Source organism: Macrosteles quadrilineatus, unplaced genomic scaffold, assembly GCF_028750875.1.
Source record: "Macrosteles quadrilineatus isolate MER2022 unplaced genomic scaffold, UCM_ALF_1.0 Scaffold_1__1_contigs__length_201487025, whole genome shotgun sequence".
Classification (NCBI taxonomy): Eukaryota; Metazoa; Arthropoda; class Insecta; order Hemiptera; family Cicadellidae; genus Macrosteles; species Macrosteles quadrilineatus.
This window is the reverse complement of record NW_026542594.1, coordinates 133698679-133831207: the sequence shown is the minus strand read 5'-3', so window position 1 is coordinate 133831207 and position 132529 is coordinate 133698679. Positions and strand designations below refer to the sequence as shown.

The 132529-nt window shown below is 35.2% G+C and overlaps 5 protein-coding genes across 7 annotated transcripts; 2 read left to right on the top strand and 3 right to left on the bottom strand.

Annotated features, from left to right (window-relative positions):
• Window positions 1–19242: 19242 nt before the first annotated feature.
• Window positions 19243–34900, bottom strand: LOC128985337 (uncharacterized). 2 transcript variants are annotated; one of them, XM_054404762.1, is made up of 3 exons: window positions 34805–34900; window positions 30541–30666; window positions 19243–23982 (listed from the first exon to the last, which is right to left on the bottom strand). In XM_054404762.1, exons 2-3 carry the CDS (start codon window positions 30631–30633, stop codon window positions 23665–23667), a joined length of 411 nt encoding a protein of 136 aa, XP_054260737.1. In that variant the 5' UTR covers window positions 30634–30666; window positions 34805–34900; the 3' UTR covers window positions 19243–23664. The 2 variants fall into 2 exon arrangements, with proteins under 2 accessions (XP_054260737.1, XP_054260730.1); XM_054404755.1 differs by lacking the exon at window positions 34805–34900 and adding an exon at window positions 33920–34112.
• A 2778-nt stretch (window positions 34901–37678) lies between these two features.
• Window positions 37679–63623, top strand: LOC128982870 (armadillo-like helical domain-containing protein 3). Its single transcript, XM_054401923.1, has 16 exons — window positions 37679–37941; window positions 40657–40769; window positions 43240–43302; window positions 45565–45705; window positions 46433–46562; window positions 46830–46963; window positions 47756–47911; window positions 49691–49836; window positions 50371–50556; window positions 51280–51494; window positions 52190–52422; window positions 57164–57290; window positions 57641–57716; window positions 58313–58391; window positions 61078–61194; window positions 63353–63623. Exons 2-16 carry the CDS (start codon window positions 40671–40673, stop codon window positions 63443–63445), a joined length of 1995 nt encoding a protein of 664 aa, XP_054257898.1. The 5' UTR covers window positions 37679–37941; window positions 40657–40670; the 3' UTR covers window positions 63446–63623.
• Window positions 63624–64572: 949 nt separating this feature from the next.
• LOC128982869 (pancreas transcription factor 1 subunit alpha) lies at window positions 64573–67671 on the bottom strand. Of its 2 annotated transcripts, none has more exons than XM_054401920.1 (4): window positions 67559–67671; window positions 67106–67253; window positions 66699–66831; window positions 64573–65786 (listed from the first exon to the last, which is right to left on the bottom strand). In XM_054401920.1, exons 1-4 carry the CDS (start codon window positions 67586–67588, stop codon window positions 65576–65578), a joined length of 522 nt encoding a protein of 173 aa, XP_054257895.1. In that variant the 5' UTR covers window positions 67589–67671; the 3' UTR covers window positions 64573–65575. The 2 variants fall into 2 exon arrangements, with proteins under 2 accessions (XP_054257895.1, XP_054257896.1); XM_054401921.1 differs by lacking the exon at window positions 67559–67671 and adding an exon at window positions 67427–67536.
• A 2744-nt stretch (window positions 67672–70415) lies between these two features.
• On the bottom strand, window positions 70416–98507 carry LOC128985328 (tryptophan--tRNA ligase, cytoplasmic). The gene is made up of 7 exons (XM_054404744.1): window positions 98134–98507; window positions 94615–94843; window positions 93720–93902; window positions 87117–87327; window positions 86375–86548; window positions 74825–74965; window positions 70416–72894 (listed from the first exon to the last, which is right to left on the bottom strand). Exons 1-7 carry the CDS (start codon window positions 98276–98278, stop codon window positions 72733–72735), a joined length of 1245 nt encoding a protein of 414 aa, XP_054260719.1. The 5' UTR covers window positions 98279–98507; the 3' UTR covers window positions 70416–72732.
• A 5344-nt stretch (window positions 98508–103851) lies between these two features.
• Window positions 103852–121678, top strand: LOC128982868 (60S ribosomal protein L26). The gene is made up of 4 exons (XM_054401919.1): window positions 103852–103980; window positions 109440–109612; window positions 113095–113235; window positions 121510–121678. Exons 2-4 carry the CDS (start codon window positions 109445–109447, stop codon window positions 121645–121647), a joined length of 447 nt encoding a protein of 148 aa, XP_054257894.1. The 5' UTR covers window positions 103852–103980; window positions 109440–109444; the 3' UTR covers window positions 121648–121678.
• Window positions 121679–132529: the final 10851 nt, after the last annotated feature.

Sequence of the window (132529 nt, the reverse complement as noted above, 5' to 3'; positions counted from 1 at the left end):
TCGGTCCCCAGGTACTATATCTATTGAAGTCAGCTATAAATACTTTAATTTGACAGTTTGTTCAAAGAGCAGAGGTCAAGAGGTACAAATTCTGCTCCCGAGAGATTCAAAAGTTTTAGGATTATGAGAATATTAGTAATAACATCTGATAACAGTTAAAAAGGGGTTGGTTATGTATTAATATAGGATATATAAAATAGATTTCATATATTTACACGTTAAAAACTAAAAGGTAGAAAATAATTTATAAATAATAACAGCTTTTTAAAATACCAAATTTTGAAACAAACTAAACAGCAGAAAATAATTTGTAAATATGTGGAGGGAATAAATACTTGTAAGATCTAAAACGAAAAACGTGGGGCGCATGCAATAGGTGAAGATAATAATTGTAAATTAGCTATTTATTAAAAACGTGGTGTTTTAAACAGATTTTTATTTGTAATTATTTATATTGGTACCACGGCGGTTGTTTTTAGCGAATTTCCCATGTAGGGAATAAGCTATTACCATAGGTAAAAATAGGGTTTTCCCGCTTTCCACCCTAAAAACACAAAATTTCACAAAAACCATTTTGTAGAGCTTAAAAAAACAAATAATTTAGTATATTGAAGCGTTATTATGCGCCTAATGGTTATGGAGAAAATTCCAAAAAATTGTAAATTTAAAAATTCCATGTTATTCTTATGGAGAATAAGTCAACTGTTATAGTTTGCTTGTTTATGAACATATTTTGATCAAATTTGGAAAATACATTCATTTCTTAATAAACTACAGTATTACCATTTTACAACAAAAAACAATTTGTATCCTCCCTGTTGCAGCAAACCTAAGCACTCGTTAAACTAATTATATTTAAATAGGAAATAAATGTGACAATTTTAAGGAGACATTTGAGTGTAAATCCAATCAGGCAAATGGAAATTCGCTTAGTCTGCAGGCTTGCTACGGCGGGGGTATTTTACAATTCAATGTTTCATTTTTGTTTTCAGAAAGCAAATTTAAATGTTACATTTACTATACAGGGTGCCCCGGAACTCTCTACCAATATTTTAGGGCATTGATCCTGGGTGAGAAACGTACCTAAATATCATATTTAAATTGTCCGGAAGTCCTTAGTTACTCACACAGCCGCCAATTTGTTTTTTTTTTAGTTATTAATTTTTTTCTAAAGAATGGTTAAACATACGAAATGGAAACTTTGCACAAACATTTATGACAACTAGACAACGCTACAAAAAAATTATGAAGATTTTTCAAATTCATAAAACAAAATGGCGGCCATTTAAAATTTTCTTTCTTAAATTACTCGAAAACCATTGATTTTACAAAAATTGTAAATTACCACCATTTTGTTTTATGAATTTGAAAAATCGTGATAATTTTTTGGTAGCTTTGTCTAGTTTTCATAAATATTTTTCCAAAGTTTCCATTTCGTATGTTTAACCATTCTCTAGAAAAATATTAATAACTGAAAAAAACAAAATGGCGACTGTGTGAGTAACTAAGGACTTCCGGACAGTTTAAATATGATATTTAGTTATGTTTCTTACCCAAGAGCAATGCCCTAAAATATTGGTAGAGAGTTCCGGGACACCCTGTAATTTAAATGTTATATTGTCTTTTGACATCGTAAATTGTAATATCCTGAAGCATATGCGTCGCCTATTGTGAGAGTATCCGCATGAAAGTAATGGAAGACTTTGCCGCAGTGATTCTATCTCACCGTGATTATCACAACAACATTTTTGTTACAGTCACATAATTTTAACACAATGCAAATTTTTAATTAACAGTGAATTGAAGAAGAGTGCACTCATTAGTCGTTGCAATATTTAAGCAACAGACTAGTAAATTGTATATTTTTTACGAAAACAACGTTAATACAGAAGACTGCTTTATTAATATTAAATTGTATACACTTTCTTAAGTTTTATAGTTTTTAGTAAAACTATATACACCGTTTCCATATCAAAGCTGCGTCCATAAATGTATTATAGAATTGATGATATTATTTTCATGAATACATTAAACCACTATTTTGGTCTAATAAACTCACAACTTTATTTATTTGACCTTGAAGTTTCATGCTTAGAACATCGACTAACTTTTTTACCCTCAAATAGATATAATTACAGTAATAACAAATAATGCAGTGTTGGTACAATGTTTCATGAGCTCACTAGTCAACTTTGCATCAAATCACTTCACAAATCGTTGCGTACAGCGTAATGAAACTGTACAGCATGGTAGGGCCAAACTCATTGATTTCCATCTGTAACTATGTTAAAAGGCAATTAGTAACGGATTATTTAGCCAGAGTCCAAAAATAGTTAAACAATAATATTTACCGGACCCGGCTGATCATACATTATTAAGTTTTATAATAAACTTCTAATTAAATTTTATGTTATTAATAAGCATTGTTGCAATCATTTTAATGTGCCTCTATTCAACAAAACATTTTGATAAGTAAGTATATTTTACTATATATATAAAAACGTATAATATGTATATTGAACAATGTACAGAGAAATGCTACTAAGTACCCTGGAACTACCTCGTATACAGTTAACATACATGGTTAAATTATAATTAAATATTTATGAAAGTGTAAAGGAGTAGAATTAACAGATTTAATCTAATAACTCTTGTATAGCTATGGTAGTCTTTGTATTGCAAACATGTTGCATGCCGCATTTTAATGAATTCTAGGAGGATCATTAAAGCTCTGTTAACCATTCCAGCATTGCCTAATAATTTACTTTTGTACCAATTGGTACTAAACTCGATCCACATTTGGTTTGAATTTAATATAATAAAAAACTTATTCAGACTAGCAAAACTTTTCTTTTGTATTTTAGTTTTTTCTCCTTAAATGTTTTCATTCAAATAAAGTTGTAAAATTGTTTATGTTCGTATACGTTAATTTTTATACTTTCCTTTCTGTGCCTGACAAGGTATAAATGTAAATACGTTCAAGTCTCATTAATTTAGGACTTTCTGTCTAACTCCAAGAAGAAATCAATACATACGTTTAGAAGTTACAATTACATAATTAGTTGTAGATTAGGTAAAATCAAATTGTGGAGCATCGCCATGTCACAGTGGTGGTGATCGAATGTTGAATTTAAGCTCATTGACGTTGTGTAAATGGTGAATTGGTATTCATCGCTCTAAATATACTGAAAATAGTATATTTAGTACATACATACACATTAGTACATTAGTATACATTAGTAGTAGAAGCATAGTAGTAGTACGTTAGTATACACTAGTGGCTTTTAGGGGCAATAGCCCCTATATATGTAGACAATATTTTGTCTAATGGGTTGAACCTTGAACCATTGGGTCAACTTGAATTATTGTTTATCATTTTTGTATATTATAATACTAGCATGGGACCCGTCCTTCGTCCGGGGTTGATGTATGTTTAAATGATGCTTTTTGAAATGTGACATGAAAAAAAGAGTAAAATAAGATTAAATTCCAATAAATGTACCTATCAAAAACTATTAACTTACAAATTACATAAAACACATTTTCAAACAATAAAACAAATTAAAAAAACTCAGAGCTTTTACTTACTTTTAAATGATAAAATCAAACATAGACAAACGATAATTTACAACATCTGGTTAATATTCATGTTGAATTAAATTAAACATGTGATCTTGTTTCTAAAAAGCATTGCTCACTAAGCATTGATTATAGAAATATCGCATTATATACTATGTGAGCAAACAAAAACATTAACTCTCTTACTACTAAAACAGTACAGAACATACTTAGCCCTATTATTTATAACTCCTACTGTTCATGTACCAAAGGCAAGTGCATATAAAACTTAGTTTTTTTTATTGTTCTTTTTAAATTGAAATATTTCTATATAGCTTAGAATTAGGAAATTTAACGTCATTCAAACAATGTTTATGTTAAGGGTCGGTTAAGTTAAGAGGAACTTGGTTGAAAATTTACATGTAATAAACATGTAAATTTACATGGACCATGGAACGCTCGTAAAAAGTTATTCATTATGAGAATAGAATGTGAAATCTACAGGAAGTGTCAAAAGTTATACCAGTAGCTACCACTGGATTAGAAAACATCACAACTAATCTATAGGTAGTAATTAGAAATATGAAATTATTATTTAAAAATGTGTGAAAAGGCAAATGGTGTGAACAATATTTCTCTCAAAATGGAAAAATGTACAATTAATTATCTCATTGAGAAAAAAGTTTCAATTTTTAAGGTGTGTGCGCCCTACTCTAAACACAATTTAAGTGTTCAAAAATGTTAAAATAATTCAAGTAAATGTGACTTTATAATTTTACTATTTTTTACACCAAAACCTTTCAATACAATCATTCACATTAGCGAAATTTTAAATAATTAATTAGGGTTAGATACAACACCAGATATACAATCTCACTTATTTCATGAAACCAATAATCAATGAACGATCAAATATAAGAATAAATAAACATGTCACATGATTGTAGAGAATATTATATGCCTATTTATAAACCAGCTGTGGAATTGTAAATTAATGTGGTTTGACAGTTCAGCTTATTTACATTTGGGTGGGATAGAAAATTGTAAACATTGTGGGTGTTTTAATGGCAGCCATGGAGACCAATCAATATTTACTTTTAAAATCCTCACCTCAGAACTTTTAAAGCCAAAGGGGCAAAGCCCACGGTCAGTATCAAAGTGTGAATAGTCCTATAATGGTCCTTGGTATGGTAGCTATACTTTTGTAAAATTTAAGCCCAGTCAGTTCAGTAGTTTATGTGCCTATTAGTAACACACATACAGACAGACACCACTAGATTTTTATACAGGGTGGAACGAAGTTAGTGTTAAAAAATTTTATGTGTTAAACTACTAAGTATTGGTGACAAAATGGCACCAATTTAAGTTTCCATACCCTCACAGGTAGGGAATAACAGACAATTTAAAATATTTTCATAATATTTGTACTTACTTACATAAAATGGCCATAAGTGCATTAAACATTGTTTTTATTCCAAATTCATTGTCATTTTCAGAATTCTCGTTAAATTTCCAATAGTTATAGTACAAATTCATTGAGATTGAACAACTGCATAAGCCCTTATTTGGCCATGGAAGTTTGAATTTGTGATTTTTTATAAATAAGTAATAACTTTTTCCAAAGTTTTTCTATACTACACTGGACTGTAGAGAGTGTCAAATATTACTAAAAACTTCTGCAGTTAATAACCTTTAAAATTATGTATAAACATCTACTGTTCCTTTGATTTGTCGTTCTAAAATTTAAGAGTTTCTCATGAAAAACACGGAACGGCTAATGTTTAATTTCCTTTAAAAAAAAAACATGTATTGGCTTTTATGATACGGCAGCAGCTGCTTTAAAAATCATGTTTAAATGGGTATTATTGCAATTTTAAGAATCCTTGTAAAATTCCTAATAAGAATATTGAAAAATTGTTATGATTAACACTTTATGAAACTATGTTTTGTGATGCATTTTCATTTAGAGGGTTTTCTTCTTATTTATTGGAATAAATTAAATATCGTTTACGGTGTTAGTTCTATGGCAAATTCAACCGATGTGCGAGATTGACTTAAAGCAAAATACACAACTTGAATGATAAGAATGATAATGATGGGTCATATGGTGTGGTTTGCTGGCATGCCAGGTCGCTAGACCTAAGTCCACTAGACTTGCTTTGTGTGTTATGTGGAGTACTTGGTCTACTCATCTTTAGTGGAAGATAATCAGGAACTTAACTACTGGATAATGAATGCAGATGTGCTAGTCAGAGGAACGTTGTATTTTAATGTTACTGTTGGTGCCACGTGCAAAAAAAGCTTGGCTGTGTATCTGGGAAAATGGAGGAGATTTTGAAAAAAAAAACTCAAGTAGTTGGCATCAAATAGAAGGCAACTATTAAAACGTCAAGGAAGTAAGGAATAGTTATTTAAGTTTCGAATATTGTGTGTTTTATAATTAACTTTTAGTTTTTGTATAAATAACTAAAACTAAGTATTTTTGAGGTGTTAACAATTATTTTAGTTGAGAAATATTTCATCACTTGACTGAGTTATTTCTATTAGCATGTGTCTAAGCACTACAATCAATTAATTGGTATACTATACTTAGGTTAATTTTCGGTTTTCGGTGAACATATTGACAACATTGTAAAGTGTAGTATCTACATAATTTTATAGGCTACTCCATTGGAAAGTATTTGCTTAGGCTTGAAAAAATCTTAAGTGAAATGTACCATGTGTGACTTTAAACAATATTCAATGTATTCAAAAAATAAAAATAAAACTAATTTAACATGTTTTCACAAAACATACGTTTATATGGATGTTAATCCTAATAGATCCTTAATATTCTTACAATAAATCTCACAAGGATTCTAAAAATTACAATAGACCCTATTGAAATATAACTGTTATTGCAGCTATTGCCATATTATTTAAGCAAATATATAATATTAAAACGAAACAGTGTTTTTTTATTTCACGATTCTGAATCAACCACTCGACGGATTTTCATGATTTTTGTGTTGAAAGAAAAATAATTTTGAGAGCTAGGGAATGTCGAAGCCTTAATTTTAGTTTAGGGTCCCAGTTTTTTAGAAATTAAGTTTTAATTTTTAAAAAGTCCAGCAGCCGACGCTAAGATTCTAAACTACCTTTTGGCATAAAATAATTTGCTTAACATAACAGCTGTAAACATTCAGCTTTTGTGTCACAAATTCAGCATTTGGGTAAAAATGTAAAAACATACTTAGGGTTGACTTATTTATACTATGTGTAATGCTAATCATTGTTACGTTCAATTCTTCTGTAAGAGGATGACAGATTAATTAAATATACATAGTAAAATACTAGGATGTTAAAATGATTTTTTAAAGCAATCTTTGTATTCTTTGATTTGTTTTAGAGCAATATAATTTGTTTTAACTAACAGCTGGTTAAATATAAACTATGGAACTATGACGTTATTTTATTTACTCTTATTTTGTCATTGATTATTGGAAATAAGTAACATTAGTAGAGATAATTAGACTGCAGTTTAAAATAGTTTAGACCAAAATTAATTAAACCACAGTACAAATCGAGGCTCTGTACACGAATCTTAATAAAAAAGGATAAATGCAAATTATTTTACTGCTCCACTTTTCAAGAAAAGATTAGAAAAATAACAATGTTTACATGTTTTAATTCTTCATGGTAGCTTTTTGTTTACAATTAATGTTTGTCTGCTTTAACTTTGTTTGGATTAGGCCCGGAAATATTGATGTCATAAAAAGAAGATCAAGAATAATCAGGAATCACGATTTTAAATTACCACCACAACCTCAGCCGGGTTTTATATAAAGATAAAAAGATGGATGCCATAGATTGAACACAACGTCAACATTGACCTAGGATACTGCAATTAGACAAACCATCCTTTTATGAAATCGTGTTCAGCTGTGGTTACGTTTGGGGGTGCCTATATCAGCGCCCCCAAACGTGAAAATATCACTTTTATTTCCACTATGAATATATTGTAGTTTAAATTTTAAAAATACGGGAAATTACGATGTACATTTATTCAATGAGCGTGGGTAATTATCAAGGATAGAACTGATAACGGTATGGATGATTAATAAAAATTGTGTATAGTAGTTGTATTGTGGGGGTAATAATTATGGAAGAGGCAGGTATGCTATAGAAGGTGGTATCGTTGACTAGGTCTATACACTTCTCAATTGACTATTACTCTCTCTACTGTAGGCTACTTATAATCAGTGTGCGTCAGTGCGAATCGGCTGCAAATCTCACTTCAACGCTTTTCACATCGTAAAAATTGCAGAATTGCTGTTTTATTGTAAAATTATCGGATTTAAAATGCATATCGTATAGGCCTATGACAGAATAAAAACATATTTGGTCACACAACATTTGTTTACAAGAGGATTTGTCACATTAAAACTGCAATAAACTTTGTCTTTATATGTGTAAACTAGCTGATCTGAATTGTACACGGTTTTAACTGACTACTGAATTCCCGTACGTAGACCGGGCTAACAGCTCGTACATGTTATTTTAAAGGAAATTAAACATTAGCCGTTCCGTGTTTTTCATGAGAAACTCTTAAATTTTAGAACGACAAATCAAAGGAACAGTAGATGTTTATACATCATTTTAAAGGTTATTAACTGCAGAAGTTTTTAGTAATATTTGACACTCTCTACAGTCCAGTGTAGTATAGAATAACTTTGGAAAAAGTTATTACTTTTTTATAAAAAATCACAAATTCAAAATTCCATAGTCAAATAAGGGCTTATGCAGATGTTTAATCTCAATGAATTTGTACTATTACTATTGGAAATTTAACGAGGATTCTGAAAATTACAATGAATTTTTAATAAAAACAATTTTTAATGCACTTATGGCCATTTTATGTAAGTAAGCACAAATATTTAGAAAATATCTTAAATTGTCTGTTATTCCCTACCTGTGAGGGTATGGAAACTTAAATTTGTTACATTTTGTCACCAATACTTAGTAGTTTAACACATAAAAATTTTTAACACTAACTTCGTTCCACCCTGTATAATAGTATAGATGTATAATAATTATTACATACCTGCATAATGCATTTTGTTGTCTGCTCTGTTTAAAATAAAAGTTCCAAAAGACTTTTCATGCGGTATTATAAAGACTTTCTAATCATAAATACAACTAAGGATCATTTTCAATTATAATCTTCATGACTGTTAATTAAATATATATAAATCTCTTTGAATATAGACAAATTCACTTAGATTAAACACATGTAGATAATGTCATCCTCCAGATTGTAAAATGCTAATTACAATGACAGAAAAATATTGTATTTTGTTTATAACAAAATCTCTCTGAAAACAACATTTGTTGTATGGTATCCATTTTGGTCGATTCCTTCGTCTTTATTTGATTCTATACTTGGTTCTGTACTTGATTCTTTGATTCTATACTTATTTGGTTCTAGTACTATTTTAACATCATCTGAGGATTTTTGAGATAAAAATATGCTTTAATGCTAATCGGGAATGTGAGCTATCATCATGCCAAATTTCAGCCCAATCCGTTTATGCGTGATTGAGCAACACACACACACACAAACTCACAAACTTTCAGATTTATAATATTAGTAAGATGCATATTACAGTACATATTATCATATGCTTTTAAATAAAGTTAACCTACATGTTTTAAAGTAAACAAAGCAGACATGACCCAAATTCCCATGTTATTTAAATGTGAATTATTTTATTTCGTAACAACCGTTTGGTGCATAATTAAGAAAAATGAAAATTTCCCAAAATTTCATGCCGAGACCTTTAAAATGAGACCTCTCCCAGCTTTCTACGGCCTCCCGTTTGCTCACAATTTCATTGTAAAATGTTGGGCTTACGGAATTAGATATATAGATAGATTAGTACAAAATGTATAGTTTTGTTCCAAATATAATATTTAAAGTTACAGTAGGCTACTTAACAAGTATTAAATTAATAAAAAGGTCATAATCAGTTGTAACAGTTTAGCATTATTGCTAGGTCTGTTCCGGAATTGGTTATTTGATGGATGTTTCTTGAAAATGTAATAGCTTATTATTAATAGATTCATAAAACTGTTTTTTGCTAGGGAGAATTTCCTGCTTAACAGAATGATAAAACTAGTTTTTCTCTAAAGCAATAAAATTAATAGCAAATGGAATAATGTGGTTTGGTGTATACATAAAGCCGCGTTTACACCAAAGTCTTCCACTAAAAACTAGTTGCGGCAGTTAGTCGTTTGTTCTATAATATACAGCAACTTTTCCTGTCGTTCACTAGTAAAGAGACAAGTCTTCCACTAAATGTTGGTTTCCCACAGAGTGTCGGTAAGGATCAAAGAGAGTTGACAACAAAAAGTAGAAGTAGTTGCACGCTCATTGTGCAAGCAACTTGTAGAAAAGAAGGGGAGAACTATTCCCACGGACGAATTTAAACAAAAAAACAAGACTTATGAACGTATCATCGTAGTAGTCGAAAAAACGTACTGTAACTGCTAGCTTTTCTTGGACAGGTATAGCTAACCTGTAGTTGTGTCACGTTTCTTGACTTGTTTGTCTGATTATTTAAATCAAATATTCAAATACAAAATAAACGGATAAATACTGTTCATGCTTACAAAGCCAATCTCAGAAAGTTGTATACACTCCCGTTGCACCACTCATTGGATCGACGTAATCTTCTCTGAGATCAGCTATCACTATCACTGTACATATCCCTATCAGAGAATGCCTCACCCAATATCTTCGCGGAACTCTCGTTTTTTTTTTTTTTTTTTTTTTACTGAGGGGGGTTATCACAGCTGGAACAGCTTTATTGTGCACCCTCATTCGCAGGTCCTCCTTCTCCGTCAAATCTCAGGTCCTTAGTGAACCATGAGAACATTTTGACTATGGTAACATGTTCTTCCCTTTGATCTCCCGTCAATAGGCCAAGGGATCTCATACGCAGACCTTGTAGGGCTGGGAACATAAAAATCACGTGGAAGGAGGTCTCCTCCTCCTCACCACATTTCCTACATAAGAGGATTTCAACTTAAATTCCCATCTTGTGTAGATGTCCGCGGAATACCCAGTGGCAGCTAATGAAGCCAACCACCTTCCGCAGGGCCTTCCTATTAAGCCCAAATGCATCTGCCGCTATTGCAGCGGTAGGTGTCTGCAGCATTGCCATTATAATGACCAGGAATTGTCCGTCGGGATTTGAGTTTCCTCCGACAACCGCCCAGTGGTCCGTGTCAACGTCAATCTGCAGCTTGAGGCCCAGCATCACGTCCTTCTTGGTCATTGCCCTCGTTGAGGTGGGAACAAACGCTGATACCTTCACAGCTTTCACAAGGTCTCTGGCTAGGGCAAGCTGAAGCGAGATTTCCCCGAAGGGACTCAGCTCCTGAACTTGCTTGGCCAGCCAATCCTTTGTGGCTGCGTTAGCACAGCCAACCACCAAGGATCCGTCTTCAAGATGGCAGCTGCTTATCCTGACGTCTTTGCCACGAATGGCCCACCTGGATAGCTCCCCGTTGATTTTGTTCGCTTCAGCCTCCGTCCGTTTCCTATCCGGGTGTTCAGATCTGGCGATGGCCATCTTCTCCATAGACAGTGTCTCCGAATAGGTGGGTGCGGGTGCTCTCTGTGAAACACCTGAGCCCTCTCCCTCTTTCGTCCTCGTCTTCTTTTTCTTGCTCCAGACATCCTCTCGCAACCTCATTCCACCTTTGTTTCTGGAGGCTTCATTAAGATTCAGCTTTAGGGGGTGCCACACTCACCCTGCTTTTATCCCAGCGGATCTCTTGTTAGTGGTTCAACACGACATTCTTCCTTTTGGGCTACTGACTATTTCGCGCCAATTCTTTGGCATCTAGTTTTCCACTAGTTGGTTAGAGAGGAACAACTTTTGGTTTTCCACAAAAATCCTTCCACTAGCTACTCAAATTTGTTAAGGGCAACAATTAGTTGTAAACATTTAGTTGACTACTTTTGGTTGTAAACTTTTGATTCTCAACTTTGGTGTAAACGCGCCTTAAGACAAACCTATTATCTTGGCCGCATAACACTGCACACTGTACCGTACCAAGGTATAATTTAATATTTATAAAAGTTCATAATAACAACACAATAATCTAAATGCTTGGCCTCGTGAGGGAACTCTGTGAAGAAAGGAGGAATTGCCAATTAGTTTTACGAACAAAGATTTTATTACAACTTTAGTGTATGGTTATTAATCAATTGATTAATAACTATACACTGAAGTTGTTATCAAATCTTTGTTAACGTTTGCCATAGGAAGTGACAAAAGCTTGAAATAAATCATGCATTTAACCTCTAATGTTTTAGTTATTATTACCATAAAATCAACTCGGCTACTCATTACTATTACTCATTACTACTCAACTACATCGTCTACTCATTACTTGTTACTCTATAGCTTCATTTTAAATTATTACGATCTTTTCTCAGTCTGGTATTCTTAAAAAGACCAACAGTCGAGCCTATGTAACCTAGGTTAATGAAATATATCTCAAAAGTCCCACAAAAGTTAAGTGTCCTTTGAGCGAAGTGTGAAAACTTATAATCTACTTAGCAAACGTAACTGCTTCAGGCGTTATACAAACTCCGTCAGAAAAAGAGGTCTCGTATTAGCATACTTAATTACTCAACTAGCAGCATCAGAAGTTTGTAAGCGTTTCCTTCACAGTATATCTTGGCAAAATGGTCAACCATATTTTGTTGGGAGTAATTACTTCTGCGGCCAGCATACAGTATCATAAAAAAGATTCAGTATCCAAACAGTTTGGAATATTATAATTTTTCCAATTCGTAAAATTTGTTAATCAAATAATACTAGTAACCATCGCAACAAAGTGTATGTCTAGAGGACTTCCTCCGAATATAAACAATTTAAATCCTATGCTTTTACAATGACAACAAATTTGTTGATCTACAGGAAAATACTGAAGTGGGCTAAGTCACACACTGGTTATAGCTACAGACCACCTTACGTTGCGTACTTTATCCTATCGGTTGGAATTTTAATTATTATCCAGCATTATTGACAGCATTATTGTTCACCAATTGACGGACATACAAACTTAAACAAAAACTAACTATCAACATTATAAACACCTTTTAACATAAACAATCTTTCATCATACTGTCCGGAAAGCAGCCGTTTTTAGTTCTCTAAATCGTCTGTGAAATCATCGTTTTTGGGTAACTTCAAATAGGGAACAGAAAAAAACATATGGTAAATTTTTCGGTTCTCTAACCTCAAAATCGTATCAGGCATTGCTTATGAAAACACTGCTAATCACAGGGTCTGACTTAGGGGAGGTACGAATGAGGCATTAGTTCAAAATTCCTCCGTGAACAGCGCTGTAGTAGAGAGCACTTTGGCAATGAAGGTTTAGACAAAAGAAATACCAATGGTCTATTGTCTGTGCTAAACGCAAAAATCGTTCTGTTCATAAAATAAAATTATAAATGCCTCAAATTCAATTTTATAATTTTTAAAATATAAAATTAATCTATCATAACCTAACCGAACTAACCAAACTTGCTGATAATTAAATAATTATAACAAATGTTTAGTAATGAAAAAATAATTCTGTTTATTAAATAAAACTAGAAATTGCTAAATTAAAATTTTATAATGACTTATAATAAAATTAAACTGTCATAACCGAACCAAACCAACCAAACTTGCTGATAATGAAAATATCTTGGACAAAAAGTTAGAGCTACCAGCGGGATTCGAACCCGGGACCTTCAGCATATCAGCCCGGCACGCTGACCACTAGACCATCGAGGCCGATGGCCACTGGCCTTATTGTTTCGGTAATGGCGTTCCTTCAGCTAATAAAAAGTCCACAGCTGTCATCGTAGCCTCTTTTGTACCTCCTCTGAGTAAATACCCTAATCACAGGATATTTAAAGTTATGTTTGTAAACAACAGAAATGTGACTACTTTGTATAACCTCAAATTATGTGGTCAATTTTATAACGGTTATAAGGTTATTTCCACAGTATGATGAAAATATTTGTTCATCAAATGGAGCGAAAGTCTCTTTTTGGTACTTAATCGTATTTCCAAAAATTGCATCGTCAACCAAATCGTCGTTTTTGGGTAACTTCAAATAGGGAACAGTAAAACATGGTACATTTTTCTGTTCGCTAACCTCAAACTTTATTTGAAAGCGCTGCTAATTACACGATATTTTAAGTTATGTTTGTAAATAACAAAATGTAAACATTGGTGACCGCTTTGTACAACCTAAAATTGCGTGATCTTGCTTTGTTACGATTAGAAAGTTTTTTCCACAGTATGATGAAAACAGTTGTTCATCACACGAAGCCGAAATGTCTTTTTGGATCTTAATCGTATTTTCAAGCGCAAAATTGCGTACCAAAAAGAGCCACTTTCACTCCTGGTGATGAAAACTACTATAGCAATAGTTTACAAAAAATATTTCCTAACTTGAGCTTAAATCCTCATTTAAAGCTTTTATTCACACAGATTAAACTAATGACAAAACTTGATTACAAGCAAACAGTGGGATTTGTCGTTCAAAATTAGGCTACATTTGACCTAAAAACTAAAATCCTTTACGGGATGAAATACCAAATTTACTATGATCAGAAAAAAAATGTAATAACGAAATCAATATTTTGTAGGCAACTTATAACGCAATCATTTCAATGACAAAACAGCTGATCCATCAACGTATCAATAAGTACTAAGGAATGGAAATTTGACAGTGATAAAGCACTCTGTGAGTGGCACGTTATACTATGATCTTTTAAAATTAAAAAAAGACCATCCCTGTGAAGCCAATTTAAACTTAACTAACATGTTTAGGATTGGCTTCTGAAGTTTTCGAAAATTTTAGAAATACTGTAACTGAAAACCAATACTTAGTTTCAATATTCCCTTCCTCTCAAAATTCTCTTTCGTTCAACGCCATAATCATGGAAATCCGTCAAGTGGTTGATTCAGAATCTGAGAATAAAAAACCCCACCTACGTTTCATTAGGAATATGATGAAACTAATCTATAGAACCTAATGGTTTTCTTTTGTTTTATATCCCCCAATCAGGGCACTGAGTTAATTGCCTCATACTTGACCACGGACGCTGTGGTGGATGTTTTGGACAGTTACCTAACTTTAAATCTCTCGACCCTTGTTGAACTATTAAAACAAGAGGACTCAGTAATTGCTTGGCCCAATTGAATTATCGAGTCCTCCTTTGCATGACACAAATCAAGCGGATAGCAAACCCCGTGAAACTACTTAACTTAATGTTAAAGCTATTATAAAGTTAGAAATAACTGAATTTAAAATGTTAAGTAATCATGTTGAAACGTTTAAGGCACATATCATCTACATATATATATATATATATATATATATATATATATATATATATATATAATTCAAATTCTTATCATTTCAAATTTCAAATTAGTGAGTAAAGTGGTGTATGGATTTCATAACCATTATTTTACTAGAGACCGTTGTATTTAACCACAACGGGCTCTGTTGCTAGTAATACTATAATACAATATTGTTTTCACGGCCAATGATTTCAAAAGCGGTTCAAGCGATTCACTGTCAAAATCGTTATAAATATCTTAGTTTTCGGCTAAAAACAACATGCATGCTACGCTCTGTTCAGTAAAAATTAGTTTCTCGTTAAAACACTTTAAAATTAAATTTTAATATTTTTAACATTGACCTTATAAGTTGCCAAGTAGATAGTTTTACGAAAGTACCGGTATAAACAAAAGATTATACCATGGCAAACCCTCTACAGTAGGCTTTACTAGCAACAGTACAAAAGAGTCATTAGATTAAATACCATAATATTGATCTTATAAAATAATACACTGGATTAAATTATTAGTGAACAAAAGGATAAATACGACTGATGAAAAACGTCTTTTACAGTAAAATATTTTTTGTCATGATTTAGTGTTATGTCATCTTATCTGCACCCTGCACGTAAAAGATAGGCTGTCTATTAGGTTTTAATAACACCAATGTACCTGTGACAGCATCTACTGATCTATGTTTTGTCAATTTATTAATTTTATTTTAAGGTTATAGTTTTTCATGTTGTTAATACTTGAGCATGCCTACTTACTGTCATGGATTCGTTTTTAGCGTATTTCCCATAGGGAATAAGCTATTACCGTAGTAGCCTAATCATGGCAAGACCTGGACCCGGTACCGATTTACTTTTTCAGCATTACATAACATAATCACATAGTCTTGTGCAGTTATCAGTAACAAAAATTATTGAATTCGAACTGTAAGGGTTAATTTCTAGGCTATCACTAGCTGGAACTGAACCGCCCTGTTTGAGGAAAAGTATGTGACCAAACCAGAGGTTTTAAACTTAAGGCCCGTTTTGCCAGAAGCGTCTGGTGCGTCTGACGCTCAGCGATGATCGCTAGAGCAATAATCGCTCAGCGTCTATCGCTCGGGCCTATTTTGCCAGAAGCGTCTGTTCCTTGCGATTATTTGATCAGTAAGTGGTTTACTTTGGTGGCAAAAGGAGTGTTTCTGAAAATGACCTATAAAAAGCAAATAGTAAAGTATTTGTTAGCTGAGGAATTCGACGATGATGAGATATTAGAAATGTTGTGCAAACCAAACCTAGGAAAGAAGTGCGTACTATGTTTTTAAAGAGGCCTGAAGAAAGATATTTTAAATTGTTAATTGAAAATCAGTTAACGATTGACTTAACAGTCGTGTGCTGAAATGGATTCAATCAGTTTTTCATCTTCTTCACTATTGAATCCCCACTTTGTTTGTGACATGTCACTAAACTTGAAAACACAACTTATTTAAAGAAACAAAAGTTAAGTCAACAACTAAACACGTGCTTATTCCAGTAATAATCGCTAGCGACTGCGTCTCCGTCTGCTCCAGGAGCAGTGGTCCGCGTCAGACGCTTGCGTCTCAGTTACAGACGCTGGCGGCTATAGCGATAGACGCTTCTGGCAAAATAGACTTAACTAAAACAATGCAAAGCAGTGGGCAGCGATTGACGCAGAGCGATAGACGCTGAGCGTCAGACGCACGAGACGCTTCTGGCAAAACGGGCCTTTAAAATGTAAATTCAGATCTCCGAAAAGGCCTAAAATGACAAACTGTATCTGTGTTTTTTACTCCCCTTCAATACGAAACAACTTCTCGCCAATCTAATTACCTCAATATTCATCCCTCCATAAATGTCTTCAGTTATAATTGTAGGTAAAAATAATTATGAAGCTCGATAGTGATGGTCAATACTAATATAATATATGAACCTGATGACTTCGTTCAATGTTGTGGATGCCTCTGCAAACGCCACCTGAGTTTAGAATTATGTTAGAAACAATGTTTATTGTTTGTAATCTAAAATGGAGGTTGTATTTCCATTTTTTTTTTTTTTTTTACTTAATAAAAAAGGTTATTTTTTTAAATTTCTATAAAAAATTAATCAAAAATGTACTTTGGTCTACTTTTGATTTTTACAAAATTAATAAACGTTGATAGACTAACATTCAAATTGGCATGGTCTATGATTGAAAAATTACTTTAATAAATCAAAAGTATAGGATAGTAGTTTGGTAGGGAGTATGTGGATTGGTAAAGCATGTTGTATGATGTCAGACATATTTTGTATACCAAATACCTGCATATTTTAACACATGACTCCACACTGTACAAAACAGCTTTCCGATTTAATTACATTCCTGTGGAGAGAAACACAATGCCATATGAGTAATAATTGGTACATCATGTCTTCTCTGAGCTTATTAGTGAATGTGGTTTTCATGGTTGTGGCTGGCGAATGTCACTAATTAATTTGCTAATTAACTAATTCAGGTGCAAGGTACGGTAAGCAATTGAGCATACACTTTTATAAAACAAATAACAAAAAAGAAAATTCAAAATTAGTAGAAAGCAAATAGCATGTAGGGTAAATATAAATAAAAAAATATGTTGTAGGGGCTTTCTTTTTTTATGATTTATCCAACAGTTTAAATTCAAACAAATAAAAATTTGGAACAAAACTATGCATACCTAAAGAAAAGAAAAATGTTTAAAACTTTAATGAGTATAACTTATTATTTATTTTCACCAGTCGAAAGGAATGTAGATAAACATATTTAGACTTGCACATTAACAATGATAAATTTAAAACTCAGTAGTTAAACTTTCATACATAACACACGGACCCCAATACTGGAACCCAACTGGGGACCTGAAAGAAAAGTTTAAAATTCATTGCTGATACATGATTAAATTTAAACCCAAAAAGACAACAACTACTAATTGTACCTTATGATAAAGATGTTCAAGGTTTGTTTGAATAGCAATTAAGACAATGCTACGATTCAAAACCAAAATTTTGTAAAACAAATAGAATATTTATTTGTTGCTTGCATAAGTTTAACATCAATAAAATTATAATACTTCAATAATATCAGCCTTATGATATTACATTACAAATATTACAATTAATTATATAAACTATATTCCCACTTAATTGCAAATGTTTAAGATATGTTTATTATTGCAAGTTCAACTAAAGATAGGATTTTATAAGCCCAAACTAATGTGGATAGTAATGAATAACTTAGGTCAAAACTGAGCAAATTGCCGCAAGAAAGCATACCTATTCAAAAAGGAACAATGTTTTCCTTTAAACCATAAAGAGCAAAGTGCAAATGTGTCAATTGCCAATAAAATTAAAAGTTTTTGCAATGTGAAAAGATTGGTATTATCTAGATAAATTGGTCTATTAAATTAGGTAGGATTTAATTCAAAATAATATTAACAAAGATGAAAACTAGTTTGGATTACAATAAAATAAATTGAAGTAAAAATTGAAATGGTACGTATTTAATGGCTTAGATTTAAAATACCACATATTAATTGGTGTTAAATAATAATATTATTTAATGCTAATTAATAATCGAAATTTAGGTCTAGGCCTAATATTATCATGTTTGGAGCAAATAATAAACATAGCCTAGTTTTAATGCGGGATAAACCAATTTGTTATATTATTTTACCATCAATAAGCTTTATTCCTATTTGTTATAAAAAAAAACTTCTACTTAAGGAGGAACGATTGCACTTGGTATTTGCATAACGTATTGACAATAATGAATTGTTTTATCATATGACTAAGCCTAGATGCAAAAATACTCTCTTTTAATTTTCTCAGAGGCCGAGGCCTGTTAACTATAAGCACAGAGCATAGAATAAATATAGAGTCGCCACTCCTTATACCAACAGCTATACCAGTAGTGAAGCCGATTTCCGCCATCTTGGTGAGAGAGTCCGGCTCGGAACACAGCCGAGACCACTCCGTTTTTAGAAAGCACTGTGTCATTCTATCACCACTGTGTTATTCTATGCTACTTTATAAAAATTAGATAAAGCTACCGCTCCGAGGATACATATAGAACTATCACCCCTTCGATATTGACCTAGGACCTTTCAAAGTTCTGAGGTGAGATATTTAAAAGTAAACTAGTGTACCTGTTGCTCAAATTCGAGCAATTGCTAAGTATTACAGGTGTTGTTTTAAAACGAATAACAGTCATAATTTAAGTAATTATTTTTTTCAAATATGACTTTAAAAGGTTCGACTCAAAGATCATGGAAATACTCAAGATGTACATAACAGATCGATATAATCAACATTTCTTGTAAATAGCCTAGTGTTTTCTTCATAGCCGCATAAGGTTGTCCATAATAACAATTATACATTCTTAAAAAAAACATTTCTATTTCTTCTCCTTGGTGGTGTTCTATGACGTTCCTATGTTTCCATAGTTTGCAAATCGGCTCTTTCAATGATTACTAAGAAATGCAGCACAGTGTTAATTCAGTTTTATTTTAAGTATATAAAATTATCTAGGCTCTCTTGCTTTTTTCCATTGTAATATTTACACCAACCCAAATTCAAATAGTAAATATTTCATTTCAACCAAGTCAGTAAATGTTTGTAGCAAACTTCTCGTTCCCACCACCACCCCTGGCTTAAGTCTGGGACTTATTTGCCAGGCCAATTCCCCGTGAAAATCTTCTTTCTTTTTAGGCTTCAGCCACTTTCAATCCTAATCCAGACACATTATGTTTCCAAAAGCCTAACAGCACGACTCCCTTCCCCATACCGCCCTGAGCGATAGGGATCATTGATATTCGCTCTAACCTTTCCTGTCCCCTTCATGGGCAAGTTTTCATTCCTTTTCTGTCTCAGTTTTTGTTTATTTCTCTTTTTAAATTTAAAAGCCTGTATGTATCCCTGGTTTTTCCTATTTCCCTAACTACTTTTGTAAACGTCTCAATTGTTTCCTTGTCACTCATCATGTTTTATTTTCTCATCTCTAGACATCTCTTATCCAAGACTTATTCCTGTTCTCTCCTATTTGTCTCCCGAAGTGAACAATCTATAAATACGTGACTCGTGGCTTTTATTTCTCCACATCTACATACTTCCTCTTCCACCAGGTGAAATCGCCACAAATTTGCCTTGAAATTTTCCATGTCCTGTGACAAACTGCGTTTCATAATGGCCCATCTCCCAATCTTGTTCCAGTCTCTTTCTGATGTTAGGTATATAGCCGAACGTTTACCTTTTAAACATTAACATAAAACACTCTGCACCCAACGCATTTGCTACTCATCTAATATCTCCTCTCATCTTGTTTCCGATGTAGTCCTACCGGCCTCCTTGTCTTCCAAAATCAACAGCTTATGCAGCGATTATCCAGCAGTCCTAAATTGAATGTGAAATCTTCAGGTGGCTGTTGGAGAGCACACTTAAACCCAACATGGAAGGGTGCTAGCTGTATTCGGCTATTAACAACAACAGTATTATTTGTATTTCGTTAAAGTTCGTCGGCCTCCTCCTATTGGCCTTCCTGGTCGACGTCTTATAGTCTCCATTATGTCGAACATTTTTTTGTTATGTTTTGATTTTGTGCAAATAAAAACTGGTTTAAAACAGTGAAACATCAATCTTTTCAACTAATAATAAATCCTTATAGCACATGTCTCATATTTTAGTATAACCAGGTGTTTCAAATATTAGTGTCAATTTCAAAGTATTCATATGTTCGAATGTGAACAAACATTTTCTCCCTCAGAATAACATGGGATCTTTGAAGGCCACTGGGGCAGAGCCGATGGAATTCCAAAGTTATTTTGTTTGATGGCAAAACTACATGCTAAGACCTTTCTAACGATACCTTGGACATGGTGATCAGTAGCACCACCGCTCCAAAACAATTATGACAAAAATATGCCTAGCATATTAAATATATAGATGCAGACCGGGGCGGCCCCCATCTTGTTGCGAAAAACCTGCTTCACTCCAGATGGCAAGTGCCGCCTTTATATTTATTCTATGCTCTGTGATTTAGTTACAAGTTGTAACTTGTAATTTCTATTAATTTTTCATTGGGTGATCAGCTGATTTACTAATATTAGTTTGTAGTTTTTATGAAACAGGCCCCTGAAAATGATTACAATGATATAATATAGGGCACCCAGCTGATATACTATGTTTACATGGGCAAAATAAAAACTACCTACTTTATTGCTAATCTTATAGACTAATTGGACATGTGAGTATTCATAAAAACGTATCCAAACCAACTGTTCCGTTATTTAAAGAATAACAATTTAGAATTTTAATGACTGACTGGTTAATGAACTCGCCTTCAAACAAAACCACTGACTGCTGGTTCGATCTTAAAATGATCTAATTTGCTCTTTGTCAAAATATTTAATGTGACAGCACTCAAAAGAAGGAATCAAAGTTTTCTTTGTTGAAACAACTTTACAATAGCAACATGATGAAATTTTGTCCCCATCACTAAGGCACCTCTCAAAACACATTTAGCACTTCCTAAAAAACCTACTATAATTATTTAATTCTGATCTGTGTGTTAGAGTTAAGCCGGGTTTTCCTAGACGCGGAAGAGGAGTGCGGAGAGCGGAGGGCGATTAACATGGTATTCTGTTCCACTTCTAGGAAAACAGTAACATTAAATTACCTAAGACAAGAGGAGTCCGCTCTCTGCACTCCTCTCTTCGCGCTCCGCTCCCGCGCCTAGGAGGACTGGGCTTTAGATTTTCACAACACCTTCATGCACAAAACAGGCAACCCAACATACATATATTTTATTTGATTGTAAACCTCTAGTTACAAAAACTATAAGGATTTTCCTATTAGATTACAGGTAGGATATTAAGTAGTCTTTAGCAATCTTTGGCTTTTTATACAGCCCGTTGGGCAACGCACCAAAATGTATCGCCCCTTTCCAGTGCCAAATGATGTCAGGTCGTTTGACGGACATCGGGCGGAAGTAGCAGATTAAGCCACTAGCCAAGTAGTTCACATACACATTGTTCACAAAGTTGTTGAAATGGACCTGATTAATTATTATTTACCTATTTTTTTAACACTAATACCGAAACCCTATCCAGGCTGACGCTAACCGAAACTCCCATTTGAAAATAATGGACCCCGCTTAGAAACACACAAACCAAAACCATGGGTTTTGATCCCGCTTTAAAATACACTAACGCTGGGCTTCTGAGACGGGCAAGTTATGAACAACCTGTCAAGGTCACGGCACCCACGCAAAATGAACAAAAAATATATCAACAGGTAGGGGAGGTATTGAGGGACTGGAATCCCCCAAGTAAACAGTTTTGCCAACATGTGTTTTTAAAAATTCCCGTGGGCCTGTCAGACCAGTGTTTTGGTATAAGTGTAAAGGAAACAAAGGAAGAAGAGGAGGTAGTTAGTTCACTCTATCAATGCTGTACAGCCTTTGAGGAGAGCTTTCTATACTTCGAGTTGTGAAACATGATGAAAAGTTGCACAACTACTTTCGTATGAAAGTGGCACCTTTTAATGAAGTACGGTAAATGTTAAGGTGCAAAACATACTTGGTTATAGACAACAGCTTCTTGAAGGTCTTTATTTTTTCAACCTGAAGAAATAAATAGCAGTGACATTAAAGTCAGTACCACATTACAATTGATTGAGCAGAGTGGACACTTGCCCGCCAGAAAGTGCACCAAACTACGCTGTTTATAAATGGCTTCAATGAATTTTAAGGCTATCCCCCAGCGAATGAAAGCTATGGCGTTGTGTTTTAGAGTATGTACATCAAGCTGTCATCGAACATTGTGTTTACAAACTCTCATTCAATGCAATGTACAATGCCCGAAGCGCCGTAAAAAAGGGGCCTTAAGGCAGGTTAGACACTGTTAGACACTGTGTTGTGTATTACCTCACATGTCAAGTCATATGGAATTGAAGGTAACATGAATGTCTTTTGAATGGAGTTTGTAAGCTTTTATTTGGTAATTTACTGGTTGGTTTTATGAGTGAAATGTCTCAGATGCAAAACAAGTCATAGACGCAATGTGTGTACACAACCAATGTGTAACCCGCCTAGAAGATGCATTGCCTGGAAATGTCTACACCACCTTCCATACTTCCTTAAGCTTAAGCTACTATTTTTTGTGATCAACCGAATACACTTTTATTGTGCTGATAATTTTTTTGAAATGGAAATGCAATACATTAAATAATACTGAATTAATATTAAAATTAAAATTTGATCATTTTTTAATTATTTGGATAGGCTAAATGACACAAATTTTACAACAATAACACAACACTATGAGGGACGCACAACTAACAATGTCGAATTTTTATATAAAATGTTTAGAGAGACTGTATAGAGTTTTCTCTGATCAATAACTAAGTTCTAGTAACTTAAATAAGACAAATTATCACAAATATAATACTCAAGTGTTTAAAAACTAATATGATTACAATAAAGTTATGTATATTTTTACTATAAAATAAATATAATACAGTCACATAACAAAGTTAAGGCTTATTAAACAAATCAAAGGGAGCTTTTTCAATCTGTCTCCCTTTTAGCGAATTTTTTTTATACTTTCCAGCAATGTTAACAATCATAATAAATGCAACATTTCAAACCGTGCCTTTGAGGCTTAAAGGAATTGTTTCTCTTACTCAAATTATTCTGCGATGGGTTCAGCACTAGCACTAGTGCTAGAAGTATTCAAGCTTAAATCTTTTGTCATGTGAGGCAGTTTGATGCTCCCGCGCTTAGGTTTCCAGGATATGTCAATTGGCTCTTCTCCGTCACTATCAAGCTGAGGAGGGACCACAAGGGGAGGTTTTGGAATAGATTCCAGGTCCTTGGAACTCTGTTTTTCTTTGGGCCTTGCACCTTTGTGTTCTCTTTTTCTCCTTCTAACTCCTTTTTTCCCTTCTTCGTCACTACTGCCATCTGTGTTCAACTCTTCGCCCGATATCCACTGCTCCTCATCATCCTAAAGAACAAAGCAATAGGTAATTTTATTTGTGATACATGTCAAAGAATGAGCTTAACCAACCTGTAATGAAAATATTTAATTTATGTTATAATACATTTGGTATCACTGGTAGCATGAATTACTGGTAATTGCATGAGTAACATTGCTTTAAATATGAAGAATGTGAGAAAAACCTTCTGGTGCTCAGTGGTGATAGCTGGCTATGAAATAATCAAGGACATGCTAGTATCACTCCGAATAAATAGCTTCCAGGGCTTGATTAAATGACTGGACAACATTTTCACGTTACATGAAAGGCAGAAGCGTCACCTTGGTTAAGAACAAAAAACCTGTTCTAACAGATATCCCAGGGATATGTCTAAAATACACTTAACAGTCACATATACAGGATGAGTTTTAAATGAGTTCCCACTACTTTTTTAAAAATTTCTTAATATATTAACTCCGGACCACGTCAGATCATTGTAGAGTAGAAAGTACTTTATTTTTACTGTGTACAAATTTTTGGCCGCCATCTTGAATCCGCCATTTTGGATACGAAAAATTATTTTCAAATGTAAAGGTGGGGTTGTGACGCTCGTTTCAAACTAGATTTTTACGCTGAATACAATGGTGCAATCGGTTTTTCAAAATCATAATCTGTTAAACAGTTATTACACATTTTTTTAATAGTTTTTGTATCTATCTATATATTAATAGGCAAGCATGTTTCTTTAAAACCTTTTTTCTCAGCTCGTGTGCATCGCAGGGAAAATCTACGCATACTGTTGGAAAGATATTTTCCTGTAGATGTGCAGAATGCCTTTAAAAGTTAAAATAGGCTAACAAATAAGCACAAAAAATTAATTTGAAAACTTCAAAAAATTAACATGGACCATATGGGTTGCCATGATGGTGACGAAATAACAACAAAATGTAAACAGAAAATCAAAACAAATGGAAGAAATTCCAATCACATGTTTTATTTACAGCGTGGGGAGAAAATAGAGAAGTCTGTACATTAATTATTTTTGGTCGAGTTTCGACCACAGGGCGATCACTAGTACATTTTATTGGCCGAAAATTAATAATTTGTTAAAATGAAGTCAATTTGACCTTACAATAATCAGAGTCCTAACTCTTAATCTTCATTTTTTTCTAGCAAATTTAGGATATTAGGGGTGAATTATAACATTGCGTCATATACAAAGCAACAAAGGTATACATATTTACATTTGTAGTTGAAGTTAAAGTAATATATTATTGTTATTTATTCTAATAGTTTATTTATTAATTGCTACTGTTGAATTTTACAGTCATTTGTGTCTTTGTTGTCTCTTTTTTTTTATTAATTGCTCAAGAGACAATTAAGGACTTATAAAACTGCATGCTACTGACTCAAACTGACAAAACTATGGTAAATAAGAAATAATATTTTTAGTGCAGACAAAACATTTGTGGTTTTTGCACTTTTGTAACCATATATTGGTAATTATTGTGTAAATTTCTTGATTGTTTGGAAAAAAATACAAAATTGGCCCTGAAAGACACAAAACACAAAGCATTGTTGTATTGTCATATATTAGATCTAAAGTTGTTTGATAATTCATCATTAATGGCAGTAAAGGCTGTTTTGTCATTCGACTTACCCAGTTCAATGAGAACATCCCCGTCCCGGGTTCGTCTAATCGACTGTACAACCGTATCGGTCTGCTCTGGCTTAGCCTTGGCCCTAATTGCACCCAAGACCTCGGTGAAAGATCTCCCCCCTGAGGGTTTGACCAGGAATGCCTCCGTCCTGGGCTTTTTTAGCCGGGACTTTTTCGGAGCAGAGACCGAGCCGGGCCCAGTTTGGGCCACGCCGGTCGGCTGTGCCTTCACTGCCACATTCTTTATAGAGGCGACCTCCGCCCGCCTCGATTGCCTCTTCTCCTTTCAGGAACGGTGTTTTTCCCACGCAGCCCCAGGTGTCTCTACAACTGACCCCTTTTGAGAACTTCCCTGAAGGAGGGTCTGTGGCTGTTGGTTCTTCACAGGAGCTGCAGCTATGTCCGAAAAGGATCTGGGCACAGCAGGCAATAGGTCCATCTGAGTCGCCTTGGCCTTTACCGTGGTCCTTTTGGTCTGGACGTCTTCTTCTCTTTTTTGAGGACTGTCTGATGTGGAAGGCCTCTTACGTTTCTTAGAAGGCAGTGTTCTTTCGTCGAACAGAGACACAACCTTCTCGGCAATCTTCTCCATGGCCGCCTTGCTCACCACCCGGCAGGCAAAAACGAAGCCAAGGTCATCCTCCAGTTTGGCCATGCCGTTTTTGACCACTTGATTTATGGCTTTATGGGTCCGGAAGGTGTCCATCATAGCCTTGATCGTAGCTTCCATGTCTTGTAGCCGGGTTTCAATATCACTCTCTGCGTCAAGATATTCCTGACGTAGAAGCACCATCTCAGAGCTATCCGACCTCAACGGTGCTGTGAAAGGCTCCTCTGGCACCCCTACAGCAGAACTGATCGCCAGGGGAGTTGCAGCTCGACACCTGCATCTCCGACGTTTTCCGCACCGTTCCCAGCTCCACTTGCTGAAGGAGATCCTAAATGGGGGAACTCCTTGGTGCATTTGAAGGTAGCAGGTGGGGGAGATGTCCTCTTGTTTTTCGGTGGTGGCGACCTCTGAACCTTGGAGGTACAAAAGCGTTCCGCTCCACTTCCAACGTCTTTTCTGGCTCATTTGAGCTCTTGATCAAAAATGTGTTTTGGGGGGTTTTATTTAAAGCCATCGTGTTTATTCCAGCGCATTGTGCGGCAAGGGGCGGCCCGGAATCAGTCAGGAACGGGTATACCCTCAGGGACGAAAACCCCTACCCCAGTTCCCCGGGGCCTGAACTCCGTTCGCCCAGCACCGGATACCTGACGTGCCATGAGTCGCCCATAGCAATGCAGAGCCCGACCTCTACATCCATGCCGCACTCCCTGACCACGGCCCGAAGTGGCTGGCTTCTCACGACCGACTGAGAATACCCATCGGCAGTGCAGAGCACACATCAACCCCTGCAACACAACAGGGGCACTCCCAGGGACTCCCAGTGAGAACGTCAGTCACCCTTTTAGTCGCCTCTTTTGACAAGCCCGAGAAGGCTGCGGTGCTATTCTAACCCGGTACCGCACGGGGAATCGACATTATATAAAAACAAGCTGCTATACCCGTGCTTTGCAACGGTGAAACGGAAGAAAATGTGACCTAGAGAGCTATTGAAGTGGTGCTGATGTGTGTTTTAAAATACAGCAACTCTATGATTTAGTTTGAAAATATAAACTGATTTAAAAGCGTAAACCTACTTACTTTTAAACCCCTACTTTTGATGTAAATAGATCCATAAGAATATGACAACAAACCTTAGTGCAGCAATAGCATTGATTGCTTCATGTTGATGCTTCATGAATGACATGTTTTACCATCTATATATTAATTTGAAACTGTTTTTCTTTGTCACAGCTATTTTGAGAGAACGGCTGGGCATAGAAACTCGGTAGAGGTGTCTAAAGAAAGGTCTTGGTCTGTAGATGAGCCATCAAAAGAGAAACATGGTGAATTCCCTTGGGGCTCTGCCCCCGTGGCCTTTAAATTCCCATCCCATGTTATTCTTATGGAGGGAAACGGAGTTTTTGTCACAGCTAATTTGAGAGAACGACTGGGCGTAGAAACTTGGTAGGGGTCTCTAAAGAAAGGTCTTGGTCTGTAGATGAGCCATCAAAAAAGGAAAGAGGTAAATTCCCTTGGGGCCCTGCCCCAGAAGCCTTTAAAGTTGCCTCTTCAGATTTGTTTACATTACGACCATATGCATAATTCTACACTACCTTTTAATGCAACAGCTGTTAATATTTAAATTGTGATTTATTGAATTTGTCAAAATAAAGTAGCCTACAGTATTTGCAATGGATTTTTCTGATTTTAAAATGCATTTTCTTCTGCATCGTGTCATGTTTTGCAATATAATGTTCTATTACCAAATCAGTGGAAAATCCTATTATCACAGTAACTCTTAAAATTATTTCTTTTGGAGTTAACTTATATCTATTGTATGGGTTGGTTTCTGCCTTTTTTACCACTTCTTGGAGATTGTACGTAGGTGATATTCGTTGGCATATTGCATCTGTAGATGAGACTTGGGTTGGTGTAATTATTAGAATGGAAAAGAGTGAGAAATCCTGGACAATTTGATATAGGCTAAAAATAAAACTGAATTAACACTGTTCTACATTTCTTGAGCAATCATTGAAATAACCAATTTGCAAACAATGGAAGCATAGAAAAAGTCATAGAACACAACCAAGTAGAAGAAATAGAAATAATGTTTTTTTTCTTTTACAATTGTTATCATAGACAACCTAATGCGGCTATAAGAGGGAAAAATTTGTAGAAAACACTAAAAAAACAAGATCAGCTTTTTGAAAAAAGATAAGATATTTACAAAAGATTTTGATTATATCTAACTGTTGTGTAGATTGTGAGTATTTCCATAATCTTTGAGTTGCCTGTAATGCAATTGCTCGAATTCGAGCAACAGGTACACTAGTAATTCTTCAATTTTAGTCAAACCTCTCCACATGTAGCTTACTATATAAATTAAAAAATGAAACTTTGAGCAATACTTTACAAAACCTATACAACCTAACTTTAAAACTAAACATAACCCTCCTTAATCTACATAAAGCGTCACAAACATATTTTTCGAGTAAATAAACAAACACCAGTTCATTGTACTGACCAGCTGTTTCATTAACTAAATTAAATTAAATCATTTAAACATTGGAAGCATGCCAGGCGTAGCCCTTTGAAATTCAGCCTGTGGGGCAGGGCCCTTAGGAAATTTGTTCATATCAATACTTTTCGGCAAATCTACACACTCTAAGCTTCATTTTGATGTGCCATATGCCTACAATTTTTATTGGTAAATGACCTTAACCGTTTACATAAAATTTGATTGTATCACTTTAATAATATAACAAGAGGTTCTACCCGCGAATTCACGGGTGTACAGAAGCCTAAATTAATTTAATTAACTTTGACTTTCCCTATTTCATTTTTAAGGGCCCAAGTTCGAGAAATTGTCATCTGAAAATATGAAGTCAGTGGAACCTTCATACCTTACGTCTAAGGTGGCCGAAGTGGGTACGGTTGTACCTGAACTCTCCGCTCTCTTTAACAACGTCTTTAATACTTTAATACTTTACTTAAATACTTTTCAATGAAATGGCGACTTGTTAAAGATCGGTGACAACCTCTTAGAACGAACAGCATACATGGTTTGTTAATCTCATATTCATTGTGTTTCGAACACCTTTAATCACTCACTTGTATCAAACAGCTAGAAATAGCTTCACTGTCCATTCACCGCACCTCTTTTAAGAACATAAAAGTAAATAATAAAATAAGTAAACAAAAATGTAAACAAACAAACTATACTGTCAATTTCATTGGCCATCAGCTGTTCACTAAATTAATCGAATAACGTTAACTTCCAAAAACATGCAAGGCGTAGTAGCCCTTTGGAAATCAGCCTGTGGGGCAGAGCCCTTAGGGAATTCGTCCATATAAATACTTTTCGGCAAATCTACACACTCTAAACTTCATTTTGATATGCCATATGCCTATATTTTTATTTGGTAAATAGCCTTAACCGTTTACATAAAATTTGATTGTATCACTTTAATAATATAATAGATACCTATATCAATAGTTTCCAAAGAAAACCGATTTTGAACCGATCTGATTTGGCTCGAGGCCCATAGGTGAGTAACATTTTTTACCTGAGTAAACAAATCTGAGTAAACAAATCTAAAATGGGAAGTAAACAAATCTACAGTGCAGCCTCCTAAGAGTAAGAAATTAAATTAAATGAAAATCCTTCTTTAGCATCAATGAAAGAATGGAATTATTTATTACCTAAACCCTAGCCACCAAGGTTGATTCGCTGATTTGATCGTAAAAAAATTGTCAAGTTCATTTAGTTGAATCAGCATAGAGGGCACTCATAGGTGTGGCCTGCCGGGGGCTAGGAGGATTAACATTAATGTTTTATCCTCCTAGGCCGGGGGCCACATTGGTTCTAAATATGGCCCTATTATAGGGCCTTCACACAGTCCACGAGGACACTTGATGCAACCTGCATGACTGATGACAATTCTTTTACTTAGGTTGATAGAGAATTTATATCGATCAGTCAAGTAATACTGTCAGTTTAGCTGTTGTAAACTACTTGTCCTAGTGCTCTTACTGGTTTTAACAAATTTCCGTCATAAAAAACATATGGTAACTCTCTTAGGTAATATTCCTATATAAATATTGTTATAATAGGGGGCCCTTGTGGCTGAGCCTGTCCCACACTTGCGGGCCCATGTCCCAGTAAAATTTCCCAAAAAATCCCGATCAAGGCTCGGGGGCCTGCGGGCTCGTTATCGCCACTACTGCCATCTAATTGCAGAGGTAGAACTAGTGTGTATCCCACAATGTTGTATTCTGTGTCTGCAATCCCATGTTTTGGGTTTGGTTATAACAATTAATAATTTAAAATAGCTTTACCTCTTTTTTCAGCCTGTTGATTTGTTTAGTTATTGCTTGACCTTTATCTGTAAAGTGCTCTGCTTCTTTAGATGTACTATCGGTTTCCTCCATTGTAATTGATTTTCTAGAGACTGATATGTCTTTCTGGAACATTAGGATCAGATTTACTACATGGCTAAATTAATGATAATTATATACAGTATGAGTTATGATAGCAAACATTATTTAATGTTCATAACAAACACAAACTTTTGGAAAACATAAACCCGACACCTATCAACTGTGTACTTTATTGCAAGTTTTTGATGAAAAAATCCAAGCAAAAAATAATTTCTTCATCATAAAATCATTGCTAGGGGCACGAATCTTAATTTAAGAGTTGTATCGGTTATATTTAATCACATTTCAAATATTGAACATTTATGGGTCAGGTGTTTAATTTGTTATTATTTGTAATTGTTTGTTTACTTTTTCTCTGGAGTTAACCTTTAGAAATATTATTAGTTTACAGGTAGAAACCAATTTCTTTTGATTATTGGTTTTGATTGAGCCCCTTGATAGCAAATACATAAATCAAAGATATTGGTTTATTAAAATAAGCAATATGATTTAAAAAAATTAAAATAGGCCTAAAAACATCTTCAATATTTAATGAATTTTTAATTCCATGAGGCCTCTCGCCAGTTATGCTGGCATCATCAGACACATCACAAAACTGAAGGATATGTTAATGTTTGGAGCCTGGAGGAGTTTGGTGTTAGGTGAAATGCCTGTGCTAAGCCAATTTAAGAAAAGAAACATTTGTGCTGTTTAATTATGTTCACTCTTTGAAGACTTTGACGCTATGAAAATGACTTTCTCATTAAAAGTAAATAAGTTATTTCTTACACCAAAAAAACAAGTAATATAACTATTTACTACTCGGGAGAGGGAAGGTCTATTCAAGCTGCTCATTACCAGACATGTTAGACGACCAATCTAAGTTCAAAGCATATTTCCGATTTAACCCTAGAGCTGGCAATAGTGTAACGCTGTACTGGCATAGGGATATTATTGATTATGTAATATCATTTTTAAACCATCATAAAAATTAGAAATAGCAACATAACTATGGATTGTTATATATCATTTTGTTCAGAACAAGACAAAGAACAATAATATAGGTGATTTACATGGTTACCACAAAAAAAAATTTTTTTTAGTTTTTCCAAATTGTGGGCATTATTAATTTTTTTATAAAATGTTTTTATATTCCGTCGTATAGCTAAGTGCATGTAAGACTTAGCATCATAAGATAAATTGTAAAGTTGTGTTAAATTTTGTGCTGATTCCAAAAATATATAGTTTATATAGCTTATTTTGTGTATTTTGTTTGATAGCCCTATTACTATGTCGATCGTACCCCTGCGCTAGTACCAAATAATCACCCAACCCAGGTCATGTACAAAACCGTACACCTTATACAATATATAATTCCAGGGTACTCTGGTTTGTATTATTTAACTTATTTATTACAACAGTAACCCAAAAAAGTAAACAAAACTAAAAAAAAAAAAAAAATTATAGGCCTACCGTAACACCGGCATTGGCGCCGTATATCCGGCGTCGCCATTTCGGCCGCGGCCGTACACGCCGTATATCCGGCGTTTGTCAGTGCTAGGGTTAAGCATGAAAAATTTATACTTGAGTGAGATACGATGAAGAAGTGAAGAACTCCACAAACAGAAGAATTCTACAAACAGTTGACTTCAAAACAGTGTCTGTCTCGCTGCAGGGTGCGGAACTGACTGCTCTTGAAACATTCGCCCATCTCGCAGCCTGATGGGACTGCGTAATGCAGCAGCTATAGGTCGACCGCTTAGAAAAGAACCTGCATGCCAATGCTAATGGCATTAGCGCGCAGGTTCTTTTCTAAGTGGTTGACCTATAGGAAGACTACTGCTCCCTACACCCAAACCTATGTATTGAGTCAGTGCTGAACATTGCAGCATAAAATCACATCAACTGCTAGGAAATCAGGCCTTAAGACCAAGCAGTAGCGGCTATTTAGATGCAACAGCTGCCACTGTACCACTTATTTAAAAAAATATGTATTTATAATAGGCTCAAAATCACCAACGGATTAAAACACCCATTAGGCCTACAGTCCTTTCAGGCCAGCTCTATATCACTGCACCAGGCAAAGTATGGGATCATCTGAAAGAACAAAGGCTGCATAAAAAGGTCTAATATATATATGTCTAGTTTTTGCCACTGGAAAAAAATAAAAAAATATTGCTATAGCCTATTGTGTCTTGATGTAGTGTGCAAGGACCTTCCCTGTTCAAACTCGTGCACACTGTGGGGCGGCTATATCTGTAGCATGTCTTAACACATTTGCTGCTGCGGACGTTCCGGAACGTCAGCGGGGCCACGGCGCCAGGAGCTAGGAACGTTCCGGAACATCACCGTTCATTGTTGTTTAACGTTTCCATGGATCAGCCAGCTCGTGGGGACGTACTTTTCTGACAATAAAAAATATAGTTTCCCAAAATCACCACCAGGGTTGTATAGAACAGGGCTTTGTCCCACCCCTTTACTGCTAGATAGCGACTCTACTTTACTGACTGCAACCTGGGTAGTGCTGCTATCTATCAGAATCTTTTAGTACTATGTACAAAACCAGTTTTATCGCAGAACATTGCTATCTAGTATAACTACTGTTGTATTTACTGCAATTAGGTGTATTAGCCGCAATGTTATGCAGCGGCGAGCTCTAGTTCAGCTCCTGGCGCCGTCCCGGAATCTAGCGCTCAGCAGCGAACGTGTTAATGTAAAATTTGTGATTCTAAAGTACAAAAAGACATTTTGATTTATATCTATAGGCCTACTAGAACTTTTTGTTCAAAATTTTATAGGCCTAGTAGAACTTTATGATACATTATGTACTAAAGTGTTTTCATAACAGTTGGAAAACCGCAGAATGGGTTGAATTTAGGCTAGTGTGCAAAAGGCCTAGTGTCCTTTCTTCCACAAAGCAACACAAGATTTAATTTCAGAACTCCTTAACACTTTTGATGCGGGTGGTAATGCACCATGATAATTTCACAGCAACCACTGATGGCACAGTACTGTCCCATGGCGCAATGCAAAAATCAGTTGCTCGTTGTTGGGGTAAATCCCTAGTGGAGTCGGTCGCAAACGACTTAAGTCTGATTAGTATGAGTTGCATAACCATTGGGTAGCTGATTTCCCGCATTGCCCCAATCACCGTATTTTTGTGATAAATGCACTGGGAAGCTAAGTTTACAGTTTACACTGGGTTTTTAAACGCTACAATGCTGTTTTATTAATATATAAGTTAGCTAACCTCTCATATTTTTTTTTCTGCGCAAATTAATTCATATTTTTAGGTTACCTGATTGACTCAATTTAGTGCACACATCTACCTGATCTTGCATAACCTTCAGGTAGCTTCGGGTTGTTGGTCTCCGCGTTGCTGCGATTGCTATATTGTTGTGCTCAATGCACTGGAGAGCCTGGGCCTTTTCACGAAAAATACCATGCATAGTGTTGAGAGATTGGAGAAAGGTTAGTGGTTGGTGATGTATATAATTTAACTAAGCTTTAAATAACCCCAACTATTTTCTTCATAGCCTCAATAACTCACTTTTTCCAAAATATGCTGAAGTAAGTGTTCTGTTCCGGGTGTGGATGGCACAGTACTGTGCCAAACAGATGAAGTTACTAAGCTAGGCTATATTACATTATCAATGGATAAACTCTTTGAACTTCATTTTGAATCACCACATATAAAAATATGTTTTGCATGTAACTTTAACATTTTTAGCATTAGGCCTACTTTCCCTCTTTATTACCGGCAGCGAATGTGTTGAAAATGCACTGTGACATTAAGTCAACCTTCTCCCCTTTATATGTTTATACAGTTAGTGAATTGAATAAGTCAATAAAAGGTTGTTTGTGAATCATACATTGTTAATGTGACTTGAGTTAAAAGTTTGTGTGGCTCAGAGTACAACATACGAAAATTATTATAAAATATTCCGAGTATGTATTTTCCCCACCAAAAATTAGGTAGGCTATGTGAGTTAACCTATACACTGACGACTGTAGACTACAAAAAGCATTGCACCATTGCATTTGTTAAGATTCGAATTAAATTTAAGAACAATAAATGACGTATAATAAGATAAAATTATAAATTTAAATTTAATACAGGGCATTAATACGTATTCATCTATGGTAGCTATAACAAAAATACTATAGGTACTGAGATACTTACTAAGCATGAACAGAAATAAATTTCGTAATGCCGCTGCCGGTCCGGTACTAAAATGACCCAAACAAAAACACTGCAAAATTTGACTTTGACATTTCTTTCATGAAAAGTGTCAAAAGCATATGTAAATACAAGTGACTAATCAAGATCAAGACACAGACTTTGGAACTAAAGTAGAGGGCTACAAGGCTACAAACAGATCTTTTGATTTATTGTTTCATTTTGAGTATACCTCTATTTAAATGGTTCGTTCTAGTATAATGGTTTTACTTCACATCACAACTCAGTAAAACTTTAACCCTGTAATGCCGGGCAAAGTATATACTTTGCCCGGCATTACAGGGTTAAAGTTTTAACATCACTCACTAAACATCATTAAACATCACTTTAAATATTTAAAGTGATGTTTAATCTATGGTACAATTTAGTAACGTGATGCCATAGCATAAGCATAACCAAAGACTAACCGTATGTTTTATCTATGGCATAACGCACTACTCAAGATCGTATCAGCAAATGGGCAGAGTACATAACATACGACCATTGACTGTATAACACAAACGACATAACATTACGGTCGACGCTATTGAGGAGGTGAATCAGCCGTGATGAGAGGTGAGGATTTTAATGACTACTCTCGTAGGGTGGGGGGTGCTACTCGTTACACTCGATGTGCGAAACGCATTTAATTCTGCAAGATGGTGCGATATGCTGGACGCTCTGGATAACACATTCCACGTCCCGCGTCCCGGCATACCTCATGTGCATTAAAGAGGATTTCCTCCGGTCCCGCCTCCTCATATGATACTACAGAAGGCCCGGGGACGATGAATGTCACTTTTGGTGCTGTTCAAGGTTCCATACTCGGCCCGGACCTCTGGAACGTTGCCTACGTTTTTCTTTTTCAGCCTCCTTAGGTCTGAAATGCCTAAGGAAACCGTTTTAGTTGGGTACGAAGATGGCATTGCAGCTTTAACAGCTGTTCGTAGTGTCGAACTGGCCCAGCTAAAATGAAACCGAGTCATGCGATCTATATACGCATGGATGGCATATCACGCGGTCTCTCACTCGCGCTGAACAAAACTGAGATCGTGATTCTGACCAAAAATCGGATTGACAACATTGTACCGTGAGGGTGGGGGATGACGAAGTCCATACCATTCGTGCCGCCAAGTATCTTGGTGTCACGGTGGACTCTATAAGCTTTAGCTGGCAAGACCAGATATATTCCAAACGACGGAAAAGGCCGCTAAGGTGATTTCTTCTCTTAGCCGGTTAATGGTCAATGTTGGAGGTCCTCGTTCCAGTCGCAGAAGGCTGTTGATGTCTACAGTTCAGTCTGTGCTCCTGTATGGTGCGGAAGTATGAGCAGACGCGCTCAATAAGGAGGTGTATAAGATGCGGCTCGCCAGAGTGCAGCGTCAGGCAGCACTCAGGGTAGCATCTGCCTACCAAACAGTGTCTGAACCCGCTATCTTGGTGGTTGCTGGAGTAATCCCCGTCAAACTTTTGGCGGCGGATAGGAAAGCGATTTATCAGCAGCGTGGGGGAGGACCGTGCAAAAAAAACGTAGGAGTGCAACCGCACCTACCAGCTGTGGCAGAAGAGCTGGGAACAGGAGTCGCGGGGACGCTGGACCAGGAGACTGATTCAGCAAGTCCAACCATGGGTTGACCGACGGTATGGTGAGGTGGACTATTATCTTGCTCAGTTTCTGACAGGTCAGAGGTTTTTTTCCGGTCGCACCTGTACAGGATCGGCAAAGCTGTGTCACCCGATTGCATCTACTGCCCATGCACTCTCGACGACGCGGAGCACGCCTTCTTCCGCTGCCAGCGCTGGGTAGGTTCCCGCCTGGAGGCTCAACAACATGTAGGGCAGTTGTCGGTGGACACGGCCATTCTGATGATGACGGAAGGTGAGGAGAGGACAATCAATTGGACATGTATGTCACATTTTGTCCAGGGTATTCTCCACGCAAAGAAGCAAGAGCTTGACCGCGGGATGCAGTCTAGGTCATAAAGAAATTGAATGCCAGAAGTGGCGCGAGCCCTGAGGGCTTTGGTCACACGTTGAGCTGATCTAAAGTTATGTGACAAACAAACCCAGGTCTGTGTCCAACGTTATCGCAGCCAGGATTGCCACTGTCGTGTTCCAAAGTTAAAAATTTTGCTATTATGGTCGGGACGTCAAATCTAGGGACAGACCTATTTTATCATGGTAGTCAGTTTGTAATGAAAACAAAATTATTATATCCTCCTTTTTTGTAAGTTTAATAACTATTAATTGATAACATACAAATGGCTTTATATATTTCAGCATGAATAATTAGTCTAAAACAGCGTGAAAGTTGAAAAATGTACTCTAGGGACACATGATGGTCGTGAATTTTGAGACTTTTAAAATACGAAAAAATACCTAGAACCTACTTAAAGCCAAATAAATGTTTGTTACATGTTGCCCCCGTCCCAAAAATATTAAAACACATAATAATATACTACAAATACAGTATCTACGAAGTAAAAGGCCAGGGACATTAAAACGTACGTTTCAAAATGTTCACTCTACTACAGGCTTGTTTTCATTGACATTTTCTACAGTAAAATTAATAATAAACCATTTACAATATTTTAATCTTTATAAATTTAACTATATTTGTATTAAAATTTACATTGAGATAGAATCTACGTTTTAATACAGTACCAATACATTTTAACAAGTATTCCAAAGTCTTTGATTTTTTTAGTATATTTTTTGTTATCAATGAGAATGTAAACACTGTGACTGCTATCACTGTTTTGTAGTCTGTTAGTCTGTTCTCTTCTCTGTTCTTGTTCTTGTTCTTGTACTCCGTACTCGTTCTCCTTTGAACTGTCATCATCGGCAATGTAGTAGTTAAGTTAACCTCAAATTCAATTGTCAAATTTACACGTCCAAGAGAAGTATCATTTCAATTTTGTATCTTACTATTTGTCAAACAAAATATAATATACTTTTTAAACATGTTATAGAGTTACGTCAGTGCGCAAAGATTGGAAAGCTGTTGTCTGTTGAAATGCAATATTTCTTGCATAGGCTATTAACTAGTGCATTGTGGCCATTTAGAGAAATGTACTAACAGATTGTGTAAAGTAAAAAATGTAAGTGCATATAAAAGTCTAGTTGTAAATGTGACTTAATTTGTAAATGTGATAACCCAACCAAACCTAACCTAATTAAGGGTAAAGCCCAAGATTGTACATGGAGGAGAGAGTGGCTGGGTGGAGCTAAAGTAACTTCTTAAGTGTTTAATACAGTAGATATCACAAGTATTTCATATATGCCTATTAAGCTCCTTACTGTAATTTCTCGAATCATAAGAGATAACCAGAGATTGAGTTTAGTGTAGGCTAGATTTTTCATCCTTAAATCATTTTAGTGTCTAGATATCAAGTTAGCTTATGTTAGTTTGACATTCCTTATTAATTATATGTATGTTATTAAATTGGTAGTTTCTAGGTTAGGTAGGGGAGGGGGGAAACGATTTCGATATTTTTGACGATGCAATTCGCGTATCGCGATACAGACGCTCGATGCAATACGATATTTTTTTCCGATTCGTATCGCTGAGTCGCGATACGCGTCCGTATCGCCCATCACTCCTTTAGGTCCTACACTCATTCGAATGAAAATATCGATCGATATATCGATTGATCGATTGTTTCATTCGATATATCATATATATAAATTTAGGTTAGGTTAACCTTACCTAACTAACCAAACGATATATCGAATGAAAAAATCGAATAGGCCTAAAGGATATTTTCATTCGAATGAGTGTAGGACGTAAAGTAAAGTGCAGCCGAGAAATCTACATACTGTACCCCAAGTAAGATTTACTTGAACATATTTTTTGTTTTGCTATTGATAAATTGGTAGGCCTACTGTATGTACAAGTTATACATTACGTTGTGCTGACCTCAAACTAATATGCAAATGGTCTAATTAGTTTTTTATATGTTTAAGGTAATTTGGATTACGTTCCTCATTTTAGCCAAATTATGACTCTTGATTTTCTTCCTTAAATGTTTATTACTCTTTGATACATATTTAGACTATTTAAGTTTACAGAAGAACTAAATAATGAAAAATTTAGCCTAACTCTTTACCGATCACAACATGCAAAACCATAAGTTAATTCTGTGATTTCTAAAACGCAGAGGATAGGTGTCCGGTAACCGGACGTGGATTAGGCGTCCGGCAGTTACTGTCATAACCTAACCTGACCAACCAAACTTGCTGATGATGAAAAAAATCAAATGAAGGTTCAATTCTCTTCATAACATAAAATTATAAATGCGAAAAATTCTAACAAAAGATGTACAGTTAAGAAGAAATTACATTCAAAGCAAAATCTGTGACAAAAAGTTATAGAAACCGATGGGTTTCAAACCAGGGACCTCTTGGATATCAGCTGAGCACTCTATCCACTACACCACGAACAACGCTGGCCGAACATCGTATCGTTGTGGTAATGGCGTTCCGGGACCCCACAACCCGGTGACGTCACTACCGGATGCCTAATCCACGTCTGGTTACCGGACGCGTATCCTCTGTGTTTCTAAAATGTGCCCAGTTAAGTTATAAAACATTTTGCTTTGTGTTTTTCATAGGCCTACTAAAAACTGTTTCAAATTAAAAACCAATATTCTATAAGCTTCTTTCTCTTTTAAAGAGCTAAGTTTAACTACCTATAAAAGATTTTCTTAGAGGTCTGAATAATGCTAAGCTATTCCAGTGTCACAAAAAGTCTGTAGGGCGGGTTCTGTTTAAAATAGCTATAGGGCTAGAAATAATTTTCACAATACATCACCTAGCATTAATATGCCTATTAATCGAGAATGTGAGCTATCATCATGCCAAGTTTCAGCCCAATCCGTCCAGTAGTTAAAGTGTGATTGAACTTCAAACAAACAAACACACAAACTTTCACATTTATAATATTAGTAAGATTTAAAAATAAAAATACTTTTTAACACTAATACCAAAATCCTGGTCTGACAGGCCCACAGGAATTTTCAAAAATGCATGTTGGCAACACTGTTTACTTGGGAGATTCCATTTCATTTTGCATGGGTGCCGTAACCTTGACAGGTTGTCTGTTCATAACATGCCCGTCTCAGAAGCCCATCATCGTTGGTGCATTTTAAAGGGGGGTCTCACAGGCCGAGGGTTTCGGTTTGTGTGTGTCTAAGCGAGGTCCATTATTTTTCTAATGGAGTCTCACAGAGACCGGGGGTTTCGGTTAACGTCAGTCTTGGTAGGGTTTCGGTATTAGTGTTAAAATGCCACGTTTTTAATGCACTAAAAAGTATAAATTAATTTATAAATATGTTGAGAGAATAAATAGCCTACTTGTAATAAACGAAAAACGTGGGGCGCATGCAATAGATCATAATAGTTCAATAGGTAAAATTAATTGTAAATTAGCATGCGCCTCACGTTTTTTGTTTTAAATCTTACAAGGATTTATTCTCTCAACATATTTATAAATTATTTTATACTTTTTAGTGCGTTTAAAAACGTGGCATTTTAAAAAGTATTTTTATTTATAAATTATTTTTACTCAGAACATTCTAGTTCTATTTTGTTAGTGATAGGCTATATCTTGAGACCTTGCTTGGGTTTAAGTCTGGGTGAAATTCATTATAAAAAATATGTTCTTCATCATGCACTAACTGTGAGATACTTACCTCACTTGATTATTTCAGGCAAGCGTGGAACATTAGTAGGTAAACTAGGAATTTAAAAGTTAACCAACCCTAAGGTTTCATTATGAACATGGTTATAAATTAATGTTGTGTGTTTTCCATAAGTTTCAACGGATCAAATGGTTGTTGTGGAAATGGCATCTCGCAAAAGAAGTGGATCTGGGTCCAAAAGACAGTTAAAAGAAAAAGTTGTTCAAATTTACGAGTCGTTTTTCAGGGTAAGTTTTACAAATAGGTACAGTACTGGATAAGTGCTACTGTAAGTTAAACAACTATTTTTATATTGTGTATCAAAACAATTAGGTGTTTGAATAAATTTCAAATTTAACAGAGAAAGTAACTTACATACCTACTTAGCTTTTCTATCTTTAAGTAGATTGCATATTGATTGAGTACAGTACAGGAATATCCCGCTCATCTAAATGCTAAATGTACCTGTTTTAAACATTAAAATAGCAGGCATAAAAATAGAGGGCCTTTTGGTGATGTTTGATTGGTTAGATCTGGTTAATCCAGACAGATTTAACACATTCGCTGCAGAAAATTTAGCCTTGTTTGCACGGGTCGAGTACGGCAGGCGATTCAGTACGGTATGCGAGTTGCCACTCGCTTGTTGTAGACATGCAGGCGAGTTGGTAAAAAGAGGTCAGTTTAGAGCAAGTCGAGTGATTAAGTTGAGTTATTCCATGGTCGCTGGGTGAGTCAGTACTTATTGTACTGAGGTTAGTTCAGTGTAGGCTTGACTATGTAAACACTATTGTTATATAGGCCTAGTCAATGCTGTAGGTCTACTCACTCGACACTCAATGCTTGCTCAATGGTTCAGTTAGGAACAGTTGGTCCTGTGTTGCATTGTCTTGCTGTATGTAATTTCTCCTCTTATTAAATTTAGTTTTAAAAATCTTTGTACCACTAAAGATCTACAGTTCTACTGTACTGGATCTATTAATCAATGGGTCGTTACAAAGCTCACTCCCTAAACATGTTTTCTATCAGGAGTACATTGAAACCGGTGTTTTCAAATTTTTTATTTGGAGGCAGCTTTTGGCTGCCATTAGCCTAATCAGTATTTTCAAGAAATGCATTATAGTAATTTGTAACAAATTTAATTCTCTTTCAGAATATCACCTTCTACTTTGGTCGATTAATTTGTTTACCGTTTAAAAGTTAGTTGCAAAAAAGCTTTTAAGCAACCTCTGGATTTAAGTGGTAATTCAGTCTAATAATCTAAATCAGTGATAAATTCAGCATTAAACTCTTGACATGCCATTTTAAACTCAAACAACATTGAACAAGAATGCTGGTATACAAAATATCCTACACCACAGAGAAGTAATAAAAATTACTTCTCTGTGCCTAAGTTACACTGTCCCTCTGAGAAATAGGGATGCGTGTGGACAGTCTAGTCAAGTATTGATTGGGCAAGTTAAACAAATCAACCTAGTAACTGGGCCGAACAACTCGCCTGCCATACTCGACCCATGTAAACCAGGCTTTTTGTTCAGAGCAATAACAAATGTAGGCCTAAAATTTTTTTTTTTATCTTACTTTTAAGTCAAAGTTGAGATTCAGTGGTTAAAAAAAGTCATGACCAAGACTAATAATTGTTGATTTTTTTGGTAAAAGTTTTATCAGTCACCGGTGGACCCCCGCACTGTGAGCTAAAAATAGCATAAGCTGCCCTAGCGTTCTAATCTGCCACGCCACTACATTTCTGCGGGTTGTGCGATACAAGGCCATGGTGGACCCTAAGTTTAAACGTTATTGTTTTAGTATTTTGACTGTATATATAAATATTATTTGTATATGTACAAATATCTTCCGCACCTGCCTAGGCGGAGGAATACGTACAATCTCTGGGTAGGCCTATAATGTGGCAACAAACCAGTCTTATTGTACCACACCAGCCTTGGCTGAACCACACCAAGCATCCAAACAAACAAAGGCGCTCTCCCTCACTGGTGGACCCGCTGCAGCGAATGTGTTAAGAGATATTTTTCAGGCAATGATCTAAATTTTATAATCAACTAATAAGTGACAAAATATAGCCTAGCCTATATTAACTCATTGAAACCCCAGCTGGTATGGTGTCCGGTAGATGTCTACTATTTCCCCATGGCAGTAGGGAACGCTCATGATTTGGTGGTTGGCAAGGGCAGTTTCGTTTGTTGTTATAGATTTTTCTACATTTGCTGAACCCTTTATGTTATCTATAGTATGACAATTAATATTATCTCTAAACCAATACATTCCAATGCAACCCGTTTTTACCTGACCTGCTTTTGGGTCAAGACATTTGGTCAACATTTTCACCCGAAGTAAACAAGTCTAGCACTCAGACCCTCAATATTGTTTTTTTTTTTTTTGTAATTCAATTACTTATAAGCCTCCTAGCCTTTTAGATCCATTCGCTAATCACGTCTTCAAAAACAAAGGGTCGAGTAACAGTTTTGTGTAGGTTCCAAGCTTGAATTTTTAATTCTGGCTCAATTTTCCTACATGCATTTTAGCATTTACCTTACTTATCTTCTTATTTTTACTGCGATAAAAATCAACAAACTAAGCAATTAAGAAAATAAAGACTACTTATGTCATTGATATTGCCTTTAGTTGATACTCAATTGTATATTCCTATTCCAATATTTTGTTTGAGGTATTTTGTAAACAAACTTGAAAAAAAATTTCCAGGGAGAAGATCTAACCAGGGCTAATCCTAATGTGTGGGATGAATTATTTCTTCTCAAACCTAAGGTAAGTGAATGATACATCCATGTGCAATTGAGAGAGATTGTTTCTTAGGGCCTTTGTCTTTGTTTTATTAGGCAGGGCCAATTTACTGAATAGGCATGGGAGACAAGTCCCTAGGGCGCAAGGCAATTAGCTTTTTTGGGGTGCGCCAAAAAATTTGAAAATATTGGACAAATTGGTCGTTGTATTTGCATGAGATTGCGGTAAACTTATCCCTCTAGGCTGTGTAAACATCGTAATTGTCTACCGCGGTCATGTAGGCATAATTATCGTCTTCCATAATTAAAGCAATATATGAACATATCCCGCGGTCGTGAAGAGATTATCATTGTCTACCACAAATGAGGCAAAATTCTGATTTTTTACCGCGGTCAAGTGAACATAATCATTGTTTTGCGCGATCACGGTAACATATCATCCCTCACAGTCGTCAAAAAAAAATTATATTGTCCCCGCGGTCGTGTGGACACTGCACATAGTAATCGTCTCTCACGATTGCGGCAAAATGTTAATCATATCTCGCAGTTGTGTGGAGATTGTCATCGTCTTCCGCGATCGCGGAAAAAATCTGACTGTTTCCTGCGGTTGTATGGACATTATCGTTATCTTCCGTGAACATGGCAATATTCTAAACATCCATCGTGGCTCTCTAGATATCATCATCATGATCGCAGCTAAATCATGATCATATCCCGCGGTTGTTTAAACATTATCATCAACTTCTGCAATCTCGGCAAAATTATGATCATCCCTCGTGGCAGTGTGTAGACAATAGACATATTACCGTCTCCACGGTCATGGAAACGTAACTGTTGTGATGCGCGATTGCCGTAAATAATTAAATTATTCAATTATTGAAAATTCCAGGTAGAAATACAAAATTCACGCATAATTCCCGGTAAAAAAAAACTCAAACATAATTTGCAGATTTCCCGGTTTTCTTGGTCGGTGAACACCCTGTTATATATTGCCTGGGGTGCTGTATATACAGAGTTTCCATAAAATAGTGGTGGGGTTTAATTATGAAATAAAAAGAAAACGAGAAAAGAAACAAAAACCTATTTATTTTGTTGAATTCCTGCCTTTAAAAAGATTTTATACATAGCTAATAAACTTCAATATGGCCACCATTTCTTGCTGTACATACGTCTAGACGATGATCTATTTCAGCCCACACGTTGTGCAACATTTATCTCATTACAACTTCATCTCTAACTCAATTAGATGGGCCAAATTTCAAATTTTTGAGAATAAACTATGTTTTAGACATATCCTAAATGCCCGTTTTACTAGGGTCATTGAATTTAGTTCACTTAATTACATCACACACTTAGCCCTTTCTTGACGGAAAACATGTTTGTAAAGGAAATAGAACTTTAAGTTTATTTAAAAGAATAAGTAGGTTGTCGATTAGCACAAAAATCAACACAGCTGTTTTAATTAATGTAAACAAAACTGTTTGAGCTACCGGATGCAGGGGTACCAATATGAAATATTTAATTCATCTTATAATAGTTTCACAGACAGTTAAAACCCCACCATTATTTTATGAAAACCCTGTTTATTATTGGTATGTAGACCTATATTAGTTGTGCCTTGAGCGCTGACAGGGTCTAAAACGGTCCTGATAGTAGGACTAATTCAGTTCTATTTGATGTAATTACGTTGACTTAATTACAAGGCCACACTAAAAAAACAGGCCGTAATGCTCGTCTAGCATGACGTCACGATAGAAGACGGCAATGACATATTTTTGCCGTTTGTGATCAGCTGCTTGTTTTAATATTTTCATGGAAAACAAAAATATAATCTTAATTACGTCATTGCCGTCTTTTATCGTGACGTCATGCTTGATGAGCATTACGGCCTGTTTTTTTTTGTGTGGCCTTGCTATATATCTCCCTGTAATTAATAAATTTTATGTTTGATTATTATTTGATTATGTATTATTGAATAGGTATATTATTTAGTCAAACACTATAACTTTCAAGTTGAGAATTCAGTTGAATTCATCAAACTCGGAGACAACAAAAAAAGTTACTTGTATTAAAGCTATTTAAATTGTAGTTTTAAATTGTTATGTATGTTATGTATCTTAATACATAACATCAGTGCAATAAAATCCCCTTGAAAAACGACTATTTTGTCTGATAAACATATATAAATTAGATACTGTAGCCTACATGTTTCCTACTCAATATTCTTTCAGCTCAAAAAGATCTGAAGGCTTGATGATTGTTACCTTAGTTAATTACGTATTTGTAGATAAGCTACTTTGAAATGGAAATGCAGAAAATGAGCGGCGAACAACTAGTTTTGATACAAGACAATCTGCATGTACTGTTCGACCAGTGCATTGAAACCTTGGGACATCAACACAGCATCAGAGTGGTGCATGCATTACAGGTAGGCTCTCTGTATTGTATTAAACCTCTCTTAGACTAGAATTTGATGGGTTGGACTGCTTTCTTTTAAAAGTTTTTCGAAACTCCTTAATTGAAAATACTATTGGCTTAGAACCTAACAAGAAATAGAAAAGTAAAATAAATCTTCTCTTCCCGCAGCAGGCTAGATATGTCAGGTTTAGCCCAAGTCTTGTACATACCTTTTTTGACTGACTGAAGTTCATTACATACAGGTCAGTTAATCAGCATATTGTTATCAGTTTACCTTGGAGTAACTGTGTTTGGTAATGTGGCTAGGTTTCATGTCTGTCTTGTTTCAAAGGTCTACATCACAAAACAAAAGGTTAGATATGAAACATGTAGTTTTCCTAGGATAACCCTATGAAATTATCTTATTTTTTTAGCTTTGCTCTTCTATAGTTAAACTAAACTGCATTTCCTTAAAAAATGTAAATAAAATGATTCAGTGTAATGTTCTTTTGGGTACTTTGTGACTAACTTCAGGGTGTTTTTTTTTAACTAAACCAAATTAAAAGTAGGCCTATTGAAATTTGCTCTTTAGGAACAAAACAAGCTCACAAGTTGACATCCCTGCTTTCTTTATATTCATTACCAATGAGCTAATATGCATTTTAGCATTGTTGTTTATATACATTACTTTATTATTTGCTTAGTTTTACCAAGGTTTTACTTTAGCAAAAATATGCTCATATTATTATTTTTTTCAGACACTGTGTGCAATTGTAAATAGCACTTACAGAAAGTGTCAAAATGATGCCATGAATTTATTAATGGGTATCCACGCTGCTGAGAAACGAATGCAGCAGTTGTTAAATCATTGCAATTCAATACTGAGTGGTGAGTGTATTTTATTGATTTATAAAACAAGGTGACTTCAAACCAATTTATGAAACTTTCATTCTTTTTATAACTATCCATTTGTTTTATAACTATCCACAAAAACCATATACAGTAATAAAAATAGGCATATGGATATATTTTAGTAAAAATGTAATCAGACAAGTTGAAATTCGCTTAGTCTGCAGGTTTGTTGCGGCGGGGGTATTATTTATTATTTAAATTAACTTTTAGCCAAAAGGTAAAATTTTATCTCTACTGTTACAGGAGAAAGTCCCTCCAGTCTGAAAAACCTGTGTCTGAAACTACTACTGATTCTTGTAACTGGAGCAGACAACGTATCGACAAATTTTTTGTTGGAGTATGTTATGATGAACAGTATTTTTGAAACTCTGATACAAGTAGGTTTTTTTACCTTTATTTCAATTTCAATTTTGCAGTTTTTATCTTCGAAAACTTCAGTAGAACATTGTGATTAATGTTTAAAAAGTATGTGTTTTAGGTAATGACTAACGTGTTCAGTTATTTTTGGACCAGTGATGGCTTTTGTAACATGTTATTCCTTATTAATACAAATTTATGATCAGTAAGATTGTCAGGTATCTATTAAACCAGACCAGGATTTAATTTAAGAAATTTTGGAGGAAGTGTGAAATAAACAGACACACAATTGAAAAACCAGACTTAGTAGTCATTATTTAATACTTTTCAATCTATCAATGAATGAATCATTTTATTAAAAGCCTTCTGCTTTAGAAGTTTGGCTCAGAGTTGTGCCAATCAACAAGGGACATTTGAGTAAGTGTTCTGCTTTAAAATCCTGGGCCAGAGTTTTGCCAATTGCCAAACATTTGAGTGAAGGCCCTCTGCTTTCTGGGCCAGAGTCCTATCAATCACTTAATGTGCATAGCTGTGTGATAATTACACGTTTGAATCCACTATAAACTGCATGTCCATTTTAAATACATTTATTTTAAAAACAGTACTTACTTACCAATAGTTTTTGTAGATAACAGTGTTTCACAAATACAAAACTGTCTGTTGCATGACTATTTTTCAAATATGAGAATTTTTCCAGTGAACTAAGCTACAATAATTTGTGTGGTCAGTATAAAAGAGTAGAACATACAAATCCTTGATAAACAATAATTTTCCCCTAAAATTCAGCTATTACTACCATGTGTACTTTTCAGTTGCTTTGCAGTACAAACAGCAGAGTTGCTCATGGACATGATGTGGTTTCATTGTTGACATTACTTATCAACTATCGTAAACACGAGGCAGCTAATCCATACATTGTCAAACTTTCTATCCTAGATGATGAGTTAGCCCTGAATGGATACGGTCAGGTAAAATGCCACAAGTCTTACTGTTACTGGGTTTTTAAGTTGTTGAGAAACTACAGTAGAAATCCAATTACACATACTCCAATGATCCATCTCGCCAATTAATTATCTGGATCACTTCCACCAGAAAAAAATCAACTAGAAAAATTAGGTTTGCTGCAGTTTGCAGCTGTCACATATTTCCTATTTGTGCCAAATGTGTACATCAAGTGGCAAGTCTATGTTGAAGTGTAGAGTCGTTTTTATGAATTTTTTTATTAACAAATTTTACCACCCAGATTTTTTTATTACGTTATGTGGTCTGTCACTAATTGATCTATCCTTGTGGATTTCTACTGTACATGGTAAAAAGTATTTTTTACTTTATAAAATGCCAAAGCAAGATAAAATGTTTACAGAATTAATGTAAAAAACCTTAAGATGTTGGTTGTATAGTTTTTCATTCAACAGCAACAGAGGTAATGAACGTTTCAAATAATAGAGCACGGGCAGTTGTGGTGCCTTGTGTCTATCACTGGCTGAGATCTGCTGATTCTTTATTCATAATTATTGATTGGAAGCTAGATGATAATGGAAGCTGGTTCTAGTTGGAAACATACGTTAAGCTTGCACATTTGTTTCAGAATCTGAGCACATGACTTATTTTATTGTTTCTTTGTATTTTATAAAACTCACAAATGTCATTTTAAACCATAAAAAGTGCAGTAACTGTTCTTGTAAAACAAATATAGGCCTAGCTTTTTTTTCTCCTAAGACACTAGGCACAAGCCCTGGATTGTTTTTCACATCCTACTTCAGGCTAGGCCTAAGGGTTGCGGCAATTTCTCTTAGATAAAATTAATTGGGGATTTGGTGGGATTCGAACCCAGGACCTCAGGGAATAAAGTTCTGTGCTCTAACCAATAGACCAGCTCGCTCCAAAAAACAAATATAGCTTTGCCATAGTGTTATTAGTTTCATGTTTTATTCTTAAATCCCATATGGATAATTCTTTTGCTAAGTAAGAGCAGCCTTTATAGTTTTGCAAGAGGATAACCTTATTTATCAACAAACTTTTAGGAGACTTGTGAATTAACTAGAGGTGTGCAAACAGCTCGATTTTCGAGCCGAGCTGAGCCTAGCACTAAGTAAAAAAATTTTTTTTAAATATGTGTTTGCTGACATTGTAAATGACGACGATGGCGATACCGCAAAGACAGAAGACAATGATGATGTCTGGAGTCTATGACATTATACTGTGGATTGAAAACAGTACGCCATATTTAATTTTCATACATTTACTCTCACATCAGTTTTGGATCATGTCTTATTGGAGCAACTCGGTAAATAAATTCAAACAGTGTTCTAACAAAATAAGAGCCATAGAAGTTATTCTTTAACTAAAATATGATCAATCCGCCAAAGGAGAACACTTTGTATATTACAAGACATAAATGAGAAACAATCCCAACTCATTATATATTAAAATTTTACAAGAAAAAACTACATATTTGGGATAGACATGTTCTTTTTATTTACCAGAAATAATTAAGTATGTAAATAATATTGATAAATTTAAGAACAAACTAGCAGAATTCATAATAATCAAACCTGTTTATTCTTAAGATGACTTTTTCCTTCTCTGTTCACAACAGAACTGATTATATGGCAAAATTCATTATTTAAAAAAGCTCGAGATACCAGCTCGAGGCTCAAGCTCGGGCTCGGCTGGATTGAAAGTCTGAGGCACGCATACCTTTAGTAATAAAAGAAATCAATTAAAACTAATGATACTTGTGGCAGGTGATCACGTGGTCACTAGGAGAGTTCTGCCATCACTTCACTGTACAGCAAAGTGAGCCGCAAGGCAGCTGGTTGTCCTCCCTGTCCTCTATGGTGGGCAACATGTTCATCTCTGATGACCTGGAGACCAGGACCCAGCAGATCAGGTCAGAGGCACAATAAATCCTGCAAGTCACATTCCAGTTCTGGCTGGTGCCTCTGACTCAAATGAACTATCTAGACTGGGTGATAGGAATATCAGTCATGTCGAACATTAAGTAACAGGTGGGAAAATACTGGCCCTTCTGGCAAAGCATCTTTGAGCTTCCTGAAAGAGCTTTCAGAACATCTTAAAAGAATTGTGAACATTGCATCACTTAATAGACTGTAGACATCAAGTAATCACAGAAGTACAAGGCAATGGACAAGGTTGTAGTCCACGCTTAATTGACAAGCTCCTGGCTGTAATATCATTACTTTTTGGGTATTTTAAGACCACCTGTCAGTATATTATTACAATACATTTTCTTATATTTTTGATTTTACAATAAATTGTTTGACAATAAAGGGTTAGGGTAATAAATATATATATATATATATTATTTTTCAATTGGTTTAGTTATCTTTTAAACCACAACAGACGATGTATAAGTCAACATTTCAAGTCAATTATGGCAACATTATTTACATGTTGTATCTAGAGCTAACAATGGCCTGCTGCTAGCGTTGTATGAAGCTGTGCATCTCAACCGCAACTTCGTAACTACTCTGACTCACTCACAGACAGAGACCAGCACTCCCCCCTCCCCCTCCAACACCATCACAGCAGGTGAACCACTGGAGGTACCACAACCCTCCAACCTTCTAGTCACCTTCCTGCAATACTGGTAAGCCTACGTTTGGTTGAACAACTCAGTTTTTCTAGTTTTCCTTTACAGACCAGGCTAAGAAACTTTCTTTTCCTATCCTTTCTCTTAGGACATTTAGAACTTAAATGGTCTACCTTTTAAGCTTTTGCACAAATTTTCTTAAATGTCTTTGTTCCCTGACAGACCAGCCAAAAAACTTTTTTGACTACCTTCTCTTTGGGTGCTTAGAACAAATTACCTTATTTCTCAACCTTTTGTTTTTTTTTTCCATTTCAGACCAGACTTCAATTGTTTGTCTTAATAATTAACTTCTGGAATTCTATAACAAAAGATAAAGTTTATTTGTATCTTTTATTGATGTTTTATGTATGATCAAAACGACCCAGTTAGTTAATATTCACAAGTATTAGTGTTATCGATGCATTCTAAATGCAAAATTAACTGATTATAAATCCAAAATACTGCAATAGTGTAAGGTAAGCTGTTTGCAAACATATAAACAGTAAGTGAAGGAAACAAAAAAATCATCTATGGCCTAGTCAATATTAGAGCATTCTCATAAGAAATATTAAGCAATAACACGTCATTGTAAAGAACACAGTTATCACATTACTAAAGGGCAGAAGCATCTATATATTAATAGTTCAAATTATTAGGCACTCGCATTTGGTTCAGAGTTTTTTTTTTTTATGTTCATATCAAGATATAGCTTTTTAACTTACATTTGTACCTGTTAATCAGTTCCATAGTAATGCAAGACACCAAGTCAGAAGCCAGTGTGAACAATGTGAAGCTGTGTTTCATCATACTGACGTGCATCTCTGAGGACCAATACGCCAACTCTCTGATGCATGATGTCAACCTAGTGTTCAAAGTACAACTCCACCGCATGCCTATGAGACATCGCAAATTTGTACCTGAGAAGGGAGCACAACCTCTCGCCAACACCCTCATGGGTGAGTTGCACATAGTCAACATTGTACCAGGCCTCTTAAACGTTTCTTTGGTAAAAACCGATGTAATTATTATGAGGCCTGTTAGGATACAAAATAATGCTAATACCTTTTCAATTATCACATTACCTATGACTATGACACGTTAATTATGACTATTGGATACTGTGTAGACACCATCTATATGGACCAGCTGTCAAAATTGTTTTACTAAAAAAGTAGTAGTAAGAAAGTTCACTTGGTTGGTCACTTGGAAGTTGACTTGGTAAGAAAGTTCAACAGAAATCAGTGATTTAGATCAGAATAATCTGTTGGTGGCTCACATCAATTTTGTTTTTATGGACCGTGTAAAAAAATGTTTTATACAAAAGATATAGTGGAATGAGCTACTAGAGTGCGCTTGTGTCTAAAATTTAAATTTGAACTTTGCTTATTTTACATCTAAAACTGGTGACAACTTTAATATGGACATGGGATGTCTAGTTGAATAGTCAAAGCTATTTATCAGTTATGCCACCTTGGCCTTTGCTGTTGAATCCTTCTCCTGACCTTTCAAACTGAAGTTACAAACACTCAAGGCACAAATCCTCTCAGTTATTGATGTGATGTAACTATAAGCTAAAAAATATATTGTGGATTGAAACAAGTAAAAACAAAATTGTCTTGTATTGTTTTGAGTAATTTCTATCATGTTTTAGACCTTCTGGTTGAGTTTATCATGAGCCACATGATGAAGAAGCTGTCCTTGGAGCTGTACTTGCAGTGTGTGGGAGTTGTACACAGAGTGTTGTGTTACCAGAAGAGATGTAGAGTTAGACTTATGTATCAGTGGAAGGAGCTCTGGACGGCTCTCATCACTCTGCTCAAGTTCATCCTGGCTAATGAGAACCATCTAGCCAAGAAAATGAACATATTTCTGTTAGGTTTACAGGTAACTTATTCTTCATCAAGTGAAAACTTTAATCCTTTTAAGTTTAATGACATTCGTACAAATAAATTATAACAACAAATACAGTTGTCTTTAAGGTTGGTTTTTAAATGAATTAGGGATGGACGGGATTGAATTTTTAGTTCGGGACGGGACGGGACGGGATTTTTTTCTGTGCATAAAAAGAAAGACTTGAGTATTGCAGTTACCAAAAAAGGCATACAAAATCAATCTTTACCGTTTGTGGCACTGATCTATAAAAACCAAAAAATGGGTAACAATTTTTCAGGTACCTGTAGAAACTTGTGACTCGCGGTCGAAAGGACTCGCGGTCACGGTGCGATCGTCGGTATGACTCACGGTCACGGCGCGATCGTCGGTATGACTCTGCGGTCACGGGGTGATCGTCGGTATGACTCCGCGGTCACGGCGCGATCGTCGGTATGACTCACGGTCACGGCGCGATTGTTGGTATGTCTCCGCGGTCACGGCGCGATCGTCGGTATGACTCACGGTCACGGCGCGATCGTCGGTATGACTCCGCGGTCACGGCGCAATCGTCGAAACGACTTCGTCTCCTGCGTTCGCGGACCTATCGCTCGCAATAGCGGCGTCATCGGCACTCGCGAAGCGGCAAAATCGCCGGCGATCGGACCAAATCCCGTCCCGAAACATTCCCGAATCAAATTCAATCCCGTCCCGATAATCGGGAATATTTTTTTCCCGAAAAATTCTCGAAATTTCGGGACCCGACCATCCCTAAAATGAATGAACACTTAGCTGAGGAATACATTGGGCAAGAAGGAATGGATACACAAGTAATGTATTATTTCACCCCTACAATTAAGCAATACATAAATTTCAAATTAATTGTGTTATGTAAAATGTTTGTGCTCTATCAACTGCCTTAAACTATTTTCTTGGGTAATGCTCCTCCACACACCACGGTTTTTGTCATCCAGTTAACCCTCCGAGTGTCCATAGTTTAGGCCTTAATGTCCGCCTATTTTTGGCGCATTTGCAAGGTTTTATTAAAACGGATCTGAGAATCTTAAACAATGTTAATTCTACTGTTCTATATACCATTTTGTTTGGAAAATCATGGGCTTCAATATCATACATAAAACATAAGGAATATTTGTTTCAAAAAAATTTCATAGGTAAAAAAAATTATTTTGGAAAAATTGAAAAAAAAATTAAGTTCGTGCTCAATGAAATTGTATAAATTATAGGCCTATAAATATTTGAAAATAGCCACTTTGTTCTAAATTTTATGAGGATTACAAATATATAATAATATAAGGAAGTAGATTTGCAAATAAATAAGTTATGGGCAAAAAACAGATTTCAGTACATAGCGTTTAGCTAAGAATGCATAGCCTAACCATAGCTAGGAATCTGGCTGATAATTTACATCAATATCACTACTTCTTCTTCAGGATCATCAACCAGCCCTTCAAAATCACTTAAATCTTCTTATAATGCACCACGTATATCACTACTTTTGATGTTTAACACTAAAACAATTATAAACGTAATAAAACACATCAGTCATCGGTCCGAGGTTAACCAAGCTGTTTACAAATACGCACGTCAGCTGTCTGCTACAATATTTTTGGAACTAAAATGAATAGCGCTTAGAAACAGACCTCTGGAGAAAGCTTAGAATCTAACAAAAAGAACGATACCTAACTCGATCCAGTTCAATCCGATTCAGTCAGTCATAGAGCCTTCGCCGTAAACGATGTTCGTGTGTCAAAAAATCGACTCACGACACACTTTGTGTAGTGTCGAAAAGTGACACTACACAAAGTGTGTCGCGAGTCGATTTTTTGACAAGTGACGCTCGGAGGGTTAAAAACCGTACGAGCATTGTTTTTAGTAGTGTGCAGAAGAGCATGAGAACTTTCAAGATTCCAGCAACGGCAGATAACTGTGCTGTCTTTGCAGCCGTCCACTGCCAAGGTTGTCGCGCTGCGGAATTGCGTCAGTAATTAAATTTGCTAAATTTTAGTAACATGCGAGCTTGCACATTGTACAGTTTGTAATCGGTTGTGAGCCTGTCCCCCCTTGTCTATTGGGCACTGTTTTTGTGTATTTTCAGTATTTTCTCTTTTGTAAGTATCAGTTAACCTTTTTAGTGCCTTTCTTTATGTTTTGATATTTTCAACTATGTATAATATAGAAACCGAAGTATTAATCGACCAAATTTAATCCAAACTAGAGTTATAGCTATGGGATAAAACAATATTATGGGGTTTATTGGATGCACCTATTGAAGACAATTTCATTTACCCGTTTTAAAATGTCGGTGAAATAGTCACAATGCAAAACTATTTATGATTCTTTGTTTTGGTTGGCGACAACACCAGAATGAGTTTGAGAATTGCAATCACATTTAATCAATTCAAAGTGAATTGTCTGACATTTTAGACCTTCATATTTTTAAAGAGGTTAAGTTACTTTTGAGACAAGTGGATTTTTGTTCTCCGTTTTAGTATGTTTTCCTATTGGGAAGCTATTCCTATTTAGTCTTCATGGTTACATCCTAGGTCTGAAATCGTACTTTTTGTTGTACTTTCCCCAGAATCCTAAAACCATAAAACGCCCTTTATTCTATCTAACTGTTATGTGTGTGTATGTTATTTGTGTTTTTGGATAATCTTAGTAAATACTCTCCTGATTCTTAAGAAATCTAAATCAAATGTGTAAACCAACATCTATATAGGTGTATAAATAAGTTTCCAAACCAGCCCAATTCCACATGATTAATCTATTTGACTCTTTCTTCAATTGAAATAATAATGAAATAATGAAATAATGACTTTATTCCCCAAATACAAGTTTTTTACATTACAAATCAAATTCACCTTGGAACTATGTTGTCACAGTCTCCAGTATTTGTGACAACATGAAAGAAAAAAACACAGTTATTTATAAGTAAAATTTATTGAGTGGAGCGAGCAAAGCTCTTATAAATCCACTATTATGCATTTCGTAATACGCAAACTCCTCCTAGACGGCTGAAGCAAGCAATCGTTTTCAAATTTTGCATGATGATAAAGACCATATCAGTGAATGCTAAAATTTATTTGTCGTTGAAAAAATCTCTCAGGAATCCACCCCACGGGCCTCAAAGTTACAATGTAATCCTTATGGAAGCAGTATTTGACACATAAACAAAGGCATAAGATCAGCTGTTGACTTTTGAATGCAGTAGATCAAGAAATAGCTGATAGCATTATTCCACAGATATTAGAACAGAAACGGTATGGATCATAAATATAATCAAATGACGACAATAGCTTGAATCTTATACTAATAGCCTTAACATCTGGTTTGGATGTTTATTGATACAGTTCCATTTTGAATAATAAAACATACATGTTTGCTTTTGGTCCATCCAACTGAATTAACATTTCAAGTTGAGTTTGAAATGTTCTAAAGCTTACTTGGAAAAGCTTATGTAATCTTTTTAGTAGCCCGTATATTAGCGTCAGCGATGAATTGGTTTGTTGATTAATTACTAATTAGTAGGTATATGAATCTTGTATGGTTTTAAAGGAACAGAACATGGTAATACATACAGCTTTTTAAATAATAGCGTCTTAGTTGATATTGTGTTTTTTTTTTCATGCGATAGGCTTACTTGTGAAAAACATGAATTTTTAATATTATTAGCTTTCATAAAAATAAGGTATGAGTTAGTTTTAGTTGGAATGAAAAGTTGAACACGTTAACAAAGTTTACATATCATCAATACACCGGTTCCTATGAATAATTGTGGATTTTATGATGTGTTTGAAATGCCGCTAGCAAATAATTTGATGTTGTCAAGGACCACTAGGAAGCACAACAATTTTAAGCCAACACTTGCAGCTTAATCTTTCTCTTCGATCACTTTCCGATTGATTATACAAATTATTAACGTGTAACACATGAACTATGGTATTAAACGGTGGATATAACTGTTGCAACATTTTTTTTTATTTTCAAATGTTCATATTAATCAAAATCAAAATACAGTCTAATTATAATTTATTTAAGTCAATCTATAAACTTTATATTGTAAAAAAAAACATGTTAAATTGTTTTACTGAGTATATTAAGATAGTTGGCTAGTTAGTTATGTTTTAGTAGTTATGAAAGTCTCAGATTTAAGAGAATGCCTTATATTTTGTGCTTTCACTTATATTATCACCATCACATGAAACCCTCTTATGCAGTTATCAGTAGCCAAAATGGTAGAATATGAAACTGTTAGGGCTGATTTCTAGGTTGTCAGTGTAGCTGAAACTGTACCACCCTGTTTGAGAAAAAGTTTATGACCAACCCAGTCTCAAAATGTTCAAAAGGTTTAAACTTAAAATGTAGGCTAAAATCAGGTCTCCGGAAAGGTCTGAAATGATATCTCTGTGTTTTTTTACTCCCCTTCACTAGAAAACAATGTGTAGCCAATCTAATTACCCCAATATTTATCTCAACATAAACGTTGTCTTTACTTAAAATTGTTGGTAGAAATAATTATGTAGCTCAATGGACAAGGTCAATAACAATATAATATGGACCCTGATGACTCCGCTCAATTTTATGAATGCCTCTGCGAACACTACCTAGTTTACAAATGCATAAATGTGTTTTTTTTTTCATTGCTGAAACCAGTTTAAAAGACCATCTATCTACTATATTACAAACTGAAAAACTTTGCACAATTTGCACAGGTGACAGAAGTGTTGTGTTTCAGGTAGTGAATATTTTCAATTTGTTTATAACATACGGAGACACATTTCTGCCCTCCCCCAGCAGTTATGATGAGCTCTATTATGAGCTGATTCGGATGCATCAAGTATTTGACAACATCTACTCTACAGGTATATATCAGCTTAAATGAGTTTAAATTATGTTTGCCCTCAAGAGTTTCAAAATAAAAATCATGTAGCAACAAAATTTTGGGGTTAGTCAAGTTTTTGTATTGATTTGATTTGATTTGATTTGATCAATCTAACAAAAATCATTTCAATGCTTCTTTGCTTGACAAATAATATTTTGTTCCATAAGGTAATAAATGTCATAAAGTTCAATCCTCACAACTTGGATAGTACTACAATGACAAAATTTTACGGTAGTTCTTATTATTCTATTCCATAAGTACGGTAATCATTTGTTGGAGTCCTGGACAGTGTTTGTACTATATTGCAGTTGTATTGAAATACTTTTGCAGCTTTCAGGTACTCGACAGTTGATGGAGAGTTCAAAGATACAGCTTTACTATTAACTAATAGTCTCGTAAATGTAAGGTGAGTTTAGTTCAAATTTTCATCATTGTTTATTTTGACCTATGGGTAAAAAAAATTGTAACCCTCACGTCAATAATAGATTATAGTGAGCGTTCATCTTTAGAAATGTCAGTTGACCTGTTGCCGCAATAGCGAAGATGATCTGCAGTGTTGACAATGAGACTACAAGATATGTTCTTGAATGTTACCTTGATTGCCAGAGACAGTTAACAATGTTGCAGAGACAGCAAGATATGATCGTGGTTCAATTGCAGCAGGCAACCAAAATCAGTAAAAAAATCATTGTAAAATTTAGTTTTATTGTTATCATTCGCATTAAAAAAGGGTATATCAATTTTACTGTCAATGGTTATCCAGATATTCAGGTATCCCAACATCCCCAATCCCAACTTTTACGAATAATTGGCTTTCTACTATTGTAATACACCTTCTCGGTTGTTGTATTTCTAGTTGTGCTAGTTCACCTGCTCAAGATCTAAGTTATGAATAGCCTACTGGCTTGATTTTTGTTGTTTTTTCATAGAAATTAAAACTTTTAGTTTAGTAGAACTGAACGAACCTTTGTGTTTTTTTTTAATGCGTTTTTTGTTTTTCAGAGCGATTATTAACCACTTTACACCAAAGATTGATGCATGGTTGGAAGGACAAGCTTTGTCAACTCCTTCTGAAGATGAAGTAAGAAACATGCATTAGGTCTATTATTGTAAATCAGGGTTTGAAAAAATAACTTTGAACAAAATTGTCTGATTTGCTTAGTCATAGTGAATAACTATACTCGTAACCCCTGCATTTACTTGATTATTTGGATATTTGGACAAAACCAGTTTCATAACATACATTATTATTACAGAATGTTGATCAAAATCCGTTACGTGCCCGCATCTCTATTTTTTTCCAATTACACTTCTATAACTTATTGAAACCTTTTATAGGAAATAAATAATGAAAAATACAATATTTAGTAAAGGTTTTTGATCGTACGCTAAATTTTGAAAAAACACACAAAATAGTAGAATAACTACTGCAAATTTTAAGCTGTTCGAAAAGTTTGGCTGGTTAGGTTAGATGACACTGTTATAACAGCATATAACCTAACCCAAACAAACTTCTCGAACAGCTTAAAATTTGTTTTACGATTAACTGAACTAAAATCAGGGTGTCTACCAACCGGGAAATCCGGGAATTGTACTTAATTTTTTACTGGCCATGAAATGTACGGGAATTGAAATCTCATAAATGCCAGACTATGTCCTTAAATTTTTAATGGGCAATAATTTTATCGATCGCTAGTTGGTTAGGAGCACATATAAGGTTTATCAGATGTTTGTTTAGTTTACATTTTCATAAATTTATTACTAGGATAATTGTGCAATAAAAAACCATTAGAAGCTCAAAACCATTAATATTTTATCACCACAATCAAGTGTCAAGTCAAGTACTTCCAAGAACCATTGTGAAAGTAGCTTAGGTCATAAAAGTTTTATCACTTTTATTCCTTTACAACTTCCATTATTTTACTTGAGTAATTATTATGAGATCCCAAACCTATTTAATCATGGAAATAATAGTTTTATTATAATGGCTGTTAAATTTAACTTCTTACTTGTACTTTTATATTCTTAAACATTCAATTTGCCGCTGGCCATTGCCTACTATCATAAAACTGTTTATGGTTTCATATTAAACTTGTAACTAATCTACAGTATTATTTTGTAAGTTAAAAAATTTTTTTATTGATATTACTTTCAATTGACAAAACCACAAGCATTGTTGTTTGCATTAGGCCTAATTGTAACGCAGGCCTACTTGGTCTCAAATCATGTCATTGCATTTTCTGTATCTTTGTCTTATATTGTTGGCTGTTCAGGTTTTAATGTTTTTGTTTCCTATATTTATTTATTGTGATATATGCTTTAAGCAATCTAAATCTTATGAACTAGAATGATGATGGTGACTTTGCTGCTATTATAACCTCATTGTTTGTCACTCAGTTGATATAGCCCCCCCCCCCCCCCCCCTAAATAATTTATAGGTCTAGGCCTGGGTATTTTTATTCTTTGAAAGAGTTGTAGAATATACTAAGAAAATGTAATTGATTCCAATAACTTTGCAAATGAAAAGACAATAATCTTTCTCTGTGCTTACTGGTAGCCGCTTACCATACCGATTTTCTACCGAGAACCGAGGTACAATCACAGAAAACATACTACTATAACCCAGAATGCCAACCGCATGGTAAAAAGCATTAAGTGTTTTGAGAGAGCTTTGCCTGTCAATTCGTAGGCAGCGCCACCAGCGTTGCTATGCTGAGTGCATGGCAACGCTGGTGGCGCTGCCTACGAATTGACAGGCAAAGCTCTCTCAAAACACTTAATGCTTTTTACCATGCGGTTTGCATTCTGGGTTATAGTAGTATGTTTTCTGTGGTGCAATATATGTATTAAAGATTTGTTTCAAAAGTAGCCGAGATCTTAACGTTGTGCTGGGGCGAATCATACCTAACTAATCCACATAGATCGGATATGATATGATAATGTTTCCATGACCGATCGAGATATTCAGGATTTTATCGCCATTGCGGTAGACGATGATTGGGTTTCTCTGTTACACTAAAGCTTTATCCGAAGTAAATGTTCGCTCATTTCAATAAATTTCTATTTTGAAATTTAACTCTTGTCTATTATTACTTACTTTTCTCTCTGGTACAACTACAGTGAAGAACAATATTAATACTGTTTGACAAATCAGGAAAATATATTCGGTAATTGGTGCGAGAACTGTTACGACAAAGTGTCCTTAAATGTACGGGAATTGTCCATGAATTTTTTATCCAGAATGTAGTAGACACCCTGTAAAATTAATCGTTATCTCATTGTTGCAACAAAGTCAACAGTGATTCATTCATTCATTACCGTGGGCCGCTGCTGGCGATGCTTCAGCGAACCGAGTCAGATAAGATAAGATCAGCACTAATGCCGTCATAAATACCTGAAAATGATTCCATTCTACTCATCAAAGTACTCTGTCATTGAAAAACTACGTTTATTACACTTTAAAATGTTCATATTAACAATAACAAGTTATGGAGTTGTGGTCACGTAACGGATTTTGACCCAGAATGTGCAGGAATGGTGTTATTTATTTTTTATTGCATTTTTTTTTAATCAAACTGATAAAGAATCATTAGCTTACAAACACTTGTGTTACAAATAAATATGGCAGTACCATTCAACGTTATTGTGCATTATTCTGCCTGTTTAACTCATTAACGTACTTGCATTTCAAATTCCTGACAGGTAAAACCAATTTTTAGTATTGAACATTTTACTTTGTGATGTAACCTACAAACTACAATTTACAGATATTGGAAGTAGTGAGGAAGAACTACGACAGCCTCACACTCAAGCTTCAGGATAGCCTTGACCAATATGAGAGGTACTCTGAAAACCCGCAACATTCTGCCTTCTTCACCTCTATGGTAAGTAGTGATGTGTCGAATCCGAATCTCGAATCTCGAATCCATCGAATCTTTAGGAAATATTCGGATTTGAGATTCGGTCAACGAGATTCGACTTTCGAATCCTTCGAACTTCGACCCGAATAAGAATCGGCGTTAGTCAAAACACCCGCCGATGCGACGACTGTTCAAGGTCAGTTCGAGACACAGTCGTCTGCCCGTGCAATTGCATAATATTTTGAAACAGCCAACTATTTGTGGTGAACGTAAACATATGATTTTATGTCCTTTCAATGTTAAAACTCAAGATAAGATCTAATAATTAAATTTAAGTCTCAGATTTTGTCTTGTAATATATAATAATAAAAACACAATTGAATATATTACACCTGTTAACAACATTATAATTTACTAAATAAAAACAATCATAATAAAAAATCATACAAAAGAATTAATATAATTGGCTTTAATATTAATTGGAATTAATATAATTCCAATTTAAATTTAGACCATTGACCTAAATATCATGATTGTGCAATGTTGTATTTTGATGTTATAAATGCAAATCATGGCATTAATTTGAATATATTTGTAGTTAATTCAAATTATATGTTTGATGATTCAAAGTTTCTACATGATAAAAGAGAATCTAAAGTCAAACCGGGCAAAGGATTCCCGAAAATACAACTGTTATCATATCATTGTCCTGCTAATTAGAATCCCCCCAAGCCAGCCCTCTAGTCTAAATATAGCTTCAAGGTTGCACCCTCCCCTCCCCCTCCCCCCCCGCGCCATCACAATTCGCTGTGGCCCGCTCGTTTCGAGGTCATTGTCCAACCCCTCCCACCCTTCTATTGTTTTGCTTTTCCAGTATTATTATTCTGACTTTTTCTTTAAACATTAAATTAAATAAATCATGGAAGTCGTAAAGGAATAAAGTGATAAAACTTTAATGAACTAAACTACTGACTCAACGACTTTGGTTTTGGGACTGCTGATGGGTTTTTTATTGCCCCATTACCCTAGTAATAAATTATGAAAATCCTAAACAAACATCTGACAAACCTTTTTATGTGCTCCTAACCAACACAGATAATTGAAAGTAACTAATTGTTATAGTCTGTGCCGAACCAAAAATGTACTGAGGAAAATACTGTACCGTACCCGACTTTAACGGTGCAACGCAATTAATTTTTGACTCTTCTTTCTTGTCTCGTTATCATACAGAGTGTATGCAATTTGAGCATCGTATAGAAAACGGGTGGTGAGTCGAGGGTCTTTGACCTTGAGAATGCCTGAGCCTTGCTGGAGTGAAGACAATGGTTTATGGTTTGTTTACATCCTACTACCCTCTTTTATTTACTTCGATGACTTAAACGCGATGCCAGTCTATTATATTCTTTGGTCGCTGGTATTACCACAGATTATGATAATTTTCTCAAATTGTAAAGTTCATCAATATTTCTGGTACTTTAATTTAATGTTGATTGATCCATTTTAAAAGGAATTTGTTAATGTTTTACAATACTTTCGAGTGTCATGCCATGAAAAGTAATCCAGTTTTTACATTAGACTCAGACTCTTGACCAAAGAGGATGTTTTGAACGGTTTAAGTTCCTTCATTGTGTATTGTTCCTACTTTTGTTTGTTTAGTTGAGTTGTTATTGACTATTAATTTCTAAATATTTGTCCTTAATTAGATAACTATCCCTTGCACAAATTAAATAAAGAATTCATTAAGGACTTGGGATTTGTTAATTTTGTGTTTTGTTCAAGTTTTCATTTGTTAATTTTAATTTGTCTCCCCAGCTTGTAAACCCAGCTATTAAATTTCAATTTTTAAAAATTATGTTTTTGGCATTATTTAATTTTCTACACCTTGATTATTTACATAATTTGAATTGGCAAGATTGGTATTATTGGTATACTTGACATTTCATTGAGTGAACGTAGCCTAAACTGTAATTTTTCTTAATCACACACAAAAAGATTCGATTTTTGAACAAATCTAAAAGATTCGAGATTCGAGGTTTGATTTTTTAAAGATTCGGATTCGAGATTTGTAATTTCTGGATTCGTCCATCACTAATGATAAGGTTTTCCTGCCGTGTAAGCAGTCAATCATTATATTTGAATTAAGCATGTTATTACACAAGTGACCAATTGGTTGGTTCCACAGGTGCGAAGTGTAGTCGTCGACACAAGGCAGAACATAGACTATGCATCTCTTGACCTGCAAGTCATCCTACAAGAACTGTCATCAATCACATGAACCAAAACTGACAATGCTGTTGCCTTATTAATATTTATTTTGTGATTTCGTGTTAACTTATTATTATTGTATTCTACCATCTGTACCAGAAAAGAACAGATTTTTTACAATATTAATAAACTTTTTAACAATGTTTTCGATCAAAATATCAATTGTAACTCAATTGCCTGTCGGTTTTTAGGTAAAACAAACAATCTTAGTATTCTGTATTTTTTATAAAATGATTATTATTATTACATCAAAGTAGCTGTAATTAGCATGTTTAGGATTCTGAATCGTTTTAAATAAATTTAGCATTTTCAAAGTTTAGATACCTAGAAGATGATTTATTCTTTTAAGTATTTAATTATTATTATTTATCTACAAAGTGTTAGGTTAATAATTATGTTGTGTGTTTTAAATAAAAATGTTTGTTCAGTAAAAGTTATTTATTTCACATTACACCTTTTAGAATCCTTTTATCTTAGTTGATTAAGAATTTGATTCAGTGCTCTCATGATAGAGGCAAGGCCATATGACTTAGGTACAAAATGCGTAGGTAGCCTAGACCTAGGGGTTACGGCATTATCACTTAGATAAAATCCAGTGGCGATTTGGCGGGATTTGAAACCTTGACCCCAGGAACCGGAGTCCAGCGCTCTAAACACTAGACCAGCTCGCTCCCCCTTTTTTTTAACCTCGCAAGAAGTTTGGTTGCTTAAGTTAGATGACACTGTTCTAATCAACTAAACTTCTCAAACAGCTTAAAATTTGTTTTTTGAGTAACTATAAACTAATTAATGAATTAATTGTTATCCCATTGTTGCGACTACGTCAACAGTGATTCATTACAGCGGGGGCGCTGCTGGTGACGCTACAGCAAACCGTTATCATCTCCCAGACAGATAACATAGCACCAGCAACAATGTCGCCGTAAATGCCTGGAAAAGATTCCATTCTACTAAACAAAGTACTCAGCCGTTGAAAAAACTACGTTTTGTATACTTTAATGCTCATATTAACAAGTTTTTGGAGTTGTGGGCAGGTAACGGATTTTAGCCGATATAAGCCCTTTTGTTGATTCTTTGTAAGAATTTTTTTTAATTTACTGGTAGGTTTTTTTTTAGAAGACATTAACATTCAAGCAGTTAAAAACTGTAAACAAATATCACACATTTATTTAACAAATATAATATAACAAGGTACACTAAACAGGTTTGAAAATATTACCAAAGATATTTAGAATATGTAAATGTTTACAGAACCATTTGATATCTACAAAAATAAGCTTTAAGAAAAGAAGTTTAAATCACTAAATGAATCTCGCATCTACATATATCTACAATTGAATGTATATGTAAAAACCATATACGTATTAATTTACAAGCAATACTTCATGTCAAAGCATTTATAGGTCAGTCGCCCAACAAATATGAGTTTTATTTATGCTTAGGTTTTCTGTTGCATGAAACATTTTGATATCACAATGTCATTGTAATTCAAATGTAATGTTGTACAATAAATGCAGATTAGCAGGAATATAAACGAATACATAAGACGGTCTTTTTCCATTAATTCACTACACCACTAATTTTTTTAATTGTAGTTCCGTTTATTCACTACCTACCAGAATTTGTTCATAATCAGCAAGTTTGGTTGGTTAGGTTGGTTTGGAATAGTTTCATTTTATAATTGATGTATTCAGAAATATCGGAATTGCAATAAACAAAATTTTTGCCATATACTATGGTATGGGGGAGAAAGTAAAAGTAGTGGTGGTGAATTAACGGAAAAGAACCCATATGCACCTGAAATTGGGCACATTTATCCAAAAGCATTACACAAAGTTCACCCAGACAGTGTTTCAAACAGCTACCATTTAGAGTAGACTGCACAAATATGGTCCGATAGAAAATGCAACATTTGTTAATAGTGGTCATTGGGTTGGGTAGAATAGAAACTTTGTATCAAATATTTTCAGACCAAATTGCATAAGGTCTACTTAGTTGACTGTACATATTTGCAACATAACAAGATTAGATGATTTTAGGTATTGCAAATTAAAATTAACTTACCCTTTGTTTCATTTAGAACAAATTTGAAATCACAAACATACAAGAGTCTTAAAGGAATGCTAGTTGAGATTGTAGGCTACAAGTCGTATCTAGGCTTCTTGTAGGATGAGTGGTAGGCGGGTGGCTCTAGCGGATAGTTGATGTATGAATGTCCAAAGTAGGGGACAGCTGCCCAGGATGTGGAGGGAGAGGCATCTTGATACTCCAACATCTCGGGGTCTAGTGACTCCAGCTTCATGTCATCATCCAGACAACTCTGCAGGTGGTAAATGTATCTAATTGCCATTCTGAAACCAATTGAATTACAGAGTTGAACTGGCTCAGCCACATTTGGGCAAACATACTAACGTATTTCTTGAAAAATTAGCATCTCTTTCATTCCCTGATGAGTACTCAAAGTATTCCCATTCTCTAGTGAAATGCCAGCCTCTTATCATACTTGAATTATAACAAAATCTCTCAAATATTTATTCATTATTAGTCACCTCATTATACCTTAAGGATAGATAGTTTTGAGAAGGGTTAAAATCTGAAAATGCAATTTTTTCTGAGGATTTAGGCCTGAGTCCTAGTATAGCATTGTATTCCCAAGTTAGACAGTAATTTCGTAAAATGTTCGTTAAAATTGCTTAATTAATACTGCATATTCAGAATTTCCTCATAACATTTTAGAGTAGAATGTGTGTTAACAGCATGTTTCTATCATGTAATGGTTCGCAATAAATGACCGTTGTTTCCCATGGTGCTTCCATCTCCCCCCCCCCCCCCCAAGCTGGGGGAGGGCGACAACATCAGGTTTGGTTACCTCCAGGATGCCCCAACAACTAAATGCCAAAATGTGTTACACTTTCAGGTCATTCTCAATCCCCTTTACTGGACTATTACTGTAAAAGCAAAAAAATTACTTCTAAATATTTTGTGAGTCAAATCTATAATTGAAGTGAAATCTTGAATGTTTACGGTACGATTTTGATTAACCTCTGATTATTTAATTTTTTAATTGTTTTTTTAATGTTAACAGGTGTGATATGCTCAAAATGTTCAAATTCTACTCAAGCAATGATTCTACGAAGCCGCAAATGAACATTTTCTAAATAGTTTTACTAAAACAATTATATTTAAATTAAATTTTCTCAAAGTTTTACTAATTTTTGCAGCTATTTAAAATTAAAATTACATACAAATGGTTGAGTGCTTACCTCAGGGTTTCTATCTTTGACAACTTCTTTCCTGGAGGTTTACAGATGGGCAGTCTGCTACGTAGAGCTTCATACGCTCTGTTCATGTCCCTCATCCTAGACCTCTCTCTGTCACATGCAGTCTTCTTATAATCTACAAGAATATGGCTTTGTAACTGTGTGTTTTTTCTATCAAATTAGAATACTCTATCTAATTCTATATGACTTATTTTTAAATTATATTAATAGCATAGTTCAATCAGCAGTCAGGATTCAATAGTTATATTAATAGCAGCAATGTATGTGTGTAGGTTTAACAAATAGATTTGGTTTTTTTAATAGTGTGTCATCTTGAGCTGTATTAAAACATTCAAAAAGTAACAGAATGTTTATTTAAATGTGGATAAGGAAGGAGCGAGGTGACTGACCTTTGTCACTTTCAGGAGTTCGTAGCTTCCAGCTCTTGGTCAACGGCCGAGGCAGCTGAGGTGGGTTGAGGTTGCGACCGTAGTTGTAGTTCATCGATGAATGGAGCAAAGTCAAATCCTTCAGCTCGCTAGACCCCGGCTCAATCTCCTGGTTCAACAGTTTGAAAGAAAATCACTAAACTGTACCAAAATATGATTATAATACTTGATCAACTCAAACCTTTGGTTTAGATTTTCTAATAAAATATTCTGCCTGTTTTACAAATAAAAAAATATTGGTTGCAGATAAACTACCAAAACTAAAGAAGGGAAAGCAAATACCTTTACAACCATCTTCAAAAACACATTCGATCAATTGGTATGACTGTAACCAAAGTACATAACTTGGACCAGATACACGTAAGGTGTTAAACACCTTCCAATAATTTTCCAAAAAGCACTTGTTTCGCTTACCTGTTCATTGCACAGCTGCAGCACACTCATAGTGATGAGTTAGTCCAACTGAGCAGCCACCTCACCATGCATTGCACACTTGATCATCTACAGCACCTGATCAAACACGGCCACTGATCCACGACTAAACTATCCACATTGAAATTAACAATCATTGGGGGGAATTAGCGTTCAAAACTTTACACTATAGTAGTATCATACAGGGTAGTAGTTGTGTCTTCCAGGGTACAAATTAGTTATATTTTTGCACAAAACTTTTAATTAATTCAAAAGGTGTTTCTATGACCTCTGTCAGAAATTATTTATACTTACTTATTTAAAATTGCAAAACTCTTCACTTCAGTAATCAATCTGTTTCCATAACATCTGAATCTTGGCGGTAAATTATTATTAGCTAATTTCCCATATAGGGAATAATAAGCTATTGCCATACGTCACATGGTTAGACCAGTCACCCTGGACCGATTTACTTTTTGATTTTGGTGTACCCAGAGGCCAAAAACACCATTCGTTCAAATTTCTATACTATTTGCTGACTAGTATAATTTGTATACTAGTTGCTCTGCCCGTGCTTCACAACGGGTAGGGAACACATTTGGTAGAAACAAGTAAACCTAAGTTTTTCTGAACGAGTTCGCAAACTAGCATAATTGCAGTATGGGAACGGGGGGGGGGGGGGGAAGTGAGCTGGTCTAGTGGTTAGAGCACGGGATTTACGTCCCTGAGGTCCAAAGTTCAAATCACCAATAGATTTTATCAACTGTAAGTGATATTGCCGCAACCCCTGGGCTAGACCCAGAGGTTGCGTGTTGACGTTACCTTTAAGTTATGTGAAAAACAATCCCGGGCTGGTGCTTAGCATCCTAGGAAAAAAACGTATGCGACCGGGGTATTACGGTGTCAAAATTGGTTTTTCTGATTTTCGGAACGCCAAAACATACAATTTTTTCCTAAACTGTTTTGTAGAGCTTAACCAACACGTTAATTATTAAAATTAAATTGGTTTATGCAAAAACAACCAATATTTAAAGAAAATTGTAAATACGATTTCGATTTAACAAGTTTGTTACTAATAAGACGTTCAAACTGTTGATTCCATCGAAACAGTAATTTAAACAATGCTGACTTTGTTATTCTTCATTGTTCATTCTTTTGTATAGTTTCCACAAAAGGAATGATATCACAGTGTGTCTTAAGATATTATTCAATTTAACTTATTGGTTGGCAATTGGTATTCAAAGAAATAATATAACCTAACCAAACACCAAACAACCATCATTCCACATTATAATTTTTGTTTATTGACCTGTTGAAAAGAAATTTATACTGTAAACATTTTTTGACAAGAATGACAAGAATAACTTTTTAGGTTTTAAGACAAATGTCAAACTGTAAAAAGGCGTCTTGCATAAAACTTAGATTCAACCAAGTGGCAATATTAAACATGGTAGTTGGGTATGTATACTACAGTCCAACCTCAGTATAACGAATCTGAAGGGACCGAACTGAATATTCGTTATATCAAGGATTTCGTTAAAACGAGGTTCGTTATATAGAGGTTATGTTTGCAGGAATTTCGCTAAGTCGAGGTTCAGAACCAGCGTCGGTCAATATAGGTCGGGATTAGACAAAACACAATTAAAGTAGCATAGGCTACAATACTTTACAGTACAGTGTTTACATTGTACAGTAGAACCTAAATCATCCGGCATAAAAAAGGGGAGGGATCTTGAATATTGCGCAATCATGACAATGGCATTGACCTTGGTATAGGTTAAAAACTGTAAGTTTAAAATTACAGCTTGTTCTAACCCTCCTAAAACCTAGCCAAACACTGTATTGCGTAGTCATAAACCATGTAAAGAACAAAACAAAACAGTAGTAGAAAGTTTTGTAAGCTACTGCTCGTGATAGGCCGGTAGGCTACTTAGAGTACAGTACTGATTTATCACAACAGAGGAATGTCAATAATAATCATTAAATATAGCATTGGTGTTGCTAGTTGAAACAAATCGTATTGAAAACAATAAATTATTAGATAAGTCATTATAAAAGTGTATAATCATAGCCAACTTAAAGATAATAAAAACACTCGAAAAGGAATGTTAAAATAACGATTTTGCTATTCTTTCTCTTTGGTTTTGTTTTTATATTCTTTCTTAGGTTTCTCTTTATCCAAAAATTGTACAATTCACGATAGTTACTTATCGCCAAATCACAGCTTACTAAACATTAAGTCGTCATCAGTCCTCAGTGAATAGTGAATGAAATCAGTTCTCAGTTGCAACATAGCGCGCGCAGCGACAGCAGACAGAGAGATGTGTTAAAAACGGAGCAGACGAATGTTAGTGCAAGCGATGACGTCACCTTTCATTTCATTTGATAAAGAAACAGATTTTTCAAAAACAATAATAGGGTGGGGGATTTGTTTTATCGAGGGAAAGACGTAGACAATTCGTTATGCAGAGGTTAAATTCGCAATGTAGAGGTTCTGACAATGATAAATTCGCTATATTGAGGTGTCTTATTATAGCCGAAATCACAAAAAATTCGTTAAATCAAGGTTGTTGTTATGGTTTGTTCGTTATGTAGAGGTAAAATATACATTGTGTCTTATGGAGAGTTCTAGGGGATTTAAAAAAAATCGTTATATCAAGGAATTCGTTGTATCGAGGTTCGTTATATCAAGGTTAGACTGTATTGGGGTCAGAGAAGAGGTGTTGCCTACTGTCACCCCCTCACACCTGACACCTGTGTGTGTCATCGTTAGCTCACATTGAACTGAACAATACTGGTCCAATCAGTCAACTCAGAACTAAAACAGACTGGAGACTATGGAGAGTAAATAACAACACAATGATAATAAATAGTTTTTATTTTACATGTTGAATATGTAGGGTTTGATTATGTGCAAAATACATGAATTTTTACCATACACATTTTAAAAACGGCTAAAAAATAAAACCATAATGATTCAGCCAAAATTCCAAATTTCATCATTTTTTTGCAATAAGCTAGTTTGTGAAGCACCATTGATTAAGTTTAAGTTAAATGGAGTAAGGTGGCATGTCACTATGTCAAGAGTCTAGACTTGGCCAAAGTCTCAAACTTGATAAATTTGATCAAACTTGATAAATTAAACTATTATTTAAAATATAAAAATGTATTTATTAATAACCTAATTATTGGTGGGAATGAATAAACTCATAACTGTTCAAATCTTTTATTGTTCTTCTTGATTTGTAAAAAGGTATACTGTTTCCTACTAAAAATTGTTTATGCCGATTTTTTTTTAATTGAGTGTAAAAAGGAAAGGTATTGTTTATGTTTTGGAATTAGTTTTAATTTTATGATATTTTTTGTAAAAAAAAAAATATACCTATGCTTATGGTTTTTTGTTGTAGGTGAAATCATATTGATTAGAATATTTTATAAATTGCACGAATATAAATTGTTTCTGCTCACTGATTAGCACAAGAAAGTCTGATAATTCTTGATTGATGGTAACAGAGGTTGCTAAAATTGTCTAATACTTGGTTTGAGACTTACATTCATTTTAGGTTTTTATATTTTGTTTTTTTTAGCTCTAAAGTTTTTATCACAGGATAATAGAGTACATTATTACATTCCTTTGGAGTACATTATTACCACACTGTAATAGCAAACTTCATAACAAGTGTAGAAAGTGAGACATTGCATATTTAATTTAAGACCATATGTTTTAAGTGTGAGATTAACTGAGCACTTTAAATGGTACCAATTCCACTCGTGTTTTAAACGTTACTTTTCGCTACACTTCTAAGATTTATTATTTTCTTAATTTAAACCGACATTGAATCTTTTTTTATTACAATTAGGTACATGACAAAACTCATAGCATTTTTAGGTTATGTCTTCAAATGAAAGTTTCCACTTTGGTTGTACAGTTTTGGTTGTTGAAAATTGAAACAGTAGACAAAACAATAACAAATCTTTGTTTACGTCGGCAAAATCCGAACAATAATAAATAATAAAAATAATAAAAGATAGTAAACATTACTTTTACATACTTAACATTCTTTGTCGTAGTAAACAATGTAATGATAAATTTTCACAGTTGATAAACATGTGACGAAGTTTTTAATTAAAAGTACAAAAGAAATTTGTATTTGATTATAATTAGGTTCAATTTTGAATGCGGGTAGTCCTATTAATGTCAAACAAATTTATTGCTGGTTTAATATACAACGTAAATATTTGATAAAAATTGCAAATTCAACAAATTAAATAAAATTTCTTGAAATAAAATAGCTTTATCTCAATATAAAAACTATTTACAGCTTCACATAAACTTATCCATTATCATGTAAAACATGGAATATTGTTGATGAGTACAAACAATAAATTAACAAAGAAAATGTATTTTTGATCTTCTGGTGAGAGCCGTGTCAAGTTAGTATTTACAATATTTAAATAACAATATACAGTAGCGGTATTTAAATACCGACTTGACGTGGCTCTCACTAGAAGACCCAGAATTCAGTGATGACAGCAGCCACTTATGCCTATAAATAGAAACCAACAAAATGCTTGCTTTTAATTTTTTCCAAAAATCGCTTGATTTTATTTCCAATTTTGTTTTGTTTTCAGAATTTAAAATTACAAAAACATTTTTTAAAGACAAACATAGTTTAGAATTTATTAGGGATGGACACTATGGACAGGTCCCGAAGTTTCAATACATTGTTATCAATTTGTACGTTGAGTTGTGATTAAAGAAGACTATGTCTCAAAACAAGTTGACTCAAAATCCACAGCCACTAGACCAAATCTGAGCAGCTTATTCTAATAAAAAGTTTGCTTGTTTTACAGAAATAAGTTCATCCGAAAGATTTGAGACCAGTTATCACGTGTCTAAATACAATGCTCTCCTAAATTTAAATCAAATATGTATACAGTATGCATTTAAACACGTTTTTAACAAGTTTTTGGGGACGTCGGTTTAACTGGAAAAACCGTTATCCGGACTGGCCTCGGTCCCAAGGAGTCCTGATAAGAGGGAGTCTACTTTAAAAAATATTTAACTTTTGCTTTATAAAACTGTAAGATAATGAATAAAACATTTTGTTTGTTACACAAAGTTAAGACCTCTTTACTGGTAGCAAATGCAGCTTGTAATGTAGTGGTAGTGTTGGTTATTTAGAGTTGAACCTAAGTGGCCTGGGGGTCATGAACTTGTCGACTGTTTCCTCGGTGACGGCTGCTCTACGTTGCTGATGCTCCTGAACTATTGGCGTCACTGTGTCAATCAGCAATTTCTTTAGCTCTCCTGTCAGCATAGCTCCACTTGTGTAATCCTACAACATTTAAAAAAACCATTATAGACCCTATGGTATAGTTAAACTTCTTTAATTTGAATTTTTCTCTCACACCCTTTTGTTATTATATGCTGTCAAAATACGGATAACGTGGGTAGATAAAAAATAATGTTGGATGGTTAAAATCTTGTTGAACTAGAAACTAGTTTTAAAGAAACATGATTGCCTATTTATATATAGATAGCATGTTTTTAACATTTATAGATAAAAAGTACATTAAAACAGCCTAATTTGCTTATTTTTAATCTATTTTAGGTACACTATTATTATCTTTTATGGCAATTGCAGTAGAATAGAGGAAATTTTAATCTTACAAAAGAAGTTTGTTTAGAATAATGTCTTGTGCACCCCTACCGGGACACTGTAAGCCCCTCATATTCATACAGCTACAAATTCCAACAGTAATTAACATTTTTATGTATTTGACTTTGTATTATATAAATCATAAAAATTCCAACTCAATCAAACAAAATGCTCATGTTCATAATACTATAAATAAAACAGTTGCTATCATTGATCTTTTTAGATTGTCTAAAACTCTTGAAAGCCATATTGTAATTTCTCTAAAAATATACAACAAGCTAATGCATGTAATACCAAAATATCCTGAAAATACTTTTAAAACTAAATTCAACAAATGGCTATGGGACAACCCCTTTTATTCTTTTAAAGAATATAATTGTTCATATGCCTTGTATTAATTTTTAAGTAATGTAAACAAATTGATTGAAGACACTGGTAGATTTAGTTCCTGTAGTTATAGTATTTCCACTATTCTGTTTTAATCACACATTGCCAATATTTCATGTTGACTATGTCAATCTCTGATTGTATTTTATAACTTTGTCAATGCTAATTGTTTTACAACAATAAAAAGATTATTATAACAGGATCCATGAGTAGAAATGCATAACCTGGTCATACCTTCTACTAGGTACCCTACTCTCTGACCACCCTTAACCTCAATGATGTTGTTTTGGCATTGGTCTTTTGCCTGCTGACCCAGCTGTTTACTTGCCATTCCTTGTTTTGTACAGTACTGTCACTTAGTTGATTACTCAATGTGAACCTCCACACAATTTATTTAGCCCTGTTGTAATTTTTGCTGTTTAGATTTTTTTTGTAAGTTAAGACATTATTTATGTTTCTAGAATTTAGAATTTAAGCCAAACCAACCTTTGACTTTAGATTACTAAATAGCAGGGATACAATAAAACCTTCATTCACTGAATATGTGTTTTTAGCACAGTTGTGCAATCAATAATGTGAGTTTCAATTTTCAAATCCTTTGTTTAAAAAAAACTTATATGAATCGAAATGTTGATACAGTAGAACCCCGGTTAACCGAAATAAAGGGAGGAGAGCCGTTTTGGATTACCAACTTTTCGGTTAACCGCTAAAAATCCGGTTATATGCTAAAAATAGCCTATGTATTACCACGGTGAATTGGAAAATAAATATAAAACAATATCTATATAGGCTAATACAGTATTTTATTTTAGCTACAGAAATGTTACAATGGGTTATAAAATACTTTAAACTAAACAACTGAAGTTACTAAAGCGTTGGTATTACTTATATTTTAGCCCTGTATTATTTTATGGAACCGTTTTGGTTAACCCGGGTTTCAGTTAACCCAAATTCGGTTAACCGGGGTTCTACTGTTGTTAAAATTATAACTGGTTCTTTTCCGAACAAATTATTTAATTTTGATGCTACAACGTTTAAATGTCAAAAATGTCAAACAATTCCCTCAACAATTAAAAAGGGTTTAAAAAGGGATATATAGATATTTCAGATATATAGATATTTCAGATATATAGATATACAGATTGACAGTTAATATATAACAAGCACAGTGTACAATTATAGTAATGGATAAAATTAAACTACAACCTATGCTAATTACCTGCTTGATCTGTTTGAGTTTTTCATCATCTTCTAAGAAGAACTTGAGGTATTGGTAGGAGATGTCAACATTACAGTCACCTCCTTTCTCCCTGTGTTCCTCCACTGTGGCCTGGCCTCCAGAGAATGCATGCTTGTTCACCTATCAGGATTACACAAGCTTCTGATGAGTAAATCACTATAGTTTATGCTGTTTCCAATGCTTACAGGGACATGTTTTTTCTTATTTTTATTTTGTTTGAAAAAAATAATATTCATCACTAGGGTGTGAGTGATTTTTTTTATCTGAGTTCAATGTAAAATGAGCGAGGGCTGAAAAGATTCTCGTTGCCCGTGTGATGAACTATATATTTTGTTGTGGTGTGAGTAGAATCCGGATTGCGAATAATAACATGATAGTGGTTTAAATACCTTATTCTTGCAATCCGATTGTTGTCTTCACAACTAGTTTCAACCTGCTAGGAGGTCATCATCAGGTGTGTACAAGGATGATATTACTTCATATGAAGGTCGTCAGTAACAGTTTTTTACATTCACACAAACACACGACGAATAAACACATAGTGCGCACACATATACGGCCGATAAAAAGTAATCTCGACGCAACTTCCGCATTCTCAACACGGGTCCGCTTGTCGAGTTCGATGTTTTTATCGGCCGTATATGTGTGCGCACTATGTGTTTATTCGTCGTGTGTTTGTGTGAATGTAAAAAACTGTTACTGACGACCTTCAAATGAAGTAATATCATCCTTGTACACACCTGATGATGACCTCCTAGCAGGTTGAAACTAGTTGTGAAGACAACAATTGGATTGCAAGAATAAGGTATTTAAACCACTATCATATATATTTTGTGATGATGCAACATTAATTAACAAACTAAGTTAGAAAAAGTAACTACTATTCAATGTAGGCCTAAAGATAATGCCTCAAAATGACTCCCAGCTTGTTTTAAATTTTTGCTTATGCAAATAAGCAGCTGTTTAATAAGTGAATCGATAATGTTTCTATTATGATTGTGTTCTTGCAGCTTTTATGAGAGCTATCCAGAAAGTAGATTAGGTTTTCGTCTGTGTCTGCAAGGGGCGGAACCAACGAGACAAATCAAATCAAATCAAATCATCTTTATTCAAACTGTACATACATACATGAATAGAGTCACAGAAATAAGAACTAACAAGTACATTATGTTTCTTATTTTAACATTATTTTATTTACATACATTGCTAAATCTATGCAATACAATCCTTTATTAATGCTGTGTATTTATGAATGTAGTTAAAACATTTTTTACTCTTTTGGTTAGTTAGTCCTACATAACAAAAGGCTAAAGACAAATTTATTAAATACGCTCACCAGTCACTTGATCTTGCAATTTGTATTTTTTTCTTCTTTATCATTGAAATCGTTTTTGTAAATATATACCTACAACCAGCTCTAGTTTGCTGGTAGCAAATAAGCTTGATTATAGGATGGATTAATAGAGCTATAAAAAGAAATCTATAGAATAACAAGTTTTATCTTGGAGATATTTTCCTACTAATTTCCTAAATCCCTTTGTGTGTATATTAGTTTTCAGATTTGATGGTAATTTATTAAGAAATTTACATCCGATTTGTGTTGCTTTCTTTGAGAAAAAAGTGAGGTTATGCCGGGGTATATCTATTTGATCTCTGTTTCTTGTGTTATATACGTGTATATCTTTGCGAAACACATACTTATGAATGTTATTTTTGGCAGAGATAATGCATTCTAAAATATACTGGTCATAGACAGTTAGTATATCTAATTGTGAAAAGTAGTTTCTTACAGATGTTTTAGGTTCCAGGTTTAACATTATTCGCAAAGCCTTTTTTTGAAGTTTTAGTATTTTATCTAGGTTTTGTGCACTAGTGCCCCCATAGATTGCTAGAGCATATGACAGATGTGAGTGTATATGAGCAAAATAAATACATTTTAGTGTTTCTAGATTACATAAAAATAACATTCTTTTTAAGGCGTATAATCCTGAAGAAATCTTTTTTACTAAATGAAGAACATGAAGATCCCAATTCAAATGGTTATCCACAATTAAACCTAAGAATTTTGTGAATTTTATTGTCTCTACTTGACTTTGCTCTATTGATATGGACAATTCCGGATTGTCTTTATTTTGCACTGTTGAGAAGAACATTTTATTTGTTTTTCCATGATTAAAAAATAAACTGTTTTCTGAAAAATAGGATTGAAAACATTTTAATTGTTCATTACACACAATTTCAAGATCATTATAAGATTTAGATGATGTTATTAAATTTGAATCGTCAGCATACAGAACTAACTTGCTATTGCTACCATTAAAGCTTTTTAATATAGAGGGCATTCCTTGCACATAGCACAAGAATAACAAAGGCCCAAGAATAGAGCCTTGTGGAACTCCATGTTTGATGTTTATCATTTTTGAGTTATGTTTTAAGATTTTACCAGTTGTTTCAGACACAATCTCAACATACTGTCTTCTATTAGAGAGATATGATTCAAACCAATCTATATAACGATTTGTTATACCCAGATTTTGCAATTTATTTAAAAGTATTTTGTGTGATATACTGTCGAAAGCTTTTGTAAGGTCCATAAAAATACCAACTACTTTGTTTCCTTTATCAACTGCGTCAATTATAGTGTCTGTAAAATCCATTAAAGCAGTAGTTATGGACTTGCCTTTTCGAAAACCATGTTGCTCATCATCAAAGAAATCGTTATTTACTAAATGATCCACAACACGGTTGTACATTACTCTTTCATATATTTTAGATATGGAAGTCAACAAGGACACAGGTCGATAATTTTTTACCTCAGTTTTTTCCCCTGTCTTGAAAATTGGAATAACTTTAGCAATTTTTAAACTGTCAGGAAAAACTCCAGTTATTAAAGAGCAGTTAATTATGTGTACAATAGGTTTTAAAATAGATTTTCTGACATATTTAATTAATTTTAGTGGAACCTCGTCATGACCACAAGATAGTTTATTTTAAAAGCTAAAATTATTTTACTTATTTCATTTTCATTTACTGGGCTACAACGAAATGCCTTTGTTATTGCATTTTTGGGTAGGTTAGTTCCTGTAGCTGAGTGTGAATTTAATGCTGTTTTTTGTATCAATGTTTCAATGGCTCCAATAAAATGATTATTTAAAGTGTTTGAGATGGTTAAGGGATCATTTCAAAACAGTGATTGAACTATTAGACTTATTTGCATTTATTCCTGTTTCCTTATTTATTATTTCCCAAGTTTTCTTAGAAATATTGTCAGAGTTTTTAATTTTTCCATCATAAAAGCTTTTCTTCTGTCTTATTAACTTATTTTTATAATCTTTGCTTCTCTGCTTACAAATATGTAGAAGCTCATTATCACCTGTACATCTGGCTTGTTTTTTTAATTCCGCTATTTCATTTTTTTCATGTATCAGATTTGAATCCATCCAGTCATTTTTGTTGTTTGAAAACCTTTTTACACGCTTTTTAGGGAAAACTAAATTAAAATTATATTGAAATATGTTGTCAAACACTGTAAACTTATCTTCTACATTAGCGATATACAAAGGTAACCAGTTTTCATTATGCAACAACGTGTTAAAAACATTCATATTCCTTTCTGAGAAATCTCTCCTCTCAATATACTTAAAATTAATTTTTAACTTATGGTCTACGGGCACATTTACTTCTAAAACCTGGCCATCATGATCGGAAAGAGCAGTTATTATTCCTGTTACATTTGTTTGAGATTTATCTAAGTTAGTAATAAAATTATCTATCGCAGTTGCTGAATTGGGAGTTATTCTAGTAGGAAAATCAACCAAATAATGAAAGCCATTCGCATAAAGAATATTTTTAAAATCTTTAACCTCTGCTTTTGAACTCAAAACATCAAAATTAAAATCTCCAGCTACTATAAAGTTGGTTTCATCCTTCAAATCAAGTAAAATTTCTAATAGCCTATCTAATCTAGATAGAAATTCAACATTTTGCATTTGAGGTTTTCTATAAATTCCTACAAGTACAAATTTAAAATTGTTCACCTTATATTTTGCTATACAACATTCAAAAAGTTTATCCTCTGTCAAATCATCTATTTTTTGTAAGTTCAATGATTTAGCTTTCAAACCCACCTCTGACAATATCACCACTCCTCCCCCAGATGTGGTTGTTCGACTGTATTCTGAAGTTACTGAAAATTTGTTTAAATTAAATCTCTCCATTTCACATTTTGTCATATTATGTTCAGTTAATACTATTATATTAGGTTTAATTTCTTCTAGAACGATCTCTAAAGATTCCTTTCGGGAATCCAAATGTTGAATATTTTGGTGAAAGATTTGTAAAAGATTTGAGAATTTAGAATTTTTTTCAGATGAATTTTAATTTTTAGACCTATTATGAATTTTTGAGCTCAGGTCAGATTGATGACATTGGTCAGTTGTGAGTTTAAATTACATGATTGGGTCTGGTGAGGTTTTTCCGACTGACTATTACTATTGCTGTTGTTATCAAAAATACCCTTATTCAAACTATTATTATGGTTTTTTTCTAAGTTAGAGCTATTTACAGACATTTCTTTCAAAGCTTCCCCCTCCTGCGCACATGACACTGGACTGACCATGATTTTATCACCACACACATTATTACACGGCAGGTTACTCTTGGCAATGTTTGAGAAGATGTCTCGCAGGTGATGTATGAAGTCTGGGTGGGACAGGCCTCCTCGCAGTTTTCTGCTGGAACGTTCATCGCATGTGACTATTTGAATGACTACTCCTGTGATCTGCTGAAATTCTTCCAGCTTAGCTGCGAAGTGTTGTACTGGTACCTCATCACGTACACATCCCATTGGGGAGCAAAATAGGTATTTTAGTCCTTTTGTCCTGAAATCTTCACATAAGTCATTGAATGCTAAATCATAGTCTTTTAAGTTTGGTTTGCCGTTGTAAACAGACTTGGTTACCAACCCATATACTGTAGTCCCTCCACTGATTTTCTGGCATGTCAAATGGTTACTCAGGCGGTCGGAAGCTAAAGGTTTCCCAAATTGTTCTTTAAAGGCTTGCGCTACACCTGCACTCATTTGTTTGTTGCAATTTAGATCTGCTGAAATGCAATGACTAAATGCCACGAGAGAATTGTCTTTAAATTTATAGAAAAAATCCCTCATGTCAGCTTCAATAACATGAATTCCTTCAAGTGGTAGGTTGGCAGTCAGGTGGTCTCTTTCAAAACAATTCTTTTTTTTCTTTTGCATATTCATCTTGCTGTTGTGTTGGTGCCTGTGTAGAGAAATGTGTAGGGTGCAAAATGGTACTATTTTGTTCACTAGAGTTCTGGATATGATCAGAGAGCAAATTTTCCACCTTATTTATAATTTTCTCTTTTTTGTTTTCGTCCATCTTTGCTCTTCTTCGCCTCTGATTGGAATTATTTAAAATTGCTGCTGAGATTGCCTTGCAGAGTTTGACTTTCCCAGATCTATTAAAGTGCAATCCATGCCTAGTGTGATCCTTAATATTCAATTTAAAATTGTTAACAGGTATTATGTTGTCATTAGTTGTTGTGAGCTGTTGGATGTGTTTATTAACACTTTTATTGATTCCAATTATGGTCCCGTTCAGTGCTGGCCTGTCAAATCTTTTCGGTATGCCTGGAACTAAGATATTTGTTTTCTTAGAGACCTCATTGATAAAAGTTAAGTCCAAATTCACAGATTGGTTGTTCTTATCTGTAATGTCATTTTTACCACCGACAACCACCACATAATCTTTGGTACTGAAGTCTTTTGACAGTTTCTCAGCATCTGAGGTGATTTCTCTCAGTGGTGCGCTAGGCTTTACTATAGATGTAACACCATAAGCACTACCCAGCTGGTCTTGAAGTAACTCTCCGCACTTGCGTCCATGACTATCAGTCAACAGCAGTACTCTATGCTTTTTCTTATGAGGAACAAATGATTTTTTTGAGAGAGACGTGGGCAGTGCTTCTGATCTCAATGGCAGTTCCGATTTATCCTCACCCACAGTTTTCAGAACGCTGAACCTGTTGGAACACTTAACGGTTTCATTTTGCTTTAGTTTAGTGGCTTTAGGACCTTTATTTACTAATACCCAGTTATTTTTCGGGATTTGGCAGTTGCTTGCTTGTGTACTCAGTGAAACCTTATGTTGTGTCAATAAAGATTTCACCAGCTGTTCTGAAACACTATTTCTGTTTGCCAAAAGATAAGCAATTTGAGATCTTTTTGTAACTAGTTCCACTGCCGTAAAATGTGTAGGAAATTTGAGGTTGGTTAGATTGACTGTTGTATTGCCACCATAAAGTAGATGACCAATGACAAGGTCAGTAATCGCAAGAATGAAAACACCGCAGTCGTAGCTATTTTGTTGTTGGGGTGACTGCTTTACTACTAATAGATCAGCTTTCTCTCCTGGAGTGTGATACAAAAAATTGTAGAACTTATTTGCAAGAGTCTGTGCAGATTTCAGATTATAATTCTTCATAGAGTCATAGTGAAAAAACTTGGCATTATTTTTATCAAAAACTAAGAGGCTCCAATGTGATCCACATTTCAATGGTTCTGTTGTTTCATTGTTTGTTATGTCCATTACATCTGTACTATCATTAACAGGAATAAAAATATATTTGGCTTGCTTGATATTCAGTGGTTCCAAAACAAATTGATAATCTTCCAACATTTTTACGGCCTGGCAGATAACAGGGTTTAAGCACATTACTTCATTGCTTTTTATTATACTGTTACTTAACAGTTCATAATACTGTCTAATTACATCGTCAACTATCCAGTTAGGTCCCAATAAGCTCACAACATTTCCAGTGCCTATTTTTTCTTGAGTCTCATTGATGTCAATTTTGTGTTTATCTGTGGTCATATCAGCCACGATTATTGGGGACTGTAGATTTGAGCAAATTATCGGACTGCTCGTTGCTGGCATTGTTGAGAGTGAAAGTGCTGTGGTGTCAAATTCAATATTGCTTTTTTCTAGAGTGGTGTAAGAATTATTTTGATTTTGTGATTTATTGAAACTAGTTTCAATTTCTTTTAGAGCTTGTATGTAATCTTTATTTTTTCTCTTACCAAAGCGTGATTTATTTTCTATAAATAAACAAATGTCAATTTCTTTGACTGTAGCTGTTTCTTTGGTTCCATAAAAGTACACCTCATATTTAGGTAACTTATTGCTGGTATCTATGTTTTTTATCAGAGCAGGCCAGGGTGAATGTCATCTGACCTTAGCAAATACTTTATCACCTTTATGGAATTTGTGCTCCATTATAATAACTATTGTCCGTGCATTGTTAAATATACCAGTACCCCAAAATATTATAAGTTATATGGTTCAATTCAGTTTTACAATAAGCAAACCAAATATCCATATATTTTAACCATATATTTAGTTCTCTAGAAAATCAAATATTATAACATAAAAGAGACATAATCAATTTACAAAAACGAAGCGCACTTAAAATAGTTGTAGGGTGATAGGGTTATATTTTTATTTTACCAAAGTAAATTATTGTAAATTGTTCCTTTCCTTAAAATTCTGTTAAATAAATAATAGAGGTCAATAGGTTTACACAGACTCAGGAATATTGCCTGCTAATTGACAAAATATGCCCACTGATAAGAGATAAGACCTTTTAGTTCTGTTTCACTGTTGGCCTAGGCACAATGACCTTGCAGTTTATGTTGATTTCTCTGCCTATCTTTTAGTAAGTTGATAATCTCAGTTACAGTGGTTCACTTAATATTCACTGGAGACAGTTAAGTGCACTTTTTGTTTATAGCTGTTATATCATACATGTAGATTATTTACCTAAATTTCATTGTAGGTTATGTGGTGTTATTTGCATGCTTCTAAAGAAAACTTTTCACTAAAAAATGCAGTCTATCCATTCAATTTGCAATAAATTAGTAAGACTTGATTATACAACACAAATTTTAAAATAAAACCTCTTTAAAACTTAGAAAAATAACAATTTTTAGGATCACAAACAGTCAGTGCTGTATCATGTTAACCTCACTTTTTCACCTTTTTTTCTGACCATCTTGGTGTCAGTTTGTTAAACAGCTCAACAGGTTGTCAGGTTGTTCGAGCTAGTGAGAAGTTCGTACTGTACTCCATTGAGTTACTGTGACAGTTTAAAATGTCTGTGTTAATTGAAAAATGCCGGGAACTGTGAGGTGGGTGAAGTAATATGGTTCTGACTGAAAATCTGTAAACCAATAGAAATCTATCTACAGCTTTGTGAAGTGTATGGGTACAACATTATCACAGAAAGTGGAATGCGTCAATGGGTCATAAAATTTTAAAATGGTCGATCTAACGTTTACAATGAAGAGCAAAGTGGGAACCCAGCATTAAGTGACTGCCAAACTTGTAGAAAGAGTCGATCTCGAAGTCCGTAAAAGCCAAAAATTCACAATGACAATGAAATTAAATGAAACACTATTTTATCGTCAGAAAACATTTCAGAAATCCTGAGCAGCAGGCGAACCAGGGAACATTATCAGATCTTTAACAATACAATACAAAACTGAACTAAAAACTATATTCAGTTAAACTAAAATAATATTTTTTCTTTATACGGTATTGTTTAAATAATTTTTAAATTTAGAAACACTGTCAACTTTTTTGAAGTTAGTGGGTAGACTGTTGTAAAGCCTTAAACCCATATGATAAGGAAATTTTTCATATAACTAAACATAAGCGATGTCTTGAGTATTGAAAGTTTTTTGACTTTGTAGGATACGGATGACTATATTGTTTATTGTGCATTTCATTTGATAATTAATTTTTAAATCCACCATAATTTTGAATAGCCTATATAAAGTGAAGGCAAAGTTAAGTTAATATCTCATATTTAGCAAATAAAGCTTTGCATGATGTTCATTTAGGCATGAATGATATTTAAAACCCTTATAAATTTCTTCTGAATTTAAAAAAAAAAAACTGCTTTAGAATGAGATGTTGCCCCCCATAATTCAATCCCGTATTGCAAGACAGAAAAGAACATGCATAGTACACTGTGAGTTTAGTTTTTAAACCTATTACATTTATCAGAATGTACATTTGAAAACTAGCAAGCAGTACAACTCCAACCAGGGTGTCCACCTGGGCAAACAGAAAAAATTCATGAGTAATTCATGAGTAAAAAAAATCCCGGTAGTTCAGTTCTTACTTTTCATAATAAAATTTCCAACGTTTTTGGCGCGCTAACTCCCGCAATGCTGTTTTAGCGCTAATACAGCTTGCCAGTCTCAAAGATATATCGTGAGGTTATATCACGGTCATGGAAACGTCATCGTCGTCTACCACGGTCACAGAAACGTCATAGTCATCTCCCGCGGTAACGGAAACGTCATCGTCGTCTCCCGCGGTCACGGAAACGTCATCGTCGTCTCCCGCGGTCACGGAAACGTCATTGTCGTCTCCCGCAGTCACGGAAACGTCATCGTCATCACCCGCGGTCATGGAAATGTTATCGACGTCTCCCGCGGTCACGGAACCGACATCGTCGTCTCCCGCGGTCACGGAACCGACATCGTCGTCTCCCGCGGTCACGGAACCGACATCGTCGTCTCCCGCGGTCATGGAAACGTCATCGTCGTCTCCCACGGTCACGGAAACCTCATCGTCGTCTCCCGCGGTCACGGAAACGTCATCGTCGTCTCCCGCGATCACGGAAACGTCATCGTCGTCACCCACGGTCACGGAAACGTCATCGTCGTCTCCCGCGGTCACGGAACCGACATCGTCATCTCCCGCGGTGATGGAAACGTCATTGTCGTCTCCCACGGTCACGGAAACCTCATCGTCGTCTCCCGCGGTCACGGAAACGTCATCGTCGTCTCCCGCGGTCACGGAAACGTCATGGTCGTCACCCACGGTTATGGAAACGTCATCGTCGTCTCCCGCGGTCACGGAAACGTCATCGTCTGCTCCCGCGGTCATGGAAACACATCGTCGTCTCCCGCGGTCACGAAAACGTCATCGTCGTCACCCGCGGTAATGGAAACGTCATTGTCGTCTCCCGCGGTAATGGAAACGTCATTGTCGTCTCCCGCGGTCACGGAAACGTCATCGTCGTCTCCCGTGGTCATGGTAGCGTCATCGACAGCAGCCGCGGTCATGGAAACGTCATTGTCTCCTGCGGTCACGAAAACGTCATCGTCGTCACCCGCGGTAATGGAAACGTCATCGTCGTCTCCCGCGGTCACGGAAACATCATCGTCGCCTCCCACGGTCACGAAAACGTCATGGTTGTCTCCCGCGGTCATGGAAACGTCATCATCGTCTCCCGCGGTCATGGAAACGTCATCGTCTGCTCCCACGGTCATGGAAACGTCATCGTCATCTCCCGCGGTCACGAAAACGTCATCGTCGTCACCCGCGGTAATGGAAACGTCATCGTCGTCTCCCGCGGTCACGGAAACGTCATCGTCGTCTCCCGCGGTCACGGAAACGTCATCGTCGTCTCCTGCGGTCACGGAAACGTCATCGTCGTCTCCCGTGGTCACGGAAGCGTCATCGACAGCAGCCGCGGTCATGGTAACGTCATTGTCTCCCGCGGTCACGAAAACGTCATCGTCGTCACCCGCGGTAATGGAAACGTCATCGTCGTCTCCCGCGGTCACGGAAACGTCATCGTCGTCTCCCGCGGTCACGGAAACGTCATCCTCGTCTCCCGCGGTCACGGAAACATCATCGTCGCCTCCCACGGTCACGAAAACATCATGGTCGTCTCCCGCGGTCATGGAAACGTCATCATCGTCTCCCACGGTCACGGAAACGTCATCGTCTGCTTTCACGGTCATGGAAATTCCTTCCATTTGTTTTGATTTTCTGTTTATTTTTTGTTTTTGTTATTTCGTCACCAACATGCCAAACAGCAACCCAAAAGGCCCATGTTATTTATTTTTTATTTTTTATTTGTTATTCATTATGTGTGTTTTTTTTAGCCTATTTTAATTTGTTAAGGGATTCCACACATCTACAGGCAAATATCTTTCTAACACCATGGGTAGATTTTCCCTGCAATGCACAGGATCTGAGAAAAATTTTTTCAATAAACATGCATGTCTAATAATTTTAATTTTATAGAATTAGCCCCATGTTAAATGTCCATAAGAAAAGTCGAATTGATCCAATTTTGACCAAATTAACATAAATATTCTCAAAATACAAATAAAACCTGCACATATAGGACCGATGACCTTTCTTTTGGTACAACCCGAGTGTAATTTGGTCCAGTAGTATGGTCAGGCTAGCTGTCATAAGTTTTGCTAAAGTTTGTTAATATATAAGCAGAGCTCGATTTGCGGGGGAACTCGGCGGAACGGAGTTCCAGTACCGCTCTTTTTGAAAGATAAAAATATTGGCATAAAATTTTATATAGGCCTTAATAGGTACCGTACTAATCACATTAAATAGGTTATAGTTCCGGCACCTCATTTTTTACAAATCGAGCACTGTATTATAAGATTATGCATAATCTTGGTCTCACCTTATTTTTTATTTGTTTGGGAGTGTCTGTAAGGAAGATAGCTGTGTTGGCATCACTTGCAGACATTTTTGTTTGAGCACCTTGAAGAGCTGGGAAAAACACAGAATGAAGCAGAGCTGGTTTGGAAAATCCGAGTCTAGGTGCTACATCTCTGGTCATTCGGAAATAAGGGTCCTAGAAAACAGAAAAATTACAAAAAAATTGAAAGTTCAAGACAAAGCTTCATACAAAACATTACAAATTTTCCAAAACTATCCTATGATAAATAAAACTGGTGGGGAGTGGGAAAAATCTAATTACATTGAAATTAATAAATATTTGCAGAAGATTGCCTATATGGGCTCCCTCTGTAATAGAAGGAAGTATTACAAACAACAAATATATTTAATTCAAAAGATGTCAGCTGACTTATGTTTACGTAATTTAGTTCAGACTTTAGTTTCAAACTAACATTAATTTTTTTATGGTTTTTGCCTGTCCTTAAGGCTGAGTAATATCGGATGGTATGATGCTCATAGGGCATTTGAGGATAATTTTTAAAATATATTATGTAGGTACTGAATAAATTGGTTACTGTATATTTTTACTTTTTTCAGATATTTAGAAACCCCTCTGGCAGTGCCATGCTTGACCCACACTACATGACTAAAGTGATCAGTAGATTAAATTGTAACTTAGATTTGACATTATACATTATTAATGACTGGAATAGCCTATTAAATTACTTTTGCCAACGCCTTACCTGATCGATTGCACATGGAATGAGGCAGTGAATTTTCTTATCACCAAATATGAAAGGAAATGAAGTGGATAGACAAGGTGCTGCCTGAATAGCTGGGAAACTGATCTTGCCAATCACATCGCTGTCCCCAAAACCAAATATACCCTTGACTTGGTTGAATGTCACAGACTTTTGTATCCGGACAATGTTTTGGTAAAACTGCGGACATTGTCTGAAAAATAAATAAATGGTACCATCAATCACACAGATACTTTCATCCATTTTAGCTTGTCAACAACCCTATCATAAATAAGCGGTAGGTGTAACCATAGACTAACCAATACAAGTAGACTTCTCATCCCATTGTAAAATTTGAAGCTCATTTTTTGTGTCGTTTTAGCGAATTTCCCATATAGGGAATAAGCTATTACCGTAGGTCTCATGGTAAGACCTAGACCCGGGACCGATTTACTTTTTCGTTTTGAGGTCCCCAGAGGCCAAAAACACCATCCGTTCAAATTCATATATATATTTATATATGTGTCCGTTAGCGCGATAACTCGAGCAAAATTGATCAGATTTTGATGAAATTTGGTACAAACGTGTAAACCTACATTTATTCGAACGAGTTCGCGAACCAGCATAATCAGACCATGGGATCAGGGGTTTATGGGGGGTTTTATGGGGTAAAAATGGGTTTTTCTCATTTTTGACCCTAAAAACTTTAAATTTCTAAATTTCTCTCTAGACCATTTTGAAGAGCTTAAAAAAACAAATAATTTAGTATATTGAAGTGTTTTTGAATGTTCATTGACTACGGAGAAAATTTAAAAAAATTTTTAATTTAAAATTCCCATGTTATTTTTATGGAGAATAAATAAACTGTTCTAGTTTGCTTGTTTATGGATATATTTTAATCAAATTTGGCAATTTGGTTTATTTCATACTAAGCTATCAATATTTCAATTAAAAAAACACATCTCAACATCTTCCCCTTAGCAGCAAACCTTTAACTACTCACTAAAATTAATGTTATTTAAACGAGGTGTTAGCCCGTCCTACGTACGGGAATTCAGTAGTCAGTTAAAACTGTGTACAATTCAGATCAGCTAGTTTACACATATAAAGACAAAGTTTCTTCCATTTTTAATGTGAAAAATCAAATATTGTGTGACCAAATATGTTTTTATTCCATCATAGGCCAATACAATATTCATTTTAAATCCGATAATTTCACAATAAAATAGCAATTCTGCAATTTTTACGATGTGAAAAGCGTTGAAGTGAGATTTCCAGCCGATTCGCACAGTCGCACACTGATTATAAGTAGCCTACAGTAGAGAGAGTTAATAGTCAATTGAGAAGTGTATAGACCTAGTCAACGATACCACATTCCATAGCATACCTGCCTCTTCCATAATTATTATCACCACAATACAACTACTATACACAATTTCCAGTAGGTCTGAATAGAAACGACCTAAAATAAAACGATAATATCCAATAAAATTCACAGTACACATAATTTAACTTTGGTGTCCTAACATCAAAACTAATCGTCACACCTATTCTTTTTATATAAATTTCACTGCATTAGTTGCTAAATAAATAATGTTAACAAAGAAAAGTAAAAACAATTAACAGTTTGTTTTGAAACAGCTGTCTGGTTCAAATAACATTCATTTGAAAAAAAGAACTGGTCACATCTAGCAGGAATATAAAAAGTTATCACGCTAGTAAAGCTAATGACGTAATTGTCAATGTTTATTATCCATACCATGATCCATACCGTTATCAGTTCTATCCTTGATAATTACCCACCCTCATTGAATAAATGTACATCGTAATTTCCCATATTAGTTAATTTAAACTACAATATATTCACAGTTGAAATAAAAGTGATATTTTCACGTTTGGGGGCGCTGATATAGGCACCCCCAAACGTAACCACAACTGAACACGATTTCATAAAAGGATGGTTTGTCTAATTGCAGTGTCCTAGGTCAATGTTGACGTTGTGTTCAATCTATGTTATCCATCTGTTTATCTTTGTATAAAACCCGGCTGAGGTTGTAGTGGTAATTTAAAATCGTGATTCCTGATTATTCTTGATCTTCTTCTTATGACATCAATTTGTAAACAAAAAGCTACCATGAAGAATTAAAACATGTACGGTAAACATTGTTATTTTTCTAATCTTTCCTTGAAAAGTGGAGCAGTAAAATAATTTGCATTTATTCTTTTTTATTAAGACTCGTGTACAGAGCCTCGATTTGTACTGTGGTTTAATTAATTTTGGTCTAAACTATTTTAAACTGTGGTCTAATTATCTGTACTAATCTTACTTATTTCCTATAATCAATGACAAAATAAGAGTAAATAAAATAACCTCATAGTTCCATAGTTTATATTTAACCAGCTGTTAGTTAAAACAAATTATATTGCTCTAAAACAAATCGAAGATTACAAAGATTGTTATAAAAAATAATTTGAACATCCTAGTATTTTACTATGTATATTTAATTAATCTGTCATTCTCTTACAGAAGAATTGAACGTATCAATGATTAGCATTACACATAGTATAAATAAGTCAACCATAAGTATGTCTTTACATTTTTATCCAAATGCTGAATTTGTGACACGAAAGCTGAATGTTTACAGCTGTTATGTTAAGCAAATTATTTTATGCCAAAAGCTAGTTTAGAATCTTAGAATCTTATGTGTATAAGTCGTCTCCCGCGGTCACGGAAACGTCATCGTCATCTCCCGCGGTCACGGAAACTTCATCGTTGTCGTCCGCGATTGCGGCAAAATCATGAACATTTCCCGCGGCTGTTTAGACATCGCCGTCATCTCCCGCAGACACGGAAACGTTATCGTCGTCGTCCGCGATCACGGCAAAATCATGAACATTTCCCGCGGCCGTGTAGACGTCATCGTCGTCTCTCTTGGTCATGGAAACATTATCGTCGTCTCCCGCGGTCACGGTAACGTCGTCGTCGTCTCCCGCTGTCACAGAAACGGCATCGTCGTCTCTCGTGGTTTTGGAAACGTCATCGTCGTCGTCCACTATCGCGGCAAAATCGTGAAAATTCCCGACTTTGAAATCAAATTTAAGACTAAATCCCGACTTTTCAAGACCATTTTGAAATTCAATACTAATTCCCGACTTTCCCGATTACTAGACACCCTGTTCAATCTTGGTTTTTGCCACGTTTCTGCGTGCATAAAGGTTCTACAGAACTGTATAGCATTTGGTAGCTCATTTACATAAATTAGGTACCGTACATCAAAGGCCCTAATATACTTCCCTGCGGTACACTGTATTCTAATTATTTTCCTTCACTACATTTATTGTTTAATCTTACTTTAATTTTTCTGTTTTTTAAATAGTTTATAAACCAGTCTTTACATGGACCTCTTATTCCTGATTTTTCTAAAGACACTGCAATTTTATGGTGTTCCAGGGTACCTATCCAAGAGCTTTACTAAAATCAATGCTTTTCCTGGCCCAATTGATTGTTTACATAGTCTGAATATTCCAGCAAGACCTCATTTGTCCCTCTTTTTCTTTTAAATGCATACTGACTTTCATGTACCGTGTCACTTCATTATCTTATCATACGTTCTGGTATAATACGCTAAGCCGATTTTTGTGAACTGAACTCCTCCCTCATTTTTGGACCGATTTTGATGATTAAAATGTCAAAAGAATTGCCCTGATCTGTAGTTTTGCAAAGTGTTTTTCGTTTTTTGATATCTTTATTAGTTTGGGCAGGATCTTCCATCAAAGTTGGATTTTCTCCCATAAGATTAACATGGGGGAATCTAAAAATTTAATTGGAAACTTTGTCTCCACTAATTTGAGAGAACGGTTGTCGTAGAAACTTGGTAGGGGTGTCAAAAGAAAGGTCTTGGTCTGTAGATGGGTTATCAAAAGAAAAACGAAGTAAATTCCCTTAGGGCTCTGCCCCAGAAGCCTTTAAAGATCCCTCTACAGATTTGTTTACATTTTGGCTATGTGGATAATACTTTTTAATGAAACAGCTGTTAATTTGTAAATTGTATTTTAAACAAGACACATTAATTGGGAGTTACTGAATTGTCCAAAAGAAGCATTTGCAATGTTATTTTCTGATTTTAAAATTAATTTTTTTCTGTATCATGTTATGTTTTGCAATATATACCATGACGAAATCAGTGGAAAATCCTTTTATCACAGTAACTCTTAAAATTATTTCTTATTGACCTTATATCTATTTTACGGGTTGGTGACTGCCCTTTTCCCCATTTTTGTCTTTATTTTTATCATATTGTTCTAGACAAATCATCATAGATTCATGGCTCATGAGATTATTGTCATACATGTTTTCAATCATTGGAAAAATATTAAATTGTGTAATACAATACAAAATAATAGCCTACAAGTGCAGAAGGGCACGGTGCCTATTTGAGCCGTGTCCATATTTTGTTAAATTAATAGTAGTTTACAGCAACTGGATAAAACATTTTACAATATTTATGTAGAAATAGTTGCATGATAAATAAAGTCATTAAGCTGGAAAACTGCAATATTCTGCAGACCTTTCAGAGAGGTTACTTCGATGTATTCATTCAGCTTAGTGAAAACATAATATAGATATGTACCAATACAAATAAGAACTTGAATTCTTAGAGAGCCTTTGAATGTTATTAGACTAACGAAAAGGGTTGTGCATGTTTACTAGCGCTACTCTGCAACAAAAACCATTTAATTTATCTCCAAAATATATATTCTTAAAGTGCACTGATCAGCAGCAAAAAAATCTATGTAACTTACCCATATGTTATTGAAAATAACACAACATTTTGGCTGTAAATATGGCCCAATGAGTAAATAATATTTAAGCAGCTACTGTCATGACAGAAAGGTCATATTCCTTTTAAACTAGATCACATCATCCTTTATAAGATACGTTGATTAACAATGCATGTACGTCAATATTTACGTAACAGCAAATTTACAGTATTTTTGCTTTTTGGAAATGTCCCATTGCTATGTCATTTTGCATTATTTGTTGTCAATGAAGCCGCATATAAATGAGGAGGCCCCTAACAGTTTAAGAATGAAAGCCAACTTCACTTCAAGTATATTCCACTACACCTCACATTCCGTAGAGAGATTATATTGACAACTTTATGTAATTGATATGGCTGAGACAACTAACTGACATCCCCCATGTCAAGGAATTCCAGCTTTAACAGTAACCCCACAACAAATTTCTCAAAACTATGATAGAGGGTTATTCATTAGCACAGAAGTACGATATGAACTGACGCGACGTGACGAAGGAAAAATCAAACTTACACTGTAATGGATATACATCCCTTTGAAGTTAGAACGTGTCTTCCCAACAAACAGATATTTTTTTCAAATAAAATCATAGATTAATCTGCATTACACTGATGAAATCACGGAAGTGTTTAACTACAAAAGATCCACCAATACGATTCTAATACTATTTAAAGTTTAATCCAAACGATGAGATACCAGATAAAATACTAATAACTCCGAGTAGTGTATGGGAGATATTTTATTCATTGAATGATCAACCATATTTGGTAACTATCATTATTGTTTTTACACTTATTAATCTTTAAACAATGCTAAATGCTCAAAATATGTACAATTTCACTCAATTTATCGCAGTTAGATGAATTAGCGTAATCCTTGAAAATAACCGTTGATTTCGACGGGTTTCACCTAGTACTGTATATTGTGCTACTTGTTATAAGAAAAAAAATATTATTTAATGGCTCCACCATACAACTTTCTTTGTTCTATCTGATATTTTTTTCGATATCAAGATTTGTAGAATAGGTATAACGTTATTACATTCATTCTAGATTGTGTGGTAAATTTTTTTTAAGACTAATGTTGGCATCACTAAAGATTTGGTCGATGCCACAGGAAGGTTGCTTCTGCAAGGAAATAAATAACATTTTCCTACAGTTACCTAACAATGTACATGTTCTCTCACTGATTTGAGAAAGCAAAGTGGCCAATTCGCTCATCAATGTTAACATGACAATGTTAACATTGTCTCACTCTAAATTACTTTGTGTCACTCACTCCAGATTTGCAACGTGAAGGCACGAAATAGTGAGCGAGTAACATGCAGAAAAGGTCGTATGCACGCGAAATACGTTGGCAGCACTGGTTGTAAATCAGCTGGTCAGCTGTTGTACTGTTGTATCATTAAATGTAATATTAAAAGTTCACTTCTGTGTAAAAATATGTCACGTTTCTTTACCAATTTATTTGTTTTATGGTAAAATATGTCACGTTTCTTTACCAATTTGTTTTATTGTAACTGTAGGAAAAATATAATGTGCAACTCGAGTGCAAAGTGCAATTGCCTCACTTGGGAAACCATTCCTCACTCGCCTTTCTCTCGAGTGAGTCAATTGCTCCCCTTGCTCACTAGTTGCACAAATAACTATTCTTTTCCTGAAAGATTTCATTTTTACCAGTTCGAACATTATACAGTCGAGCCATTAACTTTGAGGGAGCAAGGTTCAATAATTATAATTGAAACCACAAGCTCTAAAAATCTTCCTCACTCAACGTGATTAAACTTACCCGATAAAAGTGAAATCTGAGAATATGAAAGTATTTTCTGGATCAAAACCACAAGCAATTATGTCCTTGGCATTCTCTCTAGCAAGTTTAATGACTTGCTCTACTTTGAGATCCTTCCACAAAAACTTCTCATCATCAGTCAACTGAATCACAAGTGGAACGTCAAAAGTATCCTGTAGCCATCTATAAACAGTCACATAATTAGTAACTACATACAGTAGGCCTAATAAAGATGTAATTGAAACTATACTATACAATTTTCCAGTGACCTTCCAGTGATTTTGAAACGTCGCTGCTCAAACACAGATTTTTAGGTGCTTCTGTGATTGACAACTTCAACAGTGCCCCATTACCAAAAATGTCAGATTACTGAGCACTAGCTAAAAAAGTTTATTTTGATTCTCTTAGGATTTAAAAAAAAAATGTGTTAAACGCCTGACTTTAGCTAATTGATACCAACTTTAGTACATAGCATATAGAAATAAATAAACTAATGGCAGACGAATGGGGTTTTACTGTACAGTGGTGAAGAAACTAACTACCGGTACCTTTCATACAGTTTTGGAAAGTCATATAAAAAAGAAAATTTGCTTATGAAATGAAATGAAAAATGCGTTACCTATTGAAGAAGGTGATAACACTTAAAAATCAATATTTAAATATTTAAACAATACAGTAGGCCTACTGTATACCACAAAAAACATTTTATTTACATGATGGATCATACCTGAAATATTGTACCAGGAATATGTACCACAGAAATGTAAACATTTTGTACCAAAATGTTATAAGAATGAGTTTTAATATATAGGAAGGCCTATCATGCTGATACTTTTATCCATGTTGGCATGAGTTAAGTTATTATCAACCAAATCCACACATGAACTAGGCTTACTTGGAAACAATAAATGGTATCAGATGGCCCAAATGCATAGCATCAGATGATGGACCTCTTCCTGTGTACAAGTAAAACGGCTTTCCTTGTTCTTTCAAGTTTAGAATGGTGTGCATGTCTCTATGTGAGAAAAAGATTCCCCGTCTCAATAATGGATGGACATCTTTCCCTGTTACTTTTTTCCAGCGAGTGAGGAGTTCTTCATCAATTTTTGAGCTCCCGAACCTTTCTGAAACATTGGATGTTAATTTGTATTAATATTTAATAAATTAAAAGCTGCAAAAGGTTATTTTTGTATTTAGTTTATTATCTTACAGTGAATGACTTGCCTGGCTCCATATCCTTTGGAAATTTATGGCTTTTTGCCGATGACACCTGTCACCTAGTCCCAAGCCCAAATCGAAACATCACGATTGAAAACGCCCAAACTGGCTTGCTTGAAATGTCAACTTGGTGTAGCAAAAATCATCTGGTCCTAAATTCTAGTAAAACCAAATTAATGGAATTTTATAACAGGAAGAAGCTTGAACCACCTCCGATATTGACCTTGGACGGGGTGCCACTTGAAACCTGTAGTGAAACCAAATACTTGGGCCTACACATTACAGAGAACCTTAATTGGGGAACACATGTCGATGCAATAGCGCCCAGACTGTCATCTGTCACCTACCTGCTGTTTAGACTACAAAAGCTGGTTGACAACGAGATTCTCCGTAAGGTTTACTATGGCTGCTTTCATAGCATAATCTCATATGGTTTGGTATTTTGGGGTGGTTGTAGTGAGGCAAAACGCATCTTCATCCTTCAAAAGCGTGCAATTAGAAGAATATGTGGAGTCCATAGACGGACACACTGTATACCTTTGTTCCAAGAACTGAACATTCTCACACTTCCATCCCTCTTGTATTGGAATTTGCATTGCTTGTTAAGAAGAATCCCAATATTTTTGTAACTAACAGCATGGTCCACAATTACAATACAAGAAGAGCAACAAATCCACATGTACCTCAAGTAAATTCCACCCTTGCAAGCAAGAGCCCTTACTTCAATAGTATAAAAATTTACAATAAATTTCCTCAGTACATCACGCAAGAGCCCTCTATCAACAAATTCAAGAACCTGCTAAAAACATTTTTAAGTCAAGCGACCTACTACAGTGTTCATGAAATATATGTCCAGGCCATGTACATCCCTGAAGAGGAAATGAATCCATTTATATAAATTAATATCAAGAAATGTATAAAAACCTGACGACCACGTCGCTGATGCGATACCAGTGGGAATTCTCCAAGTATCCAAGTATCTTATTTTCTACCCCAGTGATCATTTTTTCAAGGGAACAATCCAACCCCTGGTCTTGTTACTAGCCCAGCCTATATACAAAGTCAAGCTTTTTCTAAGATAGCATCAATAATTATTGATAGCCCAGTGACAAATGGCATCTGGAAAAGCTCCAAGGCAAAATTACAAGTATAATATTACCTGAGCAATGTAAAGTCAAAGTTGAACTATGCTAAAACTTGGTTCCACTTACTGCACTTCACCCTAAAACTTTTTTCATTTACGAATAGGCCTACTACATCTCAAATAGAAGGGCTAACCACAGAAAACATACTACTATAACCCAGAATGCCAACCGCATGGTGAAAAGCGTTAAGTACTTTGAGAGAGCTTTGCCTGTCAATTCGTAGGCAGCGCCACCAGCATTGCTATGCACTCAGCTCAGGAAGACCACATAGATGTCCTGTGTAAGAGACTTAGCAGAGTGTTGTTCCTGCTTAGAAAGCTAATGTCTGAGCTTCCAAGGCCATCAGTTAGGCAGGCCTACCTACCATGCTTTCTTCCAGGAGCCAGGCTATGGGGCCATGCCACTGGTACTCAGAGAATTCTATTAATTCAAAAGAGAGCTGTTAGAGTAATTTCAAATGCTGGGTACCTTGACCATTGCAGACCTTTGTTTGTTGAAAATTAAATTTTAACAATTGTAAATTAATATATTTTTCAGTGTCTCGTGTCAATAAAACCCAGACAAGATTCTCTTATTGCAAATAGTTATGTACATAGTTATGATAGGTACTAGGAATAAGTTTGATATCTTTGTACCTAGGCTTCACAAATCAATGTGTTTTTTCCTGTTTCAGGCATTAAACTTTTCAACAAATTGCCTCAATGTAGCCTACAAGAAATTGACATAAAAAAAATTCTCTACTTTTGTAAAAAATTGGCTCACTCAAAATCCTTTCTACCATATCTCCGAATTTTTCAACTGTGACAAAAGCAATCTAGTGGTAACCATGTGAGTCATTTTCAGGTACACCTGCATGGTTTGTGCATGTATTTTTGTTTTGCTTTTTGACTAGAGCTTACTTATTTTGCATTTGTTGATGGATTTGATTTTGCATGTTTTATTTAAATGAAGAACCTATTGTACTTATTGTATTTAAAGGCAAATAAATACTTATGACTTATGGTGGCGCTGCCTACGAATTAACAGGCAAAGCTCTCTCAAAATACTTACCGTAACGCTTTTTACCATGCGTTTGACTCTGGGTTATAGTAGGCTAAGTTAGTACCTATGTTTTCTGTGACCTAACACAGTTGTCAATGTAATGTAGGTAGGCCTACTGCTAATATAAAACACTCCAGTGCTAGCTTTTATGGATCATACAAATAAAACACGACAGATATTTTGCAGTTTAAGTCAAGAATTTGCTACATTACAAGACCACCAAACCCAACAAGTTAAGTTAAACTTTTGGGCTTCACCATAGAGAGAAAATTAAGTTAGCAACCTCAAATAAATTAAATAGGCCTAACTTATGTAAAAAGATACCTTGAATGGTATACATGCTGCGTATAGGCCTACTGAAGAGTAAGCATAAGTGAGCCTTCCTAATAACCATCAATCCTGACTGTTCCATGGTAATTTAATCTATGGCATACATAACTGAGGCCAAGCTTCAGGATGTGTTGAAGTACCGTACTAAGGCTACAAAAATCTGCTTCGAGAGCCATAATGTCCAGTGCTTCTGTGGTAGATTGTAAAAAAATATTTAGAAGGCTGAAAGTGTAATGGTATCGGTCAGTAGCCATTTATTCTCCTCCTTTATACGTGTCAGATTGAATATTGAGCTACCGGTACTAAAGACCAGAGGACATTTTCATTACTAGGCCCAAAGTTACACGCAGGAGAAGCAAAATTGATATGGTATTCTAAGATTCCAGCTCACAGGAACACCTACTTAGCGCCGTTTCCCTGCTTTTTCTTGGAAGTTGTTTAACAAGCTTCCCTCAGAGATCAAATGGTAGAGTGAACATAACCTCTGTAGTCAACATGGTCAGTTTTGTTTGACATGTTTTAGGCCTAGGTCTATTTTCCCATTGTAGGCATAAGATTCAAGTTTGCCTACCCTATTGTCCTTTTTGGTCTACCCTAATTTGTGTTGTTGTAAATATTTATTTTAAAAATTAGACTAGGCCTAGCCTACTTAAAATAATTGTGAAATTGATTTACCGTACCAACAAGTTTGTCGTAGTCAACCCCAGTTTGGCTTCTACTCTGCACATTCCATGGATCAACAATATCACTCTCCTCTTCTTGGCAATCAGTTAATGATAATCTGTTTGTTGCATTCTCTAGATTATTCTCTAGGCCTAGTGACATGCTGCTTTTTGGATAGGCTAACTAAGTTAAGTGTTTATAATGATCTTAAGTTAATTAATAGTACACTTGGCAGTTTCACACTAATAAATCTAACTACTGAAAAATAACATCCAGCAATACAACCAAACTTTTGGAGTAGGGCCTAGTAGATTAGTAGATTATTTTGTAATTGCAACTTCGTGCATAACACAAACCTAACCTAACTTCAAACTTCGACAGACGTGGGCGGCTTTCCTGTACCACCAAATTCCAATCCAAGCCGGCCTCATTGGGTTGGGAATTGGCAATTGGGATTGGTTGGATTCCGTTGATTGGTCCGTTCCGTCAGTCCAATCCATCCAAAGTCCGTGTCGTCTGCGACGTTGTCATTCTTTACTAAAGGCAGGCTAAACCACTCGTACTGCGGTTTCATGAAACTCTGATTTGCTCAGTTGTCTGTGATTTTCAATTTTATTTATACGGTATAATTATATTTACATATCCACTTATTCCCTTTTCTGCATGAAATCGAGGATGAATCACACGGAAATTACAATATTTATATGTAAAAAATATGCAAAGGACACATGCACACAACAACAAAAATATGGAATGAAAAGTAAGGTACAAGGAGTATGTTTTATTTATGATACAAGTAATACACAAACGGTGGCGTAATCCTGTAATCCAGCTACTAGGAGGTCACACAAATTGTGGATATTTATATAGATGCACTGTGGATGTGATACTCCCTGGTGAAGATTAACGCCCGCACTAGTGAGTACTACGACTATCCGCTGTACTATCTTGATAAATTAACCAAATCGTTAATACCAAGGCAAGAATGTGGTTCGAATTCCACTATAAACTGTGGGTCCCTTGGTTGCCATTATTTTTTGGGCTATTAATTAATAGCTGTGTCTGAGAAATAAGTCGGCCTTAGTCACTAGCAAGACTACAAGATCACGCCACTCATCCTACACTCATCCTTTACTCATATTTGGAAATACGCACATAGTGGCGTCCCCATCTTAAATAATTTATTAATTTATTACAAGTAAAATGCAAGTACTTAAAAATGCATTTTGAAGTTAAAACACAAGTAAAATAAGTACAACAAAATTACATTTACTCGTAAATATTTCTTGGAAAATTGTTTTAGGATAAATATTTAAATTTTATGTTAATTGACTTTATTAATTTAGTATTGGAACTCTTGAATTTTTTAAAGTCATCTGTTGCGTTTATTATTAGATTGCCCCATGTTACGGAAACCTTTAACTCTCCGCAGCCTGCTTCGAAGTGGCAACTTGGCTAGTGTTGTTACCACGGCTACAGGCCGCGGCCTGGTAGAATTGGCAACTTTGCAAGTATAGGGCTGTTTAGTGTCAGACGTCCCATAAGATAACATGGCAGGCAAGTGACGTCAGCTTCATAAATTCGCACTTTATTGATTTAAATTGAAATTTATGAACATAAATTTATTAAAATATTGAAAATAAAATATTCAGAATTGAAAACCAAAACAATATGGATTGAAAATAAAAATTTTACAATATCTGTACATTTAAAGCGGGGTAAACATTTTCATAGTCCAACAATGTACATGTTCTCTCACTGATTTAAGAAAGCAAAGTGGTCAATTCGCTCATCAGTGAGACAATGTTAACATTGTCTCACTCTAATTACTTTGTCTCACTCGCTCCAGATTTGCAACGTGAAGCCACGAAATAGTGAGCACGTAACATGCAGACAAGGTCGTATGCGCGCGAAATACGTTGGCAGCACTGGCTGTAAATTAGCTGGTCAGCTGTTTTATTGTTGTATCATTAAATGTCATTTTAAAAGTTCACTTCTGTGTAAAAATATGTCACGTTTATTTACCAATTTATTTGTTTTATGGTAACTGTAGGAAAAATATAATGTGCAGCTCGAGTGCAAAGTTCAATTGCTGCCTTTGCTCACTAGTTGCACAAATAACTATTTCGTTTTCAATTCAATATATGTTTTATTTTCAATTTTAGCGAATTTCCCTATAGGGAAGTAGCTATTACCGTAGGTCTCATGGTAAGACCTAAGCCCGGGACCGATTTACTTTTTCATTTTGATGTCCCCAGAGGCTAAAAACACCATTCGTTCAAATTTTTATATATCTAGGGATATATATATGTGTGTCCATCCGCATGATAACTTGAGTATTTTTTGTCCGATTTTGATAAAATTTAGTTTGAAGGTGTAAGGCGGGATAAACTTGAATGAGTTCGCGAACCAGCATGATCGGACTATGGGAACGGGGGTTTATGGGGGTGTTTTATGAGGTAAAAATAGGTTTTTCCCATTTTTGACCCTAAAAACACACAATTTCTTTTTAAACTATTTTGTAGAGCTTAAAAAAACAAATAATTTAGTATATTGAAGCGTTGTTATGCGCCTAATTGCTACGGAGAAAATTCTAAAAAATTGTAATTTTAAAATTCCCATGTTATTCTTATGGAGAATAGGCCTAAGTCAACTGTTGTAGTTTGCTTGTTTATGAACATATTTTGATCGATTTTGGAAAATACTTTTATTTCTTACTAAACTATTATCATTTTATAAAAAAATCTGTTTTACCCTTCCTGTTGCAGCAAACCTAAGTACTCGTTAAACTAATTCTATTTAAATAGGAAATAAATGTGCTATTTTTATGGAGGCATTTTAGTGTAAATCCAATCAGGTTAATGAAAATTCGCTTAGTCTGCAGGTTTGCTGCGGCGGGGGTATTTTATTAATAATTTTGTTTATAATTTTAAGTTAATAAAACACGAATTAATGAGCTGTTGCTGTTGTCACCTGTCTGCCATGTTATCTTATATGAGACGTCGGGTGCTAAACAACACTACTTGCGACGTTGCCAATTCTAACAGGCCGTGCCCTGGAGTTTAATTTAGCCGTGCCCATATAATTGAATCCTTACAAGAGATTTTTCTTATAAGCTGTAAAACATTTTACACCACTATTGAGCGATTTCAAATTACGACTTCTCTTACAATTTATTTTGTTTACCGGAAAAGCATAGATCAAACATACCACATACCCTTTTGTTAGTTAGTAAGGAACTGTTTTTGTATATTATTAGATGAAGCTATATAGTTTTGGTTCAGGACCAAATAAGTTTTGTATTATACATTGGTTAAGAAATTTGGTAACTGTTTACACACCGAGCAACACAGACACTTAAATACTATTTTAAAATATGAAAATGTTTGTTGTGACTAAAGCATGAATATAGTTATATGCTATTTTACAGGGTGTATTTCAGCCATGTGAGCAAACTTTGTCACGTTGTTCAAGAAATATTTCTCAATATCGAAAATTGGAGGATCTAAAGTTTATATATTGCCGATCAGAAAATTCAATAGTTTAGTTTAGTTATATATATATACCCGATCGGAAGATCCAAAATCGGAAAGATCAAATATAGTTATATACCCAATTGGTAAATCCAAAACGGAAATCCAACGTTTAAATTGTAGATCGGAAGATCCAAAAGATCGGTAGATAAAAGCACAGTCATGACCAGCCAATTTTACATTGTGAAGTAAACTTATAAAATAAACTGTCCGTTTCACTTTTGGATCTTCCGATCTTAGTTGGATCGGAAGATCCAAAATGCATGTGTCACATCGGAATATCCAAAAGATCAGTTATTGCGTCTCTCATATTGAAGGCGTTTAATACACGTCATCATTTATTTATTTATTTGTTCATTTATTTATTTGCCAACGGATTTACACCAATTTTACAGTTATATTGAGTTGTAAATTGCTCATTATGACTAGATAGCCTATATATAATAGTAATGGAAGGAAAGGAATTTTAAATGTAACAATAATAAGAGTAAACTATACATGTGAAAAACTTGGACGAAGAAAGAACCAAGTAACGATAAGCAAATACTTAATTGAATGCATTTGGTTGAATGTATCATCATAGCCTCGTGCCTTCTTTTAGCGAATTTCCTATATAGGGAATAAGCTATTACCGTAGTACTCATGGTAAGACCTGGACGCGGGACCGATTTTTTTTTTCGTTTTGAGGTCCCTAGAGGCCAAAAACACCATCCGTTCAAATTCATATATATATATATATATATATATATAAATATATATATATATATATATATATTTATATATTTATATATATATATATATGTGTGTCCGTCAGCACGATAACTCGAGCAAAAATGATCCGATTTTGATGAAATTTGGTACAAACGTGTAAACCTACGTCTATTCGAACGAGTTCGCGATCCAGCATGATCGGACCATGGGAATGGGTGTTTACGGGGGGTTTTATGGGGTAAAAATAGGTTTTTCCCAATTTTGACCCAAAAAACATAAAATTTAGCAATTAATTTCCAAACCATTTTGTAGAGCTTCAAAAAACAAATAATTTAGTATATTGAAGCGTTATTATGCGCCTAATGGTTACGGAGAAAATTCCAAAAAATTGTAAATTTAAAATTCCCATGTTATTCTTATGGAGAATGAGTAAACTGTTGTAGTTTGCTTGTTTATGAACATATTTTGATCAAATTTGGAAAATGTTTTTATTTCTTACTAACTATTAACATTTTACAAAAAAAAACAGTTTTACCCTCCCTGATGCAGCAAACCTAAGTACTTGTTAAACTAATTCTATTTAAATCGGGAATAAATGTTATATTTTTAAGTAGACATTTCAGTGTAAATCCAATCAGTCAAATGGAAATTCGCTTAGTCTGCAGGTTTGCTGCGGCGGGGGTATTTTGTTTTCTCATGTAATGTTTTTTAAATTAATTAATTATTACTTTTTCATCCTATATGTGTATTTGAACGCCTTCAATCTAAGATACGCAATAGTTAATACTTTTGGATCTTCCGATCTGTCATAATACTTTTTGGATCTTCTGACCCAACCACGATCGGAAGTCCAAAGTGAAACGTACAGTCTTTTAAAGTTTACTTCACAATGTAAAATTTTATTCCTTGTTATGACTGTACTTTTTGATCTATTGATCTTTGGATCTTCCGATCTGCAATATACACCTTTTGGATCTTCCGATAGGGTGTATAACGAGTTTGGACCTTTCGATCAGCAATAGGTACTTTGGTATTATCCGGGGGCCACCCTTATACTGCGCGCTGCGGTGGTTATGTTAGGTTGGGTTATCATAAATATCTTTCTTTGTAGGACTTCTCCTTTATAACTGGTTGAATTACATGGTTGAAATTCTGTAAAAATTGTTATCTAATGAGCACTATGTTTGTGAAAAATATCAACCAAAACTCTGGAACAATTTACAAATGGCGGCAATATATTTCATGCCAAATATAGCAGCATGTTTTATGCCAAAAAATCAATGAAAACCGTCTATTAAAAAATATATATAGGTATTTGCAAGACATGTAAAAGCTAGTAAATTTTATGCAGATTACAATGATATATCTGTTTATGTACTTTACTAATTATTATATAACACATGTAACTAACTAACTAACGCTAGTGATGCAAAAGCACAGCCGCCTTTAAATCCATTATTGCCATGTATTGCTATAGTATCTGTAGTCATGCCATGCCTCTACACTCACAACATTCAGATTTCGATTCGACTTACTTTTAAAACGTACAGTTCCGATCCGATGTTTTCTTCTTCTTCTTTTAGCTTCCTGTTGCAGAGCGAATACAGCCAAAGTATTTCGGTAAGTTGTGATAATTACTTATCTTTTTCTGTTTTAATTAATCCTTAGTACTGTATTTCGCAAACCTGTATTATCTCATAACTCTCAGTAAAGGGCTATCAAATAAATATCCAAACTATATTTTATGAGTTATTTTATTAGGTTGATGGTATAACCTCAATAGGCCCAATGATAATGCCTATACAGATATACACAGTCACAACATAGGACCAAATACACCACACAGGTTTACTTTGATTGCTTAATTTAAATTGTAGTCTTTTCAATGGGTAATAGTAAGTTAATATTTACTATAACGCACTAACAGGTCTTGTAGTAATACTCTGTAGTGTTTAAAAACAGACCAATCTTAGGGTAGGCCTAGCCTTCAATGTGCCACCAAGTTAGCTATCACATTGTGCTAGGATAATTTGATCAATTAAACGAAGTTAATCCAGCCCTCCATGAAAGTGTCAAGCAATAACACCTTGGTATCAAGCTGTTTTTTTATTGATTTGCAGGATTCCTAAAAACTATCTAGGCCTATGTAGTTGTATAGGCCTAGCCTATAGGCTACCTTGTTCACAAATTGATGGGCTACAACATTATAGGTGTAATTTGTAATTTTATCTTAAAAGGATAAGTAGCTTTTATACAACTAGGCTATTATGTGATAAAAATAAAAATAAAATATTACTTTGCAATCAATTAATTAGTATAGGCTAAAATAGTTCTAGGCCTACAACTTACTTAGGCTAGGCTATTTAAGATACAGTAGCTACTTGGTCTGGAATTTTTAGAATATTAATAAGGTAAATAAACATAAGTTAACTATAAATTATAGCTGCAAAACGTTACAGGTGTAATAATGGGTTTCTGTATGCTAATAGCCTAACTTAGTCAGATTCTCAGAAGGCAAATATTTACTGTATTTACATTGGGATATGATGTAATTTTTATATGTCTACTTGCAGTAATTTTAACGCTGAATCCAAAAATGCAATTAGTTTTTGTGGGAGAGATTCCTAAGTTGCCGTAGTGGCCGTAAAACGAAGGTTAGGATTACGAATCTTAGCTAAGGATAATTGAGCGGTATTGAAGGTAATGGTAATATGGCGTGGTCTGGACTGGACGGGTCCGTACTGAGTGAGGAGGACTGAGTGAGAAGAGCAAACAACTATTTATACTTGATCTAATGCGGAATGAAATCAAATCAATTCGTTTTGATTTTTGAAACCAAATAGTCACTAATCAGTTCTTATTTAGGCATGTGAGGAAGGTAGGTCGGGTTTTATGCGGATTCGAGACTGTATTAAGTGTTTTGAAGTGAGGTTAGATTAGGAAGGTAAAGGTTAGGTTATAATGAACCGACTCATTAATTTATGCAACTTCCAGACTGTTTTTGCACAATTAAGTTAACTTAAATAGTGGGTGAAACACAATGAAATAACTTAACGATATCGAAAATGCACAAGCAATACTTTTCACTATCCTTTTGGAGAATAACTTGCCGAGGGTTTAACCAGCGAGAGCACGGATTAACGCAGCTGTTTTTAAATGACTGGTTTTGTAGCTTACTTTTTTGCGTTAAATTATATTTATTATTTAACAAATTTTTTTGAACTTTGAAGTGCATTTATTTAGCGAATTTCCCATATAGGGAATAAGCTATTACTGTAGTACCCATGGTAAGACCTGGACCGGGACCAATCTTTACCTTTTGAGGTCCCTTGAGCCCAAAAATAACATCGTAGTAGTTTCCTTTGTCACCACTTCAAAATCAATTTTAGGCTTCTCTGCAAAATTTGCTAACATATTTTCACTGACGGGTGAATTTGAACGTAGCCTAAATTACCCTAAGTTTCTCACAACTTATTTTAATTTGTTCCAAAAAAGCATAACAAGTGATAATTCACATAATCACAAACAACAACCGAATGGAGTCAGAAACAATAGCAACAGCTGTCCTGTGCTACGGCCAGTGTTGGGGAAGCTACTTTTAAAATGTAGCTAGCTACAACTACTGCTACATTTCCAAAAAAGTAGCTTAGCTACAGCTACAGCTACAGTTCCGAAAAAGTAGCTAGCTACAACTACAACTACAATGAAATGTAGCTACAGCTACAATTTTAGCTACTTTTCCAAAGACGTTAATTTTTATTCCACGCACATTAGGTAAATGTAAAATTAATTGCAACTACATTTTTATTGAACAGACATTTAAAAAAATGTCAGTATTGTATCTAACATTACTTGGAAAACAAATTATTCCTAGATTGTATTTAATTTGTTGGCATTATAAACCTAACATTACAACAACAGAACCAAATAGTTGGGTGTCCCATCATATTTAGTAATAATTTTTAAATATTGCATTATTTTTAAGCATCATAAAATGTAATTTTCATTAAGTTCAAAAGACATACAACCAAACTATATTTTAAAAGCTAATTTTATTAATTTAATATAGATTCATTTATAGATGTTTTATATCAACAATTAAGACCAATAATACCCCCGCCGCAGCAAACCTGCCGTCTAAGCGAATTTCCATTTGGCTAAATTAATTTTCAATCCATCTATTTAAATAACATTAGGTTTAACGAGTACCTAGGTTTGCTGCTACAAGGAAACTAATAAAGTGTGTGTTTTAAGTAAAATAATTATTGCTTAGTAGAAAATGAATATATTTGCCAAGTTTGATCAAAAGATATCCATAAACAAGCAAACTACAACATTTTACAATATTCTCCATAAGAATAACATGGGAATTTTAAATTTACAATTTTTTTAGTTTTCTCAGTAACTAATAACTGTACAAAAACACTTTGATATACTGAATTGTTTGTTTTTTTAAGCTATTTAAGAAGGTTTAGAGAAAAATTGGGAAATTTTGTGTTTTGAGGGTCAAAAGTGAGAAAAACCAATTTTTACCCCATAAAACCCTGTTCCCATGGTCCGATCATGCTGGTTCGCGAACTCATTCAAGATTATCCCGCCTTACACCTTCTAACCAAATTTAATCAAAATCGGATAAAAATTACTCAAGTTATCGTGTTCACGGACACATATATATATAAATTTATATATATATATATATATCTATATACATATATAAAAATTTGAACGAATGGTGTTTTTGTCCTCTGGGGACATCAAAATGAAAAAGTAAATCGGTCCCGGGCCTAAGTCTTACCATGAGACCTACGGTAATAGCTACTTCCCTATAGGGAAATTCGCTAAAACTGCAAAAAGATTAACTTATTTAAAAATACTTTTTGTGTTACAGAGCCTAGCCTACTGAAATTGGAGTTTATTGCCTTTCTTTACTTTTAATGTTAAAAACAACATTGCTATAACTTTTAAAGTGATAAATTACTTATTCTACGAATAACACTTTTCAATGTCAAGAAATCGTCCTTTATTGTCATTATGCATAGGGCAAATTGTGCTTCAACCTAGTTGGTAGGGAAAACAGTATTCAGCAACTTATCCTGAAATCGGCTTTTAATTTAAACATGATGAAATTTGTAAAGTAAAAATAACATGTAGGCCTACTTGGCTATGTAACAAGTTGGCTATAGTAGGCTTGTTCTTGCAAGGACTAAACAGATATATTCATAATAATTGAACTTGGTATTCGTCTTAAACCATAGCCTCAGTCCTATACAAGAGCTGTTAGCAGGAGCAAACTATGCTATTTTTTCAATGTAAGTTTCATGTTATATGGAGATTTTTTCATTACAACTATCATGTAGTCTAGGCATATCTTAAATCTCATCAGGTAATTTCCTCTTTGCTAATTTAGTAAACCTTTGAAAAATCTTCGTAATCTAACCAAGGAAGGGCTTGTGATGATAAACCACAATCAACAGCTGAAGCAAAGGTTGATAGACCAGCTTTCTCATTATTTCAAGGTGTGTTGGTTTCCATTAAACCCCAAGTTGAAGCATTATCGATATAATAAAGAAACTAAATTGATTACTAATTCCCCTGTCCTGTCAATCACTTGCAAGCATTCAATTCAATAGCTTATAGCTTCTCTTGTCACCGGTACCGTTTAAACGTCGTCTGCATCTAGCGATTTTATTTTATCTGACAGTAATCATAGAGTAGTAAATTAAGGAATAATGAGAGCCAAAAATGTGGATAACACTCATTTAATGGCCTCTATGTCCACACAACGTTGTAATAGGGAATGAAACAGCTGCAACCAGCTGTTTGAAGCCAAGAAAGTAGGCCTAATTTTTTTTGAAAATCTCAGTTTGAAAGAGGTTGTTTCACGTAAGGTTGAGGTTATGATAAGAATCACTATCTTAAACAAATGTTAATATAGCGAGAAAAGTAGCTAAAATTCCACTAAAACTACTTTAAAAATGTAGCTAGCTACAGCTAAAGCTACAAAATCTTAAAAGTAGCGTAGCTACAGCTAACGCTACAAAAAAAGTAGCGCGCTACTGTAGCGTCGCTACTTGTAGCGCGCTACTTCCCAACACTGGCTACGGCGTAGTAGTCATCAGACGCCGCGGCGGCCACGGCACTCTGTAGCCTATTTCAAATCTGTAAATATGACAACTGTAGGCCTACCTACAACCTACCGGTATATAAAATGTCAAAATGCATAGGCCTACCTTATTATTTTCTGAAAAGATATTTATTTCATTTGAATTTAATGCAAATTAAGTTTAGGCCAATAACTTTTTAATTCATTAGTAGGCCCTAAGTTATTGCCAAAGAATAAGAAATATATTAACCACTAATCAAATAGTCTACATTGTTTACAATAGGTCTCGTCCGATTAGCCTATCGTACACAATTTAATTTTAAAAATAGTTGTTTAGCTTCCGGATTACTGTATTATACTTAAAATGGTTTACAATAACTGCATATAGTAATCCTTTGTTGCTGATTTAGGCAACTAGTTTCGGTTCTTGTTTTGGACCATCTTCAGGCCTCAATGTGTCAAGTGATCACTTCATTCGAAGGTCGTTAACAGAGTTCAATAAATAAAACATATACAAAACACGATACACGGAACGGACACACATTACAAAAAACACGAAAAACACAAAGGGACATTGACCTTTACCTCAGCCCGGTCACGATCGTTTGTCAATGTCAACAAAGGATTACTATATGCAGGTATTGTAAACCATTTTAAACACAATTTAAGTCTGAGCAGAGCAACAGTCATCAAGTTTGTCAGGCCTTGAAGCGAAATACAATTTTCATATCAAATCTACGTATATGACAGCATGATTAAATTACTAACTTAGCCTGTCATCTAGTCCTCAATAGCCTGTATGCACCAGTTAATACCCATTTTAGTAGGTATAGTAATGGTAGGTATTGTAAAGTGTGTTATAGTTAGGCCTATAGATTAAGGCTTCACTGTAGAAAATTTAGTAGACCTATGGTGACTGTTTTATTTTACCCTTAAAAGTGAAGTTAAATAATTTTTTTATTTGTCCTACCTATAGCCACCATGAAGTTCAATCCTATGGTGTCATCCTCACGTAGGAAGGCGCGCAAGCGTCATTTCTCCGCTCCTTCCCACATCAGGAGACGCCTCATGTCTGCTCCTCTTTCCAAAGAATTGAGGCAGAAGTACAATGTCCGAACCATGCCCATCAGAAAAGATGATGAAGTGCAGGTAAACTTAAACCTATTTTTAAGTAAACATTAAAATTAAATCCTTTTTAAAATTAATTTTTGAATTGGTAGTCACTAGACGATATGTGAGACAAGTTATTTATATTTTAGAGCTAGGCCTTTGTTAAATTTAATTATTTTTTGGAATTGAGTTATTGATTTTAAGCCCCCTTAGGCCTATAAATTATGGATTTGGACCTTATTGGCAAGAATATCTTTTCCGAAGGAGGTAAGACCATGGAAGTCCAGTAATTTTATATCGTTGTTTTCATCCGTCCCTGCAAAATTTGGAAAACAATCAGTAGGCTTATGTTAGATATGAGCTAGCCTACATATTGTTATAATGTACGCTACAGTCATACTTTTATGCAGTTTACTTCTTATACTACCTTCCTATATAACTTGCTGCTAACTTAGTTGTGTTTTTTATATATATATTTTTTAAATAGAGTTTTATCAATTTTCTAACCATAGTCAACAATCTGTAGCAATGTTACCATAGGGGGTACAGTACCTCTAGTCCAAGGACCAATTTACTGTTTTGTTTTAGCTTATGTAACTCAATCGGAGAGTAAACAAAAATTTGTCTTAGAACTTAATTCAAGAATCAAGAATATTTATTGTCATTGAAACACAAAAAAAACAGCGTATTGACAATCGTCACATAACTTAGATCTAAAACATGAAATATACAATGTTTAGACAAAATTACACTTGAGACCTATATTTATCCAATAAAAATCTATCACCATCGCCTTCTTTTATATAACTTATATTATTTACTGTATTTTAGCGAATTTCCCATATAAGGAATAAGCTACTACCGTAGTACTCATGGTAAGACCTGGACCCGGGACCGATTAATTTTTTGTTTTGAGGTCCCTAGAGGCCAAAAACACCATCTGTTCAAATTCATATATATATATACAGAGTGGCTGAAAAGTAACTTACATCCCCCTTAACTTTTCAACCATTTGAGATATTTGAAATCTGTTTGCGACAACATTCTTAGATATGAGGGGCTACAATAATTATGGTCAATTTTGCCCTTGGGGGTAGGGGTAGCTCAAAACTTTCAAATGACAAGTATAGTCCAATTAGGTATCATTTTACAGGTCTTGACGAAACATAAAAATTGACATAAAGAAAACCAAAATCAGCCCACTAATAACAAAATGACGCCCTAAAACGTTTCAAATCCAAATAACCATGAGGATGGCAAACAAATTAACTTGCACCCCCTTTAACTTTTTAACTATTTGAGCTATTTGAAATCGGTTTGCGGCAACTAGTTTGGATATGAAGGGCTTCAATAATTAGGCCTATGGTCAGTTTTGAAAATACACATAAATAGAGAAATAGAAGTTTAGACATGCCGATGCATTTACTTCGATGCCCGATGCTTGATGTGAAATCTTTGCGTGTATGCCTTCAATGTAAGACCTCAATCATGAAAATCGGTCAGGTGGAAGAGCCAAACGAACTCGGCAAAGAGAAACCAAATTTAACTCCCATAAGAAATACATGGAGAGCAAATTTTGTTAACGTATAAGCCAAGTGGGGTTATAGATAAATATATGCCGATGTTTGATGGCAAATCTGTGCGTGCATAGCTTCAATTTGAGACCTCAATCATGAAAGTAGGTAGGGTAGAAGAGCCAAACGAAACCGGAAAAGAGAAACCAAATTTAACTCCCATAAGAAATACATGGGGAGCAAATTTTGTTTACTTATAAGCCGAGTGGGGTTATAGATAAATATATGCCGATGTTTGATGGCAAATCTGTGCGTGCATAGCTTCAATTTGATACCTCAATCATGAAAATCGGTCGGGTAGAAGAGCCAAACGAACTCGGCAAAGAGAAACCAAATTTAACTCCCATAAGAAATACATGGAGAGCAAATTTTGTTAACGTATAAGCCAAGTGGGGTTATAGATAAATATATGCCAATGCTTGATGGCAAATCTGTGCGTGCATACCTTCAATTTGAGACCTCAATCATGAAAATCGGTCGGGTAGAAGAGCCAAACAAACTCGGAAAAGAAAACCCAATTTTTTTAATATATAAGATTAGCCTACCTTACGCAAATCTTACTATACTATACTACATATCTAATATATAAAATTCTCGTGTCACAGTGTTTGTCTGCAAACTCCTCCGGAACGACTTCACCGATCGTTATGAAATTTGGTGTGTAAATTCTGTAGGTATGCGAATCGGACGTAAACTATTTCCCGTTTCGAAATTCTTAAAAGGGCTCCACCCCAGTGGCTCTGGAGTTTCCCATGTTAACCTTATGAGAAATGGAATTAATGAATCTTAACAGCTGTTTCAATTAAACAAGTTGGTTCTGTTCTATGATGTTCAATAGCATTAAAGTTACAAGGATTACCAACAGGGTGCAGCACTATTATTTCTTTTACATTTATGACAACAGCTAGGGTAATTTGCAACCAAAAGGTGAGTGAGCGTAGCGAACGAACGTCAACCTGGAGGCGAGTGAGCGTAGCGAACGAGCTAACCTGAAGGCAAGTGAGCGCAGCGAACGAGCTCCAACCTAAAGGTGAGTGAGCGTAGCGAACGAGCTCCAACCCAAAGGTGAGTGATCGTAGCGAACGAACTTCAACCAGGACGTGATTGAGCGATGCGAACGAGATCATCTTGAAAATTAAACGTAACGGTACTTTCTTTCCATCGGTCTGTCTTAGGGAAAACCTATAACTTAGGCGATACGAAGTTCGCCGGGTCAGCTAGTATATATATAATATTATAAATGAAATAGTTTGGATGTATGTATGTAGGCCTATGTTTGTGACAAGTAAACGCAAAAAATACTGGTCGGATCGGGCTAAAATTTTGGTGTGATGATAGCTTACATTCCCGATTAACATATAGACACATTCTTATCTAAAAAGTCCTTTCGGGCTCCGCCCCAGTGGCTCTGGAGTTTCCCATGTTAACCTTATGAGTAATTATATTTAAAAGGAATAAAAGATTTTTGTCAGCTGTTTCAACTATACAAGTTGGTTCTATGATAATAAATAGCGTTAAAAAGTTATAAGGTTTACCAACAGGGTGCAGCACTATTAAACTTTTTGAATTTGTACTAACTAGCAAGAAAAAGCTGTGATATACATTGAGAACTTTACTTTATCTATTGTTTAGTTGCAGTGGTAGAACATTATGGCTATAGTAGATGTGCTACTGTATGCTACTGTATACTATAGCATATACCGTAAATTAAAAGAACCAAATTTTCTTAAACCATGTCCTCTCCCATTGCAAACGCAAAGCCAAGTATAACTGCAATAAGCATTTTATACATATACGCCAACGCCGCACGAAGAACGGGTACTCTGCTAGTAGGTAATAAATGTGACATGTTTTAGGTAAATATTTAAGAGTAAATTTGACCAGGCAAATGGAAATTTGCTTAGTCTCCTGGTTGCTGGTATCCTCATACTTCAATATTGTTTGCAGGTGGTCAGAGGCCACTACAAGGGTCAGCAAGTTGGAAAGGTCGTCCAAGTATACAGAAAGAAGTTTGTTATCTACATTGAAAGGATACAAAGAGAAAAAGCCAATGGCGCCAGTGTATATGTTGGCATCCATCCATCCAAGGTATGTCTTCAAATCTTGTGATAACATGTTTAGGGTGGCAATTAATTTTAAATTTCAAAATTCCTTTTTAATGGTCTCCAAAATTCTATCCTCCATTTTTATCAATTCTGAGTTCATATGAAATAAGCTGCACAATAAAATCCAAAGGCATGTTATCTAATGCAAGACTTGGGCCAAGGCGTACGTTTTTATTTTAAACTAAAGCTGTGTTATTTTGAAAAGTGATATTTATAGTATGTTTCTACTAAATTAACTTAGGGCTAACAAATACAGTTAGCAATGATTTTATACACTGTTTTTTTTCAACTTGTTTTAATAAGAGTACTGTAAATTTGGCAATTTTCAAAATAATGATTTGAGAACATGATGAACTGCCATTATCCATTCGCAGATGCTTGATAGGCTCTTACGTAATGTTGAAGTAAACAGGGTCTTCCTGTTTTCTAAAACTGTTGTAGGCAGCTCTCAAGTATATGAAGTAATTTGGCTCTGATACTCTTTTACATGAAGACAGACATTTTGTTAAGTGATTTTTTAAAAGAAAAAAAAAAGAAAGAAATCTGTTTATTTTTCATATTTGCAAATTGTACAATGAAGCTTTACAAACATTTCTTTAGCTCTTTAGGACTTTTAGACCTTCCCCATAAGGCGACATGTAAATGTACGCTTCACTAACTCCAAACTCGACTATACTTGTCTATTATAAAATAGAAAAAATTCAATTAGCCAATTTAAGTTTAAACCCTTCTAAACACATTTAAATAACTAGCATATTAAAGGTACATGGAGACCTAACAACAATAATCAAATTCCCCGCCGTAGCAAACCTGCAAACCAAGCGAATTACCATTTACCTGGCTAGATTTCTACTACATTCCCTTAAAAATGTCAGATGTATTTCTTATTTAAATAACATTAATTTTAATGAGTACTTAGGTTCGCTGCTACAGGGAAGGTATTGAGGTGTGCTTTTTACTGAAATGTTGATAACTTAGCTTAGTTTCAATAGATATTTTAATGAACGAAATTACCATGAATTTGATTAAAATATATCCATAAACAAGCGAGCTACAACAGTTTTATCCTTCATAAGAATAACATGGGATTTTTAAATTTACATTTTTAAGTCAGGGTGTCCGGCGACTGGGAAAACCGTAAAAAGCTGGAAATATATGGGAATATTATACGCCGAAAACTATGCGGGAATTACGGAAATGATGTAATTATGGCAGTAATGTGCAGGATTTTTTATTTGAGATATTCAGCAATTCTTGAGAGTCAAAGCAGAACAGGTGTAGGCCTAAAAAAAATTTTATTCCTATTGCATATAAAATATACTATTCAATTTGATAAACTTTTGTTAAATTTACCATAAAAAACTGCCTCGGGGAAAAATGGAAGTTGCTCGGGAAATATGCAGGAATTCGGCCGAGCCCATTTGCTGGACACCCCGTATGCTCTACATAGTGGTTTGGAAAGAAATTGTTGGTTATATTCCCCTTCCTATAGTCCGATCATGCTGGTTCACGAATTCGTTAGAATAAACGTAGTTAACAGGTTTGTACCAAATTTCATCATTTCCAATCAGATAATTTTTGCTTCGTTGTAGTTCTAACGGACACACGTACACATATGTATATATATGAATTTGAACGGAGGGTGTTTTTGGCCTAAGGGGATCTCAAAACAAAAAACTGTAAATCGGTCCCGAGTCTAGTTCTTACCATTCATGGCATTACAGTAGAACCCTGGTCAACCGAATTCGGGTTAACCGAAACGGTTCCATAAAATAATACGGGGCTAAAATGTAAGTAATTTGTAATCTAAAATGCTTTAGTAACTACAGTTATTTAGTTTAAGGTATTTTGTAACCCTTTGTAACATTTCAGTAGCTGAAATAAAATACTGTATTAGGCTAGAACTAAATAGACATTGTTTTAAATTTATTTTTCCAACTCAACGTGTTAATAACATAGGCTATTCTTAGCATATGAAGGGTTAACTGGAAAATTGGTTATCCGAAATGGCTCCCTCCCCTAATTCGGTTAACAGGGGTTCTACTGTATGATAGATCTCATTTTAACTCAAGGAGTCCTAGCGGTGTGTTAGCTTGTATGGGAAATTCGCTAAAAGAAAATGTTTGATACAACTAGAGCTGTGCCAGCCTTATACTCAAGCCAAACTCGAGGTAATATCGTGATCATCTTCCTCGGTCGTGAAGACATCATTGTTGTCTTCTAAGATTGCTGCAAAATCCTGAATTTCTTCCTCAGTCACGGGAACATCATCACTGTATTTCGCGATCATTGCAAAATCCTAAATTATTGCTTTGCGGTAACAGAAACCCCATCATCATCTCCCGAGTCATGGAAACACCATCATCGTCTCCCGCAATTGCGGCAAAATTCTTATAATCTCCTACACCTGTGTAGACATCATCGTCTCCTGCGATCGCGACAAAACCATGAACATCACACACGCCCGTGTTTTTTACTTCATCATCGTCTTCTGCGATCGCAGCGTATCATGAACATCTCCTGCGGCCATGTAGATGACATCTTCATCGTCTCCCGTGGTCACGGAAACGTCATAGTTGTCTTGCGCTATCACGCTGGCGTTATAGGTAACTGTATAATAATCGACTTTTGACGATCGATTCTCGATACCGATACGAACGGCCTAGTAGCGGTGTTATTGAGAATCGCTATAGCAGGGTTGTCAGCAACCAGGAAATTCAGGAAACATGCGTGAAAATGGTATTATTCAGGGATTTTCTGTGAATTTAAACTATTATCATTATGTTAGTTTATTTACTAGGAATTTTATAGTTCTAACAATTTTGAGCCAATTTATCCGAAAAGTTTTATAGTGAATTTATATGTACGGAAGATTCAGATAAGAAATTAACCAGATTCTAGAATAGAATCTCGGGTCCGCCGACAGAATACGCCGACTCGCCGCCAGCTCTATAACATGAAGCGTGTAGCAGGGAAGTAGCAGTGTCGATCTACGCATAGCTGGAACAAAGCCAAACTCTGTCTCAAAACTCAAGGACATGGCTTGAATTACGTCCTAGTCGAATATTAATTGTATTTTAAATAGTTATAGGCTGATAACAGAATTTCTCGATTCTATACCAGTTCTGAAATATTACTCACGATTCTTGATACCGATTCCATTCAAAACTCATATTTTTAAGGAAGTTGCCATGGTCAATGTTTTGTTGTTCGTATTATCCATGTTTGAATTCTGAATCAGACAACCGACGTAGTTCATGCCGGCTCAAAATTATTGTGCGATCTCAGTTATTTATCGTATCCAAGTTTGATAAGTAAACGGAATCAGGGAACCGCTCTTGCTTTTTACGAAACAAAATAGTCTTAGTCTGAAAGCATCCAAATGGAGGTAGCACTGACACAGCAACTCTGCTAGAAAATTGAGACATTGTAAAATGTTGTTATGTCGGTAGCACTAGAAGAATCAACCAGCTCTGGCTAATTGGCAATCCCACAATCCCGTAGTTTCAAAGTACTTTTCCCCTAGTCCATATGGCGGCCAATGTCTCTCAATTCTCGCATTTAGTAATACCACAGATAGTTCTATTTCCTATTGTTTGTGGTGATACCTTCGGTTGTGTTGTAGCTCTAGTTAGCAACTATTGCCGCCATTGCCGGTATCGACTTAACCTTGACTGCAATAAGTATTCGCTGCGAATGCGTTGTGCGTTCGTGTAGCAATCAATGGCGGAACTGTACTGGAGTGTAGACACTAGACAGACAACACAATGATTTATGTGATGACAATACAATTTCCAATCAACGCTCGACTGTGGATTGAATTGATGTTTTAACCTTGACTTTTAGTTAAGTTAATTTTGGAAAATACATAATTTTAATTGCAATAATTATTGGTTTTTTACCGGTTTACAGTTACATTAGTAACTATCGGCAAATATAACGTGAAAAACGTAATATTAAAAACTGCTTCAGTAGGCCTAAGAAAACCATTTTCTACCACGAATTTTGTTTCAAAGTACCTACTACATTTATGTTAATTTTTGAAAATACATTTATTCGGAAAAAGTTTTAATTGTAATAATTATTGGCTTTTTACCGGTTTACAGTTAATTATAAGTAACTATCGGCAAATATAACACGAAAATTGTAACGTTCGGCAGTTCGAAACAGCTTCAGGAGGCCTAGCTCAGTAGTACAAGTTTATTCTGCAAAATGTCAAATTCATTCATGTTAATTTTTAACCTTAATTTGCAGTATTTGTCGATTGAATATTAAGAGTTAATTTGCTTTAAGGGCTAATTAACGTATATGTGGGGTTTTTATTTATTTACCAATATCTGTTGTTTTAATTTGTTTTTATAACTTTTATTGGGCTTTTCTTATAAGTAGTCTATATTAGTCGCCAGGAATTTCGTACTTTTTAGCTGGGAAAACCGGGAAAAGTGTGTGAATTTTGTTTATAGATTCTGCTGTATAGAGAATCGACACATTCCTACTTATAATCAATATTTATATGAGAAACGGTTTACACAAAACAAATAATTAATAATTTAGGGTGAATGATTTTATTACAACTGTCGCATTTTATGTTTTACTATCTTAAGCAAATTTAGAAGGCTGTAGGCCTAAGTTAAATATTTTACTCTTATTTTTACAGTTTTGATGAATTTAAATATAAAGCTTACTAAAATATGGCTTTTTAATTTCAACCGGCCAGAAAGACTGTATGTGTGTCCTCACGTATTTAATTCAGTAAGACCTTTGTCGGGTTAAGGCTTGGGACTGATCAAGTTGAATGTGTCTGTCACTTTTAACTCAACATCAATATTTTGGTGGTATTATTTCAAAACTTAGTTTTGTTAGATCTAGGCCTACTAACATCCTATGCCTTATTAAAAATTAATAAACGAATCACGAGGTAATAACTACAATCCTTAGTATTTTATTTTTTGCAAAATTGTAGAAAACAAACATGCATGAACTTAAAATTAAAATTTTTGAGAGCATGATGAATTGCCATTATCCATTCGCAGATGCTTGATAAGTTCCTTTATTATGTTGAAGAAAATAGGGTTTTCCTATTTTCCAAAACTAGTACAGGTAGCTTCCAAGAGCATGAAGAAGTTTGGCTCTGACTCTCGAATTATTAAGGCAGTTCTTGAGTTCTTAACACTACCTATATTCTGCTGCAAAATATTTAGTCCTCTCAACTTTTCTTGTATTTTGAGCTGCCATAACTTTGAAGTGTATTCATTTTAGTTTAAATTAAATTAAGTTATATTTTACCATGTTCGTGACTTAGGATTCATAATTGGTATGGCTTTATATTATAATAAATATTATGGCATATGAGAACATGATGATCTGCCAATATCCATTCGCAGATACTTGATAAGTTCCTATATTTTGTTGAGGAGAACAGGGTTTTCCTGTTTTCCAAAACTATTGTAGGCAGCTTTCAAGGGCATGAAGTAATTTGGCTCTGATTCTCAAGTTTGGAATTTGGATTAAATTATTTGGTGCAGCCTAATATGATAATTTCTGAATTTAGTACAAATTGAATTTACATCTCAGATGTTACAATTCCAATACATTCCATTTATAAGTAAGGCTCTGCTATAATTTTGATAGTTACTTACTCCCAGACCATCTATCTATATTGCTGGTGATATTTAGCCATACTAACAAATCCTCTCCAATTCGACCAATCCTATGTACTGTTCTGTGGCTCCAACTCTCCTGACTTGACCTGATCCCATCACCTCTGTTTCGGTCACCCACGAGGTCGCTTCCTGCAGGGTTATTTCTACTGATTATCTTCAGTTGAGATGTTTCTTCCCTTCTCATCACTTGTGCTTTTCATCTTAGTCCTTTACAATTTTATCTCTCTCACAATGTCTGCACTGTTTTAGGTCTCTAATTTTCCATTGAGTTTCCTCCTCCACTCTCCATGGTCAATACGAGGGTCCATATCCTCCCCAAGACTTTGTTTTTGAAGACAATTAGCTTTTAGCGAATTTCCCATATAGGGAATAAGCTATTACCGTAGTACTCATGGTAAGACCTGGACCCGGGACCAATTTTTTTTTTCGTTTTGAGGTCCCTAGAGGCCAAAAATACCATCCGTTCAAATTCATATATATATATATATTTATATATATATATATATATATATATTTATATATATATATATATGTGTCCGTTAGCGCGATAACTCGAGCAAAAATGATCCGATTTCGATGAAATTTGGTACAAACGTGTAAACCTACGTTTATTCGAACGAGTTCGCGAACCAGCATGATCGGACCATGGGAACGGGGGTTTATGGGGGCTTTTATGGGGTAAAAATGGGTTTTTCCCATTTTTGACCCAAAAAACATAGAATTTTGCAAATTATTTCTAAACTATTTTGTAGAGCTTAAAAAAACAAATAATTTAGTATATTGAAGCATTATAATGCGCCTAATGGTTACGGAGAAAATTCCAAAAAATTGTAAATTTAAAATTCCCATGTTATTCTTATGGAGAATAAGTAAACTGTTGTAGTTTGCTTGTTTATTAACATATTTTGCCCAAATTTGGAAAATGTTTTTATTTCTTACTAACTATTGACATTTTACATAAAAAACACTTTTACCCCCCTGTTGCAGCAAACCTAAGTATGTGTTAAACTGATTCTATTTAAATAGGGAATAAATGCGATATTTTTAAGGAGACAATTTAGTGTAAATCCAATCAGGCAATTGGAAATTCGCTTAGTCTGCAGGTTTGCTGCGGCGGGGGTATTTTCTTATTTCTTATTTAATATCCATGTTTCCGATAAGTAGGCTAAAACCAGAATAACTATTGATTCATACAACCTAATTTTTGTTTTGTGTGACAGTGATTTGGATGATTTTGATAGCCAACATCAATAGCACATGTCTGGTGAGAACTGTAACATGCCTTCCTCCCCCTCAAATAAAACATTGACAAAGATCGTCCGATGCCAAGATGGTATTTTTTTATGTTTGAATCCTTAACTTTATTACTCGGTTATTTTGTATTAACTTGTTATTGTGATACATACAATTTTAACTAACCCAAGATTATAATAATTACTATACAGTAGAGTCCTGCTATTCCGTATGGTGGAGTGTCTGGTGACGATAGGCCTACCACAAAAGTCGGCAAAGGTAGAAAAATAACTGTGAATGCATTGTGAAGTTTGATGTTCCCGTGAAGGATAGAATAAGCTTTTAATGCACACTAAAATGCTGCTCCAACATTTTCATCCTTTCCTGTGACAGCGGTGATGTTTTTATCATCTGCAGACACTGCAACATTGTCATCATCAAGAAAAAGCGTAACCGTGAAATCGTGAACATCTTCTGCGGTCACGACTATCAATTATTGTTAAAGAAATCCTCTTATTTCAATTTCCCGCTAATCCAAACAGTGTTATTACTTGCAATTGAGAATATGATGAACCTCCAATATCCATTCGCAGAGACTTGATAGCCTCAGCATTCTGTTGATGTTGACAGGGTTCTCCTGTTTGCGGATAACTGATGTTGTTATAGCTTTCAAGTAAGTGAAGAACTTTGGCTCTGATTCTCAATTAGTATAGTAAAAAAAAAACACTATACAAGATTACAGTATCATGTATTATTGATTTTGATGTGTAACTCGTAAAAAACAACAGTTTCAGGTTTCCATAAAATTCTACATCAAAACTTCCATTGCATTTGCAAATCTCTTTTCAGTTCCGTTAAGAGTGAATTCACTTAATTTAGTTTTGAGACATGAAAATGTTTCCTTCAGGGCAAAATTACTACTTCCACCTGTGATATTAATGCATTTTATGACACAACCGCTAAACGCTGTATCTGCTATCCCCTGTTTATTTTGGGTGGGCCACTTCCAAAGGAATTAACTTTTGAGACAAGATTCAAACCAGCAATTTACAGAGTTGGAGAGTATTTGCCTTAGATCTCTCTGTCATTGGTCAGAATTGATGTCCATCTATTCTAGTTGCCCTAGGGTTGTCTTCCAAGTTTCAGCATGTGCCAAGCTGTCAATGGTCTTTGCTATACAGTTGCCGAGCAACTTTTTTTGTTACTCATGACAGAAACATATTTAAAATTATTGAGTTATATAATTATTACACTTCCATTTTTATATATTTTGTGCTAGCTCTAAACATTTGTTCTGTGAACTTTTTAGGAACATCCTATCTTTGACTATTAATAGTCAATGATCCTATTTTGTGTTGCAGACGGTGATTGTAAAGTTGAAGATGGACAAGGACCGCAAGAAGATCATTGAAAGACGAGCCAAGGGACGTGCAGCAGCTCTGGGCAAGGACAAGGGAAAATACACTGAGGAAACCACAACAGCTATGGAGACCTCATAAACTATTTTATAAATAAACATTTTATTGTTTACTTTTTAATTTTATTGACTAATTTCCTTTGTATTATCTAGTAAGGCATTTAATTAAGATTTCTATTAGTTTTTTTTTTATATATATAGAATGGAATAGAAATGTGCTATTATTTCTACTGAGGGAAGGTTAACTTGGCGGTTTTTTAAATTAATACATGGAGATGCTATTGTTCAGTCAAGTTGTCGTTGTTTTCAACAGTCCATGTGTAATTCCCATCACATGATCATAATGTTAATTCTCATTGTTGCATTCATTCACCGCAAATCACCTCTCTTAACAACACGTATTCACTTTCTCTCTTATAAATTAAACCTCTTTTAAATCAATTCTCTCGACTTTTCCTCTTTATTATAATTATACCGCACATTTTTGGACCTCTCGAGCCGTGTATTATATCAAAGAAAATTTGTGTGACTTTTTCTGAAGTTTATTTAAATGTCTCGGTTGAACGTATTTCATCCAATGTGAAGCCACCAAGGACAATACTGCATCACCATATTGAACTTTTCACCACGCTACAGTTCACTCTCTTCTCGTTCCAAGTGTTACTTCGTCATCGTTCTACTTCAGCCATTTCGCTCCGCATCCATCATTATTTAATATTTCGTCTACAATGCAACTTCAAGTTCAACGTCAAACGTCATGTGAAAGAACTGAAAAGTAAGGTTATGCTTTAATACGTCAAAGAAAATGAAGACAACATCCCATATCATCGTAAGTTTCACTAAATCAATATAAACACAAAAATTATAAAGAAGCCCTGATTTTAATCCTGAGTCGTCCTTATACTCAAATCATCACTCCAACCATTTACAATATCTAGGCTACTTAGGTACTCATTGAACTTTAGACCTAGCTTTCAAAATGAGATTTTCAACATTTTCTAATCGATGCCAAGTGCAATTAAATAAACTAAATATGATCAATGACTATATTCCGTCATATCCCTCAGAAATATGTGAAGCTCAAACCGCTAAAGTTAACCTGTATTGACTTGAAGCCAAAACAATCTCTGCTAATTTTGAAGCTAATCTTTATAAACTTCTCACTGTTCACGACGACACTAATATTTTTTTCTTCTGACAATAAAGAAGCAATTTTGAAGTTCCAGGACGATATATCAGAACTCAATAAATATTCAAGCCAAAATTTCTCTTTTAGTTTAGAACTCTAAAGATGAACAATCGACAAATAACTCGATAACCTCAAACCCAACCTCTACTCCTAGCATCGTAAAATTGCCTAAGCTAGAACTGAAGTCCTTCAATGGTGACAAAAAAACCTGGATTTCCTATATTAACCTTTTGATACTACTATCCACAATAATAGCTTATTCCTGGTTGACAAACACCAGTACTTGGTTCACTTGAAGGCGAAGCCTTACATTTAACCCTTCCCGGACGGGTGACGGATATATCCGCCTAAGTCTTTGGCGATAAAGGACGGTTGGCGGGTATATCCGCTTATGGTTTTTGATGTTCCGGACGGGAAGCGGATATATCCGCCTTCTCTTCAGATAGACTGGCAGGCGCTTGAGCAGTAACCAGATGTTTCACGGTACCAAGGTGCCACTTTCCTGCTCTCCATGGCTGCGCTCTCTCCGGCGCCTACCCCTCTCCCACGCCTCCCCTTATCACGCGCACCTCCCACCTCTTCTACGCTCCCCCCTCGACGTTTCGCGCTCAACACTACGTTATCTTTATTTATTGTTTACATATTGTTCTTTATTTATTACCTAACGTTGTCACGGTCATATCTCCAAAGACGGGTGGCGGATATATCCGCTGCTTTTCTACTCATCCACGGACGGGTAGCAGATATATCCGCATAGTTAAAAACGAGTAAAAAATTATTTTGACAGTATGAAGTGTTCCATTGTGTTTATTTTATGTATATACTTGTATAACAAAACACAAATAAGGAAAATTAATTCTTATTTTTTCAATGTCACGATTTCGCCCGTCCGGGAAGGGTTAATCAAATCTTTACCCATCTCGTCTGGCAACTATACAGTAGCCTATAATGCTTTACATGAAAGATACCACTCAAAGTGTAGGCTCTGTTCACCTTAATAAAATCTAGTAAATAGTAAGGTAAACACATTATACACACAAGAGCGTTTGTTTTCAGAGTGAGTTCATTTTCAGTTTCCCAGAAGTCATAGGAAATTATGACTGTTATCCGTTTTGAAATAACTCCTTTAATACTTTGCAATTGCTCGAATTCGAGCAACGTGCACTAGTTTCAAGTAATCTTGAACATCTGTAATTTTTTACTCGACTGTCTATTTGAGGTCCCGTTTGTGGCATTGTTTTTAGTTCAACAAAACCATTAATTTGAGGTATATATCAACCTATGCTTACCTTTTAGATTTTCTACTTACTCCCTTTGGGCCGTCCCTTAACTGTTGTAGTTTGCTGGTTTATAAACATACTGTATTTTGATCAAATTTGGAAAATGCATTTATTTCATACTAAACTACATACTGTATTAACATTTTGCAAGAAAACACCTTTAAACCCTCCCTGGTGCAGCAAACCTAAGTACTTGTTAAACTAATGCTATTTAAATAATGAATTTTTGTGTGATATTTTTAAGGGGATATTTTAGTGTCAATCCAATAAATCAAATAGAAATTCGCTTAGTCTGCAGGTTTGCTGCGGTGGGGGTATTAAAGTTATAAAGTTGTCCTAATACTTAATTGTCACATTGTATACAACCTATAAAGTTTTCTTTATAGTTTTACCACATTTTTTGAATAGATTGGTTATACTACACCAACCCAATAGATTGGAGGGGTCTTTATAGGCTCTTCATCCATAATGTCATAGCCACCTCTAATACACAGTACATAGAGAAGGCTATGATAATGTATTTTTGTGGGTTGTTTTCAAGTAAAGGAAAAAAATGCAGCAATGAAAAATTCTAACTAGCTAATTTAAGTTTATACCTTTCTAAACACATAAAGTAATTACCATATCAAAGACAAAATATATAGCAAAATACCCCTGCCGCAGCAAACCTGCAGACTAAGCGAATTTCAACTTGTCTGATTACATATTTCCTTAAATCTATATATATAATACGCTAAGCCGATTTTTGTAAACAGAACTCCTCCCTCATTTTTGGACCATTTTGATGATTAAAGTGTAAAAAAAATTGTCCTGATCTGTAGTTTTGCAAAGTGTTTCTTGTTTTTTGATATCTTTATTAGTTTGGGCCAGGATCTTCCATCAAAGTTGGGTTTTCTCCCATAAGATTAACATGGGGAATCTAAATATTTAATTGAAAACTTTGTCTCCACTAATTTTAGAGAAATTCTTGGCGTAGAAACTTGGTAGAGGTGTCCAAAGAAAGGACTTGGTCTGTAGATGAATTATCAAAAGAAAAACGAAGTAAATTCGCTTAGGGCTCTGCCCCAGAAGCCTTTAAAGATGCCTCCACAGATTTGTTTACATTTTGGTCATGTGGATAGTACTTTTTAAAACGGCTGTTAAGTTAATTTTAAAATTGTATTTTAAACAACACACATTTATTGGGAGTTACTGAACTGTACAAAAGAAGTATTTGCAATGTTATTTTCTGATTTTAAAATTGAATCACAATAACTCTTACAATTATTTCTTATTGAACTATCTTATATCTATTTTACGGGTTGGTGTCTGCCTTTTTCACACATTTTCCCAATATTTTATCATATTATTCTAGGCAGATCATCATAGGTTCATGAGACTATTGTCATACATGCTTTCAATCTTTGGAAAAATGTTCGATTGTGTAATACAATACAAAATAGTACAAGTGCAGAAGGGCACAGTGCCCATTTGAGCTGTGTCCATATTTTGTTAAATTAATAGTGGTTTACAGCAACTGGATTAAATGTTTTACAATATTTATGTAGAAATAATGTGCATGATTTAGAAAGTCATTAAGCTGGGAAACTGCAATATACTGCAGACTTTTCAGAGAGGTTACTTCGATGTATTCATTCAGCTTAGTGAAAACATAATATAGATATGTACTGTATACAAATAAGAACTTGAACTCTTAGAGAGCCTTTGAATGTTATTAGACCAACAAAAAGGGTTGTGCATGTTTACTAGCGCTACTCATTAACAAAAACCATTTAATTTATCTCTAAAAAAATATATTCTTAAAGTGCACTGAGCAGCAGCTTTAAAAAAAAAAATCTATGTAGCTTACCCATATAGTTACAAAATGCTCAAACTCGCATTGTGACATTTATAATTCGGCTTATATTTCTTCAACAGATAATTCATCTGCAGAAGAATTTTATTTTGTCCATGTCTAATAACATCCAAACACAGAAACCTTGCCTAAAATGGTACCTATCTTGACAAATTATTTGCAGTGGACTAAAATTGCGGACCGTGGCCCACTGGGTTGGTAATATTATTCAAAATAACACAACATTTTGGCTGTAAATATGGCCCAATGAATAACGACAGTAAGGTCATATTCCTTTTAAACTAGATCACATCATCCTTTATAAGATACGTTGGTTAAAAATGCATGTAAACAAAATATGTATAGTTTCACTCAATTTATCGCAGTTAGATGAATTGGCGTAAACCTAGAAAGTAACCGTCGATTTTGACGGGTTTCTCCTAGTAAGAAATATTTATTCCCAATTTAAATAACATTAGATTTAAGGAGTGCTTAGGTTTGCTGCTACGGGGAAGGTAAACAGTGTTTTTTTGACCAAACGTCAATAGTATAGGATGAAATAAATAAATTTGCCAAATTTTATCAAAATATATCCATAAACAAGTCAACTACAACAGTTTTCATTTTCTCCATAAGAATAACATGGGAATTTTAAATTTGCCCTTTTTTGAATTTTCTCCGTAACCCTTAGGCATACAACAATGCTTCAATATACTAAATTATTTATTTTTTTAAGCTCTACAAAATGGTTGGGAAAGAAATTCCAAAACTTTATGTTTTAGGTCTAAAATGGGAAAACCCCATTTTTACCCCATAAAACCCCCCATAAACCCCCGTTCCCATTGTCCGATCATGCTGGTTCGTGAACTCGTTTGAATAAATGTAGGTTTACACCGAATTTTATCAAAATCGGATAATTTTTGTTTGAGTTATCGTGCTAACGGACACACACACATTTATATAATATATACCTATGTATGTATATATATATATATATATGAATTTGAACGGATGGTGTTTTTGGCCTCTGGGGACCTCAAAACAAAAAAGTAAATCGGCCCCGGGTCCAGGTCTTACCATGCGACCTGCGGTAATAGCTTATTCCCTATATGGGAAATTCGCTAAAAGAAATTTGTTTTAAAACTAGAGGTGTGCCAGCCCGAGATTTTCGATCAAGCCAAACTAGAGGTAATATCATCTCCCGCGGTCGTGGAATCCACGACGTGGATACATATTCGTCGTCGTCTGGAATCGCAAAAAAATCCAGAATATCTTCCCCAGGCACGGAACTGAACCCCAGACTGGGACGGGTGCCGTTGTCCTGTAATCCAACTACTAGGAGGTCACGAATTGTGGATATTTATAGGCATTTACTGTGGATGCGATACTCCCTGGTGTGGATTAACGTCCGCACTAGTGAGTACTACGACTATCCGCAGTACTATCCTGATAATTAGACCAATTCGTATATACCAAGGAAAAATGTGGTACGGATTCCACTATAAACTGTAGGTCCCTTTAGTTGCCATTAGCTGTGTGGGCTATTAATTAACAGCTGTGTCTAAGGAATGTCGGCCTTAGTCACTAACAAGACTACAAGATCACGCAACTCATCCTACACTCATCTCCATTCATACTTGGCTTAAAATACCTACTATGTATGGTCGCCATTTCATTGAACAGTATTAACAGAACACCATCATCGTCTCTCGCGGTCACAAAAACTGAATCTCCCGCGATCGCAGTAAAACCACGTCAATTTGGAAATTAACGTAGTCTTTCTGCGATTGCGGCAAAATTCTTATCACCTCCTGTGGACTTGTAGAGATCATCTTCTCCCGTGATCCCGAAACAAATTTATAATTTATCTTGTCCACGAAGACATCGTCATTGTTTCCTGTGGTCACCGCAAAATCCTGAATATTGCCCGGTGTAACGGAAACATCATCATAGTCTTCCGCGATCATGGCAAAATCCAGAACCGATTTTGATTTACATTTATATATGTCATGGTCCTTATAATGGTCTAACCTCTAATATTTTAAACATTTTGGTTCAAAAGCTGTCATTTTACCAATAAAATATCATATATGTTTGAACATAAGTATTATTACGAGGTATAGGAGAATAAATAGTTACGCCACTATGTGCGTAGTTTAACCCAAATATGAAAGAAGAAGGGTGAGTGTAGGATGAGTGATGGCGTGATCTTGTAGTCTTGTTAGTGACTAAGGCCGACATGTTCCTTACCTTAGACACAGCTGTTAATTAATACCAATACAGCCAATGGCAACTAAGGGACCTACAGTTTATAGTGGAGCCCAAACCAAATTTTTCTTTGTAATAGGCCGGGCGCACACCTGATGCGGCACGGCACGGCACGGCGCGACGTTTTGCCTTAAGGCGCCTTATGCGACTAGATTTCTATTATTTCAAACGGGGGTGCCGCACACATCATCGGGCACGGCAAGGCAAGGCAAAACAGCGCCGTACGGCGCTTTGTTCTGCCTTTTCAATTTTCGTCTTTCGGGCAAAAGGCTTGAGGCAAAACGATGTGCGCATGCGCGAGGATCGACACCACGTTCAGCGCAGTGACAGCCCCTGTCAAAATCAGTGTGCACTTCCAACGATTAGTAATTATGATTTTTCCGGATCTGCTCTTAGTTATGCAATGAATGGTTTCAAGTTCCTTTTTTGGTTGATGGGATGCACCCACGATTCTCTATTCTCTGTTAGGGAGATCATCCATTACATTAATTAGGCACCATCATTGACTATATAAACACAACATTCAATGGTACCAGTTAAGGTCCATTTCCTATCCTGCGACTGTTACGACTCCAGCCGCGCGTCTAGAGCCGTACGGCTGGAGACGCTTGTCTCAATTCCTATGCCGCGACTCCTACGACTCCCATGACTAGTGACTAGTGAAATTGCACTACTGACCGTTATGGAATAAGCACAGTTGGCAGCAAATATATTACTTGGAGAAAAGGAGGAAAAGGAATTATTAATGTGCATGGTAAAAAACAGTGAGCAACCTAATCCATTGTTCATGGTACGGTGACAATAGGGGTTTCAGAGTATTCTTATTCAGAGACATCTTCTTCAAGTATTGGGGGTGAACGTATGGGTGGTGACGAACCAGTTCCATCAACTTTGAATCATCTATGAAGGGACACACCTCAAAATTCGTATGTAAAAACTATAAATTCGTTACAGCCGCGCGACTGAAGAGACTGAACTGCTCACGGAGCAGTCCAGTCGCGACGGCTCTAGCCGCGCGGCTCCAGTCGCTTCAGTCGCGCGGCTGTAGACGCTCGATAGGAAACGGTTGCATTTACTTTGCATTAAAGCAGTCAATTTTTTCAGCCGCGCGACTAGAGTCGTAACCGTCGCAGGATAGGAAATGGACCTTTAGCAGCGATGGCAGCAGCCTCTTCTTCGCCTTCTGCATCCATTCTCACAAAATGTGTAGTACAAAGTGTCACAAAATGTACAAACAACCTCATAACACATAGTATCTCACTTTACTGAAACCATGGGATCGACCATGTGGGTGCTCAAGTCGCCTTGCCGTGCCGTGCCGTATGCATCTCAAATCTCCATCGGGCACGGCAAGGCGATGCAAAGACGTCTCGCCTCGCCTTGCCGTGCCGTGCTGTATCAGGTGTGCGGCCGGCCTAATTAACGAATGTGTCTAATTATTAGGACAGTACTGCGGATAGTCGTAGCACTTACTAGTGCGGACGTTAAGCCACACCAGAGAGCATCGCACCCACAGTGCATGCCTATAAATATCCACAATTCGTAACCTCCTATACGAATACGCCCCCGTCCCAGTGTTCATGATAACGGTAATGGTAGTTGGCAAGCTAATCTGTGAATGTACCTATGTGTCAGATTGATGATACCGGTTATTTTAAAATACTTTTGTAAACGAATCTGTGAATAATGTAATTGGACGAGAAATAAGATGTTGTATAACTATAACATGAAGGTTAACTGTATATTGTTATTGCCACATCTTGAAAATACCCAATTGACGAGGAAAACATATGTACTGAATTAAAACAGGTGTTAACGTGTTACCATTCCAACTGTTTTACAATTCCGGTGCGCAAGCCAAAGCCCCGCTGAAATATCACATTACAATATAACCCAAAAAGTGTTCCTAGTTATTGAATAAACAACAGATGTACACAACATGAGGAATGTGGCTGATAAAAACACTAAACAGTTTAAATAATGTATTCAACTTGTGCAACAGGTCAGGTGTCGTGGTGACCCAGAGACCTTGTGTCCCTCAGTTCCTTACATTAGCATCCCTGTTGTGGGCCACTGCCATTTTGGAGGCTCAACTACCTTGATCCATTTACTGACCAGTGACCAGACCTTCGTCCTTGGACCTGGTGGATGACACGGGTTGTGGTTGTGGTGAAGCTAAATCTGCATTTTTACCAGTAGGCCTACCACCAAACGTCTCCAATACCTATAACCTGTTGGAACCCTTCAACTTCAGTTTTTTTTATTTAATTGGCAGCAATTAGTTAGAAAAATCGTCAATATGGATCGACATGTCAGGATTCACTTTGATTTCGGATTATTGGAAGACGACACTTTTAGATGAGCTAGAAACCCAAAGACACCGTATTTTATTTAAGTTCCTGAGAAAGTAAGCAGGCAGAATAGTTTGATGTTATTAGAAATCTATAAAATTGTGCAATAATAAACTAAAGCTACGATTATACATTCCAGACCACGCCGGACGAACAGCAAGAGCGGACAAGTTCGATTGCATCATAAACCATACTGCTCCCCAATTGATCTGGTTTTTCCTAGTGGCAGGGGGCGGACTGGTCGTTCGTGGCTTGAGTCAACTTGCTGCTACCAGTTCGCCATATATTCAGCGCAGGACTCTACTAGTAGGCAATCTGTGAGGGGGGTTAGACGAAATATTCATTAGTTTAATACGTTACAGTACGGGTCTGAACAACTATAATATACACACAAAAGCTAGGGTTGTATGTACTGTATATAGTATGTTGGTCGTCGTCACTGCCACGGCCACTACAAGTCAAAGTCAAGGCCTGAGACAACGTGACTTCCTGCGAGGATCTCCTTAAACCGCAGCTCACGAACAACATTTGGCTCATCACCAGGCAAATTGCTAACCGAGACGTTTGCAAATCCTGTTTGCATCTACCTTTGTGGTGCCTGTGCATGTCTCGGAGAGAGTTGTTACAGTGATCATGAAAGTACTGTATCGCTATATGTAACATTGTAAGCTACAGAGTGGCAATGGTGGTGTTGGCGAGAAGAGCGGCGCTAACCACAGTCAATGGTCCCATTGGCCACGCAGTTCTGGGTCCGATGAGCCGTGACCGATCCCCGATACAGTTTAGTCGGCTGCAGTTTCCCACTTCCCACCCGTCTAAAGACACGTCTCGCGCCGATACTTCCGCCAGACCACATTTATAATTCCATTACGTGGTCCGAATGGGTGATAAGGAAAATGGACCAGCTCTCTGTTCGACATTGGAAACTGTGAGATACAAGACGATTAAATTGATTCATGATGGTTGTTATTTCCGTGATGACGTTGAATTGCCGGAGACCAGACTTGTGTCTCGCTTGTGATCACTTCAACATTAATCTTCACAGCGACATGTTAACATTGTCTCACTGATGAGCGAATTGGCCACTTTGCTTTCTCAAATCAGTGAGAGAACATGTACATTGTACATTGTTAGGTAACTGTAGGAAAAATCTTTAATTCCTATTAAATATGAATACTCATAAGGTTAACATGTGAAATTCTAGAGCCACAGGATTTTTTGGATAGAAATATGTCTATATGTTAATCGGGTATGTCATCATACCAAATTACCAAATTGCGTTAGCTATCATCATACCAAATTTCAGCCCAATCCCACCAGTAGCTAATCAAGGTCACACTATGCGTGATTGAACTTCAAACAAACAAACACACAAACTTTCATGTTTATCAATACAGTAAATTGTTCATCCACATAAATCATGACAATACAATTGGTATTATCTCAATACGACGCTAATGTTTACAATAATCATGCATTGAATTGGATAAATAAATAAACAAGAGCCAGCGTGGATGTGGAAGTAAACTAATCTAATACGGTCTTAAAACTATAATACCCCCGCCGCAGCAAACCTGCAGACTAAGCGAATTTCCATTTGCCTGATTAGATTTTCAATGAAATCTATTCAAATAACATTAGGTATAACGAGCACCTAGGTTTGCTGCCTACAGTGTAATAAAGTGTGTTTAAAAAAAACACATATTTTATAGTAAAACTAGCTGTAACCCGCGGGCTTTGCCCCGTTTAACTTCTTAATTTTCAAGATTATCTCGTTCGCATGGCTCAATCACGTCCTGGTTGAAGTTTGTTCGCTACGCTCACTCACCTTTAGGTTGGAGCTCGTTCGCTACGCTCACTCACCTTTAGGTTGGAGCTCGTTCGCTACGCTCACTCACCTTTAGGCTGGAGCTTGTTCACTACGCTCACTCACCTTTAGGTTGGAGCTCGTTTGCTACGCTAACTCGCCTCCAGGTTGAAGTTTGTTCGCTACGCTCACTCACCTTTTGGTTGCAAATTAGCTGTTGTCATAAATGTAAAAG

Excerpts from the sequence above, each read along its gene's own strand:
- LOC128985337 (XM_054404762.1), bottom strand. The coding sequence starts at position 30,633 with ATGGAGGAAACCGATAGTACATCTAAAGAAGCAGAGCACTTTACAGAT. Across the intron at positions 23,983-30,540 it reads TCAACAGGCTGAAAAAAGAG|GATGATGAGGAGCAGTGGAT; the intron begins GTAAAGCTATTT and ends TTTGTTCTTTAG.
- LOC128982870 (XM_054401923.1), top strand. The coding sequence starts at position 40,671 with ATGGTTGTTGTGGAAATGGCATCTCGCAAAAGAAGTGGATCTGGGTCC. Across the intron at positions 40,770-43,239 it reads TTTACGAGTCGTTTTTCAGG|GGAGAAGATCTAACCAGGGC; the intron begins GTAAGTTTTACA and ends AAAAATTTCCAG. Across the intron at positions 61,195-63,352 it reads CTGCCTTCTTCACCTCTATG|GTGCGAAGTGTAGTCGTCGA; the intron begins GTAAGTAGTGAT and ends TTGGTTCCACAG.
- LOC128982869 (XM_054401920.1), bottom strand. The coding sequence starts at position 67,588 with ATGAGTGTGCTGCAGCTGTGCAATGAACAG. Across the intron at positions 66,832-67,105 it reads AACTCCTGAAAGTGACAAAG|ATTATAAGAAGACTGCATGT; the intron begins GTCAGTCACCTC and ends ATATTCTTGTAG. Across the intron at positions 65,787-66,698 it reads TCAAAGATAGAAACCCTGAG|AATGGCAATTAGATACATTT; the intron begins GTAAGCACTCAA and ends AATTGGTTTCAG.
- LOC128985328 (XM_054404744.1), bottom strand. The coding sequence starts at position 98,278 with ATGTCACTAGGCCTAGAGAATAATCTAGAGAATGCAACAAACAGATTA. Across the intron at positions 94,844-98,133 it reads TGACTACGACAAACTTGTTG|AAAGGTTCGGGAGCTCAAAA; the intron begins GTACGGTAAATC and ends CCAATGTTTCAG. Across the intron at positions 74,966-86,374 it reads CCAAACAAATAAAAAATAAG|GTGAACAAGCATGCATTCTC; the intron begins GTGAGACCAAGA and ends TAATCCTGATAG.
- LOC128982868 (XM_054401919.1), top strand. The coding sequence starts at position 109,445 with ATGAAGTTCAATCCTATGGTGTCATCCTCACGTAGGAAGGCGCGCAAG. Across the intron at positions 109,613-113,094 it reads GAAAAGATGATGAAGTGCAG|GTGGTCAGAGGCCACTACAA; the intron begins GTAAACTTAAAC and ends TATTGTTTGCAG. Across the intron at positions 113,236-121,509 it reads TTGGCATCCATCCATCCAAG|ACGGTGATTGTAAAGTTGAA; the intron begins GTATGTCTTCAA and ends TTTGTGTTGCAG.